Genomic DNA, 144,179 nt, shown 5'->3' with positions numbered 1-144,179 from the left:
ATATGTTGTGTATGTCACGATAAAAAAATTAAATAGTTACAGGAGATGATATAATTTGAAATATAATTGAGGATATAATTGTTTCAAAATACAAATACAATAATTTAATAGATATTAATATATATATATATATATATATATATATATATATAGATATATTCAGATATATATATATATATATATATATATATATATATATATATATATATAGATATATTCAGATATAACTCTTTAAAAAATATATAATCTTTCTTTATATATATCTCTCCTTATAAAGCTATAGCGTAGCTTATCAGAAGTAAATCAAAATTACAATATTTATTCCATAAATTGACTAAGACTGACACTTTCACGCCATTGAGCTTAAACGCTTGAAGATATTGCAATGGTTACTAGAAAATATCACAATAGATAAGGAACAAAGAACTCAAAATCTTGCAAAACAAACCTTAGAGATTTCAAAAAAAAAGAAAAATTCCTGAGAATAATACTACTAAAGAAAATAATGATTTTATTCTTTTATCAATTATCATTATCAAGAATAGAAGGCAAATTTAGGTTGGATTGACTCTGCAGTTACTCGAAGCATTCCTTGATGTGGAGTTGGAGAGAAAGCTATCGCAGCTGAAATTCTAAGATCACAAAATGGGTGATCGATTGAAGGTGTACAAAGAACTGAAGATGCTGTAAACTAACATATGCCAATAACATAAACTGTTAGAATTTGGATTCACCAATACTTGAGAAACCATATACCAGTACATAAAGGATACATAAAGATATTTTGGGTCGCGGGAGGAGGATCCAGACGATATTCACAAATATGTCTAGTACAACTATAAGCTATCCAGAGGAGAAAACAATCACGTATATCCCTTTGATCGTTTCTTTAAGAGGAATGCGAATTGTCGGCCGACTGTTACGGCCCGCATAGCGAGACATCTATTCTAGTCGAGATAAGGGTTCATTTCTGTTTTGAGAGATTTGGACTCCTAGTATCGTTTTGTATCGCCGTTCAACAAGTCGACACCTGTAATAGTTTTACTGTTTTGAACCTTTCACATATCATAATACATATATAATGTTTGTATATTTCCATAAGACTCATATTTTACAAAATATGAACAGGTACTTACTTAAAATAAATCAAATACTCAAGAAAACAATGCGACAAAACAAATAAAACATTGTTACATTAAAATTCACTGTAAATTTTATAGATCTCCACATAAAGTCCATATAATATTATTTTTGAGGAATCTTGATTTTTGATTACATTATTTAATTCTAAATTTGCCTTTTGAATTGTATCCAATGATTAGAATTGTTTCCAGACTCTGAATAGTAATTAAAAATATTTTTTAATATGGTCTGTTTTATGTAACAGTAAGTAGGCGGATGGTTTAATTTGGTTAAAATTACGTACCGCTTCTACGGTAACATTTAAAGCACTTTTAAAGCACTTATACAAATTTTATTTAGATAGATAATTTTTTATTTGTAATAATAAGTTAGTAATATTTGAAAAACTATTAGGTCATTGAATATCTAAGTGTAAAATTACATTAAATGTCGGATTTAGAGAAGGCTACTGGATCATTGCATAAAACAGTATGTTATATTGTATAAAAAACAATCAAATCAAAGTACATTAAGTTTGGACTCATATACGCTATATATTCAAGCTTGTGGTAAACACTTATTTGTACTTATTGTTTTACTTATTTGTTGAGATGCGGGAGAGAAAACAAGCTTGTAAATTAAATATAATTTATTTTCTCACTTCCTTCAGTAAATTAATACCCAAGGACGAGTTTAAAGATATTAATTATTACGTCATGGGAAAAGGATTATGATTCAGATCGAATGTACTTAGTGATAACGAAACTTTAGGTTAGCTAATATAGATACTAATTCTATTGGTTGCGCTTTAACAATTCTTATAAGACCAACTTTATCATCGCATACCATCATCCTGGTTTAATTTATTCAACTCAAGACAAGTACTACACGTAATGGTACTACACCTAATATATACTTAATAAGTTCCTGCTTAAATAAAACAATTAGAGTACAAGATCTCCAGTATCGCAACTTCAACCTTAAGATGAAACAAGAAAATTCGATTAATTAAGTTGCGGTTAATTACGGCGATTGTCATATTGCTATTAAGATAATTGACGCACTAGTCCTTCAACGGTTACGGTAGTCGCGGGTTCGAATCCTGCGGGGGCATGGTCGTAAATGTATGTCTGTGTATAATATTCAAATCATTCACGCCAGTAATCAGGTTGGGTAAGTCTTCTGCGATGGTCTCTAAGTTGATCTCTGACGTTAAACAGTAGATATTATTGTCGAGATAAAGCCTCGTTGGTATGAACGAGACATTAAAATATAAGTACATAAAACAAAAAATAATATATTAATGATTAAAATATAATGATCATCTTATTCTATATATAAATAATTTCTGCAAATAAAAATAATAAAACAAATCATGAATAAAATAAATATTTGTGTACTTTTAAGTAAAGGTATGCATCAAAGAATTCAAGTCTGCAGATGGTATGAATACTTTTAAGCAAAAAGTGAAATAATAAGCATTGTTTCATTAGATTTTTGGTATCGTTAACATTTTCGACATTTCAGTTCAATTTTATTTAAAACAGCAGCAAAATCAGTTAATGATTGTGGTAGGCATGAATAGATGGTAAGATTCTGATTTAGTTAATATATTTTTGATATTTAAACATAATTTTAAATATTTATTGGATTTATGTATTTATTATATTATTTGATGATTTAATTTTATATATTATATGATGTACTTGTAAATTATAATCTCGGCTAAATTTTTTTATCTATTACATGTTACACTCGATATGCTTATTACGATCTTAAATTATAATTAATTTATTACTACTCTTCTGTGGTACATGCATTAGAACATGTGAGAAAAGTGGATGAGCACGTGGTATTTTATAAAGAAAAGGTTTCAGTTTCAGAAAAGAAATGCTTTTAAACCCATGAAGACATGTCAGGATGTATTTAAATAAATGATCTAAATTGGATAACACATGTTATAATATTTAAATCTGGACGTCAATAGTAATACTGTACGTCGCCATTTCTTTTGAAAAATGCTTGGCTTGCACTACCATGCAGTATTGCCAAATCTAAAGGCAAGAACTATATATTGTACTAAATACTAAAAAAAACGTATCTACTCTATAACTACTACTAAACGTAAACTGTTGAATCATATTATAATCATATGAATGATAGGATCAACTTGCCTTGAAATGCCACTCTCATCATAAAACTTCCTTCCTTACCTTACATGTGTAACATATGTCTATAGTTAATTCAAAATAACAGTTAAAATCAGACTTTGATTTTGTTTCTAGGTTTCTTATCTAGTATCATAATTGTTGCAATACTCTTAAGTGTTTCTTAGATCAGGATAGACTACTTGCATCCTCCCCTATGTTCTTCGACTTCTGACGTTAAAATAATCGATATTATTATTATTTAACGGTTATATTAAATTATGATGTTATCGTTATTATAAAATGGGAATATATTCTCCAAATCTCTGAAAGCGTCATTTTGTGGTACATTTCAAGGGTCAACGAACATTTCGTTCTATATCTGTATAGTTAAAGGAGTATACTTGTTGCAGATAAACGACGAAACAGTTCATAAAAATCCCTAAGTACCTAAATTGTTTTCCACAAATATTGAAACAAGATATTCAGATCAACAATATGAAATATTTAGATGCATACTAGAAGAATTTCGTTACATGCATATTTGCCAGCCAACGAAAATATCAAGTAATAAATTAACTCATTTTGAATATCTATTTACCCTATAGGTCATTAATCGAAAATATAAGATCTATGAAGAACAAATACATAACACCATCAATTTTGAGAAAACAAATAAGTAGTTCACTAGGACTAAAAAGATCTAAAACATTTATCCCAGTGAGATATGATAAAGAAAAAAAAACTGAACAAATGTTCATTAAATAAACATGTAAGTTTGATGGACAAAGCACGACACGAGATTTACAAAGCTTGATTACATTTATAGCAAAGAGCAAGTGGATAGCGGGTTCTATTGTTATTATGCTATTTTCTTAAGTGGAAGCCTTCATGTATAGAAAACGAATAGGATATTAAATTACAGTAGATTAGTTAACAACATTGTACTTCTATGGACTTTTTTTATTTAATTTTTTAAATATATTTCGTTTCTACACACTAGGTCCTCCTTTTTACATACTAGGATATTCTAGAGTGGACCTACTATTTAACATGGGCTCCGAACCATGGTCCTCAGCATTAAGACTACCAACTGGCGAGTGACCAACTGTGGAGATTATCCCAAAAGACATCCAGTCTTACCCAGCCTGATTAGTGGAGTGAGTGGGATCATTTTCGTTGTCAAATTTTGTGCTCTTGATCTAAAGACAAATGTTAAATAATTACAAACAGAAGGATCATGCCTAAACAGGATTCAAGCCCGAGGACTGACTTTTCACCTTTATCACTACGCCACCAGGCTGCCTTATTAAGAGTATTAAGTTAGTATTCTCAATATTATCTTACTAATTATGCCACACTTTTTAAAATATTATAAAAGCAAATGTTTATTTATCACTATGTTACGAATCACTTCTTGAAATAAATTCTTGAATTTTTCGGTGTTTTATTTCCAATCTATTTTTCAAGTCTATTTCAGGTTTATTGGAATATTGAATTGATTTGTAGTTGGTATAATCTTAATTTCCTCGTGATTGTTGTTCACTAGATGATATACAGATTATAAATTTGCTGTAGGTCCTCGTACGTAGTCTGGTTTAATAATAATCGTAATTATGATTTGGAATAATGGATCTAGATTATCCTCACAGGTTTCGTAGTTTATAGGAAATGGTATCACATGTTGAACTATCTTTTTCAGTTTCTGATTTCAGGATATTTTCTTTTTTCAGGATATTTCAGATTTTCATTTCTTATGCTCTTTTGCTTTAATGGTCAATCCAATACTAATGATACTTATTATTAAGGAGAATAATTGATGTTTTCGGAATTTTTCTTACTATTTTTTACAGTCGCATCTGATTAACTGTGACAATCCGTTCTCTATTACTATTATATACTATCATTAATTCTTGAAGTATATGATTTGACAAACATCGCATATTAATCTTATAGTTAAGCTATGATTTAAAGTTTCATTTCATATGTCTGGATATTTGCCAATATTTAAGCTAATTATTACAGGGCCTTTAATCACATAACACTCTGGTCGTTTATATAGACCAATGAGCAATCTTCTGATGAGTTCGCTGTGGTCTATCTACTTAATTACACAAAGATAAATATCTAAGACAATACCTTCATCCTGTTGAATTTTATTACTAGGAACGTATTGTCTAGGAGTTTTATCGCCGTTATATTGTTGAGTACCCTTAATTCATTGGTATTAGTAAACAAATAATAGTATTTATTGGAAGGTCCCTATCAATATTTAGGCAGTACCAGGGTACAGATCAACGTTATTCCTTAAGGCTTTATTCTGGAATCTCCAAATACTTTGGAAGTTGTTTTTGCTGGCGCGTAAATTCGAGTATTAAAATTTGTTTATATAGGCCCAGTTTGTTACTATCCTTGAATATTATTTTGCTGCATAGTTTAAAAGTAATTGCAACTATAATTTGGAATGATTTAATTGACTCATTTTTGCATGTGTCATAGTTTATAAAGCAAAGAAATCAATTCATAACATTTTTAGTAGCACATGCCAGAATGTACAGCATCAGGTTCCGTGGAGTGTCCGAAGGGTTGGTAGTTATAGCACTGTACAGTGTGTCCGTTGCCTAGCTGGATCTAGACTCTGACGACGTAATAGCCGAGTTTGGTAATTTTAATGCTATTCCTCTCATCATTAGAAACGACAACCTTTATTTCTGGAGCACCTCGCCGGTTCTGCGCTTTCACCTCTGGATATATTTGGGATGGAAGCTTTGATTCGAGAGAATTTCGTTGATTTCTTCATTCCAAGCAGGCTACGAAAAGTTTCGAATGATTATCCTGATGTTCCACGAGGCGGAGCCATGGAGATACGACCACTTGCACGATGGCAATTGGTTTTCCCTTTTTTTTGTTTACCACCGTTCGATGTGAATTGTACATCACTTCCATTAAGAGTATATCTAGTTTCTTACATGGACATCCTTTTCCGCAATTTTGGATACTAGGATTATCATTTCGTCGAAAAAACATCTATTGTACCAAATGTTTACATACACATGAAAATGTTTTGGTTTATTAAGACATATCAAACTTGGTAGAAACATACTCATCAATAATTCTTAGATGTTTACAAGTTGTTATTTATCTAAGTGCATCTATAAATAGTATTAAAAATAAGAAGTTTAATTTTAGACTAATATAACGGGGTTATTCATGCATAAATCATTATTATCAAAGAAGTTATAGCCAAGTTTATTGATTTACTTATATATATAACAGATGTTTTATTATATATTATTTATTTATTTGAATATATTACTATTTATTTTATATGAATAGTTACCGATTCTAATTTTTACTTTTGTTAAAATTAGTGTAGTATAATTAATAAGTAATGCATGAAGTAATATCCTATATATTATTTTTACATAACTTGCCTGAAGTTGTTCATTTATCCTTTTGAACTTACTTTAATTCCCTTTTATGTATATGTTATATTATTATTAATAATTAACAGTACATATTTATGTAATGTGGTAAATTGGGTTACAATATATAAAGCTTTATTTTAAAAATATGGACGAATGCGAAATTTTAGATTATAGATTTTACCACATTTACTCTTCTTATGATTATATTAGAATTTATTTAATATGATATCTCCTACGTTAGGAGTTTTATGTCTTGTTAGGTACTGTTGACTAACTACAATAATTTATTAATTAAAGTTTGTGACTGTCATAATTGTCCGCCTTGTCGTGACCAGTGCCATAAATCCTGTCAAAGTATTACTAGTTTTTGTTTAAATAAAGTTATTTGTACGCTCTTCTTTCGAATAATAGGATTATCATTTCGTCGAAAAAACATCTATTGTACCAAATGTTTACATACACATGAAAATGTTTTGGTTTATTAAGACATATCAAACTTGGTAGAAACATACTCATCAATAATTCTTAGATGTTTACAAGTTGTTATTTATCTAAGTGCATCTATAAATAGTATTAAAAATAAGAAGTTTAATTTTAGACTAATATAACGGGGTTATTCATGCATAAATCATTATTATCAAAGAAGTTATAGCCAAGTTTATTGATTTACTTATATATATAACAGATGTTTTATTATATATTATTTATTTATTTGAATATATTACTATTTATTTTATATGAATAGTTACCGATTCTAATTTTTACTTTTGTTAAAATTAGTGTAGTATAATTAATAAGTAATGCATGAAGTAATATCCTATGTATTATTTTTACATAACTTGCCTGAAGTTGTTCATTTATCCTTTTGAACTTACTTTAATTCCCTTTTATGTATATGTTATATTATTATTAATAATTAACAGTACATATTTATGTAATGTGGTAAATTGGGTTACAATATATAAAGCTTTATTTTAAAAATATGGACGAATGCGAAATTTTAGATTATAGATTTTACCACATTTACTCTTCTTATGATTATATTAGAATTTATTTAATATGATATCTCCTACGTTAGGAGTTTTATGTCTTGTTAGGTACTGTTGACTAACTACAATAATTTATTGATTAAAGTTTGTGACTGTCATAATTGTCCGCCTTGTCGTGACCAGTGCCATAAATCCTGTCAAAGTATTACTAGTTTTTGTTTAAATAAAGTTATCTGTACGCTCTTCTTTCGAATAATAGGATTATCATTTCGTCTCAGTTTAGGGCGCCACAATTTGATGGTTGTGTTACTATTTGTCGGAAGTCGGATAGGTTTTCGGATTTTGGATGAAAGCTTTGGCACCTAGAAATTTGATAAATGATTTAATGCTGAATAGTGATTTTAACCTACCTTAATGTGTAAATGATGTCTTACAAACTTAGAGTTTTGTTATTTAGATACATTTATTTCTTAAAAGTACATTTCTTTTGGAAGTAAGTTCTATGTGCAGTTCTATAGATGGAATTTCTGTCGACAGATCGAACTTTGATTAAGATTATCTTCTTAAAGTTGTATACCATTTGACCTTATTTACAGTCGTAGTTATTTGTTATCATCTGCAAGGAAACTTGGTTTCGAATAATTTAAAATACAATTTGATTATATTTAAATGAAAATTGTATTTCGAAAGATACTATGACATATTCCTTTGTAGTTCGGTGGGTCTAAACATTATCTTCTTTAAATACGTTAATTCAGTGAACCATTCATCCTTAATCTAGGCCTTTTTGATAGACGAAGGGATATTTTAAAAATCTTGATATTTTGAAAATAAGGGGGGGTTAGTATATCTTGTTTCTCCTAATGCTGGCCTTCGTCTGTGTTTGAAACGTTCCTGCCAGAACTTCGTCTTCGGCTATTAGGAATTAAAAATCCATCGGTAATCACTACACTTACACTCCGTAAGGATGATTAAAACAATTGACAGATAGTCCTGACAGTTACTCGGACAATGAGGAGTCGCAATGATTTTTAAATTAGTCCACGGCAGGATGTAACTTAGACAATATGAGTTAGTGGCCTATAAAGTCTGGCAAAAATTTTTTGTCAAGGAGTCTATGAAATACTATCATGGACTTGGAGAACGTCAGCATCCCGGTGAGTTAAGGAATTCCTGACAAAAGAATGGCCATTGAGAATCCTCCTAAAGAATTTGTTTTGGAAGCTCATTCTATACTAATCAACACTGAATACTCAAGACTCTTGACCTTTATGTGTAGATTTTTATATTTGAAGACTCCATCTGAACCTTCATGTATAAAAATCGAAGACTAGAATATAATGACTAGAAAAGATAATGGTCTGGTTAATTTGTAAGATTTAGAGTTGTAACCACTGGACCGACTCATCGAGTTGTTTTCTTCAGTTTAGCCTGAATTAATTTTATATTAATGAAGGTTTTGTAAGTTGACTAGATCACTGAAACCTAGTCTCCCCTTGAAGCACCTGGCAAGAAATCTGCACGTTGAAGCTTAGGTTCTCAAAGTTTTTAATGAAAATAATTATTTTTCCTTTGTTCCTCCAATGTAATAACTACTTAAACCCTATAGTAGTTAAATTTCCAACCCAACTGTATACCACTGAAGTCTTTATTATACTTATGTTTAAAAACTAAAATAATAATGGTTTTTTCTAGTCGTATAGACGAAAAATTTCTCTTTAAAAGTTTTCTGGAAGAAGTATTTTACAGAAGCTTTGAAGCGTCTAAAAGTTCAAGGCACGCAATACCTACAATAGGTATGATGTATTTCTTTGTTTGCTTTTTCAGTCATAAGGATATTTAAGATATAACTATTTACCAGGAAATTTCACATGTTAAGTATTCAAAGCATGTTATCTAAAATGTGGTATTCTTACGGTTTTCCTATAATGCGATTTAAAATGACCGACTTTCTTTATATTAATCATTTTTTTCACAAAATATGGTATTTAAAAGCCAAGAAAGTAGCACCCAAGCACTACTTATTTGAATTGGTTTATTTTAGAATAAACGCACAACAATGTTCTTGCAACTATTGACTATCCCGCTATTAAAAGATATCCCTGATATATTTAAAATATAAAATTACCTATCCTGTTTATATAACCTGTAACGTATAACCCGTAAATGTTTATATAATGATTCTAGATATAAGAATGAAGTTAATTTTCATTTAATAACTATTAATCGCTCTATTAAATGCATATGATACTGGAAAGTTGGATTATATAGGGTATTTATATAGTCCTGATCTTTCTTTTCAAATATCCTATTACAGATATCACACAATAAAATTCTCAGTGTTTTACTTCACTTGTTATTATATCAGTTTTGGTGTTACGGTAGTTGATTAACAGTATTGACCGATTGTGTACAATAAATAACTATTGAATGGTGTAGTTATTTATTTGCATGAATTCTGAAACACTGAGATATTGAAATTTTATGATATTACCTAATATAGTAATAATATTTAAAGTACATATTATATATCTTTATGAACTCCTTTTAAACGGTTGGGCAATTTTTTTATATGTCTGTATGTATATTTAATTGTCTTCGAGAATGTTTTCAATTAACAAGAGGATTGCTGCGAGAGGATTCTTATCAACATAACAAACTACAACAAAATAACAAACACATAACAAAATCACTAATTGGATGTTATGGTGACCCTTTTTATTATTATTATTGATGTATTGTCGAAATACATCATTCCATCCAAACAAAGTATATAAGATATACTATATATACTACTGTACATGACTTCTGGTACATAACATGCTGTTTGGTTGACTGCTCTTTGTAGCGTTGGTTTGCAAGGTATTGGTAGACACTGTGAAGGTTTTTCGATTCATGCTTAACATTAGCTATCGCTTTTGTGCAGTTAAAATCAATTCTATGTGAGGTCTTTTTATTGACTACATCGCGATGTGCCCCCCTTCGTATGCCTATTCTTCTGTTTGTTTGTCCTATGTTGATTGACGCAACCTTGGCAGAGGTTCTTCAGCTCTACCTTGATTTTTGAGGTTGGTCTTTTCCTGAGTGTTAAAATTTTTTCGTGTTTTTATAAGATTTGGCTAATTTTATCTATGGTACCTGTTATGTATGGTACTCAAGTATTTCTCAATGGTGCTTCTTTCTGCTACTCTTGTTTCTCTGTATACCCGTCTTGGGGCAGAGTTTTCTCTATTGTTCCTATTTCTCTTCGTTTATTTTGTGAAGCCTTTCACCTTTTCAATTGTGTCATTAAGGACAGTAATAAAACCAAACAGGTGAATAAATGGGAACAAAATTATGGCAAAATAAAATATACTAACAAATAATAATAAATTGATACAAAACTTGGAATGCAGAAATAGTAGGGGACAGTTCCGCAACAGATAAAAACAGGACGGGAGCAACTAATTTTCTAGAACAAGAGTAGAATATAGAATACTTAAATTAGCCATATAATTATTAAGAGATTTATCAGCTACGTTGCATAATAACTGTTATAGGCAATAATACTAATAGATAAGACCTATCGATTCAGAGGGATAGTGTTCGCAGTATTGACAAAATGACTTTGCTGGTATTAAGAACATTTCTTAAAACCAAAATAAATTCTACCTAAAGTGAATTTAGTTTTATCTTCTTGCTTCCACGTTGCTGTGATTAATTAATAGTATTTTGAACATTTTGTGACTAAACCCTCAATAACTTCGTTAATTTCATTTCATTCATTATCAGCTATAAAATTTAATATATGATAACCATGATAGTGCAGCTTTTCGCTGATTACATAACTAATAGTATTATAAATCAATTAAATACATTTATTTTGGTGACGTTAAGTTAATAAGTTACTTTCAAGCTTGATGAAAAGTATCTAAATAGTCTTTATTATGGATTGATAAATAAGTCACACTACCCTAAGTTAAGTTGAGAGTATATTGAGCTAACCTGTACCTTTTTGCTATTCAAAATTCTTAACAGATTTAAAATTATTAAATTGTATTCCCATTCTCTAATATACTTGTGAATTGTATCGGCTAATAATTGCAAATTGTTTTAAGTAAAACAATATGTCTTTTAGTGCCTGTCTTCAGCAAGAGTTCCAAGTACTGTATTTTATTGTTCAGATTTAGGAGGTGTAGAACAATGAAAGAGCTGTGTCAGTTTTAGCTGACACTACCTCCAGTTAGTGCTTACCTTGGTAGAAAGTCTTAAATTTATAACTTGTGGAACGCTTGTGAGACTTCGAGACTGGACAATTTTGGCCTTATTGTCAACTCTTGACTGGGTATTCACATATAAAAACTGAAAAAGTTTTTTTCTCGATATATTTGAAGTAATTCTGTGTCAGAAGGCTTATTGTCATAGAACTTAGAAGTCAAAACGGTCAAAATTAAGTTAAAGTTTGAATCACAATTTTCACAATCACAATTACCAATGTCGAATCTCATACACTCTAGTTCAATATTATAACTATAATAATTAATGTGTTGTAAACAGATTTATTTCTAAAGTAGTGCTCTTAAATTATTTTAGAATCAAACAAGTATGATCGTTGAAAATAATTTCTATATTTAATATAAATATAAACATTTCGCTTCTGACCATTAGTAAGGTTCTGGTTCTTGAGCCTATTAAATTCTGCGAAAAAAGTGTATAATCACTAAGTAACTATATAATGACTAAGCGCTTCCATAAAGATTGTTAACATTACAGGATTCACCAAACCACTCTTATATATAACTTTGAATATTGTTTATAAATTATACGACAATTGCCGTGTATTTTAGTTTTCATGGCTTTATTTCTATTAACGAAATCCTCCAGTAATAACTAACACTAACAGAAATAAATCAGAATTCGATATTAATTATCAACTTCAACAACTTTGAATCTTAAGGGAGATTGAATACCATACAATAAAGTTGCACCGAACTTAGCATCAGCATGTGGCCAGGAAATTTGAAAATTCCTTATCATCTGAAATTAAGCTAATAATAGCAACTGTTAAACAATAAAAAAATATTTACTTTTGCTAAGCCAACTTCCAGTTCCAAATTTGCAAGTCGCTTTCCTATACATGATCTAGGACCGAAACCAAACGGAACGGAAGCAAAGGGGTGAACGTTCTTATGAGAAAACTCATCCGCAGTAGTACGAAGCCATCTTTCCGGCACGAAATCCTGAGCTTTAAGGAAATATTTGTCATCTATCGACGACAATATGTTGATGGAGACAACTTCAGTCTGAAAAATATAAGTTTCATATGATTCGTTACTACATCCAACAGCTGGCACGTACATCTTTTGGTATTTGATATCCACTCAACACTAAATCCTTCACAGTAGACCGTAGATTTCCAATGGATATAGGTGCCAACCTTGTGGTTTCCTTGATAACAGCCTTCAAATAAGGCGATGCTCTTATCATATCTTGATTAACCACACTCTCTTTATTTGGTAAATACGTTTTCAGTTCTTGTCGTAGTTTTTCTTGCTTTTCTGGATTTTTCGCGAGAAAATATAAAGCAGAAGCCATGGTCTTACCGGTCTGTTAAATAAAATCGCAAATATTTTAATTTAAATGTTTGTTAATAAATTATATTATACCGTATCGATTCCCGCAATGAGCATATCATTAGTCATTGTTATGGCAATTCGACGATCTGTTTTAAGCAATCTCTCAAGAACACTTCTCTCATGGTCGGGAATGTTTGAGTCTGGATTGATAGATTCCAGACATTCTTTAATAAACTTTTGATTTAACCTTCAAGAACGAAATAATTGGTGAAGTTAAATAGATGAAGGAGTTTCGTGCAATTACTCTGTGAGAGTGTCCATGATGTTCACAAATTTCCTCCAATTTCGAGTTGAAATATATGGCCATAACGACGGCAAGACATCCATTTTGTAGGACATATCGAACATTGTTAATACAGAGTTAATGAACTGTTGTTGTTTGGAGTTTACATCCAAATTTCGATCTAAAACACCTATAAAAATAGATTTTTTAAAATGTATAATATAATTTTTATATTTATATGATAGACTTGTTAGTTCTAAATCGCAATAATAGTAGGAACTTGTTTTTAAAGGAGGTACTTTAGAAGAGAGTTTATCTTCAACCAGAAAGAATTCGTACTTCTGAAAGCACAAACACAACATTATGAAAAAAAAATTAAAATAATAGAGAATTCAATTTTATGTATTGACATAACGTTGCCTTAAAATACGGGCTAAATTATTCAAATAAGTAATCTGTCTGGTTTGATTTGGTACATAATAACACCTGAAAATATAGGATTAATTGATATATCTAGTTAAAACATTGTTTTGCGAACTTCCATGATACATATTAACATTAGTTGAGATTATTGTTGTAGAAAACAATGAGTGAATTGATGATAATTAATAGATTAAGTTAATTACGTGAGAAACGAGTATGAACTGGATTTAATTAAAATAATAACTACATAAATATTACGAAGAAACATAAATACTGAATCATATCACTAATTTCAGACAGTCCCATAATAAAAGAGATAACCCTAAATATGAAAAATCAAGCGAAAACTGATTTTATTGATGTTTTACCAATTCGTTTATTATACGCTATAACTGCCATCGATTCCATTGTCCATTTAAACAATTCATTTTGAAAATCACTGGGCATTAGATTGTCAGGATCTGCTCTTGAAAAATATCGAATATTATCAACCAGAGTATTCGCCACATTATCCATACTGCCCACATACATTTCAGCTGTACGTGGTTGCATCAGGATTTTATTCACAGCCGACCTAATTTTGAACCATTCCTCCCCTTGTCTTAAAATAAAAAAGTGGTTAATTAATATACAGCAGAATCATATAAAAGGTACTTACGTAGACAGAACTCCACCGATCCCTTGAAATACATCTTTACGTATATTTTTCTGATAATAAACGAAGGCATTCATTCCGTATCTAACTGGCCACGCACCTTCGTTCCTGGAAATCTACACGACGATTATTTCGATAACTGACTATCGCTAAAATCACAGATACCCGTACCGTTTCCATTGCATCGGGATTGTAGCAAAATACCATTGGTTTCTTTCCAAATATGCCCGAAAAATAGGCTATTTCACCATAGGTTTCAGTTATTCTAAAGAATCACAACGTAAATGACAAATCAGAAAGTATACGAGCCAATAGAAAGCGATTGACTCTTTTCAGACCAAAAAAATTTAGAAAATATTAATGTAGTATTAATGTATGTAACGCTGTATCCTACTATGTTAATACGTATATATATATATATATATAGATATATATATATATATATATATATATATATATATATATATATATACATATTCCGGCCATATGTCACTCTGTAATACATATCAGTCAAAAAGGAAAATTCGAAACCAAGGAAATGACTCACCTATAGTCTTCAGATAAGGCCCATACCATTCTACGGGTACACTGCTAATGATGAATTAAATACAAGGCTTCGATTTTTTTCTTTTAACAGATTAACCAGCTAGAACCAAATGGCCTTCGGCTGATGTCGCTTTGGGTTCGGAGTATGATTGTTTTGCAGGTGACAGAGACTCTAGGATACGACTGGTACTGTCGTAGTTTGTTTACTATCGGGATTTGTGGATGGAGATTTTATCAAGGTATTGTCCTGTTCAAACGTTCCTATGGAGAGCCTTACACTGGGCATATTTATGAATTTTTTTATAAACGGGATGCCTCATTCGAGTTCCTCATAAACCATGGGGCATTGAGTAACGCGCGAACTTTTTTGATTGGAACACTTGTAGTAGTTCAAGTTGTCTCTCAGAGACATACCTGTACCACACCTGTGCTCCGTTGAGGCAGACGGGACAGACTAGCATTCTATACAGCGTCGCTTTCTGTGGGATTGAAAGTTTACTTTTTCTGCAGAGTAGTGGAAATAGTAGGCTATACACGTCATTCTCTTTTCAAATGGCGTGCTGTATTTGGGCTGACCATTGGAATCTGCGGTAGAACTTTAGACCGAGGTATGAAACTTTCTGGAGCCATGGGATAGGAACTCTATCGATTTGGAGGCGATAGGCGCGGAATTCCTACTTGCAGAGGAACAGAATAGCCCGAGTTTTGCGAGTAGTCACCAGAATTTGTACCATACTATCGCTTGGATTAGCTGGACTTGGAGTCTGTTACGAATAGCGTCGGAACAGTAACCGGTTGTGAAGAAAGCTGTATCATCTGCATAAAATGGTGTGTGGAAAAATTTATGGAGCGGGAAATCAGCCATATAAAGCTTGAATAGAGCTGGGACTAGTAGAGCACCTTGCGGGACTCCTACAGAAGTCTGTTTATGAGAGGAGACTGCCTCACCGATCGTCACTTGAAAAGACCTACCATCCAACTATGAATCTATCAGGAATATTAGGTCACTCGGTAGACCTAGTTATTTCGCTTTAAATATTAGACCGTGATGCAATACTTGATCAAAAGCTTTGGAGATATCTAAGAAGATGGCTTCAGTTTTTGACCTTTTTTCAATGCCTGGTGGATTGTTGCTGCGACACAGGCAGCATGATGGAGGCATGAGTGTTTGCCGCGGAAACCGAATTGTTCGTTCGGGATTATATGAAAATATGTCTGTAAAATCGTTTAAAGCATTTAATATCGCTTTTTGGCAAGTTTGGGCAGGGCTTAGAAAGACCATCGCACATATAACGCGCTGGACGTCCAATGAAACTTCACATTAGGCGCTAGCGCACTATTGGCAGCGAATGTGTTAAGATAATAGTATTTCTATATATACAAAATACTTCAGTTATTAAAATTGTGATCGTTTTCTTAAATTTTAAACACTATCAATCTGTATAAAAGGCGATTTTATATATTTAACATTAAACCTATTATGCTGTTGAATTGAAATTAAGGGAATTTGTCAGTTGTTCTTTAAAATTAAGGGTTTTTCGATTTCTGTTAATATAAGCATCCGTGATGTCAGATATTTAATGTTGTCAAGCAAAGGAGAATTATATCTTTCCTGAATAATTCCTTTAATTAAGTTTATCGGCAGAATGAGTTGTATTCCCCATTACCTCAGGTTTCATCTATGATGCATCTAAAGATCGTCTATATTAAAAAATATGCTTTTAGCAAATAACATATATATTCAAATTCAATTGTTTGAATATGTGTTGGCTTTATTATAAACGTATGCCTGTAATCCTTAGGTGGTAACAAAATAAATGTAACGTAGTAGTTTTTTCCTTTACAGGTTCAGTTCTTCAAAGTTATTACTAAAATAATGCACTTATTTAAACCAGCACATTCGCCTTTTTCTAAATACAATATACTTTTCACTTCTTTCGGCCCATATTTCTTTCGTTCTCTCTGAATTTGCTCTTTTTCGCTCATCTGACTACTTGGTTCCAGGTTCTTGGGTTTCTCTGTCTGTCGGTGGAGGTCTTACTATATACTAGTCGCAAACTTTCCATCTAAAAACATTTCTATCCTGTATTTCTTGTTATGTTATTGTGGCTCCTTTCAGTTCCGCCTTATTTGAGCGATCCATTTCATTATTTCAACCTTGGCCTTACTGCGAGCTTCATAGAATTTCACCACCTCTATACTCAACCTGCTTGATCTGGTTACTTTAATATGCCCATAAAACTTTAGACTGCGTTCTTTTTTTAATCTGAATACATATTGCTAAACTTTTCCACTCCCTTATTTGCCCTTAGCCTGTGTTTTTTATTGTTTCTGAGGCTAAAATTCTTCTGGACGTCCGCAATGTCCATCTTTCTATTCAAAATAAGATATTTAGCTCCGTAATGGCAACCCCGCTTGATCACTCTGTTGTAATACCTCAATTTTGTACAGTCTGGAATAGTTTCGACCAAATATTTGTAGCGAAAACCCCAGAATTTACCGCATTTAGATAATAAAAATGTTGGTGTTAATTTGTTGACTGAGAACGAAAACATTGTTTTCTCAAATTAAATTTATGAACCTACTTTTTCTGTTATTTCTTTTAGAATACCTTGTTTTTAAGTTATTTGACTGTCCTTGTATAAATAAATTATTACAGTTATATGTAGATATTGCTTGTTCATCGCTCACCTCTAAACTATGTACACATAATTTAGTTGTTATTGTTTAACAACAAATACGCAACACTCTCTTATCTAATTGTATGGATATAAATATTAATTTTTCAATTAAACAAATTCTATATTTAACTGCAAGTGTAAATACTTAGATAAATGTATTAATTTTATAGAAAGTCCTTGATTTCATATACATTAACTGGCATATAAATACGTACTATTAAAATAACAAATAGGATTGGTTATTTATTGTATCTTATATGCTATTTCATAACAGATTAACATGAAAAATCTACTACAACGTTGTCTAGCAAACATTGGTTTTGGGAAAACATTAAATTAAATTAATGTAAATGAAATATGCCCCATCAAATATTATGGGGTCTGTAAATGCTTTACATTTCTTTTGGTATTCTTATGATTCCATTTTTATGGTATATTGGATGGTATTCAGATGAGCAAATGACAGTCAAAATTTCGAAAGTATGGACGAATCATCACAGAAGTAATAGAGCAGGTTGCTATAGCAAATACTACAATATCTTTATACAATTTGGGTTTCCCTTCAGTTACGTGACGTAATCTCGTTAATTGTCTACAGTCGAGCTAGATATAGTAAACAAATACGTCAGTCTGAAAGTTTTTCATAGGATGCATACAAATCGATTTATAAACATTTCGATATATCTAACACTTTTCTAATATTAATAATGATATAATGATATATAAACCAAGCATAACAAAACTGAAATAAAGAGCTTTGACTATTTGCTACCTTATATTTATGGAAGTCTGTTACATACTAGAGCATATTTATAGATATTATTTTTAAAATATTTTATTTGCATAATGCATAAACAATTTTTTATCGTTTTGACCTCATTTCGCGACTATATGCGGTGTTGATATAGAGGGAACGGGGACAGACATAAATTCTATACATACGATAATAAATTTATAAATAAAATAAAATTAATTAGACAAGAAAGGGTGACTAAAAGTATAAATAGCGTATAAACAATTTAATAATGGACACAAATAGAACACTAATACAACCATGACGAAGTCTCTATATAGACAGCACACATTAACACCCATACCGAGGTAGTAGCTGTTGGTCAGTTACACTTATCTTAGCATAGGCTAGATTCTGGGGAGAAAATATATATCTCGTAGCAATCCGAGTCTGTCTGTATTTTCCCCTGTTAAGGCATTTTTAGAATTTTTCAGCTACATAACATATACATAACTCTAATCTGGCTGAGCCGTAGACGGTCGTTCAGTATGTCGTAGACTGAAATAACGGCATGGTGACAAAAATCGCAGTGAGCAAACTGGCTCGAGGTCATCAAAATGCAAGAAGAGACAGTGAAATAAAAAATCTCAGTTGATTCAAAGCTGGTTACGGAGGGAAGGAATACGAAGAAAGGAGAAAAAAATCAGCTTTAACCTCAAAGAACGTATGGTGGTTGGGCTCCTGGGCCCAATGACGTTGTACCTTGTTATTTATGAAACAAGAAACGAATTGGATGAGAAAGTACATGAATGGATACAAATATTTGTGATAGGGAGGAGAGAGGAGATTGCACAAACAATTTTATCAATAATACTCGAAAACAAAAGTCTTTGATGAATACATTTTATATGTTAATCGGTACCCTAAGTTTTACCTCCTATTTTGAGGAAAACGAGTGCACTAGGTGGCGTAAAAAATGTCACAGTTAAAGCGGATACGGAGATCCAACATTTTCATATAATAGGCGCTACAAATAAATAAATTCCAATAACACGAAATGCTCCCAAATCAAGCAACCAGGAATACGTGTTATAACAGGTCAATTTAAAAGTCTCCGGCCTGAAAGATGGCGCTACTATAATTAAATCCATACATTTTTAGTTAGCCCTAACACTCAAAAGATGCTTATATAACTTTGATAGGTGTCGGATCATTAGCTTGTGAATAAATTATAGTATTTTGAGTAAAGTAATTTTTGTTTTGTGAAAAAAATTGATAAGAAGGAATTTCGGGTGTCGATAAAATATAGCTTTTTAAGGGGAAAAAATGCAGTTGAGGCAAAATATTGGCTTAATGCCGAGTTTCCGGACAATGTCCCAGGAAAATCAACGATCAAGAATTGGTATGCTAAGTTTAGACGTGGTGAAATCAACACCGAAGACGGTGAACGCAGTGAAGGCCCAAAAGAGATTGTTAACTGATGAAAACATTTTAAAAATCCACAAAATGATTTTGAATGACCGAAAAATTGAAATTGAATGAAATAGCAGACACTCTAAAGATATAAACTGAACGTGCACATCATATCATTCACAAATATTTGAGTATTAGAAAGCTCTGTGCAAAGTGGTTGCCGCGCGAGCTCATTTTTGACCAAAAAGAACGATTGATTCTAGTTGATGATTCGGAGCAGTGTTTGAAGATGATCAAGCGTAATAAATCTGAGTTTTTGCGTCGATAAGTGATAATGGATGAAGCATGGCTCCATCACGATGCACACGATGAACCCGCCCCAAAGCGTGGGAAAACGCAACAGAAAGGTTATGGGACTATATTTTGGGATACGCATGGAATAATTTTTATTGATTAGCCTGAAAAAGAAAGAATCATCAACAGCGACTATGACATAGCGTTATTAGACCGTTTGAAGGACGAAATTGCCGAAAAACGGCCACATTTGAAGAGAAGAAAATGCTGGTTCACCAAGACAAAGCACCGTGTTACAAGTTAGTAAAAACGATGGCAAAAATCCATGAATTGAGCTTCTAATTTCTTGGACCCAGTGACTATTTCCTGTTATCAGATCTCAAAAGAATGCTCGCTGGGAAGAAATGTTCATCGAATGAAGAGGTGGTCGCCGAAACTGAGGCTTATTTTGAAGCAAAAGACAAATCGTATTACAAAAATGGTATCGAAAATTTGGAGGCTCACTATAATCAGTGTGTCAGCCTTGAAGGGAATTATGTTGAATAAGAAAAACAAATTTTACCAAAAAAATGCGTTTTACTATGTTTGGTCGGGGACTTTTCAATTGTTCTGTCATATGTAACACAAAACACGTAAACAAATATTTTAGGTTTTATTGTCAATGGATCTGTCCTACGCGCTGCGAGTCGTACGTGAACCAACCGCGGACATAAATAAAAAGTGGATGTTTAAGATATGGCAGCGCTGTGCCTGGAAATTCCGACAAAGATATGTTTAATCAGAAGGCAAGTCACTATGTTTAAAACATTAAAAACATCCTAATATACAGTAAAAAATCGAGAATAAAAACAATCTTTCGTCCGGTGTCCACAATGTATTTAGATCTTCGTAAACAGTTTTTTTAAATTCAAAATGTATACATTAATCAATATATTTTGAATCTTAAAATGTTGACAAATTCGATATATAGAAAACACAGAATAGCTAAAAATATATATCCACGCTTAAGAACTGATAATAGTCGATGGTAACCGTAATAATTCTGAAGACATAGTACATCAGTATACTAAGGGTATTTGTAAAGGTTATTAGAATTTTCCTGTAATATCAAGTTTCATTATTAAATGCATTTAGTAATAATAAACTAGCCAGTTATTGCATCAAGTGTTAAAATGAATATAGTAAAAAATATTAATGATTAGATAAAGATTTTAAAGTGTTTAAATGCCCCGTAGATAATTTCGTTCACATGCGGGATACAAACACAAAACAAATTTGGAATCTGAGGAGTAACGAAAGCTAAAAATAAACCGGAAATGAGTTAGCTGTAATTACTTGTAATAAACAAATTTGTTTACCGAAAAGGATTTGAAGATTTGGTAAAAAAATATAATATAGACGATGTGTAAATATGACAGTTATGGGCTTGAAAGTGAAAGACAGCAATTTTGTCTGGGTATAATAAAATTGTTCTTTTATGGAATAAGCCGTCGTATACTTGTTTTGAATGTAAATCTTGTTAATTATGGGGATCAGATATTAAAGTAACATTATATTATCATTAATTGAAGAAGTTATTTTGTAAATATATTTAGTACGTTTTTGTTGTAGAAGAAGTTCGAAGTGAATCTAGGAATTTATTTTTAATCTTGTAACGGCAAATTAAGCGACTGAAATATGAAGCGTGTAAATTTAAATTTTAATTAGTAATTATATATTTGTGTACAGTTACCTTAGTACATAATAGCTTTACAACACATGATGCAAAATGACCACTACACCTTTCTGTTGACTTATCAACGGTATCATCCGCTCTTAGAAATAACGATCAACTGCCAATCAGTGAAACCCCTCAAATGCGATCATAATGGAGCGTCGTTACAAACAAAAAACGTTTGAGAAGTCCGGAAAAACAAGTCGTCCGAAAACAAATCCGTCCAAATGCATAATAATTTCAGTGCCCTGACAGAAGAGACAGAAGAAATCCAGAACAAAAAAGGAAAAAAATCAAAAACAATTCCTAGGCTACATAAACATGTTCATGATTTGTTCAATACTATTACAAATAACTACTCATTAAAAATAACCAGCTCATATAAATAATAAAGTAATTGGACAACGGTAATACGCAATACCATACTTTTGAAATAAAGTCCGAAAAACGACTTAAATTCGTCACCGGCACAGGACTACATCAAGAAGTTGTAAATATACATAATATTAAACATCATGCAACAAAAGAGCCGTTGCCAATGATTTATATAGACTTGACGTTCAAGGAAAATAATAAAACTCTCTATGAGATTAAATATTTGGACCAAAATGTTATTAAATGTAAACCACACAAAATATGTAATAGATCGTTACTTAATTTGTTACTTGGGCAAATAAATATAATTCATATTATTTTAAATTATATTTAAATGAAAAATATTCGAAGTAAATTGAATAGATTGATAAATAGTGATTGAATAGAATAATATTTTTGTTTATTATTGAAATGAAGTGAACGTTCTGTTGAAATAAAAATGCCATCGTTTCGCATGTGAAGACATGTTCTCATCTTTGAGACAAATTTTTAATTTTTAAATAATTAAATCTATTAATTTATTTATTTCTCTGTATGCATTAAAAATAAATATTTTATATTGTTGTTTCTCTTGTAAATTCTCACTTGACACTTATTTATTTAAATGTTTTTAACTTTAGATCGTTTATATCATTGATATTCTTTGTTTCTGTTGATTAATTATTGTAATTATTGCAATAATGAACATTTTTATAATATCTAAGTTCAAATTTGAATCGTTAACTAATTTGTAGTGTTTAATTGCTTCACTTTGAAACATAAAAGTATTGTATTACTTATTCACTCTGCTGTTCCTGTATAAATATTTGATAACATTTTATTTATTTATCTATTTCTTTTTACGCATTAATTATAAATATTTTATATAGTTGTTTCTCTTATAACCGTGTTACTTTGGCTGTGTCATACTTATTTATTCAAATGTCTTTAAATCTGGATCGTAAATATTTTATTACTTATTCGTTCTGCTATTTCTGTACTATTTGATAAAATTTTAAAATTTATTTACTATTAATTTATTATTATTACTTTTTTATTATGAGAAAGCTATCGATAAAAATAATTAGATAGGATTATTTCGAGTAGTTCTTAGGACGAATGATAAAAGTCTTTGTTCTCTGTTAACGTACGTATTTGGATTGTATATTTACTTTAAAAAACTCTAATCTATAAACTATAACATATATCATTCTTGGATTAGTTTATCTAATATTTAAATAAATATAATTCATATTTCAATTATATTAAAAAGAAAAACAATCAATGTTTGTTTATTATTGAAACGAAGTGAATGTTTTGTTGCAATAAGAATGTCATTGAGACAAATTTTTAAAAAGTAGAACAGTCATATTCATTTATCTATTTCTTTTTATCCATTAATTATAAATATTTTATATTGTTATTTCTCTCGCAAAACTATGTTACTTTTGTCTGTGTGACACTAATTTATTTAAATCTCTTTAACTCTGGATCATTTATATGATTGATTATTTCTTATTTCTGTTTCTGTTAATTAATTATTGTAATTATTGCAATAAATAACATTTTTGTAATATCTAAGTTCTGATTTCAATCAATAATTAATTTTTGATAATTAATGTTTAATTACTTGAATTTGGAACATAAAAATTTGTTATTTATTCCTTCTGATATTTCTGTTATAATATTTGATAAAATTTTAAAATTTATTCAATATAAATTTATTATTTTTATTTTCTATTTTATATATTATAAAATATATTTGAATTTTGTATACTAAGTAAGCTATCGATGAGAATAATTCCATAGAATTATTCGTAGTGGTTAGTCGAACGAATGAAAAAGTCTTTGTTTCCATGTCATTTTTTCAGTGATCGTATTTGAGTTGATTAATTTTCTTTAATGGAATTCTAATCTATAGGTTATTACTTAGATCATTCGCGGATTATTTTATTTAATATTTAAATAAATATAATAAATATTTCGATTATATTAAAAGGAAAAATACTTAAATTCCATTGAATATTTTTTGAAACATTAAGTTAGTTTCTGTAACAATTCGGTTTGCATCGGTTTGCCTCTGAGGAAATATATCATCATTATCGAGAAAATTATTGTGAATACTATTCAGGAAATAGAATAACAAACAAACAATCGGTAAATTACTGCCAAATTAGCACACTAGTAACATTAAATTATATTATACTATAATATATTATACAAATATAACATTTTACTCACTTTTTATGCAAATCGACAATCCCTAAATTATGATATTCTCCAATGCCCGGAAAAAATCTCCATATATTTCCCAAAATTGGAATTGGTTTAGGTCCTGGTATCATGGAAAATGGTTTTGCCTCATTCCATCCAGCTGGTTTGTCATCGTTTTCAAGTTTATTGCCGATCTTCTTATAGTAAATATCTTTAGTGTTGATACCGTTGACAGTAACTTGTTGCGCAGCAACTGCTTTTTTAAATGGCTGTGTGGAAACATAGCTACGGCATTGGTACCAAACGCTTTTTCGTGATAGAATATTGTTTTTACCGGCCATTTTCTACGGCCTCGCAAATCAAATTCCAACAAAGCTCAGCGCAATAACCGTCACGTTTAACCTTAATCAAAAATTGTTTATGCGTTAAAATTAGTATACAGGAACTGTCTCAAAAGTTTAGAGTGAATGTAGGACAGGTGCTATCAGCAAAGAAAATTAAGCTCCCTTTCATTACATCAATTCAACATGAACAAAAAATGTTAAACTTATACAAGAGTAACGTTTTATATGAAAATGTGTTTCCATTTCGAAATTTAAGTAAAATTGTCGTTTTATTTGAATAAATCCGCTGTCAATGCCGACCAAATACTTTTAAAAACTTAGTGATGTTTCAAATCACATGAAGGACAAGAAATGTCAAATTATCAATAAACTTTTAGACAGTTTACCAATTCACTCGCAACATCTACATTCGACGGATGTCACAAAATTGACTGAAAATAGGCAAAAAGGTAAAGTTTTATGACGAGTATTGAATTACTTGGTGTAATTGTTTTAAATAATAATCCGAATGCCGCATCAATAGAATTAATTAAGTCATAACCCGCGTGTCCAACTCCAAGGACCATGAATATCCATTTGGTCCAAATTGGAGATTTAAGTTGCATTACTTTGTGTAATTCATAAAATAATAATTAGACGCTGGGTTAATTAATCAGTGGTCCTGAAGGATGGCAGTGATTCAAGAAAAGAATTTGTATTAATTACATGTGTAATCACTATGTTACTTGAAATAAAAGTAAAGAGTGACGTAAAGGGGTCATGTAGCGGCAAAAAATGTCATCAACCACTGACCGAAAGAATGCCAGAGAGACCTAAAATACCACTATAAAGCAATAAAAATGCAGATATTATGAAAACATAACGTTGGGAAGCAAATATTAGGATTCTATTAACATCAAAAATTTTTCTAATTTATTTCTCGGACATCCTGAAGAACGAGAATTTGAATTGTAAATAGCAGTAAAAATTGCATATAAAGCCACAATCCCAAGAGGGAAAAGTCATAGGTTAATCCAAAAAAACCATCCATATCGACACTGAAGCGATATATTCGTATATTTTTGGGCATATTATGAGATCAGGAAGACTCAATATATATTTCGAGCTGCTAAAACCAAAGTGTCAGGTGCATAAAAAACTAGCCCAACTTACAATATTCTTCGAAACTTTTAGACAGCCTTAGTTTAACATTTAACACCGTCATATTCATCTTAGAATCCTGGTTACATACCAACGAACTTTAGCTTGTTGCCCGCATCAGAAATTCGGCAGAAAATCAACATTATCGCACACAGATTATCTGAAAAAAATTCTGATATGAGTCTTCTTTTGAGGCATACCCTGTATGAAATATATTATATGGTGAATGACAAATAATTAGAAAATATTTTAAAATCGCTATCGATACAGTAAACAATTTAGTTGGGTAATACTTATAATAAACGCTATCATATAACATTATTAATTAAACGTTCAATAAACAAATAAATTTATCCAATCTAATTTCTCCAATTGTTACTATATATAGTATTATAATAGGTCAATTTAAAAGTCCCCGGCCTGGCACATAGATGGCACTACTGGAATTAAATACATATGTTTTTTAGTTAGCTCTAACCTTCAGAAGATGCGTGTATACATTTGACAGTTGTCGGATCATTAGTTTGTGAATTATAGCATTTGAGATAAAATATTGCTATTTGAAGGTAAAAACTTGGCTTGATGCCGAGTTTCCGGACACAGTCCCAGGAAAATCAACCATCAAGGATTGATATGCTAACTATGCAGTGGACGCCCAAAGGAGGTTGGTACCGACAAAAACATTTAAAAAATCCACAAAATGATTTTGAATGACCGTAAATTGTAACTGAATAAAATAGCAGACACTCTAAAAATATCAGCTGAACGTGAACATCATATCATTCACGAATATTTGGGTATGATAAGCCTCTGTACAAAGTGGGTGCCGCGCGAGCTCACTTTTGACTAAAAACAACGATTGTTGTTTTTTATTGTTGTTGTTAGTTGATGATTCAGAGCAATATTTCAAGATGATCAAACGTACCAAAACCGAGTTTCTTCATCGATATGTGACAATGGATAAAACATGGCTCCATCATTTCACTCCGAAGTCCAATCGATAGTCATCCGACTGGACTGCACACGATAAATCCGCTCCAAATCGTCGGAAAACGCAACGGTCGTCTGGCAAGTTTATGGGATGTATTTTGGGATGCGCATGGAATAATTTTTATTGACAACCCTGAAAAAGAAAGAATCATCAACAGCGACTATTGCATAGCGTTATTGGACCGTTTAAAGGACGAAATCGCCGAAAAACGGTCATATTTAAAGAAAAAGAAAGTGCTGCTTCACCAAGTCAATGCACCGTGTCACAAGTCAGTGAAAATGATTCAAAAATTTATCCATCCACCTTATTATCCAGATCTGGCCCCCAGCAACTATTTCCTGTTCTCAGATCTCAAAAGAATGCTCGCTGGGAAGAAATTTTCGTCGAATGAAAAGGTGATCGCTGAAACTCAGACCTATTTTGAAGCAAGGGACAAATCCTACTACAAAAATGGCATCGAAAAGTTGGAGGGTCGCTATAATCAGTGTATCACTCTTGAAGGGTATTATGTTGAATTAAAAAAAATAATTTTACCAAAAAAATTTGTAGACCGGAGACTTTTCAATTGACCTGTTATAATAGAACATAATAATTTAAAATATAAATAATATTACATAATACAATTGATAATTAATACTGTAATTTTGTTATTGTCACTAAGTTGGCATAACTGTCCACTATGTTGACAAGACAAAACTGAGTTTGAAATCAAACATTTGTTACCTTGCATACTTAAGGTCCTCAATTTTGATAATTTATCTCAAGTTTGTTTTGCATTTCTTATGAAGGATAATCACAATGGTTTTTATAATGGGTCGATCAAGTTACAACAGAATGTATCAAGGTCGATAGGGAAACTGATGACTTCACCTAGTACATGGTGTAGAAACTATAGAGATTTAAGTCTCTTATCAATTGTTGGGAAGAGGTTTATGATGGTAATACAAATAAGACTTTAATAGACAGGCGATGAATGTATACATTAGCCGTAAAGTTCCTCTATTGGTTGTTATTCTTCTTCTTCTTCTTCTTCTTCTTCTTCTTCTTCTTCTTCAGCGGTTTTATTAGCTGTGTGCGAATGTCAAGCGAAAATCCCAAGTACAAAAAGGCATGAATTAGTCCAAGAGAAACATTGATATCGAAAGTGAGGCGATATATATGTTGTCATAACATGTTAATATTACTAAAATGAGCTAGTAGAACCAAAATGCCAAGATAATTGCAGACAAGCATAACTTGCTATTTCCTCTGATTTTTTATCCAGCGTTTGCTTGAATACCGTGACATTATCCTTGTGTCGTGGCTTGATACTAATGAACTTTAGCTTATTTCCCGCGCGAGAAATGCCTCAGAAAATCAACATTATCGGAAACAGATTGTCTGACACAAATCTGAAACTTTTGAGACATCCTGTATAAAATATATTATATGATGATTGACAAACAATTAGAAAATATTTTGAAATCACTATCAATAAATTAAATAGCTTAGTTCAGTGGTATTTATAAGAAACGTTATAGCAAAAGACTATATGTTAAATAAACAAATATATTTATACAATCGAATTTCTCCAATTTATACTGTTCTTTTCTAAAAGTCTTTATTGTCACTAAGTTAGCGCGACAGTCCACTGTGCCAACAAGACAAAACTGTATTTTCAATCAGATATTTGTTACCTAGCATGTTCATTGTAAAGTGCTCAATTTTGTTCAAGTTCACACAAACTCAATGTCTCGCGTGGTGCCATGCGCTCAAAGCAAAAGGACTTAAAAAATCAATATTTACTAATTTTTAAACTGATAACACGTTTTTTGGTTTATTTTAGTGTTCAGTATACATGCACGCCAGGCCCACTCAGCGAAGAATTGGCCGCTCGGTGCTTACTGACATGTTTGCGCACCTCTTTTGTTCTTTTACTTCAAAATTATAGCGTAAAATAAAGTCACAAAATGAGAACATATTTTAGGAATATACACAAAACTAAAAACTTAATATAAATTCTAAAAAAAAATATTTGAAAAAATTTACAAATGATTGATGATTCTGAACTCATAAATTTACAACAAAAAATAAACAAATGACGGTAACTGAAAGCTACTAGTTTTTTTAATATTTTAAAGTCTCCTTTTTACCAGAGAACGGTTTATCTGAACTGGATCTACAGTTTAACATGGACTCCGAACATTAGTCCACGGCATTAAACCTACTGGCTGGCCAACTTAGGGACAATCTCAAAAGACATCCGGTCTTACCCAGCCTGGTTACTAACGTGACTAGGATGGTTATGCCTGCTCGTATTTTCCACTGTTGTCTATAAAGACATTTACAATTACAGTCACCAACATAGTATGACATATAACCTTAGAGAAATAGAGATTTTACTGTATAGAAAATTTTGGGGAAATGTTTCGGGACGTCCAATATCTAAATGTCGCTACCTTTAACTTATTAGCTGCTTTAATCGCTACACTATAAGCCGAGACGGGATCTGATTGGCTCACTTCGTTTCTATGGTACGTTTGTTATTAGTTATCCCAAATCGACTAAGTATCAAAAAAAAGTTGTTTTATTATACTGTCAGTAGGGCTCTTTTAACCTCTTCTTTTAATCTTAAACTCTTTTATTTTACCCCGCTATATTGCCAAGTTTCAAATTAATTAATAATGTGTGTGCTCTGAACGAAAATAAAATAATCGCTAGATTTTAGAACGTTCTAATAATCAGTTTTTCTTTTGGTGCTGGAGGAATTTGTTTATTTTTTATTAATATATGAAACGTCTATATTTTTGTTTAGATGCCCAAATGCATATTAGTATTGCTTGGTTTTGATTTTCTTAAATCGATAATATTATTAGTTACTTTTTGCATTATTTATGATATCGCTTTGTATAGTGGTACTCGTTACATATCCTTCAGTACATTGTCATATTATTATACCCAGTTTTATTTACCCTGAGATTTAAGATGTCGTTTAGCATTATATTTTGATAACTGGTTGTATTTTTACCACATAATTAAATAAATACTAGATTGGTTGTATATTGTCTTGCTTGTAAAATTTATTTATAAATTACTTTTGATTTACTATATTCAATATTATATGCTATACATACACTATATTTTGTCGTTTCTTACTTGTGTTATGATATTAACTAAATAATTTGTACTATCTCGCATTGTATATTTCATATTGAATACAATTACTACATACAACTACTACATAAATCAACATCATAATGTTGATTTATGTAGTAGTATTAATTAGCTTCACATTTATAGGAGTATTAATAGGAATGTGGTATTAGTTACCATCTGTGTAATATATAGTCATAATATGTTTAATGGTATTTGACATCTCAGATTTGATCCCGATTTTAGTAGTTTTATAGAATGTCGTATTACTTACCTTCCGTATTATATGGTACTAATATGTGGAAAAGTATTCTATACATCAGTTTTGATCCCGGTTTCGATAGTTTTACTAAAGGCGTATTATTTAGGATTACCTTTATTAGATTACCTTTAGATGGTATTAGTTATCAGTAATAATGTAAGGATGGTATTCGTCTGCCCGATGCAGACTCTGTTGTTGAAGTGTATAATGCTGGTACTGGTTAAGTCGATACAAAATTGATAAAATTGATTGACGAATGGATCAATTGTCCTTCTTTCCACAAGTTTCATTTCAACTCTTATAAACACGTTATATCCTAGCCACTTCCTGATGCCTCGAATTCTCGGGAAATCATCTTAAGAGTGATGTAAGGAATGAGATTTCTAAAAAATAAACATCGAAAGGATTTTTACCACTTTTTACCTTCAGTGTCGTGCCGTATCGCTATTCTTACCTTAAATAAAATTATTTTTCAAGTAAATTAATAGCTTTTGTGTTCGAAACGAAACTAAATAATCGCTACATTTTAGACGGTTTTAATAATAGATTTTTATCGCGAGTCTTTGCATCAAATGTTATTTGGATAATAAAAGGTTTAAAATTTGGAAGGATTATACTTTTCATTTAGACGCCCAAATGCATTGTTGTATTACTTGGTTATACTAACTGTATTGTTTATGAGGTGCTTAAGTGGATATTTTCATTAGTTACTTATTGCATTATTTATAATATAGTTTTGAATTTTTAACATTTAGTATTGTATTTTCAAAATAATACCACATTTACCGTGTTATACGTGGTACTAATATGCTAAAAAGTAGTCGATACCTAAGTTTTAATCTTGGTTTCGGTATTAGTTACTAAGGGTCGTATTAGTTATCCGTAATAATGTAAGGATGGTATTCGTCTGCCCGATACAGAGTCTGTTGTTAAAGTGTATAATGGTGGTATTCATTTAGTTCATACAAAATTGATAAAACTGATTGATTAATGGATCAAGTACATTTCCTTGCACAAGTTTCATTTCAAAATAGGAATTTCATTTATCTCTTATCAACACGTTATATCCTAGCCACTTCCTGAAGTTTAGTTGAATGAAAATTAATAAGACTGATTTTCAAATAAATTAATAGTTTTTGCGTTTGAAATGAAAATAAAATAATTTGTAGATTTTAGAAGGTTTTAATAATTGGCTTTTATCACGAACTGTTACATCAAATGTTATTATTTGTATAGTAAAAGATTTAATATTTGGAATCATTATATTTTTTACGTCCAAATGCATAGTTTTATTACTTTGCATAATTGTTTATGAGGTGCTTAAGTAGATAATTTATTAGTTACTTATTGCACTATTTATAACATGATTTTGGACACTTGTATTCGTTACCTAGTCTTTAGTACATTATCGTATTATTACATAAAACGATATTTACCACACGGTAACTACCGTGTATTATCTTAACAACACGGTTTAAGATGTCGATTAGCACCATAGTTTGTTAGTATTAATAGGAATGTAGTATTAGTTACCAACAACAACTCAGTTTTCACCTGGTTTTAGTAAATTTACAAAATGTGGTATTACTTAACTTCCATATTATATGTGTTACTAATATGTTGAAAAGTTTTCGATACCTCAGTTTTGATCCTAGTTTCGGTTGTTTTACTAAAGGTGATATTAGTTATCAGTAATAATGTAATGGATGGTATTCGTCTGCCCGATACAGAGTCTGTTGTTAAAGTGTATGGTATGTGTGGTGGTATTCGTTTAGTTGATAGAAAATTGATAAAATTGAATGGATAAAGTGTGCTTCCTTGCACAAATTTTATTTCAACATAAGAATTTCATTGATCTCTTATCAACATGTTACATCCTAGCCACTTTCTAATCATCTCTCCAAGTCTTAAGAGTAAAGTAACGAATGAGATTTTTAAAAAATAGACGACGAAAGGATTTTTATCTCTTTTTACCTTCAGTGTAAAAAAAATCTTGTATCGCTGCTCAAAAAGTCGCCTAATCTTCGCTTAAATACAATAATGTTTCAAGTAAATTAATAGTGTTTGTGTTCTAAACAAAAATAAAATAATTGTTAGATTTAAAAGCTTTTAGTAATAGGCTTTTGTCGCGAACTATTGTAATCAAATTTAATTATTTAGATAGTAAAAGATTTAATATTTGATGGTTTTCAAATGTGTTACGTCCAAATGCATAGTAGTATTACTTGGTTATGCTAACTGTTTTGTTTATGAGGTGCTTAAGTGGATAATTTCATCAGTTTCTTATTGCATTATTTATAATATAGTTTTGAATTTTTAACATTTAGTATTGTATTTTCAAAATAATACCACATTTACTGTGTTATACGTGGTACTAATATGCTAAAAAGTATTCGATATCTAAGTTTTAATCTTGGTTTCGGTATTAGTTACTAAGGGTCGTATTAGTTATCCGTAATAATGTAAGGATGGTATTCGTCTACCAGATACAGAGTCTGTTGTTAAAGTATTTAAAGGTGGTATTCATTTAGTTCATACAAAATTGATAAAACTTGTTGATTAATGGATCAAATGTCCTTCCTTGCTCAAGTTTCATTTCAAAGTAGGAATTTCATTTATCTCTTATCAACACGTTATATCCTAGTCACTTCCTGAAGTTTAGTTGATAGAAAATTGATAAGACTAATTTTCAAGTAAATTAAGAGTTTTTGCGTTTGAAATGAAAATAAAATAATTTGTAGATTTTAGAAGGTTTTAATAATTGGCTTTTATCACGAACTGTTACATCAAATGTTATTATTTGTATAGTAAAAGATTTAATATTTGGAATCATTATATTTTTTACGTCCAAATGCATAGTTTTATTACTTTGCATAATTGTTTATGAGGTGCTTAAGTAGATAATTTATTAGTTACTTATTGCACTATTTATAACATGATTTTGGACACTTGTATTCGTTACCTAGTCTTTAGTACATTATCGTATTATTACATAAAACGATATTTACCACACGGTAACTACCGTGTATTATCTTAACAACACGGTTTAAGATGTCGATTAGCACCATAGTTTGTTAGTATTAATAGGAATGTAGTATTAGTTACCAACAACAACTCAGTTTTCACCTGGTTTTAGTAATTTTACAAAATGTGGTATTATTTACCTTCCGTATTATATGTGTTACAATATATGTTGAAAAGTTTTCGATACCTCAGTTTTGATCCTAGTTTCGGTTGTTTTACTAAAGGTGATATTAGTTATCAGTAATAATGTAATGGATGGTATTCGTCTGCCCGATACAGAGTCTGTTGTTAAAGTGTATGGTATGTGTGGTGGTATTCGTTTAGTTGATAGAAAATTGATAAAATTGAATGGATAAAGTGTGCTTCCTTGCACAAATTTTATTTCAAAATAAGAATTTCATTGATCTCTTATCAACATGTTACATCCTAGCCACTTCCTGATCTCTCCAAGTCTTAAGAGTAAAGTAACGAATGAGATTTTTAAAAAATAGACGTCGAAAGGATTTTTATCTCTTTTTACATTCAGTGTCGTCTTGTATCGCTGCTCAAAAAGTCGCCTATTCTTCGCTTAAATAAAATAATGTTTCAAGTAAATTAACAGTTTTTGTGTTCTAAACAAAAATAAAATAATTGTTAGATTTAAAAGCTTTTAGTAATGGGCTTTTGTCACGAACTATTGTAATCAAATTTAATTATTTACATAGTAAAAGGTTTAATATTTAATATTTTCAAATGTGTTACGTCCAAATGCATAGTTGTATTACTTGGTTATGATAACTGTATTGTTGCTTGACGTGCTTAAGTAGATAATTTATTAGTTACTTATTGCACTATTTATAACATGACTTTGGACAGTTGTAATCGTTACCTAGTCTTTCGTACATTATCGTATTATTACATAAAATCGTATTTACCGTGTGGTTTAAGATGTCGATTAACACCATACTTTATTAAATGACTGTTATATTTTTTACCATATATTTATACAAAAACTAATTTGATTGTATATTGTCCTTCTTGTAATATTGATTAATATATACAATAAGATATTTAGTCCTTTCCTACTTATATTGTGATACCAGTTAAATAATTTGTACTATTTCGTATTGTATTTTCATATTAAAAAAAAATGTGATGTTGATTTTTGTAGTAGTATCAATTACCTTCACATTGTCATTAGTATTAATAGGAGTGTGGTATTAGTTACCATCCGTGCAATATATAGTAATAATATGTTGCAAGATTTTCAACAACTCAGTTTTGATCCTGGTTTTAGTAAATTTACAAAATGTGGTATTACTTATCTTCCGTATTATACGTGGTACTAGTATGTTGAAAAGTATTCGGTACCTCAGTTTTGATCCTGGTTTCGATAGTTTTACTAAAGACGTATTAGTTAGGATTACCTTTATTAGATTACCTTTAGATGGCATTAGTTATATCTAATAATGTAAGGATGGTATTCGTCTGCCCGATGCAGACTCTGTTGTTGAAGTGTATAATGCTGGTACTGGTTTAGTCGATACAAAATTGATAAAATTGATTGACGAATGGATCAACTGTCCTTCCTTCCACAAGTTTCTTTTCAAAGTAAGAATTTTATGGATCTCTTATCGACATATTATATCCTAACCACTTAGACTGAAGTCTCCAAGTCTTTTTTTTTGGCCTGGAGCCGAGTAGGGGAATCCTGTTACGGATACCTGGTCGGGAAGACCCGCAGGAATAAGCGAGGAATCAGGAATCAGCTGATCCAATGACCCTAACTGATACTTCTTACTGTTAGTAAGGAGGGTGCCCGTAACCGGTAACACCGTTAAGAGGCACAAGGGTCAGTCAAGGACGTGGCGTCGTTATCACACCGCGCAGTTTGCGGTACATGAGTTAATAGCTCGCCGGAGAAGGTCGAGACAATTTGGAGTTAGAGCACGACGGGGCAGTGTCGGCTGTGATAGAATAAGGCTACGAAGAGCCGAATGAGTTATTGGCCTAAAATATCGACCAGCTCGGTAATACATCTATTGTCCGAGAGACGAAGAATGGAGAAATATCTCGAGTAAACCTCGGATATAAAATCGTGAACTTGGGGGACGTCTGTTTCTCTATGAATTTGATTGTTCCTGAGGAACCAGGGAGCATTGATTATTCTCCTGAGAATTTTGTTTTGAAAGACTTGAGGACGTTCCACCTGGCTAGGTGAGGCGTATTTTAGATAAACACTGGAGCCGTATAGAACGACTGATCGAACCAGCATCTAGTACAGGAAAGATTTTATAGATAAAAGAAGCCTGCTGGCCCGGTTGATAAGCGGGAACAGCAAATTAACAATACCTTGACCTTTATGGAGGGACTTTTGAATGTGGGAATTCCACCTAAATTTGCGATCGAAGACAAGACCGAGATAGGTGGCTTCTTCTAACTATGGGATTTCGGCCTTCTCGATTTTAAGACACGAAATGCTCGGTGCATAACGCTTCTTGTGGAAGAAGATGTCCTGGGTTTTCTGTGGGTTGACCTGCAACCTCCAGAAATGTAACCACTGGACCGTCTCATCGAGTTGTTTTTGGAGTCTGTTTCGGATGTGCGGTGCTACTCTTGATTGCATCTTCAAGTAAGCAGTGTCGTCTACATAAAAAGCAGCCTCAACTTATGGTCTAGGGATATCTGAAAGAAAAATATTAAATAGAGCGGGTGCCAGGAGGGAGCCTTGTGGAACTCCTGCGTCGATGGTTTTCCGGTTAGAAGAATATCTTTAAGCTTGACCTAGAACTATCGTCCTGACAGAAATGATTTGATAAGAGCTGTTAGATCATCAGGTAGACCTAATCGGATACATTTCGCCAATAAGCCTTCGTGCCAAACCTTGTCAAAGGCTTTGGTTAGGTCCAAGAAGACCGCTCCAAGTCTTTCACGTCGGTTAAAAGCACAGTTGATTTTTGCGGCTAGCCCATGGACCTGATGAAGGACTGAGTGTTTGGCGCGGAACCCGAATTGCTCATCTGGATTGATATTGTTTGTCTTCGCAAAATCATTAAGCGCATAAAGAATTGCTCTTTCAGTAAGTTTGGAAATGGAACTTAGTAGGCTGATAGGTCTGTAGTCAGAAGGTGATGACTTAGCTCCTTTTTTGGGGATAACTGCGATGAATGCATGTTTCCATGTGGATGGAAAATATTGCAGCCTCAGAATGGCGTTGATGATATTACTTAGTTCGGCGAGCTGCTTGTAGGGAAGATTTTTGAGTTGGTCTATCGAAATATTATCGAAACCCGGGGCGTTCTTATTCCGAATCTTGCTGATCATTTGCGTGAGTATTTTAGGAGTGACTATATGGTTTAGAAGATAACTCGGAGGCACTTGAAAACGAACGGAGTTGGAATTCCTAATGATTTCGTCTCAGCAGCGCTTATATTTGTAGCAGGAGAGAGGCGTTCCATTTGGGCCCCGTAGGTTTTAGCGAGGAGCTCTGCCTTTTCGTGGTCGGTGACTGCAAAAGTTCCTGTCTCCACTGACTTTAGGGTGGGAATGACATTTTGCGCCTTCCCCACGAGGCTTTTAGAGAGTCGCCAGAAAGTTGCGGGGCCATCCAGCCTTTGGTCCGCTTCACTTCTCGTTTTACTCTGTTGGCCTCCCTTTTGTCTGCCCAGTTGAGGGTGGCACAAGCTCTACGATAGAGATGAGAGTTTGAAAATGATGGAACTTCGAATTATGAATTCTGATGGGCGGACTGGATGTCTCGAGTTAGCTTCGACACGGCACGCCCGAGTTGGTCAGGTCGATCAATCTTCGGGATTGGACCGGATTCCAAGAGAATTTCGCGATATCTCTTCCAATCGGTTTTCTTTCATCAGAAAGACGATTGATATTCTGGAGAATGAAAAAATCCAGAATGCGTGGAGTGCCCCGTTGTCCAATAGCGGGATGATGGGTAGGCTTATCCGGCAGGGCGAGGCCAAGCCCTAAGTTTGCACTCAGTGCTGCGATATCGTTGCCTGCTCGATTTGCACACTCGCAATCCCACATGGGATGGTGAGCGTTGAAGTCTCCACCGATTATTTTTGAGGATGGGCCGTCGAAGAGCGTTTTGAAGGCAGACGAGCCATGCGTGGAGCATTTCCTGTACAGAGAGGTGATCACGATTGGACGATCCTGAGTTTCCACCTGGATAGAGGTGGACTCGATATTTGGTGACGATACAATTGAAGGCAGAAGGTTGTGTTTAATACCCTTTTTGACTAGGATAGCAGATCCGCCACCGCGAGTTGGGATACGGTAATTTCTGTAAACCATGTAGTTTAGAAGGGGAAAACGATGAGAGGGTTTTAGGAGAGTCTCCTGGATAAGTGCTTTATCGATGCCTGAAGACGAAAGAAACGAGTTCCAGCACCACTTTTTTATCGCGTAAGCTGTTGGTGTTCCACGACATGATTTTAAGCACTTTGTAAGCAGTCATTTTGACGAGTAAACAACTGCTGAAAACTAAACGGGAAAAGGGGGTTGCCGCTTAGGCGGCTGCATTGGGAAATAATTGTTGGGATTGAAAGAACTGCAAGATGCTGAGCATCTGCTGCAGTGTGAAGGTACTTGGAAGACCTGCTGGCAGTGCAGAAGGTTGCATTGGGACAGGGGCTGGGATATTGGCGGGAGCCGCCCGGTTGGAAGAGGCCAGCTTTTGATCTAACCTCCTTCCTCCCTGGTTGCTCCACGCAGAGTTTGTGTTGCCGGAGGCTTGTCTGGATTGGATTGGTCTAAGATTCCTGGGAGCAGGTCGACAGCTACAGCCTGTGTAATTAGCTGTGTGTGGATCTCCACAATTGCTGCACTTAGATGGCTCCTCGCGTACCTTGGTGCACGAACAAGTTTCATGGTGTCCGGCGCGTTTGACACACCGGAGAGGCGCTCTACAACGAAAGCTGGAATGGCCAAACATCTGGCAGTTGTAGCACTGCACAGGCTGGCCGTTGCCTCGCTGGAGTTTGACTTTCACGATTGACAGGCCTATTTTGGTGAGATTAATGATGTTCCTTTCTTCGTTAGGAACAACGACCTGGATTATAGGAAGGTCTTCACCTGATTTAAGTTTCCACCTTTGAAGAGATTTTGGGTGGAAACCTTGGTAAATAAGGTGTCCTTTGGCTTCGTCAACCGTTACAATCGTTGGGATGTTGCAGATGATGACTCTTATTGTCCTTTCGGAAGGAGGGCAGAAGGAGTGAAATGCATATTTCCGGTCTTCAAGAAGCTTGGTCAGTTTGCGGAAGTCGTTAGAAGTTGGTACAAATAAGCGAGTTCCGCCCTTTCGGCTTAAAGTGGCAATAATCTCTATAGAATTATCTTTCGCAATTCGAAGGATTTCTGAGTACTTCTTCATGTAAGAACGAACGAACGAACGAAGAACGATAGGTGGGATTTTTTCCTTTTTAGGAGCGGTGGTTGGATTTGGGTTCGCCGAAAAAATTGGCATAGGTATTGAGGGTGGAGATTGTGAGAGAGTTTCCGAAGTGTTTGGAACTGTGGTAGCTTGAGGAGAAGTGTTTAGTGAGTTAATAGCCTGGCTACTTACCTGAGTATTGGAATGTAAGTTCTTTTGGTGTCTCACGAGGTTGATGTACTGACTGCGTCGGGGTGGGTTTAGTAAGGGCTTCTTGTAGCAACATCCGTATTGCGGAGAGCTCGTCTCCTTGCTTTGTTAACAATATTCGAATTTGAGTAATCTCAATTTTGAGCTCTGCATTTTCATTAGTCTCCAAGTCTTAAGAGTAAAGTAACGAATGAGATTTTTAAAAAATAGGCGTCCAAAGGATTCTTGTCTCTTTTTACCTTCAGTGTCGTCTTCTATCGCTGCTCAAAAAGTCGCCTGTTCTTCGCATAAATAAAATAATGTTTCAAGTAAATTAATAGTTTTTGTGTTCTAAACAAAAATAAAATAATTGTTAGATTTAGAAGCTTTTAGTAATGGGCATTTGTCGCGAACTATTGTAATCAAATTTAATTATTTAGATAGTAAAAGGTTTAATGTTTGGTGTTATCATATTTGTTACATCCAAATGCATACTTGGTTATACTAACTGTATTGTTTATGACGTGCTTAAGTAGATAATTTATTAGTTACTTTTTGCACTATTTATAACATGATTTTGGACAGTTGTATTCGTTACCTAGTCTTTAGTACATTATCGTATTATTACATAAAATCGTATTTACCGTGTGGTTTAAGATGTCGATTAGCACCATACATTATTAATTGACGATTGTATTTTTTACCATATATTTATACAAAAACTAATTTGGTTGTAGATCGTCCTTGTAATATTGAATTACAAATTGAATATTATGTGTATATATTGTGATACTAATTAAATAATTTCTACTATTTCGTATTGTATTTTCATATTGAAAACAATGTGATGTTGATTTTTGTAGTAGTATCAATTACCTTCACATTGACAGTAGTATTAATAGGAGTGTGGTATTAGTTACCATTCGTATTATACGTGGTACTAGTATGTTGAAAAGTATTAGAAACCTCAGTTTTGATCCTGGTTTCGATAGTTTTACTAAAGGCGTATTAGTTAGGATTACTTTTATTAGATTACCTTTAGATGGTATTAGTTATCACTAATAATGTAAGGATAGTATCGTCTGCCCGATGCAGACTCTGTTGTTGAAGTGTATAATGCTGGTACTGGTTTAGTCGATACAAAAGTGATAAAATTGATTCCTAATAATCCAATCTTAAAAATGATTATTTGAATCGTCCCCACATTATATATTCAACTATGTACAGTACTGAAAAACACACACTATCTCAGCCCACTAACTAACTTTTTGCCATTATCACATTTTTTTTTTCGCATTATGCATCGTTTTTCTTTCTATCCATTATCAATGTTCTTAAATATTATGTTTAGACCTTATTAATTATACTTGTATGTTCATGTGTGTTCCAGAACAAGATTTTTCAGATGTTATCTAACTGCTGCTTAGTAATATTCCCATTTAAAAGTTATTTTTGCCAATTAATTCTTCTTATTGTTTGGTGATTGTTAATCGTAGAGGAAAAGGATTTAATATTTAGGCCATCTCACATACTTGGTGATATTTGATAACAGGTTCAGGTTAGGTGTTCCAATAGAGCCAATGTTGTGTGGAAAAAATCAGCTAATTAAATGGAGATATTTATTGTTCGATACCCTTAATAAGACTGATATCCCCGAATATATGTGCTGTTGGTCGACTAGGGCCTACTTTTGTTGCTTTGATACCAATTCCGTCCTCTATGATCTTCGGTCAATTCCCTTGTAGATTTCGCAAGTTTTTATATACAATTTCATTGTCTTCTATTATCTGATACAATCATTGAATTGATGTTAAAATTATTATCAAAGATATCAATTATCATACATAATTTATAATTGTAAATATTGAAAATGAGGCAGAATTAAATAACCCATATAGTGGAGATAAGAGTAAAGTGAAGACTTTTCGTAGAGTGCAAAAGGACCCAAGAATCAAAAAGTTAAAATTTATTATGATAAAAATTAGAGTATATTACACATTATACAGTAAATAGTACAAATTACCAGTAACAGGAAATTTCTAACAAAAATTCGCAAACAAATCGACGTCGTTATTAACATTTAACAATGTTAATAACGACGTTTTAGGTTGCTTATCACTATTGTTAAATTTTCAATGAACATATTTTGTTTATTTAGTGCTTTTGTTTACAAATATATAATAGCAATTGGTTTCGCCAAATAACTAGGAATTCTTGAATATTAACATGAAAGTTTTCCTTCAAGCCTTAGTTAGTTTCTTATAATTTTAATGTTATTGTTTTAAATAGAATTATTGCACCATTAATTAAAGAAATGAAATAAGTTGTGTAATAATAAATAAGCTTAAACAAATCAGGTGTGGTATTGTTCAGTGGTCATTTATTTCGTTGTCATTTATCAGGGTTAATTTTATTCATCTTTTCAGTCGTAAGCTTTTCCTTTATATAATTCAAAATTCACGACCAATATAAAGTAAGATGCAATACTCCTTTGATACCTCCTATACTCTTTTCTAGTTACTTAATTATTAATTAACAATTTCCTTTGATTCTTGATCGATCCCTTCACATTGTCAATTGTCTGGGACTTTAATATACTCTAGAAACTTAGCAACCAGTACGAAAAGAAATAAATAAAGGGACCCGGCTTTAGATATTTTTCGTGAAAAAACATTATACATTGCTTATATTATTTATATTATTATTTGTTTATAATGTGTAAGCTTTAATACATTGATATTGAATTTTGAGAGAAGTAATTAGCAGATTACATTGAGCTTTTATCTCCTCTTTTTGTGAAATCGTTTTCTATTCAGCAAAAGATCAGTAATAAAGTAGTTGTTGGTGAGCTTTTTTTCCAAATATTTCCCCTAGTAGTTCAGATAGTAGGGAGTGAAATATAGGATTGCGAATCAAATATATCATTTCTCTTCCAACCGATGAATTTTTGCTCAATATTCCAGAGACCTCTGGATCTTGAAAATGCTTTTTTCCCTTTCAATGTAGACAATATAAAACATATCGTCCTATTGCGCCTTTTGTTGTTGCCTTTTCAATATTAATTCAAGTATATATTAGTTGCGAAACTGATACTAAATATCTCTGTAAGCTTTTCGCCCACACACTTCAGGAGAATTACCCAAATCACCTCGACATTTACACGGATGGTTCTAAACGGGAAGATTTCGTCGGTGCTGCGTACACTTCAAGTCTGTTGGAGAAGCACTTTTGGCTTCCTACTATTACTAGCATTTTTTCGGCGCAGCTTTTGGCCATTTACAAGGCCCTATTTGCTCTGGATAGATCATTAATAGATGCACCAATACTTACAATATCGGACTCAATGAGTTCTTTGGATAGTCTGATTTGAATAAAGATAGTCTACCCTCTAGTTATAGTAATCAGAGAGCTACATACAGCACTGGAGAGGAGGAGAGTAAGGATAAATTATCTGTGGGTTTCCTTTCACAGGAAAATTTCCGGTAACGAATCTAACTATCAGGCGAGCAGAAAGGAATATTCAATTAAACTAAGCGTTCTATTTAGTAATGAAGACGCTAAAACATACATAGGGACCAAAAAACTGGATCAGCTAAATTGGGACCTCCTTATGGAAAATAACAATAATAAAGTTGTGGGAGATCAAGAGGGTTTTTCATCTTCTAATATTAATAACTTTAGCAGGTTCCAACTGAGCATCCTTGCTGGGCTGCAAATAGAACATAGCAGACTAACAGAGCATTTACTAAAGGGAACACGCCCTCCATAATGTGATGAATGTCAAATACAACAGAGCGTCAAGCACATCCTTTCGAACTGTGGAAAGCTTGAAGTACTAAGACAGCAACTCGGGATGCCAAAGTCATTAGAGCAACTGGTCCAACCCAAGCATTTCGACGTGCTTAGCAACTTTTTAATGGCCGCGGGATTGATAGAGCTCCTGTGACTCTCCTCTATTGTAACTTGTATTGTTTATTATTTTAGCTTAAATATCATTATTTTGTGTACTTTATTTAAAATTACATTGGAACTCGACCCTAGGTAGCCCAAGAGGCTGATGGGATTTTAAAATAATAAATAAATAATAAAACAATTAATAATAAATATCTCTGTAAATATATCCCTTTATCCATGGCAAGAACAAAATATACTGAAATATGAAAATAATTTGTGTGAGATCTGAAAGTGATGTTATAGAAAAGTCACATGAAGCTGCTCGCAAGAGATTAGTTTAGATACTAGTTAAATTTTCTCACTTGTTTCAGAATACTACTAGAAATGAAGATATTAGATATAATTTTGTCGGCAAGTAAGGCTCTGTCGCTTTCTTCATGAGAATATAGAAATATAGAACAAGCAACAAATGTTAAAGAACTCAAGCATCAACTTAAGTCACTTCGGAAAGTAACTATGTTCTTGAACACCTGTAAAAACTTATTTGTCTGGGATATTGCAGCTTTGAAGATAAGTTGTCAGTACATCACAATTAGACTGGAAAAGCTAGTATAAAGGCTAATCTTCAGTAGCTCTCATATCAATTTATCAGTTCTTTATTGAGAATTCGTCTTTTTCCGGTTATCAAAGTATAGCCTACCTATAGGAAATTCATTTTTAACGTTGCAAGCTGCTCTTATGGTTTGGTAATTGAAGTTGAAGACATTTGTCTTCACTTCAATTAATTTTTACAATTTATTGAGTTAATTTTTATTATCGTATTATATTGAATAATAATGTATTAATGTATAATGATAATTAATGTTGAATAATTAATGTTGATAAGCTGTTTTAGAAGAATATCGATACATGCATTCAATGATATGTCGATACGGATTGAAATAGAATATTGTTCACTTTACAAAATAAATTTTGATCTGCTATTATTTGTAATAAGGAACAATAATATTTTATTCATCCATATTCTTTGTAATTAAGAAAAACAAGAGTGTTTATTAAATCAATCAAACCATTGTTTAACACGGGCAAAAAATTCTCTGATTGATGTGCTCTGCTATGATTTACTTCTTATTATTTACCATTCAATCTTCAATTGTAATTTTTGTTGTTGTATTTTAGTGCTAAATTAATTAATGTATTGCAAAATATATCTTAAATAAATCTGCTCTGAAGATTTGAACCACGGTCTAGCAATATATATAGTTGTCAAGGTTTTGTATTAAAGATTTCTGAACGGACTAAGATGAAATGGAGACAATATCGATTATTAGCTTCTCCAACCGTCAGACAATCACAATCACTGATAGAAGTGAATATAAAATCAAACTTAAAGTGAAATAGAACTTGCAGAAATCTGTAGTTGGGTTCGTTCTCTTTTGATTGTACATTGGACATCATGTAAAAACAATTGTAGCGTCAACGTCACTGAACTGTGCACTGATTCTCTTATCTTAGTGAATGACTTAATTTATAATATGATCTCAGAGATAGTCGTGTAGAATGCGTCTAAAGGATGGCATCTAAAAACCTTAAACCTACATTCAATAACACATCAATCTGTAACATTGTCCAATCGTCACAGTCACATAAAAGGATTGGCGAGATAACTATTCGACAGAAGAAAGGGCTATCTTCTCTTCCAATGATTCAACTTAGGAAAGCAAAATCTCTTTCAGCTTGATCATTTCGACTTATTATTACGCCTGTCAATTCCAGTTGAAGATTGTTGAGATTTACAATAGTAGACAATCCGACGTTTGTTAATATTTTGGCAATTTCTTCATTAGTTTTCAAGCCGTATGACTCTATAGTGCGAACTCTATCATGAAGAATAATAGAAGCCCCAATATATTATCACACTCGCACGCAACTAATTGTAAGAAACTTGAAGAATTTTAATAATCTTCAACAGAAAATGTTCAGCTTCCTAAGATGTCCACAGCGATAGTTTACCAGACGAAAATAAAGCGAAAGTCAACACAAATTACAATCACATACTTTCCACATTTAATACGTTCCTCTATTAGCTGTCGTAATGTCGTAAACCTCGGTTGACTCTAATTCCCACTTGTTCTTCTCAGTTTCTCTCCTCGCCAGATCTTTGAAATCTCACTTGTATAATATTCATAAGCAACTCCTCAATAATTGATAGATTTATACCTCGATAGTACTTTGTCTCAATGTTCTTCTTGTTCATTGATTTAATGTTTACTATCGCCTTTTTATGTTACAGAGACGACGGCACTCTTACTGATCACCAAATTGTGTGAGCAAATCGAGAATCCTTTAAACCAGCATTTCCACATCGGCCTTGATCATTTCTACCAAGGCATGACCGACTCCGGCCCCTTACCTTTAATGATTTGGTTGCCGTTCGCAATTCGTCCATTATTGGCTCGTTATCAGAATATACATTTTTGGAATGTCAATTGCTGGCGCAGTTGCAAAACTATGATGGGTCATGATTTTAGAAATGTAAATAAGCAACTGGCATTAGCTACTTTTACCACTACCATCCAAACGGAAATTGAAAGATCCTCTTTTAAATCATATTTAAATGAAATTAGAAGCCTAATTGACAAAAAATAACGTAGACTTAGAAAAAGATGGTATATGTCAAGAAGTCTTTCTGAAAAAAACCTGTTGAAATATTTTGGAACTCTCTGTGGATACTAAAGCCGAATATTCCTAAGACTGCTTAAACATCCTAGGCGTCCTATAGAAAACAGTACGGGAGATGAACCCGAAACAATTTTGAAAAACAAATGTATTTTCATAATAATTGAAGTACTCCACTCAAACTAAGAGTACAATATACTATCATATCTCGATCACAATAACTGGTCTGAGAAGGTTTCAATAGTAACTCTTAACGAAGTATCGGAATTGTATTCGGTTAAGCTATGTTCCAAATACGTGGATAACAGCTAAAATTATAATGAAACTTAACAATTGACCTACACCTACTTCAAACTGAAACATAATTACAGATGTAATTCAGAACTATCTAGAAAATAAAGCTGTGAGTTCTATATAAAGGTGTTTGTAATGAAGACATTTTATATAAAATAAAATCACATACATAGCAAGTGTTTCTACCTACTATTAAAATCTTATTTGACTAATCGATAATTCCGTATTAAATATAAAGAAACATATTATCTAAAACTGATAAAGGTGATGTATTGCAGCCAGTGCTCTATCTTCTCTATATCAGCGATCGTTGTAGACGGTACGGTATCTGCATCTTGCATTAGATGTAACAGAATATGCAGAAAGTCCAAATCGACTCCACTCTCCCCAATTTTCTTTTCATAGTTTCAAATAAGGTTAAAAATGGCGACTTAAATTAAAAGAATCATATAAATTTCTGAAGATGTTGTACAAAATACACATTTTGTACAGAATAACTAAGAACTTAAAAGAATTCCGATTTCATTGGGCATCTAGTTAAAATGTGGCAGACGGACATAGGTTCTAGAGATATAGAGATAGTATCCGCTAAATGTTGTTCTTATCTGCCTTCAACAGAACCCTAGCTATGTGGGTACCATCATGACTTTATAATTTCATAGTCTATTTTATATTACTTAATTTCTGTAATTTAAATAAATTTTCAGATGCTCTTTTAAACATTATTTGAATGTGCATATCTATGTATGCACTTGCTAAATCACATAATAATAGTTTATTTAGTAGTGAATATTCATTCTACTAATATTTAATTACACCATCAGCTTTTATAATGATATTTGATAAAGCTGCTTATTGACTATATTTGTCAAATTTTAAACAATTAAAATTGTAGTACAAAATGATTCATCTCTACAAAGTAACTGATTGAATTAATAACCTCCATTTCATCTGACAAAGTATAAGCCACTTAGACAACACACAATAAGACAACAAATGTAAGACACGCAGAATATAATTATTGGTGAATGGTTCCTAATTACTGATCTGATTACTGTCTATACTTTATATAGACAATTGAGTTATTTTTACATTTAGTGTTGAATATTCAACTTGTATCTAAAACATGAACAATATTAGCAACTATTAAGCGTCCGCCTGCTTAATATTTGCTTAACCCCCTGTTGTAATTTATAAGCAATAACACTTAAAAAAGCTCTCCTGCTCTATGTATCGAAGAAATGTATATCGAAGAACTTACAGAGGAGTACATTCTCCAAACTTCCAAACCACTATCAAGAACCTGAGAAAATAAAGTGGGTTAAAAATACTAAATATATAATAACTATAACAATACGGTATACTTGAGTTTCACACTTTACAATTTGCTCTTATTTAAATTTAGATTTTGAAGTCACCACTGTAAACATATGTTTACATTATAACAAATCAAATTTACATACATACAAAAAATCATATTTCAAATAGTAATTTGAAAGCACTAAAGATATATGAAATGCGCTCAAGTATTTAATTGTTATTATGTCATATAACGTTTCTAAATATACTTTTTATTTTTTTGTTCAATTGTATTTAATACATTTGTTTCACGAATTAATTGTTTTTATTTCAATCGTAATAGTCGTAACATATCTGCATGGTAAACTTTGCTTAAGAACCAATTAAATGGCCTAATAATAAGACACATATGTGTTTACAGGTACAGATCAATCAATTTAATAATTGATAATGGCGATCATATTACCATTTAGATATTGTTTTTTTTTTTCAGTTTATTTAGACACTCACTACTGTTATAATATCAGAATAAATTTTCACGGGCACAAACAAAACTGACTGAGTTTGATACTTGTTTATTTAAGAGTTAAAGTTCACCCGTGGTCCACGAGAGAATGAACAGAATAAATAGATTAAGGTTGTTGCAAATATAGCAAGGGTGATGAAATGAATAAAAAAGAGACAGATATTCTTTTGATGAACCAGCTAGTACCAAATAGTCTTTTGCTGATGTTGCACTGTGAGTGCCTTATTTATTACGTCTCGCGACTGATGAGAGGTAGACCTCAATCAGCCTGTTAAAGTATTGTAAGGTGACAAGGGAGAACCTTACACTGAGCTTATTCTTAAAGCTCTTCACAAACGGGATGTCTGATTCGAGGTGGGTATTCACGTTCGTTATAAGCTATGAAGCATTGAGTAACTCGCGGTCTTTTTTGAATTGGAACACCTAGAGTTGTGTAAGTTGCCTGTCAGAAAAGTACTTGTAGTAGGCCTGTGCTCTATAGGGGTCGAACCAGTAACTTAAACAGGGTCACCTCCTGAGGAATGGAGTGTTTTCTATTTTTGTAGAGCAGCATAAATAGTTGACTATACACACTACTGCCTTTGCAGGTCGTATACTGGATTTGAGATGACCAGTGAAATCTTGGATCGAAATGGACACCCAGGTATGTGGCTTTCTGGAGCCTGGGGAGAGAGATACGTAGCCGCACTATCCTTTAATACCCAGAGACTGCATGGTACCGATCTAAAAACCTGGATATGTATGGGGTGTATATACGGTAGCCTAGTGTAGCAGTCGCTATAATGACTTCTTTTCAATAGACGCTTATTGAGTTGTCTCTCTACTACTCTACGGATACCTATCAACACAATATCTTTAATTAATGACACATCTTTTATTAAAAAATACATAACTAGTTAATTGTTACGCCATGACAACGTCAGCAGGAATGATTAGCTTGCAGGGTAATTGTATTAAAACCAGTCAATATCAAATTAAATTAATTTAATTTAAAACATTATAAAATATTGAGCCGATTTAAAAAGAATGAATTATTTCACTCGTCAGCTTCAACTACTTTGAATCGTAATGGTGTTTGAATACCATATAATACGGTTGCTCCGAATTGGGCATCAGGATGAGGCCACGAGAACTGAAAGTTTCTTATTATCTAGAAGAAATCAATGTTTAAGATAATCCTTACATAGAATGACATATATTTACCTTTGCTACACCAACTTGTAGCTCCATGTTCGCCAAGCGCTTGCCTACACAAGACCGTGGTCCAAGACCAAATGGAAACGAGGCAAATGGATGAACATTTTTGGACGAATATTCATCTGTAGTACTTCGTAGCCATCTCTCTGGTATAAATTCATTGGCATCCATGAAATATTTGTTGTCTCTCGACGGTAAAATGTTAATAGAAATTACTTCAGTCTGCGGAAGAGCAAATATCAAAAATAAATACCCTTTGTAGTAATTTTTTAATTACTTACACCCTTTGGTATTTGATAACCATTCAGTACCATATCTTTGACAGAGGTCCGAAGGATTCCAATCGCTATAGGTGATAGTCGCATGGCTTCCTTAATGACAGCCTTCAAATAAGGAGACGCTCTTGTAAGGTCTTTATTCACCGGGCTACTTTTTTCCGGTAGATACGTCTTCAGTTCTTGGCGTAGTTTTTCTTGTTTGCCGGGGTTTTTGGCAAGATAATACAAAACAGCTGCTATGGTTTTACCAGTCTAACAAATCATAAATTAATTAGTTAAGGTTATCTTTATAAAATTTAATGATAAATAAATAGCTTAAAATAAATTTTAGGATTACATAAACATTGTGTAAATATAGCAAAAATATTTCATTGTTTCGTTCATAGATATTGTAAATATCCAATATAAATATGAATAGTATTATTTAGCATCGCATTATGGATATTTGCACCCCAGTCCGGGCCCTCTGAATATAAATATTCGCAGATATAAAATCAAAACGAAGCATAGGGTATTATTTTGCTATACCTTTTCTTTTCCTCTTTTTTACCAATTAATTAGAGATTAGACACAACAAAGATTTTAACATAAACTCATACACAATAGGTAAATAATAGATGGAAAAATTGAAGATGGATGAAGAAATTAATAATATATATAACGAAATGAAAAATTGCAGATTAGTTTGTCCCAGATAGCTAAAGAGAAGCTAACGTGGTAAATAACACCTGAATTTACTTCCACTAAATTGATTCTTAGGATATTAGGTTCTCAAATTTTTCCAAAGTTTAGGACTCCAAAGTGATTGGATGGAGTTTCTCTTAGTAAAGCAATATGTATGTCTAAGGCGTTAATAAAAGTCTGTTGATAATTCCTTTTCTAGATCTACTACTAGGGGATAATACATAAGAAGTACTATTGTAATACTTCAAGTACCACAAGAACTAGTAGGACAGAAAGGATTGTTGCGAATTCTCTGGTGAATAGTTTAAAATTAGTATTCCACAATTTATTTGAATAGATTAATGTACAAGTATTAAACAAATTCATGTAAAAAAGTTAACGTCTGGATACACAAATATATAACTGATATAAAGAGAAGTGGAAAGAGAAAAGCCAGGGCCTGAAGATGGCAGATAAGATTCTGTCGAAGCGTCGTCCTAAAACTCTGGGTTATTTATTGTCTGGCAAGAATAACGCATATAAGCAGTTGAAGCTCATCGATAAGCCGTCGTTATCTGTTTATAAAGGTTGCGAAATACTTTATTCTTTAACTCATCATCATATAAACGCTTATTTTCAAAAGCGGCACCCATTTCAAAACGTCGAACTTAATTGAAAATATATAAAGCAGAGATAGTATATTTTTCATATCGTAACGTTAATCTAGTACTTCTCCGTTCTTATTTTTTTTTCTGAAATTGAAAATATTAATATTAAAAATATGTTGGGTCATTTTGTTGTTTATTTCATTTATGCCTTATGTTAATTGCATGATATGATTTTTTATTTATGTACAACAACTGTTATCTATGGTAAGGTTTAGCTTATTGGGATTTTTTTTCCACTTACTTATCTGCTTCAGTCTAAATTTCATTTACCTATATACTCCATATTAAAAGATATAAAAGAGATATAATAAATAAAAAACTAGAAAGTATCTTAATTAAATAAAATTTTATAAAAAATAGGAGATTATTGCTTTATTTCAAATGTTATATTTTCCAAATTAGTATTAATATTAGAATAAATATTAATATTACTTATTCATAATGATATTTATGAAAAAGTATGTTTATCAATTCGTTTTCATGTATATGGTTGTTCAACAAGTTTGAGAGCCTTCATCTATTATTTAATAGTAGAACCACAACTTCAAATGCGAATAGTTACAGGCCACATAAAACAATAAATTCAGATCATTTCATTAACAATATATTAGTCAAATTAAAGGAAAAGTCAATGAAAAAACTGTGTATAAAAGAAAAAGAAAATTTTCCCTTAAATCACAATAAATCAAATGAATTAAAATAATTATAGGTCCACTTATTTGCAAGATTTAGCTCCGTGTGAATTATGATTCTTCTCAACCTCAACAAGTTACTTCATAGGAAATAATTTCAAAAGAGCTAATAGCTACACTAGGGCGATATGTTACGGGTTTTCCAAACACTCGCTGTAATTACGATATTATTGATACACTTCTATTAAAAATTGGAAATAATATAATGGAATTTTTTCAACCAAGTCATTTTTATAACCGTAAATGTGGTTCATTAATTTTTCGGAAAATTATGTTTTGTATAGGCAAATTGATTAACCATCCCAATAGTTTGAAAAAATATATTCTTTCTTCTTCCATGGGGTTAATAAAATAATTGCAGAAATAACTGTCCATTTTTTGTCGAAAAATAGAATAATTAAACGCTATTTTCCTATGGGCTTTATGACCTAGTAATTGAAGAAAACTTTAAATATATTTTCCATGTTTGAAAGATGATATTGTAAATATATTTGTTAGAATTCTGATTCAATTAGTGTTCGATGAATGACGATAAAACTACATATCACTTATTCAGATTTAACAGATGAACTTTATTAACGAAACGTATTGTCCAGTGAATGACGAGGTATCGTAGCTTAACAAGCCTTATTGTTGGGGAAATTGAAATGATTGCTTCTCAGGTTTTACGCTCTTACCTGAAAAGATTCACCAACATCCATACTTCAAAGGGATAATTACTATACAACTAGGCTAAATAACTACACATCTCAGCATTTACCGTATCTATTCCAGCAATCATCATATCATTAACCATGGTTATGGCGATTCGACGATCTTTTTCGATCAGTTTCTCTAGCACACTTTTGTCGTGGTCCGGAATACTTGGATCGCTCGAATCCAAACATTCTTGGATATATTTCTGATTCAACCTTCAGAGGAAAATATTTAAAATCAATTATTCTCGAATATCCACCATGATATACGTACTCGGTGAGAAAGTCCATAGCTTTAACGAATTTTCTCCAGTTGGGTGTTGATATGTATGGCCACAACGATGGCAATATATCCAATTTATAAGATAAATCGAATAATGACAGAACGCTATTGATAAATCGTTGCTCTTGAGAGTCCTTTTGGAGGTTTCGATTCAAAACGCCTGGAAATAAAAAGAAGGTATAAAAATAATGTTATAATACAGATAGTCAGATATTCCTATTTCTAGTACGTTTACGATTATACATACTTATAAATTTAACACATTTTCTTTGTATTAAGGGAAATAGATCGACATGGTAATGGTACGGTACAAACCTTAGTTTACTTGTATACACACAAATCTTGTTTTGTGAAGCCGTAGAACAGGACTACGACACTAGTTGCTCATTTTTGTGTCACAAATAGGCCGTACTATGTCGATTAATTATGAGCCGTAACGTCAGAGAATTGGATAAAGCGGTTAATATATGTAAATGTACTGACGTATATCTGATAAAAAACAGACAACATTGTGGTTCGAAGAAATACAAATGGAAATAAAACTGAAGAAGAATACTTAAAGAAACTATCTGAATGACGTGTCACTACGAAATGTACAAAAAAACAGAGCTGGAGTAAATTATTGATAAAAGAGGCAAAAAATTGATACAATTTAGAGAGATGCTGTAGGGATGCTGATATATACTGACGTATATGTGATAAAAAACAGACAACATTGAGGTTCGAAGAAATACAAATGGAAATAAAACTGACGAAGAATACTTGTAAAAACTATCTGAATGACGTGTCACTACGAAATGTACAAAAAAACAGAGCTGGAGTAAATTATTGATAAAAGAGGCAAAAAATTGATACAATTTAGAGAGATGCTGTAGGGATGCTGATATATACTGACGTATATGTGATAAAAAACAGACAACATTAAGGTTCGAAAAAATACAAATGGAAATAAAACTGACGAAGAATACTTGTAAAAACTATCTGAATGACGTGTCACTACGAAATGTACAAAAAAACAGAGCTGGAGTAAATTATAGATAAAAGAGGAAATAAATTGATACAACTTAGAGAGATGCTGTAGGGATGCTGTTATAGACGTATATGTGATAAAAAACAGACAATATTGAGATTCGAAGAAATACAAATGGAAATAAAACTGAAGAAGAATATATATCTGAATGACGTGTCACTACGAAATGTACAAAAAAACAGAGCTGGAGTAAATTATAGATAAAAGAGGAAATAAATTGATACAACTTAGAGAGATGCTGTAGGGATGCTCTTATATATATATATATATATATATATATATATATATATATATATATATATATATATATAATACCTTAATCGAACCATCATCAAAATCCAACATCAATCAGTCTGATTTATTTAGAAATAAAAAATACGTTTTACCTATTCGTTTGTTGTAAGTTATAAGGGCCATCGACTCCATTGTCCATTTGAATATTTCATTTTGAAAATCGTTGGGCATCATATTATCAGGATCTGCTCGTGAAAAATATCGAATATTATCAATCAAACTTGTAGCCACCTTGTCCATACTGTCCACATATAAATCAACTGTACGTGGCTGCATCAAGATCTTGTTGACTACAGATCTATTTTCAAACCACTTCTCACCCTGGCTAAAAAGTAAACAAAAATTAATGATCAATATTACAGTGATTTATAGATGCGTTTATTAAGAAATATGTTTTTATGTGTATTACGTACAGGTTAATTGATTTATTTATTATCTTGGTCAAGTAATAGTATTTTTTTCTAATTTAAATCAACAGGTTGGCAGAATTTCAAAAATTGGTTTAATGCAATATAAAATAAAAACAATATATTGCGTAGTAGTTGGTAACAAAAGCATTTTAACTTGGTACGTGAAGACAACAGGACGGTCCACCTAAAGTTGCGAGAGGGGCGAGTTCGAATCCTGCTGGAGCATGATCGAAAATGTATTTTTGTGATTGTCCTAAGTAAGAGTGTAAAATCCGACAAGGAAAATGATCCCATTCATGCCAGTAACCAGGCTGGGATGTCCTCTGGGGTGATTTCTAAGGTGGTTGCTCGCCAGCTGGCAGGCTTAATGCCTATAATATTATTTTATTAATAATTAAATTTAATATGAATCTGTTAAATCGCATATTTTTCGAAAAGATATAGGTCTAATACACATGATGTTTAAATAGCACAGAAACTAAAGCTACTCCCATATTCAAAGGGTCGCGTCGAATTATTGTAAGCTATGATATTAATTAACTTGGTAATTTTAAAGATTTACTAAATTTTGCGAGATATTGCGACATTATTAATAAAATATATCCAAGCATAAAAATATGATATAGCAGAAGATTGTAATTATAGTGATTTTGAGCATTAATAAAATATTTATCTTAAATCTTAATCCTAAGTCTTTATGAGTTATAAAGATACACATGTTTTCATATATTTGTGTCCAGAAAAATCAGCGACTGAAAGATGGATTGATTTCAAATTATGACACAGAGTTGAACGTTAACCAAAGAGAATTTAATTTAATTCAAAAATGTGTTTTTCGATTCCCTAGAATAATTTCATTTAAACCCCCAATAATTATTATAATATCAAATCAATAAAGCTCGTAGGAAGTTATTAGAAGTTAGTATATAATTTTATTAGCTTTATCTATTCTTAAAAAAGCGTATCAATGTAAAAACTTTTACCTAACAGTTATATTTGATGGTTTTGACATTTCTCTGCATAAAATTACAGTTTTTTGCTATTGTTGCCTCAAATTACTTTTGTTTGTTTGATTTGAAAGAATATGTTGCTTTAGCTATATGCCAATAAACATGTTAATTTTAGTTTCAACGATATAAAATTGGGGATCTATGATAAAAAACCTGCAGGACTCAAGAAAGTTTGTTGGTCGAAAACCTAGCAGAAACTTTCAAAGAGCTTTCAGGCAGCTTAACAGTTGATGAATCAATAGTACTATGATAATCATAAGCTCAAAATGTCATGTGCCAATCCAGGAGACCCATTCACATCGATATCGAAACGGAATGCAGTTTACTGCAAGCTACTGAAACCCTATAAAAATATCGCTGGAAATGTTCATTGACTTCACGACGCCAACTAAACAAATTTGACATATTGTTACAAAAATGACCTGCTATACAATAGAGGCAAAATTATCCTGTTGCATGATAACCCTCGGCCAACCGTTACAATAGTTGTGAAGGACATTGTTGCAGTTCTTCCGTACTCAACATATGCACCAAATATAAAGTCTTCTAATTATCAGTTGTTCAAATTTATGCAGCATGGCTTGGCTTGTACACGATTTCGAATTACTGAATAAACCAAAATTTTCTTTGGACACGGTATGTTGTCGGAAAAATAGGAAAAGCTTGTAATCAACGATGAACAATGTTTTGATCAGTATGGAAATCTCATTAAAAAAGATAAAATCAGATTAGGAAATAGAGCTTAAATTGAGTTATAGGAGAATCAAAATCAAAATCTACTACTGTGTTATATTAACTGGAAATCAGTAATTTATATGAAAGTTTATAGTGTGATTATTTAGAACCTCCTCACGAACAAGAAATGAAATATTGATCTTAAACTTTCTTAGTAGAAACGGTTTTCTGTAGCTATCCCAGATGGTGATGTTCTGAAATCCCATTTGGGAAAATATATGATTGTCCTTTAGTATCAGTTTTATAGAGATGAGATTAAAGTCGCCACCTAATAACATGGACTAATAATGTTTCCTTCAAATTGTTTCTTCCAGGCTTCAGACTTTGGGCTTTTATTTCAGTACTTCAGCAATAAAACCTCACATGGTATTTTTGCAAACCATATAATTTATTCGCTCATTATTGCTACTCTTGGGTTTTTGAATTAACAATGCTGCGAATTTGCTGCTTCAACTTCAACCGCTTTGTTTTAGTAAATCTAGATTATATTCCTCTAATTTCTATTTAGATTTTTTTGAACAATAAAATCCAGATCCACATACGTATATTTCATAACATTGACTTTTATTCAAATTCTTAGTCCAATCTCCATTGTTACCATTGTTGCTCCTTTAAATTTAGGGATATCACTGACTGGTATGAAATAAATACAACATTAGTCCAATGACACTACCTTTTGGTACACATGCATAGATGGGTTTCAAATCAAAATATTTGTCAGCGTATCTTATTCTAAAGTGAGGATTAGAAATGTAGCATTTTATAATTTGGCTCTTTTGGCTATGTAAATTGTTTGCCAACTGGTATTTGAAGTTCCCATGCCGTACTTTGTCAACAACTTAGGCCACGTCTAGAAATATAGCTGAACAAATTTCCCTTTTTCAAGTTTTCTCAATTACATCCGTAATATTGTTTACCTCATCAATTCTATAAAATTTTCATCTGGCTTGCAGTAACTTGAGTAATTTAGAAATGATTCGTAACAGTGATTTGAAATTTAATCGTCTAAGTACCTGGTTTAGAGATCAAAATAATATCAGCAATCTTCCATTGCATATGCACATATTGCAATGGTAGTATAGTGTTAAATAGAAGTGTTAGTTTTAGTTGGCCAGTTTCTTTTCAGTTTTATTAGTACTTGGTAATATATTAGACCTTAACATGGGGCCTTTTTAATATTGAATTGAAAATATGGTACTTTTTGATATTCGTGAATACCAATGACAATTTTCCTTAAAGTTGGTTTATTGTTATATTTGTGTTACCTAAGGTAACTCCTCCATCAGCGGGGTGAGATAAAGTACTCAGCTTTCGATATCTTTCTTATCGAGTTATTGATCCAGTTTATTTAGCTCAGTTTTGTCTATTAGTACCCTGCTTTGTTGCATTGTTTCTTACCTAACGCTTTCTTGCTAGGAGCATTCCAATTCCTCTTCGACAATTTACGCTTGCTATTTTTTGTATTATTCCATACTGCCTTTTTTGAAATGTTACATAATACTGTATAGAAATTTTAAGTCATTTTTTCCAACTATAAATCTGTTTTTTCATTAATGAGTTCGGAAATTTCTGTTTTGTATCGGCAAATTGATTAAGCACCCCAGTAGTTTGGAAAATTTGGATATACTCCTTCTCACTCCATGAGATTATTAAACAAATTACAGAAATAATTGTCCAATTTTTGTGGAAAAATAGAATAATGAAGTATTGTTTGCATCTTAGTTTTATGATCTGGTAAATAAATTAAACATAATATATTTTCATATAAGAATGGATATTGTCGAAATATTCACTAGAATGCTGATTCAACTAATGTTCCATGAACAATGATAAAAGGACATATCACTTATTCGGTTAATGCTTCCAACAAACAACTATGTTTAACAGATAAACTTTAAAAGTAAAGCTTATTGTCCAGTGAATAACTGGCCTGGTATTAACTCAAAGATATCGAGGCTTAACGAAACTGAATGTTGGGGGAAATTGGAATGATTATTATTTCTCAGGTTTTACGCTGTTGTCTATAATCTTTTACCAATACCCATATTTCATAGGGATAATTCTTACACAACTAGGCTGAATATAATACACAACTGCGTATTTACCATATCTGTTCCTGCAATTATGGCAATTCAACGATCTTTTTCGATCAATTTTTCAAGCACATTTTTCCAGTACTAGGGAATACTTAGATCGGTACAATCTAAATATTCTTGGATATATTCCTGAATCAGCCTTCAAAGAATAACATTTAGAATCAATTTTTTTGCCAAATATCCACTATACTATACGTACTAGCTGAGAAAGTTTATAGCTTTTCCAAACATTTTCCTCCAGTTAGACGTTTAAATGTCGACGCATAACGATGGCAATATATCGAGTTTATAAGACAGATCAAATAACGAGAGGACACTATTTATTAATCGTTCCGTTAGGTTTACCTGGTGTCCTTTTTTTAATGATTCCATGATGCTTTTTTTAAATGTTGCACAAAGTTTGTTTAAAATATTTTTCCGGTTTTAAAAGTAACTTTAATGTTAATCTTGTTAACTAGAGCTCACATAGTTTACTTTTTTTATCGTGAAAGAGAGAGAGTGCAAAAAACCTATAATCTGTACCTTCTATAGCTAATAGATGAATGATATTCATCATTGATAGCTTGGTTCATTAAACAGATTACCACAATAGTAAAATATGTTTATTTACTGGCTAACCTGCCAAACGTTGTCCTGTTAGAGCTCTGAAAACTCAATTCAAGTTGGAATACATAATTTTAAAAACTATTTCTAAAACATATTGTTTATTGTAATGGTTTTTGATACGCAACATTAGTATTTTTTTGGTTTAGTTCATAAATAAACAATGTTGGATTATGCTACAAACGCTTAACGACTGCCTTTATGATTTATTGATCTATAATGCAAATTGTCACACTGAAAGTTGTAAATATTTAATATCGTATGACATATCTTTCAAAACTGTGGCTTCGATGACGTTTTTTATTATTTTCTTCACCTCAAGACGCATACCAATGTAAAGACATGATTGATTTAGGTACTACAATAGAACATAATGATTAAGAATTCAACTTTTAATTGCAGATTATGTGGTAATACGAATAATTATAATGAACTTAAGTCCATTAATTAATTGGGTAGTTGTATGTCGTTAATTCACCAGCTATCATATTTTGTTCAAACATGCATTAAGCTCGCCGGCTGGCATTTATTGTGGAATGACTAGCCATTTTTGGCACCAAACCGATTATAGTTGTTCCGTAAACCTTGACTTAGCACCAATGCCTCCAAATATTTTGCGACTTCGAGCATTCACCCGAAACGATGAATTTGATATGCTACAACACTTTGGCCATCGCAGACTTTACCTTCCTAAAACGTAGCTGCAACACCTGATGAAGTATAGTTTTGTGATCGAATCCTTGCTAATTTCATCGAAATCGTCTAAAAAATAAAATTCCACATGTTCCATCGTTCACTATTTCATGAGAATATCGTAAGCATATTTTTATTGCTGATTTAAAAGGAAAGCGTTTCCTTGGACGTTTTCTCCCAATGCTTCGGAATCATATTGAATTTCGCGTCTCAATTCTTAATTTTTTCTTTAATATTTATTATTATTTATTACTACTAGTCGCTGCCAACAACCTCACAATTTTGCTCCACAATCGCTTAAAATTAGGTACTTATTTAGGAAAATCCATCGATCCTTACTTGACCTCTAATAAAATAAAATAAAGACTAATAGAACTTTGCAGTGTTTATACCATCTAATTCGTTTCACTAACAAAACTAAACAAGATCATGTTATTTGGTTCTCTTGAGTATGCGTCCTATTTCAATATTATCCAAGAGCTGCAGTACTTCGGTGTTTCGTATTTCGTATTATCAAGAAACAAACTCAATTAAAATCAATGTTTCATTCAGAATTTCTTCGTTCATTTTCAAATCCACTTTCGATGTTCTAAGACGCGTCTGGAGCAATATATCTTTGACTATATGTTCATATTTATTCTAGAACTCAGTCGGTATTGATAGGAAACATGTAGCCAATTTGAAAAACCAAATTGAAATGAAAATAACATATTGACTTCCTTGGTGTTTTTCTATAACCATGTATACCACATGTTAGTATACTAAAACTTACCAAAAATACATATTAATATAAACTTAATATCTTAGGAACATGAGAGTTTATCATGCAAGACTTTCAAAGAATTGAAATTCGGGATTATCGATACTTTAATGATGCACCAAATATTGCTCACCTATTACGACAAATATGAATTAAAAATTTCAGATACCGGTAAAATATCTGAAAAGACAAAAATCAGACTACCAACATCTTTAAAATCGGCAGAAAGGACGGAAAATGTTAATCAATCTGTTCATAACAATCCCAACAACAAAACTGCAAATATCTCGTATGACAAAGTATGTCCTACCAGGTTGAAGGGGGTCCAATTCACGCACACAAATTCGTTCGTGACTTGATTAAAAAAGTTTGTAGTCTTACCTATATCAAAAGAGGGTAATGAAAGTATTAAAGTTATCAAAAGAGCTTGGGAATTATTGAAAATTTGCCTGGGAATACATCAAGGCAACATGAAGCATGAAGAATTGTCCAAACTTCTTAACTAAATGCGTAAAGCTGTTACACTTATAAACTTTAATTTATTGTTTTTATAAATTTTATATTCCCAATTAAGTAAAATTAATTATAAGTTAAAACATTTGGATACGAGATATTAGGCAACTACTAGAGTAGACTTGTTGGCAAATTATGTTTATTAGAGATGTAACACACTAAATATAAACTTTTTGTAAGACGCCTGATTTGAGGAAAGAATTTAACAAATGAACATCAAACACAAATGAACACACTAAAATGAAGCGAATATAATATCAATATTACTTTCTAACAGATTACTTACGTAGACAGCACACCACCTATTCCTTGAAAAACATCATGTCGCATTTTCTGTTGGTAATAGATGTAAGAGTTTAGTCCATATCTTATCGGCCAGGCCCCCTCATTTCGAAATATCTACACACGCAAAATAAATCAGATATTTCTTAATAAAATAATCAATACATACTGTTTCAGTATCATCCGGATTAAAGCACAGAACTGATGGTTTCTTTCCAGGTATGCCCGAAAAATAAACGATATCGCCATACTTTTCTTTCATACTAAAAAATAAACATACATCTATTAACAGAATTTTTAAAAAGTTAAAAGTAATTGAGTGTACTTGAAATATCCAAGAAACTATTTCTTATGTTTTTGAGTTATTATATCCGAATTTAATTAATTAATTTTATATATCCTTATTGTTAACCCCACACAGTATCATACAAGCTTGGTTGTTTTGTTGATATTATATTAATGTAATAAAAATTAGATGAGGAATATGAAAATGTAATTAATTACTGGCGAGTATAAGTAATAAGAATAAGTAAAAAAGTAGCATTTACATATTTTCAATGTCAATTTACTTATACACATTTCAAAGACTAACTTGAAATAATAATGAATATTTTTTATCATTTACCATGGTACAGTTTTTTCCATGTTGAGTTTCAGTTTTAATTTTTAGATAAATCGCACGTTTTCCCACAGTATTTCTTAGTTGTTAAGAGATCAGGTTGGACCACAAAAAATAATTTATATTACACACTATTTACCTACAACTAACCGAAGTTTCACAATCATTAAAGTTAGAAGTCGATATCAGAGGCTCTTCTATAAATCTACTATCATAAGTGTTCGATTGACTACCGTTATATTTCTTCTATGGTCTGTTCACTAATTAAAACTGCGGAAGAATAGTGTGCCAGGTAAGATTCGTCTTTTTATTGTTATTTTATTTTTTATATTGATATTGTTTTGGTGTTAATAAATGTCAAAACGTTGTCGATGTTTTCTCTCAGAATAGGTATGACTAGGACCTCGAGAGTGTCGAACAGAATGTAGGCCAATAATTGAAAACTAGGTAACGCGTTATCCGTGTGCTTATCGCCTTCCAAACTTCTCCTGTGTACACATTCCCATACTCACAGGAGATCCTGTATATTCCTCTTACCTCTAGCATTAAAATTAGTTGGTCCTGTATTTGCTGATTCATTTTATGTGGTATATACCTACTGGATACTTTGATAGATCTTATTTCCACCACTTAAGCTGTTTCCACTATAGGGTCCGCAGAGATGTAGACCGCGATAGCAGACATCTAGAAAGCCATACATAGATATTTTGTGGAGAAAAAACAATGTTATGTGAATTTATATTATAATCATTTATAATCTCATTGACTTTTGTGAGAAGAAGATCTACATCGAAACTAACAGGAATGCTTCCTAGATTGGTTAGGACGTCCATATTGTTTAAGTTTTTAATTCACATCTGATCTGTACTTATTTTTTCTAAAATAACTTAAGTCAGGAACTTACCAAAAATGTAAGTTGCATCTCGGGTGCTGACAAGTGATTGAAGAAGGATAGACTGTTAGATATATTCGTTTTCTAGGCCTCCGTACTAAAGTTGAACGCAATAGGACTTGCATTATGGAGGATACCAGACGTCCTAATCTAACTCCTTGTTTCCATTGGAAAACTATATATCACAGTTTCTACTTATGGTCAATTATGTTCTCTAATGGGGCTCTCAACAATTTTTCCTCCGTACTAAAGTTGAACGCAATAGGACTTACATTATGGAGGATACTAGACGTCCTAATCTAACTCCTTGTTTCCATTGGAAAACTATATATCACAGTTTCTACTTATGGTCAATTATGTTCTCTAATGGAACTCTCAACAATTTTTGTTCTTTTGATAGGCTAATTCGGGTTTGAAGAGATTTCGGAAACTAAGATTTTTGTCAGAATGTATTAAGATCGGAATAATAACTTCTTAATTCTCCTTTTGTTTCCTAGAACATTATTTCGCCGATTTCGCTCTATATAGAATGTTCCATATACCCAGCTTTAACGTGTTTTCAAGAATAAAATGGAAATTCAGAAATTTTTCATCAATACTAACATTATCTCTTTGCTTAATTTAAAGAAATACTTAAGGATATTAGTTCGAGCTCCTGATATCTCCAGAAAATCAATTATCTCACTCCTTCCTAGTGGAATATTGACTTATTCCGGATATAAGAAATAGAAAAAGGGTTAAGCTCTGTTGTGCCTTTTTACAGAGTTTCAACTCACTTACAAAACCTCGACTAGTAAACTAGCAACTCCTTTCTACATAATTTTATTATATATTCAGATAAAACCAGTTTACAAATATTTATCAAGAGTGTCTAGGTATTAAACCTGTTGATGACAACTTGATTGGTATAATACAGATATATTATTACCATTATTTTGTTTTTATTAATTAATTAACAGTCTCTTAGAATACTTAGAGTCCGGTTTACATAATTTCTTTACATGAATTACTCACAATATCGGTCTGGTATACATATTTGATATACGCTAATAAACATGTAGTAACTGTAAAATTGGTGTTTCAAATTTCAAATCGAAACAACAAAGGCAATAACAAACATTATAAATATAATAGACTATATTTTAACAGTAGACAATTAATTTAAAACAAATTAGTGTCATATAAGAAGTAAGCGAGCATAAGAATACAAACGTAAAGCATATAAACACAGAATGAACATAAGGTAAATATGTTAATCCTGTGAGGTGTTGGGTTCGGATTAAAGGTTCTATAAATTAAATCATTTAAAACCATCTAAGGCGTCTATCCGTAGGTGCAGATCTATCAGATATCTTAACTATTCACTGCCCATTCGTCGAACTAAACGATCGTAACAAACGATTCTTAGAATTAGAAGAAGAGAGATTAATTAGATTAGAAGTTGAATTGAACCATCTTTTCAATTTCAACCACCTTTCAGGTTGAGCTTTTCGATTCGATGATGCCAGAAAGCAAACATGTTGTCCATATATCTCAACTAACTAGATCGTTTCAGTGATAGCATAGTAGCTCAGCTTTGGTAATGGCTAGTGCCTTGTTCTCAAAATATTGCTCAAAGGTGTACGATAACAGACATGTGGGAAGCCATACATAGAGATTTTGCGATACGACATTTTAAAACACTATTTTAGATGACATATATTGTAGAGTCCTGTAACACATTTAGGCAAAATGTGGATTTTGCTGTGATGTTACATAAAAATGCCATACTGTCTTACTGAATCAGTCTTAATTTCAGTGCCCCTCACGCCTGTATCATCAAAGCCGCCTAATTTGATATGTTAACACTTACTCATTTTATAATTGGGCTTATATTTCCCTTTTGTAATTTTGTATAAGAAAAATTGGAATAGATCTTAATTTAAGATAAGTTGTAAAACAAGACTTTTTATGTCCCAATATATGCAAATGTTATTTGAATTAACTAGATTTAAGAATGATGATAGATTCAGAGCAGAAATGAATGTAAAGTTCATATAATGTAATTATATAAAGTAATAATAGGACAGTAAAGTATTAGAAAATGGTAATAAAAATCGTGAAGTTGTTCGTGATTTGTAAATATTCAGATGGAGATTATTTTGTGTTGAAAGACATCCTTTTAATGTAGAGGCTATGCTGCGTCTTTAGATTTAGAAACGCCCTTATTATTTGTGGTGTATACATCGATGGGTAATATTTTTTCATTTATGATTTTAAAGTAATTCAGATTGCCTCGACGTAACTATATTTAACGTTTGACATATGTATAAATAAATTACGTTAAAAATAAAATTAAGAAATGTGTCGAAGTACAGTACAAACATAAAACATGTATATATATATATATATATATATATATATATATATATATACTATAATTAATAAAGCGTCTTAATAGTAAGTTTGTGTTACCGTCAGAGACCAATGCCCCTCAAAATGACATCAAACTATCAGAATTTCTCATGCTAAAGCAAGCCTCCCAACTCCAAAACTCAGTATTTGATTTACATATATCCCGCATTCAATCAAAATATGTTTGTTCAAATGTGAATGTTGTATTACACTCAATACAAACCAGAAGAAGTTCACTCTTCAGAAGAAATACATGAGATGTCTTAAAATTGCTCATTTTTAGTGAAGTATATAGAGATAAACTTTTCCTTGACATGTCATCTACACGTCACATGTCATTGATCGTCAAGTTCTCATGAGTATGAGCATTTAGGAGGAGTGCCCTCTATGTCAGTATTCAAAGGCAGCCACGTGAACCGTACAGATTTGTTTGTTAATGATTTAAGTTCATCCTGCAGATCCTACGTAATGATATCTCTTGGCATCATCAGTTGATATGAAATGAGGATCCCTGTATTATTTTTCTTATTTAAGCGGATAAATTACGAAAGTTTTGTAAATTTGGTTTATTCTTAAGGAGTCTTTTCATATATCATTTAATAATGATATTTGGTCGGACCCATAAGGTATTTTATAATTAGTTACGAAAGCGCAGCTCAAAGATCAGCTTTAAACTACATATGATTTCCCAGCCTATGATATCCAGCTCTAAAGAATGATTAAAATATTTAAGATGGTGTAAAATATATTATGCTGGTATATATTTTGCTTAAACTAAAGTAAGTACGCATTCTCACAAGAACAATCCATTCTGTTCACTAAAAGTATATTTCAGACTCGCAATACATGCTTTCCACTGGACTTATGCCAGTGGAATTCAGCCAGTGCTAACTTTATGCCATAATATGAATAATAATCAATTTTTTATATAAGACTGAAATATGGCTATGAAAGATTGCTACCCATATTCGCTCTAGAATTAATGCCTTAGAGATATTCAATAATGTAGTTTTATCGGCTACCTAATAGTTGGCCGCCGAGGTAAGAAATAAGCTAATATCCGCTTAGCATTTGTTTTTAATATTACTAATATGTAGAAGCCTACTGAATCGGTAATTAAATGTAAACGCAAAAAGCTTGTAATCAGTATTATGTATAATGTTACTTTCCCCCACTGATAATGTACTTGTTCGAGGACAATTTATTAACCTACAAAAATGTACACTAATCAATATGAGCAAATGATAATCCATTTTCAGCAACCCCTGATGAAAAGGAATCAATAGATCATTGTAGAAGGTTCTTTATTCAAACTCCTTTACTTATCTTTACGAGTTTTTCTTAGATCCAATATTGCTCTTCATGCTGAGCATACCTCTCTCTCTGCCTCTCGAAGTTTGGTTACGTGAACCGACTTCTTCAGCTGCTTCATTATATTCTAGTGTAAACGATAACATTTTTGCAATAACTGATTCAACGTTGACTTTCACAATTCATTGATTCGAATACATTTACATTATGTGTCTATTATCCTAACTGTCTTTACCTTCTTTCCTAGTGTTTTTTAGGTTTCTTAAATAAATAAGGGGTAAATTTTTCATTCGGCTGTATTGCATATTTAAAAATGCAAGGTTTTTCAATGACTTTAGTCAGCTTTAAGCAAAAGTAGTAATGTTCACCGCATACAATGAGTCAAAAATGCATATTTCCCATTAACAAAAACGGAGCTCCTGCTAATATTCTTATGGTAAAGCATCGATAAGAAGAATGCACAATAATTAATCATTATTATATATATTTTTAAATATCCTAAATATTTAGTAACCAGAATATTAAATATGGTCTCATAGTCTAATACTACAAATTAAAAAAATATGTTTTAAGTAATAAGTCTGTCTCCATCGCAAAATATTAAACCGTGCAAAGAGAGAGTGTTTCAACTAATATTTCTCATAATTACTTTCTTATTTATAAGATTGTCGTGTTTGCAAGACATGAAAACAATTATAGAAATTTAATTAGTTATAATTTAAGCTAATATATCATTAGTCAAAAATATCAGATAAGTAATTAAATATACATTTTCATTTATCAATTGAGTAAAAATGTAAATTGTATCAAAAAACCAAGATTGTATCATTGTTGCCTTTTATATTTCGGGATTATGCTAATCAGTGTACTCTTTAGAATTGAAGTTTTTAATGCAAAGTTTATATTTAGAACATTTTTCACTTTACGAAAACTTTCTTTTGTTACTATTTATTTACAGAAAAATATTTATCTCAATCAAAAATTAATTCCTAGAAATGTATATGTGTAAATTTAAATGTAATGTATTTAGCTGATGGTAAAACAATTCAAATACAAAGAATATTTTTTAATAAATAATTTTTTTACTCCCAAATCTCAAGATATAAAAGACAGCCATCGTGAAAATGTGAAATACGAATATGTAGAAATTAGCTACTAACAAATGTCCTATGCAATAAAAATTAAGAATATTCAATTGAACTTACCCTTTATACCAATTTACAAGTTCAATATTATGATATTCGCCAATTCCTGGAAAGAACCTCCATACATTCCCCAATATCGGTAAGGGTTTTGGACCAGGTATAGAAGAAAATGGTTTGGCTTGGTCCCATCCCTCAGGCCTTCCATCAACATCCACCTTCTGGCCCATTTTTTTGTAATAAGCATCTTTTGAGTTGACGTCATTAATGGCTATTGGTTGAGAGGCAGCTTTTCTTAATATCTGAGTAGAACCATAGCTCCGACATTGACACACGAACCCATGGCGTAACATTTGTTTAGTTGCCATTGTTCTCTGCAACATGAGAAATAATTGGAAATGCATCTAGATCACATTCAACAATATTATGATAATAAATTCGGGTGTGTTATTTCTTGTATAATTTTTGTATTAACAGTTACTAGTAAATTGGTTCATTTTTAATAGTTGTCCAAAGAGCAAGGATTCTTAGTGCTCTTCAATACTTTTCAAAATGTGTCTGAAGATTAAATGTAGGAAAATGGCTTCATCGCATATGTATTTATATAATATAACAATCAATTTTAAGTCCTGCAATTTAAATCAACATCATTAATTTCAATCGCTCGCATGTATTTAGAATGCAATGCAATACTCCTAAGATATAATATTATTAACTATAATATTATTTTTGTTGCATTGATGAATTTGATATAATACTGATACAATTTCTCATATATTTTGGTGATATCCTTTCACAACATTTCTGTTAAACTGTTCAGCTGTTCTATGGTTTTGTTCACAAACTAAATATATAGTTTATTATGTCAAAATATTGGAATGGATCATACTCGACAGCCATTATTTTCTATTTCTAAAACTAAATAAATAACTTTGTAAAAAAATGATGGAAGCGAATTAATTGTTTAATCGCATATGGCACGACTAGTCTTCGACTAGTAATATCTTATTTCATAAATATTTCCATAAAATAGAATTATTTATTTAAATATTTCTGGATGTGTAACCATCATCAATCTATAGCCAGGTATTAGCGAATTACCATTCTCAATTCACAAAACAATCGCTGGGTCAATAAAAGCCACAGGGCCAATATTCCACAACAAATATATGCCAGGAATTTGTTCGCTCTTGATTCGAGTGTAATATCTTATTTTATAAACAAATTGCAAAAGCTTCTACAACTTATCGAATTCGATTTATAATTTCCACTGGGTGACACTCAGCTACTTACCAAGTACTTAAACCCCATAACTGCAGATATTTATTATTATTTAATTATTACATTGTTATTACTCGTTTCCAACGAATCTACAGTTTATTTTTATTCTTATATAACTGAATGAACTTAAACTAGGAGGACCCATCGGCCAAATCTCAGTCTCTGGTGAAATAATGTTTATACATGTCACTTCTGTATTTTTTATTAAATGCACCTCATTAAACAGCACTACACAAGATGAGATGGTTTGATTCTTTTGAGTCTGTGCCCTGCTGTGGTGATATCCAATAGCTGCAATACTTCAATATTCTTATGAGAATGGAGTCTTTCCTGAGGTCCCCTTGCAATTCCCTTGATTTTTTGACTTACTGAGGGTATCTGAAGGTCTCAATATAGGTAGTCAGTCCTGTAGTATTTGAGTGCGCCCATAATACTTCTCAGGACTTTGTTCTGAAAAATTTGTATTTTGTTTATGTCTTTGCAGAACATCTCTATAATTGAACTCCGTATGTCCATATAGGTTTCAGTACTTGCTTATATAATAGCAATTTATGATGTACTCGTAATTATGATTTTCTTCCAATTAGCCAATACATTTTTCTAAATTTCAATTCCAGTTCTTTTCTTTTCTTCTTTATATATTCCTTGCAGTCAAGGTTTGCATCAAGATTCATTGCAAGATATTTAGCTATATAGAATGATAGATCCAAGTAAATTACCTTGGATTGGAAATAAGTGTAAATTATGAAGAACACAGCTATTTCAATTATTTGAATTATTATATCTCGGAAACGGTGATTCTTGCGAAAAAAGTATAGAGACAATTTTTATAGATGCTTACACGGCTTGCATTTTATTTCTGAATTATTTTTATGATGAAACTTACCCTTTTTCTGAAAAATGCAAAAAATCTATTTTGACAATTTTAAGTATTTACTTTGTCTCGACTATTAATATATTAAAAAAATTTACTATTTTAATAAGTTGTTTAATTTAACAAGCAAAACTTGACTGAAATGTAACTCTATTCGATTCTTTCTGTACTTATAATCCGCTTGAGTTTGAACATCATCATCAAAAACCAACCATCGCTCGGAGAGCTTCCACTACTCAAACAAAACCTTGCTGTGTCATACCAAGTGTGCCTTGCCACTCTTTTTGCCTTGCGACACACTAAGTCTCACCATTGTTGAAGATCTGAGGCAATCTGAGCCTCCTAATTTTCAGATCACCTTCTCTGATCCTGAATTTATCTTAAATAACACTTTTAACATGTAGTATATTAAGTTCACGGATATTACACTATAGGGTTGTAAGAAAACTTCCGAGCAATAAAGAAGAACTAGCAAAGTAAGTGTCCGGAATAATCCCAATTTTAATCTAGACTGTTATATATTGCCTTTTCCATCTTAGAATAGCAAAAATCACTGCAGCTTGACCAATTATTGATCCCAAGCTCATGAACTCCCGCCCTTCCTTTCTCCTGAAGAAGTCAATATGTTCGAGGCCTTTGCATCTGTATCAACGAATATAGTTAACATTAAAATACAGAACAATATAAATCAGAAAATAACAGACGTTGAGCTAAGTCTTTTCATACTGCTTTGGATCCGTCTTGCACATTAGAGTCCAACAATAATCACTAATCATGCCTTCGTCCCAAAATCCTTGTTAAAGTCTTTCGATTTTCTCTATAACAGGTGAATTGAAAAATCCCCGGTCTACCATAGTAAAACAATTTTTTGACAAAATTGTTTTTTTCAACATAATTCCATTTAAAGATGATACACTGATTATAGCGACCCTTCAACTTTTCGATACCATTTTTGTAGCACGATTTGTCGTACTACAAAAACGCAATTAATATTGTAATAGTCGCTGTATAGTCCAATGTAATAGTCGCTGTTGATGGTCCTTTTTCAAGGTAGTCAATGAAAATTATTCCAAAATACAGACGCCATAACCTTGCCAGCCGACTGTTGCGTTTTCCCACGCTTTGGAGCCGGTTCATCGTGTACAGTCCACTCAGATGACTGTCGATTAGACTTCGGAAAGAAATGATAGAGCCATGTTTCATCCATTGTCACATATCGACGTAAAACCTCGGGTTTATTACGCTTGATCATCTTCAAACACTGCTCCGAATCATAAACTCGTCGTTGTTTTTGGTTAAAAGTTAACTCGCGAGGCACCCATTTTGCACAGAGTTTTCTCATGCCCAAATATTCGTAAATGATATGATGTACACGTTCAATTTATATCTTTAGAGTGTCTGCTATTTCATTCAATTTCAATTTGTGGTAATTCAAAATCGTTTTATGGATTTTTTAAATGTTTTCGTCGGTAACATCATCTTTTGGGCACCCACTGCGTTCACCGTCTTCGGTGCTCATTTGACCACATCTAAACCTAGCATACCAATTCTTGATGGTTGATGTTCCTGGGGCAGTATCCGAAAACTGCATCAAGCCAAGTTTTTGCTTCAACTGTATATTTTCTCTTCAAAAAGTAATATTTTATCAACGCGCGAAATTCCTTTTTGTCCATTTTATTCAGAATAACAAAAGCCCTTCACTCAAAATGCTCTAATTCACAAACTAATGATCCGACAGCTGTCAAATTTATACACGCATCTTTTGAGAGTTAGGGCTAACTAAAATATGGATTAATTCTAGTAGCGCCATCTATGTGTTAGACCGGGGACTTTTCAATTGATCTTCCGTATGCAATTTCTGTTCACTCCAAAACTTTGGCACTGGAAATGAAAAATATACATTTGCACTAAGTAACCGCTTGTACAGCTTTGTTCTGTATACCTTACAAGACAATTTTGGTCCTGATGGATTATTAATATTTACTACAGCAAAACCAAAGTACTGCAAGTACAAATTTTTGAATGCATTTATCATTATTTTTCCACATTTACTGAACATATAACATTCACAAAGGCACCAAGAACGTCTTGAATACACAATGTTGTCTCTGCATTTTGACACAGTCCAAAGCATAATCACAGTTCATAATTCACAAAAACAAGTTCCAAATGATGTTAAATGCAACGTCATCAGCTAACAGTCGTTATAAGGGCGCAAGGCTGCCACCATGCGCGAGATCGATAACTATAACCAATATTGATACATGAATTATCTACGGACATCAAATAATGTTAAGAATCGTTATTATCGACTACGCTCCAAAATTTCACCTGAATTTGTGAACTTGTTTTCTATTGGACGTTATGTGTCCTTTAACTCAATTCATCCTCTTATAGAGACTCCACACTCTCCATTCTCCCACATTGAGAAAAACTCTTTCTGGTCTCCAAGGCCTGGTTCCAACAAAATTTATGGAATCAAAAGTAATTTCTTGTCCCTTCTATGTATTCCTTTCTGAGACATCATAGCCATTAACCACCAACGACTTAATGCTTATTGAAGTACATTCTCTGATTTAATTTTTTCTCTCTTTCTCTCAAATTTCCTTCCAAATTTCTCTCAAACCAACCAGAATCCACAATTTTCGAACTAACCGAGTTCCTTTTAAACAACTGATTAGATGCAACAGTGAACATGAACCACTTGGTAGTGTATAAAACACACTAATTATAATATTACAATATTACAAGGAATATTATTATTTAAAATAGAAAAATATTTCTTAGAAAAATTATGGAAATAATGCAACAGACAGTAATTATATTAACACCGATACAGCAGGCTTTATTTTTTTGTTTCTTTTAAATATAGATATAGTGGTTTCACAATTTGGCTAACTCAATTAAATTATGTAGATAATGATATACTAATGTTAATTTAATTGTCGTATATATGACATAATCAGATTAATATTCTTACCTGTAAGACTCAAGCATGAATGAAAATTTATTTGAATTAATCTTCATACAAATTGTGCTATAGACCCTGACCTACATGGGAACAGAACTAAATAGCCTCAGAAAAAACATCATTGTTGTCCCGCCTAAAAGCACAATGAAATTAACGTGTTTATTTTTTTTCTATGAATACAAAAAATAGAAACAATCAGAAATAGCTAATTAAATCTAGCACAACGAAATGTTCAATAAGTAGGCATGCCGTGGCAGTTATTAGATTAATAATGATTATTTTAATGAGAAATGGGTCAGAAAAATAATGAATCACACGAAAATCGGGCACAATGAAGAAGAAGGTATGCAAATCCCGTTAGTTCGAAAACTATCGCGGTGTTCGCTTGACCAGAAACATTTCTTCGCATCGAGCACAGTCGCACAGGTGATTCCGCGCTACTCCACCGTAGTTTAACCAGCAATTTTACAGTTTTGTGTTACCACAGTGATCTAGCAATGAAAAAACAGTTTCTTTTTTATATCGCAGTAAGTACATAAAATCAATTAAGAAATTTCAATACAATTGATTGAAATTTAATATATATTAATACTCATCAAATATATGTCATATATATAAACATTTTCATTAGCACATTAAACCAAGTAGTATATTCAAACAATGAAATATGTTTGTGCTTCAAAACTTTCTTAACTGAGAAGTATCTCCAAGTAATGGTGTCAGTCAAAGATCCACTTGACCAGCAAATGCTAAATAATATTTTGTAATATAATACATTCAATAAACATTGTTTTTTTGTATAATACAAACAAAATTTTTTATAATATCAAATCCATAAAAAAGTTATGGACAGCAGAAATATATAACTCAATAAATAAATATAAAAAATTTATATAACAGTATATTAAGGTAAAAAATAATTAAGTAATATCGTTAAACAAGAAGTCTTCTTATCATTAAGATATAAACGCAAGGAATATGTTATAGATAGAGACAGTTCAAATAACAGTAATTATATTAATTTTTTTTAAATATATTCAATATTTTAAATATTCGTCTTATAAAAAACTGATTAAATGATCACCACTAAAATATTGTCATCATCTATCGTTTAAAAATGCTTTATAAAAGTTAAGTTGTATTCCTATAACTACCATGACTTATCAATATTGCAAAACTTTCAACGGTTTCTTTATTGCAACAAAACTGCATTTGTTTTTGCTGAATCCTCCATAATATATTGTCATCGTCAAAGACCTATTCAAATCTATTTCCAAGTGCTAATAGACGGATATTCTTCAAGCATATTGCTTATTTCATTCACATATACAATACCGTTGCATGCGTTTATTAACCTAGAGATAATCCAACACTTATAAATTTATAAAAATATTTTAAATTTTAATAGCGTTATTGAATGTTATGAATTATTTATATATGATTGATAGCACTAATAAATGCGTATAGCTCTCCATTGCTGGATATAGTATTTTAGCATCCTAAATTCAGTAAAACTTCATTAAACCATCCAATATTCTACCTATCAGTTTTACATAAACTATACGTATATGTGTAAATAGGTCATATACCAGTGTCTAAAATAAGTGCCAATTGAAATGAACGATGTATGGTAAATACAGAGAGTGAAGTGATAAAGTGCTTGAAATGTTACTGACTTTGTAGCATATGATGGATATTTATCATAAAAAATAACATATTATCATTCTCGTCATATTTAGGATATCCCTGATTCAATGCCCAATTTAGTACGACTGTATCGTAATTGATAGCAATAACAACAAACATATTTTTAAAGTGTATAAATTAAGATCAGAGTTTAACAATCATAATTCAATTTAAGGCCCATTTTATTTTTTATCTATAAAACGGAATTCACAGATAGCCTCCGATATGAATTTGAATTAGATTGATTTTAATCCATTTTGTCTCTTTCGAATGAAAAATCGGCTTTTTCCATTAAGAATATGCTCTTCAGAGGATTTTTCAGAAGTTAAGAGATTTCTGAAGATATATAGATCTTCGCTAAAAAGTGACACTTTGTCGCTAATAACAGTCCACACAAAACCCAATGGTATATTCAAAGACGTTGCTTTACAGTTTTCACAAACTGAATGAAAGAAATATTTTGACATCCAAAGATCTTCAGTGGAATATTAATACTTTTTATTATTCAAGTTCTGTTGCAGATAGCGCTATATGGTATATATTTAAATATTCTCAAAGTATTTACTAATGAAAAATGTTCACAAAAATTAGCAAGAACTTCACAAACAATCGAATCTAACTAACAATATATATATATATATATATATATATATATATATATATATATATATATATATATATATATGATGAGTACTGAAATGAACTATAACGGTTAAAATCAATAAGAAGTTGGTTAAGCAGGTCCTCATCGAAGTCGCAATACCATTAATGATGATTCTGCGACCAATGCGAAATTAAAATGTAATTCTTTTTGAACTCGTATCAATGACCTAGTAATACCCAGAATGTGAATGCAAGCCTCTGCCTCACAAGAAACACGTTTTACGCGACAAACAAAATAGCTTTTAAGTGTAAAATCTCTTCGAATGACACGGGTACAATTTAACAGTTAAATTAATGAAATTTAGAATAACTCTCGACACATAGGATGAAAATCTTACACTATAATACTTTAAGACTAATTCAAGAACATTGATGATTTTGACTCTCTATATGTAAAGTTGGTAATAGTATTTACTGGAGAAATGGAAACTAATATAATTCCATTAGTTTTAAAATATTGCAGAAGATAAAAAACATCTAATTACAGGCCCATAAAATATTAGAAAGTAGACATAATAATATTCGTGTTTTTACGTGTTTCAATTAGTGTTTTTACTGATGTACTGATAGTAACTACTAGTACAGACCACCTACTAAAAATTCTTAAAAAGGTTGGGGACACGGCATTAAGGAAACATGAAATGATACTGAACAGGTACATGTACAGGTAATGATACAAGCAAAGCGAACGTTATAGTGATGGGGGAGCCCAAATATATCAATATTGGATTTCATTTAGTAAGTGGAGTAAGACGGGAGGATGCTAACCTGGGACAAACGTATCAGTTATCAGGCGGAAACGAGAAAAACTCTAAATCGAAGCAAGATTATTGAGCAAAACCAAGAACAAATGAGCCGAATTTGTACATAGATCATGAGGCAACACCTATAATTATACCTACATCAATTTGTGATATTCAACGAGCATCGCAACGTACAACCAAACTTAATGTAATCTAGGGATTAAACTGCTACTAGAACGATTATAATTAACAATTCTAAATGAGTTAATTAAATTTGTAATTATAATTATTTATTATTATTGGCAATTTAATTCATTAATAATCACAAAATATTTCATTTCATTTATTTTCTACGGTCGCAGATCAAAAAACAATTTTTTTAAAATAAAATGTATTAGGCACATGAATTTGCATGTATTTTTATGAAATTTCCAGGATCTATATAAACAATATACATAGCAACTTAACCTTGTAAACATACAGACTTATGGACTTGACGAAACAATGATGACTTTAATCAGTACCCTCTAAGGCGATCTACATTGATAGAAACAATGTTTTTCAAATACTTCCCATTCCAAATTTAAGAGCATCTCACGAGCAACGTAAGGTTCCTGGAATTCGGAATAGAGCACCTCAATGATATTTAATCTGATATGAATCACAAGAGAAATTAAGAGCATAGTTTTTATTCAAATTCTCAAGTCTCAACTCTTCAAAAGTTTTCAAGGTCCGTCACATTTTTTAGAAAAAATAATTTTCTTGTTGCAAGGCGATTAGTGACAGATACACGTACATACGTTGAAATTATTGAAAACAATCAACACACCGAGATTACACACATGTCAGTGTTCGTATTGAAGAAAATTCAGATTTTTCACTTATTAGATACCTAACCTTAATCTAACTACTAAATACGATGGTTTTAACATTTTGATATTACATTTAATATATACAAACGCCAATCATAGATTAATAACTCAACATTGCATTTTCAACATTCATTACTTTTATTGTTTGATTTAAATAAATCTGCTACCGAAAACACTGTCAAAAACTACTTTTAAACTAATGTTTTATCAGTGATGTTGATCCGTCCTATCCCAATTGCTGGCTTTGGTTTCAGCGATTCAAAAGTGGTGATATCAATAACAAAGAAATCCCCATAAGACTAAAAATGTTGAATACAATGGACTATAAGATTTATTGGACGAAAACCCGGCTCAAGCTTTAAAGGAACTTTCATACTTCTTAGTAATTGTTGAATCAACTGTTTCCAGACGAAATAGGTACAAAAATGAAAATGTTTTCCACACAAATTGACTAAATATATAAAATTTCCAGTCGTTTCAAGCGCTTTTTGTGATTAACAGGCAAAACAAGTTTTCTGTGAAGTACTGACTGGAAATAAAAAATATATAATACTACAATTCCAAGCTCAAAAATGTATGACTTAGTTCAGAAGAACTATCCACATCGATACCAAAACGGAATGTTCATGATCATAAAGTCTTGAAGAACACATAGTTGTACAGCAAGGTGTGAAGTAATATTACTAGCCGCTAAAACCGAATGAAACCGACGAAATTAAATGACATATTTTTGTAAAATAGATCAGCAATTGCGAGTAAAAGACATATTGCAGGACAACGTTTAGCCACACCTTGTAAAGATTGTGGGAAATTTACTATTAAAGCTCGAATGAGAAGTTCCATTACATCCAGAGTATTGATCAGAGATAGCGCCTTCTGATTACCACTTCCTCATTTCAATGCAGCATGAGTTCATTAGCACTCTGTTCGAATATGGATCGATGATCGAGTATCTGTTAAACCAACATCGATCCTTTGACATGGTATCGCGATGTTGCCAAGAAGATGGAAAAAAATTGTACAAGATTCTTTAATTATTATATGTTCTAACAATTTTCTTATATCTAAAATATGCTTAGAATACCTGCAAACGCCTAATACTATCATAAACTGTTTTGAGTTGAACTAAAAAAAAAATACGTAAAGATTAAGTCATGTATCTTTATGGTATAATAACACGTGGGCATTCGAACGCAACGTTATGTCAAAACAATCCGTGAAGGACTTTTAAGGTCTTTCGATTTTTTACAATTAAACATTTACATTTTTATTCATACAGAATATATGTTTTTATATCTTCGTTTTTTTAATAAAAACATACACTACAATAATTATATTTTAAAAACGTTCAATTGGCTTAATATTTATAAATGAAATGGTAACTGCAAATTCTCTATTAATTATTCCTAATAAATTTAGTTTTCGACCATCGATATTACAAAACAAATATTATAATAGCCTCAATTTCTTCAACACCAATCTTAATCCTACTTATTATACGTTTAGATTTCGATTCTGATTAAATTCGTATCAATGACCTAGTGAAGCATTAGAATAACAATACAACTTTAACCTTACTTGAAACAATTATTTGAAAAACCAGCCAACCTTATTAAATAGTTGGTTTTAGCTCTTAAATTATTAATATGCTTTGATGATTAAATAAAGAGCTTCAATGATTCTTTTTGTTAATATATTATCATACAAAAGATTATTTAACAGCTTTTGTCAGTCATTAGCCCTGTTAAGTTAGTAGTTTTATTCTCTCAAAGTGTAACTCGATTTTTGAACTCTTTTGTATTGCCAAAAGGTTATACCAAATGAACGAATTGACGGATAAAATCACCAAAGATACTGTTACAAACAACTAACAAATTATAAATATATTATATTATAAAGATCTTTCCCCATTTATAAAATGGTAAGATAGATAGTCTAATACAGCTTCAGTGGAACCTGCTAGAGGAGAAAAACAAGCTTTCGTCCATTAAAAATTACTTATTTTCTCATGCTATCCCTTATAACAATATAGCTAGCAACCTGCTGATTAGTCGCTACCCATTTTTCCATTCTAATGGACCGAACTTAGACATATATGTCTCCCAATTGTGAGAAACCAATGTTAGTCTCCAATATTTAACAAATATAGTTCTGTACGTATTCATTATCAGAAGAAGTCATGGCTTGTTGAATTCGTATCAATAAGAGATGCTTCCTTGCCTCAAATTCCAACCAAATTATTCTATTTGTCAAGCTTATCTACTAGACCTGGGCTGAAGTTTTCATCCCAAGGCATCCCAAGCATATACAAAGCTAGCCAAGGCCTGGGCCTAATGTATTCCCGTTGCATTTTCCTATAAGGTTCCATTTATTTATGAATTTGCATAAATGTTATACTCCAGTTCATTCATCAATGATTCCGTTCACTCAGTTTACACCTGATTCACTTCAATCTAAGAACGATATGCTCTCGAATAACTGTAGAGCTCCTAGATTTTTATGTAATCTGTTTACTAAAAATATTTTGCATTTCAAATTCCAATACACTATTTTGATTTTTTAGATACAAGAATAACATAACACTAAATTCAATAGTATAAAATGAGACTTAAAGAAATGATAAAAGAACATTATGCTTAATGCTTAGCTTAGAAAAAAAATACTGCATTATTTAGTAGTAAGTAATGCGACATAAACTTAAATATACAATTGAATATAAATTTTAATCAACTGATTCAAAAAGGTTTAAAAAATAATTATGATAAGATCAAATAAAAATTTAAACTCTACTATCTAGTGTAATACAAACAAAATATCTGCTACACTAAATCTAAATATTAACCATATGTCAGGTATGTCTATATATAAACGTTTATGTTGTTTGATGTTGGATTAACACATAATATATGTTTATATTTCATATATTAGGTTCTTACATATTAAATTTGATGGTTTTTAACATTTCTCTACATAAAATAACGGGTTTCCATTTGGTATTGTATATTCACTACATTTGTTGTTTAACTTAAGCTATCAGGCAATTTTAGGAACATATAGTGATGCTACTCCATCATATCCCAATTGTCAATTTTGATTTCAATGATTTAAAAGTGATGATTTTTTTATCAATGTCAAAGAACGGTCTAGAGGACCAAAAAAATGCGAAGGCAGTGAGTTCTAAGACGAAAATTCAATTAAAGTTCACAAAGAACTAACTTTCAAACAGCTTAGTAGTGGGTGAGTCAACTGTTTTATGATGTTTTCATGATACGACAAAGATCGGAAATGAGAGAAATAGCTGACACACATTGACTGAAACTACCATTTCAAATCGCTTGAGTACAAGGTACAGCGAGAAATGAAACTGTAACTGTAACTGTATAGCAACATAAAGTGAACAGATTAATTACCAATTATTGTTGCAAGAAACAAGCAATAGCAAGTAATTTACGAAAAGTTATCCTTTTTATGACAACGTTTGGCTACATGATGCAAGTTTTGTAATGGATACACTACTGTAGCTCGACGTTCTGTAATACTCAACGTATCCACCAGATAGCACCTTCTTATTACAATTTGTTCAAATAGATACAAAACAAAAATGGGAAAACTAGGAATGTATATTGCACAAATTTTTCTCCGTAAATACCTTGAGTAGCAATTCTTAAGTCAAAGAAGTGTTAAAAAGCTTAAACTGGATGGCCAATAGTTTTAAACTCATTGGGAGTCTAAATATCCAATTCAAGGAAGAGCTGCTTGATATGGTCAGGTAAAAAACTAAAGAAATTTTTGCTGAAATCTCGTCTAAAATGATACGAACGACAGTGACCATTGATGAACCAAAACATGATAATGGTAAATGATGGTAATTTTTGCGTAGTACAACATTTGAAATATTCAACAAGAGAAAAGTGAAAACCTACTTTTGCTTGATTATTCTCTGTATACAAATGTATGAATGGTATATTTAAATACATTTAAATGATCACCCTATATATAATGTTAGCTCTTTTAATAATGATTTAATTTATTTTAAAAGTCCGTTATTGAAAATTATAATACCCATACATATACCGTAATTTCGCTTATTTCGCCATTGTAACAAACCTTCCAGTACACATATCCTTAAAGTACACATGCACTTGCAACTTAAATACATTCATTAAAAAGAACGACCGATTTCTACCAACTTTCCTCTATGATGTAAAAGTTCGCATTTACGATTAATTGCCAAATAAAACAGGAAAATAACTAGGAACTGAATAGGGAAACTACAACGTCCGGACCCAGACTCGTTGGCTACTGTTACTAATTCGATGGCAATGCAATTAATTGAGGGAGAACGTAGCAGGAAATTCGCGCGATGTCAATGTCAACTACTAACCCAGATTCTATGTTTAAAGAGTCTTAATAGAATTCAGAGTGAACTAGGCTAAAATAATGGAAAATAATGCAAAATAAAGTCAATTTATGGTATAAAATCCGATTGTAGGACCGCTAGGTCCTTAGCATTAATGTTTAGTCATAGTATTTTATTCTGTAGCTTATATTTCGCTACGCTATAACCACATCGATTATAAATTATAATTTTACACTAAAATAACCCATGCAATTAGTTGTAACACAACTAATGAAGTTTGTTATTTTGATTCTTTAGATACAAGTACTACTCGATACGAATAGATAAAGAAAGAAAAAATGCTACATAGTGATTAATTTCGAAAATATATTGTGTTAATGAGCAGTAACTTGCTTTTTTAAACTCAACGTTTCAACTCAATATTAATTTTAGTCAATTTATTGCAACATTTTAAAAAAATCTTTGTGATAAGAACAAGTAAAATCCATGTTTCTATTCAGTATTGCCAGACTAAAAAGTGATATTGTTTACATCTGATTACAATTCAGTATATTTATGCCAAAATTTTAATATTTACATCCACAATGAACACATCAAATCTATTTTTATTAAGAAACACAATTTCTTCTTTCTCTATTTTCAATCGACTTCGAAAAAAGAGGAGGTTTCTCTATTTTCAAAATTCTTTATTTATTCGACTTCCGTTGGAACCAAATTAAAATATGTTGGAGGAAAGGATTACTGCTGAGCTGATGTGACTTAAAATTGGAAGTCGTTTAGTGCAAAAGCCATTCAGTTTGCGCTTTAAGCACTAACTATAGCATATAAGACAGATTATGTAAGTAGAAATATTGTAGACAACTGCTTCTATGGTGTAATGGTTAAAACGTTTAGCTCCCAAACAGAGGTCGCAGGTTCGATTCCCGGCGGAAACAATAACTTTTTGTTGTTGTTCAGTTAGAACATTTGTCAAATCACTTAGGCTAGGTAGCAGACCCCGGAGCCTGAAGCACTCTTTATTTTCATTCAACATTCAGTTTCTTTATTCCTATTCGTCCTCATACGGGCTGCACCTTTACTTGGACTACCCAATGTAATATTAAATAAAATAACAGCGTAATTTATTGAGTAAATATCTAACACTCAAAAGAGAAAAACAAAATATTTTTAACAAAAAAATCGACTTCAAAATAAATAAGGAACACACTAAAAATTAGAAAATAATCAAGTTTAGATTTTCAGCAGAAAAAAAAGCATTTTGAAATAAAATATGTACATAACAATCGTTGTAATAACCAAATAAAAATAATCAAAAACCTTATTTAACCTATCTACTACATGTATTTTATATTCTACTATATATACACAATTTAGCTTAATACCTGCTTAATCCTATTTGTCTATTTTACTAAATTAAATTACCAACAAAACAAATCTAAATTAATATTACCCTTTGGGTTCGACACCGACTTCAGAATAGTTAGTAGTTAAAATACAATTCTAAATAGACAAATAGGATTAAGCAGATATTAAGCTAAATTGTGTGTATATAGTAGAAAATAAAATACGTGTAGTAGATATATTAAATAAGGTTTTTGTTTATTTTTATTTAGTTATTACATAACAATTTACATATTTTATTTCAAAATGCTTTTTTGTGTTAAAAATCTAAGTCCAATTATTTTTTAATATTTAGTGAGTTCCTTATTTATTCGGTTCAAATTTTTTTAAAAATATTTTATATAAAGTACGATTTATATACGATATACGATGTACGATATCGATTTATATCACTAAATTTAGAAACTTCTGTTGGGTTTTGTTTCATTATTATTACCTATCTATAGTAAGTTCTAAATACTAATATACACCCTTTATATTTAATTAAACCTGTCAAGCTAATCTGATTTGTTGCATCTTTATTTATTTGTTAGCAATTTTTACGTAAATTGTCAAAATATAGGTCAAAATAACAATTGACAGAGGGTTATATAGGATTGTTCAATGGACCTAATATTTTGTTTCTTTAAGTCTTTAAATGTATTGTTTGTTCTGTATTGGACGGATTACAAGCGGCTTCTAATAGTTTCTGAGTACTTTATAAACAAATCGATTTTTTGACATTCATTTCTTTTATTGTTTAATTTGAAGAAATATGATGCCGAAGTCTATTAAATACTTTTATAAACTTATGGTGATGTTACGACATATTCCAATTCTCGGTTTTTGTTTGTCAAATATTTTAAAATGGCAATTTTGATATCAAAGGTAGAGAACAATCTAGAGGAGGAAAACTTCCAAAACAAAGAATGTCAATAGTTGATTGTAAAAGGAGGTGAAATGGCCACCATACGAATTAACCGTAAATACCATTTCTGTAGCGTATTGTGACTGATGATGAAAAGTTGATTTACTATGACAATCTCAAGTGCAAAAGGTTATAGGTTTGTGCAGGAGAGCGTGTTCTGCATTATCAGCTGCTAAAACCTAATTAAACTCTTACTGTAAATGTTTACCTATGTCAATTGAGCAAATTGAATGGCATATTGCTACCAAAACGGTTACTAATAGTGAGTAACAATGCAAAGTCATCCTCTTGCTTGACAATGCTTGGCTATACGTTCAAGAATTGTGAAGGATACTCTTGCAGCTCGATTGGGAAGTTCTGCTGCATCTAGAGTCCACAGTACGCATAGACCTGTTCACATCGAGCCAGCACGGTTTGATTGGCACCCGGTTTATTATGACAATATATTAGATGTTATAATTATAATAATTCATTAAAGTAATACAATTGCTATGCGATTGTTATATATTTGGACTTAGATTTTAACAGATTTTATTTAACTTAATTGACCTATTATCTTAATAAACATTAACATGAATTAAAACATGTCAAGGTAATTTGATTTGTTATATCTTTATTTATTTGTTATAATTATTACGTAAATTGTCAAAATATAGGTCAAAATAACAATTAACAGAGAGTTCATTGAACAATCCTATATATATATATATATATATATATATATATATATATATATATATATATATATATATATATATATATATATATATATATATATATATATATATATATAAATATATATATATATATATATATATATATATATATAAATATATATATATATATATATATATATATATATATAAATATATATATATATATATATATATATATATATATATTATAATTCTAATAAAGTGATATAAATTAAATATTGAGACTAACCGATGAATACTTGTAGGCAACAATAAGGGAAAGTTAACCACAAAAAATCGCTAAAATAATTTCAGAAAAATCTGCGTAACAACACAGCAATCGAGCAATCAATAATTACGTAAAATGTCATGCTCTAAATCCCTTTAATAGTTTTTTGGAAAAAATCAATTATATTCGGAACGAACACAATACGTGATTATATAAACTACTTACAAATCAATGGAAAAAAATATTTAAACAAAAAATTACATATGAATTTTATTTTATTAACTAATAAAACCCCACATTAATACACCCGGTATCATAACGGTGTTCACCACCATTTTCGCCGCTAAATATGACCGCATTGATGTTCCCGTAACAGTTTCCGCAACTGTAAATATTAACGAATTCCTCGCATCATTTTGTTTTGACGTAGGAAAAAAATAACTCAAACAAAAGCCCAGAAGAGGTGAATAACTTCGATGTGTGACATATAAATTAGAATCTTTCGCATATGATCACAAACATGGAGGCTGACATTGTTTAACACTATTTTTCACATTATACACACCTAGAAACACTTAAAAAAACACAGAAACTCACCGAAAACAGATGGTTTTATCTCATACGCTTTAAACGTATTATATTAGGACGCTTCGTGTATATTTTTCCTAGTTCAAGGTCGTTTTGTTAGACGTAAATAACATATCATAAATTAAATCGTAAATTTTTAGATATTGGTACAATATATTTATATTTGCAATACTAATATACTTATTTGTAACTATATATTTAAATAGTAACTGTGAGAAAAGCTGTGTTTAAAACAATTTACCTAAAATAAACACGAAATTTAATTAACAAATATTACTTTGGCACTTAATAACAATTTATTATAATGAAAGTTATGTTATTTATCAATAAATATTATAATATCCCAGTGAGAATTGAATTTTATTCATCATCAAATTTGTTTTTATATCACTTTTTTGCAAATATCTAGAAGAGTAGCTCTTGATCAATGTTTAGTTGCATAACAATGACGCAAGTATCTCTTACACTTCTTACTTATTAGTTTTGAAATAAAATTGAATCTGAAATAAACACTAAACAAAGCATTGTTAAAGAAGAAATGTTAATCTTACGAATCCCTTTTAAATATTACTTTATTTTAATGTCATTTAAATAATGTATATCAAAATTAGTAACATGCTATTACTATCAAAACAAAAGCAAAACAAAACTAACGTTATTTATAAATAAACAACAGAAACACATATTTAAATATATTTTCAAGCTATACCGATTACTTAATTTTGAAGTTTTCAAGGTTTTTTGTTTAAATTTAGTTTGCATGCTATTGAAAAATTTATAATTTTAACGGTCAGTACTTAATGAAGTACTTATGATAGAGCATGGAAAGAAGAACGAATCGCGCAGCATTAGAATTTAGCACTTATTGTCCTGATAGTTAAACAGCGAGATAAAAGGGACTTTAACAAAGGTAATAAGACCATATATTTAATACAAGAAATGAGTGGAAAAGTGCATCCCCAAAAAAGAGTAAAAAGACAAACGCTATTATTTATATTAGAATAAAAAAAAGTTCAAGTAATAAAATTGTAAAAATAATTCAAATTCAATGTCGCCATTGCAGACAACATGAAATTTAAGAAATTTAAGCCTATCCAGGGCTACAATAAAAATATGAATAAAATGGAAATGTTGGTAGGAGCTTCTGTAGATAATGTACTAATCACCACTAATAGGCTAGAACACTTACAGAAAATCAAAACAGATGGAGCATGATATTGAGAGAATATAGAATGACGATGAATAAAAGCAAAACAAGAATCATGGTGATGGTAGAGACAGAAGTAAGAAATATCCAAACTGAAAGTGTAAAAATAGAAGAATAGAATAGAAAGAAAGTGTAAATATATCTAAATATTTGGGTAAAGTAATCGAATGTAAGGGAAGCTAGGAAATGGAAACGTATGCCAGAATTGGAAAAGCCATGATTATGTACTTTGCTATAAGTAGAAAATTCATTAACAAAAAGGAAATACAATATTCAAACCAAGCCTTACATTCCATTGCAAGACGTGAGCATTGTAGAGGAGAGATAAAACAAGCTTTAGAAATACCCAAGTACATTAATAGAGGTTTAATAAAAACCCTCTCATTTCTACAAAAATCGAAAATGGACATAAGACAAAAAAAGATATTCTGGGAAGCATGGATGGAGAAGAGAAAGATCGTAAATCGAAAATTTGGGATCAATGTGTCAGAATGATATTGTAGAGCATTTTCAAATGCATTGAATCGACTCCAGAGCATTCTTTGTCAAATTACTGAAACCAAAACTGGCAATTGAGATATGGTGAAGCAGCATCACAATAAATTTCTTCTTCTAAAAATAAAATTTTTTCAAATCAACCAAAAAAAGCAAACTATTAAAAATGCAGTTTTGAGCATTTAATGACTAGCGCTGCATAAACTAAGTAACTCAATATTATTAAAGGAAGAACTATGATTATTTTTTGTTTGAAAATGTCAAAATCGTTAAACAAATAATACAAGGGCTGAAAATTCTAACTAGTATAGCAACTAATCTTCAAAAGAAAGCTACTCATAAGTTTGAGTTGCTAAGAGTGACACTAATTTTGTTATATTCAAGACAATGGATCAAAAACAATTTCGTATTTTAATTTTACACTGTTTCTTGATGGGAAAAAATACCGTTCAAGCGAAATAATAGCTTGAAAATTGTTATAAGGACTCAGCTCCATCAGAAACAACTACAAAACGTTGGTTTGCCGACTCCAAAGGTAGTCGTAGAGATACCGACAATACATAACGCAGTAGACGACCAAATGACGTGATAACAGCAGAAAACAGAAAAATAATCTATAAAATCGTTTTGAATCATCGAAAAGTGAAATTGCGTGAGTTAGCTAACATCGTATAGATATCAAAGTTCATAAGAACGTGTTGGTTTTATGTTGCATGAGCATTTGACTATGAGGAAGCTCTGTTCAAAGTGGGTGCCGCGTTTGCTCACTGTTGACCAAAAACAAGAACGTGTTGATGATTCTGAGTAGTGTTTGGTAATGTTTAAACATAGCAAACCCTTATTTTTGTATCGATACGACAATGAATGAAACATGGATCCATCACTTCACTCCGTAAACAAAACGATCCTCATGTGAGTGAACAGCAAAAAAATGCTCGAAGGCACAACACTCGGCGGAAAGGTTATGGCCTCAGTATTTTGGGATGTGGGTAGATGTCGAGTAGATCCATCGACTATATTGAGAAGGGAAATACCATCAACATTAAATATTATATAGTATTATTGGAGCTTTTAAAGGCCTAAAATGCTAAAAAACGACCGCATATGGCAAAGAAAAAAATGTTTCATGAAGACGAGACACCGTTTCCCAAGTCAATCAAAACAATGAGAAAACTACATTAATTGAACTTCAAATTGGTCCCACATCCGTCCATCAGTATTTGCCGTACTTGGCACCCAGCGACTACTGGCTGTTCACAGACCTCAACAAAACGCACATCGGTAAGAAATTTATCTCCAATGAATCGCTGAAACTGAGGCCTATTGTGGGGCGAAAGGTAAATCATTCTACAAAATTGGTAATGAAATATTAGAGCGGCGCTGGAATAATTTTGTGGCTCTTGATGGAGACTACATTGATGAATCAAGCCAATTTTAAACAAAAAAAAACGTGTTTTCTTTGATACGCCCTGGACTTTTAAGTTCATCTGTTAATTTAGGTTGTTTTTTGCATTGATATTTCACATTTTCAAGTACCTAATAGTATAAAAGCCATTCCCAACTGATTTACTCAAAGATATCAACTAGAAATCATGATCTTTTAATTTTGTTTAAGCTTTCAGTTGCTCATCTTCGATTATCCATAACATTTTTCGTCATCTGTGCCGAAATAAACAAGTCTACAATATTGAAACCAAAAGATGCGTCCTTTTTGATAGGTTATGTTCACCAAAAAGTTCCAATAGCATCCAATAAAATAGAAAAAGTGCATAATAACATAATTTATATACCTCTAACACTTGCAGATAAGCTGGACGTGCCTGGCTATCAAGGCAGTCGATAACATTGACGATGAACATCCCCCGGAAGGATATTACGCTTTTGTTAAGGCACCCAATGCAGAACCGCCCAGAGTGCGCCCGCCCCCATACAGTTTTCCTAGCGTGGACTGTGTGGAAGACCGCGGTGGAGGTCCTCAAGCTTCCGTCTTCAACATATGCGGAGACTTGAACAAAGGAAGCATCCCTCGAAACCCCATGGGCCAAAACGTACTCGGATCCCGATATCCATTGTAATTATATTTCTGTTTCTACATTCCAGGTCTAACTCTCATTTTTCTAGTGGCCTCATTAAAAATATGACGTTGAAATACCTAAGCAGAACATTACCAATATTAAAAGCAGATGAGACATTGCCCATAATAACCCAGGTCGAGCAACAGCAACAGCAAGATGCTCTATCCCAAAACTCGTAAGTTACCAAGCGTTTTATTTAAATTAACAAATTAAATTTATTATAATTCAAGCTTAAATCCATATCAGACCAACGATCGTAACTATCGAGTTAAGAGATCAAAGGAAGAGCCGGCAACCCCTGTAAAACAAAACAAAACTGCTTCCGAGTCAGGAGAAAGAAAATCTCGAAAGTTCTGTGATCAAGGTGGAATTTTTTGCTCCCTCTATAAAGTAATTAATGGAGACAGCGATTCCAGCCAAGGAAGTCCTGCCCAGCTACCAATAGAAAGAAGGGACGACAATGTGGCTAGGTACGATGGTCCTCCGACACCGTGTCCGGCTAAGGTCGAATATGCTACGCCCGTCTTTGCAAAGAATTACCAAGGAATATGGAGATATGTTGTGCAAATACCTTACGAAGGATACTTCACACAAACCATTGAAGTCACAAGGTATAAATTTAATAAATATTAACGTAAGGCAATAAGGATCTGTCTATTTCATGTTATCAATTAAGCAAACCATTTCTACACACTAAGCAACAACAACAAATTTAGCATATATCACAACTCTCTTTATTATATTAGACGTATAGCCTTATTTTTACAGATATATTTTTAAAAATTATATTTAAACTGCAAATATACTCGGAATCTTTTGTGGATTGTCTTTTGTAGTTTGCGTAAGTTACATAAAATAACAAAATTTAACATAGCAACTGATAAACAGTATATTAGGTACTGCATTCTCTACATGTCACTCAGTTAAGATGAAAAAAAAACTCATATTACAAATACTCTCTTAAATTTGGCGATTGGAAATTCACTTTCACATAATATAAATCGACTACCCCATGCAACATGCCACTGAAAATTAAGTTTAAAACGGTCAATGTTATCTTCATAAAGTTTAAGACCATATTGATCAAAATTCAGCATGCCATGAGTTAGCCACTCGCCATCTAATGTTTGTTGTGCTATCGCAGATTTATGAAGCATTAAAAATCGCTTCAGCATTGGTACCAGTGATTTAATTTGTAGCTATGTTTGCTAATATTATATAATGTTCTGGGCATGTTTTGTAGAAATCTGCAATATCAATGCAATAAATCGCAGGAGGTACGTTTTTAGCTTTTAATCAAATGAATCTTTTGTCTAAACCGAGAAAATATGTAACATTGCTGAAATTAGAGTTTAAAATGTTAACACTTTGCTTGACCTAGTTAATATCCATGACGTTAGCAGAAGTGATCATTATTCATAAGATTTTCTACCTCTGGCTTCAATTTCTAAAGAAGGAATGTTTCTAATTGAAACAAGGTATTGAAATTATTTAGCAATGAAAATGACGTTGACACTGAAGTTTATGATAATACTAATATCATATAACATTTTTTCTATGACTAACATATTCAAACATATACCACACTGAAGTTATCCGACTAGAGAAACCCGAAGCGGTTTTTGGGAATTTATTTTAATGTATGTAAATATTCTGGTTCTTTTTAGGCGAACTTTTAAGGCTTATTCACTATAGTTACGACTCTTTTGTGTTCCTTTTTCCATTAACTATTTCTTAATGTATGCTTGGATCATTCATTTATATTATTTACGTCTCATCATGTATTTCATCATGTTTTTAAGTAAATGTTGCCATTTATCAATAATATTTTTCTATCTAGGTGTATTATAAAATATAATTTTTAGTAATATATAGCATATTATAAAAAAAATAAAGTTTCATCAGTAAAAAGTACATAATTACAGATTAGAAAATTTACATAAAAATACGTAAAAACCGCTATAAAAATATAATTTATAAAATAACAAACAATATTTCATAATAATATTGTTACAGATGTGTTCAATCCAGATGTCATTATTTAGACGGAGGATGTCTTTCCTCTCCCCGTTGGTCCAGCCTTTTAGTAGCTGAAATCAACTATCCCGACACTGTTCTCGGCTCAAACGATGTTAAAAATATCCAAAGAAATCCAGTTCCAGCATCGCAAGCACCACCATTTCAGGATTACCAGGTAAGAGTTATGATAATTGTAATTGAATATATGAATCATAAAATATATTTTTAGGATTATCATCAATATCTACAGAAACGTACAGGCCTTCAACCAGGTCTACAAGAACCATCTTCAACAACTCGACCTACTCACTGTGATGGAATTGATGCTTTGGGTTGCTTCCAGGTACGACTTTACTACGACTGGTTCCTAATTCCAGGCTCGTGTAAATGTTGGAGGCCCGATTACTTTAACAAATACGTTAGGCGAAAATCAGATCTGTAGAAACAACAACACTAACGCGGAATGGATAAAGATGGATGGCTTCTTGATTTGGGGAACTGATACGAAAAGACTAAATTTTCGACTGTGTATGCACTGTATTTGCAAGAGAGCAAACTAAGCGGACTTTAAAGAGATACAATGTATACAATTATTCTATTAAGCTCCCCTATATCGATATATAGCCTTAAATGTTTGTATCTACTCGACAGAATTCGAAATTTAAATATTCTCTCCTGTAGATTATTTATATTCATTGTAGTTACTACATTAAATTATTATTATAAGTATATATATATAAATAAATTAAACTAAAATTTATTATATGGTTTCATTTATATATATTTAAAAAACCACGACCTTGATTACCTATAGAAGAAGATAATAACCTAACCTAATGTGACCTATCACAATCAAAAAGAAGTCCACCCCAAATGTTCTAAATTCCCATATTTTGGGGACAATTTAAATACATATAATGTAGAAGATAATTAATTTTGGGAAAATTATCTGATAACAAAATTTAAAAAGTAAGAGTACAGTTATGCGGTGTCATCATTGTCCAGATGTTATTGTGATTTACAATTCTGAATACGCATAATGTTATTCCTTAGATCGACGTCTATATCTTGCCGAGAAACGTAAGACTGACGACAAAATGTCGACCATAAGCGCCGAAGCTCAAATAAGATATCTTTTACAATGGTTTCAAGAATGGAGTGACCTGCAAAGATCTGACTTTTTACCTGTATTGGCAGAGAATTACGCTCACAAAGCATATGTGAATGGAATAGTAAATAGTATCGCAAATATAAATTGCAGGGATAAACCAATGTCAATTTTTGAATGCAGAGTAAGTATTTTAATGGCTAATGTTTTTAATATCTATTTAGGATTTACATACATTTTCAGATCAAGTTATTTAAAGAATGGTTCATCCAATGGAATATTGAACAAAAAGAGGCATTCCTAAAAAAACTAGGTGACATTGATCCCCATTTTATGGAGAAATTAAATTTAGAAATCGATAGCACACATACTGATGATTCCAACACATTAAATAATTAAAACAATGAAAATGAAAGCCTGATATTTATGAAAGAATCTGTGTCTCAAATATGCCCCTAGATTTATTATAGGTATAAGCATTTATTTGGAACAAATCAGTAAAGATAAGGCTGTGTATTAAATATCGCCATTTTAATATCTTCAAACCGAATATATGGAAATTTCTGGTGAAGGGTGTCTAAAATTAGAATTAAAAAGCAGTAATATAACTTTAAATTTAGATTATTCGATTATGTGACTTGAATTATTCAAACAGCCTGAACATTTACATATATATGTTTATTTATTTTATTATATATATATTTATATACAATATACATGTAGTGTTAAGGCATAGGTTTTTAAAATATGTAATGTACTATGAATTTTTATAGACATTAGAAAGAATAAAACTTGAACCCACAAAGTATTTATCATAATTTGTAGAGAAAGATCCAATTATCAGACAAATGGAATAAATCAAGGAATTCAGGAATAATATTATTAAAAACATCTATAAAAAATGTATATATTTTTTATAGATGTTTTATATAACCAGATAGTAAAGAAAAAATATGACCCTAATTAGCTGACTACACAGTCGGGACAAGTACTTACGTAAACAGAATAACCTGGCTAAGAGAGACTCCTGCCCAAAAAGTTTGAGTCTGCTAGTTTTATTCAATAAAGAAGTCCATGTTTCAGTTACAACCAAGCCCATGAGTATCAAGCTTAATAGTGAAAATTGTTTATCAGAAATTAATAATTTGTACATTATTTCTTGATAAATATAGTAACCAAAAGGTTTTTCCTTAAAAAACTTTTGGGATTCATTTACGATGACATATTTCTAAAATTACTTACCATCATTTAATATTACTATCTTTTTATTCTTACTAACTTTTAATAAACATCATAAGAAATAAAACTTTAATCTGTAAAATATTGTTTATCAATTTGTAGGGGAGATCATTTAGGACCCGTTTCTCAAAGTAATGGGACAAATCAGGAAATTCAGGAGCTAATATTAAATTAAATATTTTGAAAATATATATTTTTTTTTTCTTAAAAATGTGTTATAACTTAATAAAATATTTAACCTTAACTTAACAAAATTATATAAATATTGAAACATAACAAAATTATTAAACACTAGCCTTTGTATCCCCATGTTTTATCAAGAGTATCTTCATATACAGAGATTTTCAGTTCAGTTTGTATCAGATTCAGTCGGAGAAGTATTGGTATTGGCATGCTTTATTAAAGCTTTTTGGCATAGTATACGGATACTTGAAAGATTTTGAATTTCAGCTTCTTTCATTATACGCCTGATATCCATTAATCTTTTATGCTTGGTAGCTAAGAAGAAAGCTGTCTTCAACTGTTTCGTCTCTATATAAGCGGAAATTTTCACTGCTGAATTAGTTATGAGCCTAATAAAACCTTCAACACTTCCATCAGATCTACCATTTTTAGAAAAAGTTGCTACCACGTGTAATAGCATCTCATCACAAATTTCATTGGCCAGGTTGTCATCGGAGGCACAACTTTTTCGAATTTGACTGACCAATTCAGTAATTGATCCAAATTTTTCCCCCTGGGCCAAGTATTTTCCAACTTCATTGTATACTTTTGTTGGTTTCAGATTACAATCTGATATAATTCTGAAAAATCTAAATAATGTTAGAGAAAATTCAAAACAAAACAATGGCATTACCTTAATGTTAACGGAAGTCCTTCTGGGACAGTCTCCCCACAAACAATACACAAAAAACCTAACTGCGTTTTCTCATAACTAGATCCAAAAAGTGTAGGTACTTTTTGTTTCTCTTCTGATGATTGTTCTGGAAAATTATTTAAAATACTTTCTAAAATTTCAGTTGGAACAACCCCACGATTTTCACAATTTGCTAAAAATTGCGCTACTTCAATCTGTAATTTGATAATTTGTGCATTCTTTCTTATTTCTTGATGAGTCATTTTCTTGATAAGTAATGGATTACTTATACTTTTTTCCTCAAAAGACATTCTGGATTCGTTTACTTCGACTATAAGTTTTTGAAAATGAATTACTGTTCTCGTTGGATTTTTCTTGCGATACTTACCAGTAGAAACATCAACCCATTGTTCTTGTTCTAAAGCTTCCTTCAAATGTCGTTCTGAATTACGTAAAAAATGTGTGTTCGCAGACAGATCGGAAAATGTGATAACGTTTTGTTGATAAAATCGTATACAAGTCATCGCAGCTCTTATATAATCACCCATATACTGTTGTAACTGGTATAAGGAGTTCATATACATTTGCTTCTCCAAATAATAGCAAAGTTTTCTTAAGAATGTCTAAATATGAAAGACGTAGTTAGTAAGAGAATTTTATGAACGTATAAATATGATACTTGCCTGCCACATCATCAATGAGGAATCAATTTTGGACATCTCGCTGTGAAGTTCACCAACACTTCCTTCTTTAAGACACTCCATGTATACATAAATGAAAATATCACCGGCGTCGTTTTTATCTACAATATAATCCAAAATTTTTCCATATTGCCGGTATTTCAGATGAAAATCGACTAAACTAATAATGTTCCCGTATTTCTTCAAATAATATATGCACTCTTGGTAGATAACGGGTTCTAGCACAACTCTACCAAACTTGTTGGCGTCGCTTTTCACTTTATTACCCTTTTGATAAATACCGCGTTCTATTTCTTTCAATTTCTTTATTTTATTTAACACAAACATAGCACCTTCAGGTTGGAAAATTGACGCACTGCAGCTCTGGTTCAGTGTAGTTGTGGATCCGGATAATTTATGAGTGTTCGCAACTTCTTCATCAATGGGTTCAGTTTTTGATTCCAAAATGTGTATAATGTCGCTCAGCAACGGTGAATTTTTAGTCACCTTGAGCTGTGTCGTTGGTAGTTCCACATACGTAAAATCTTGGGGGTTTCTGCTGATGCACTTGGATATTTTTTCTCGAGCTGTCATTAAACATCCGGCTTTCAGACAACTTTTTCCCCAAGTTAAAAAAATTCCTAAAAATATCAGAATTCAGCGTCATCGCATAAACATTTATTGGAAGGTTATAGATATATAAACGATAAGTAATTTAATATGCAATTCATATTAAATAATGCCGTAAAACCACATTTTTATGTAGGGATTTTCAATAAAGACGGTTAGATGTTAAAATAGAATTAAACATATTGAGTTCGAGATATTAACGAAACCTGCAACTCCACAACCCCACAAGAACAAATTGAAAGAGAAGCATACCGTCAAAACCTGTGCCTATCCAAACAACCACATGAAATTTACACAAGAAATCTATACTACAAAAGTTGTAGATTGGCATTATTCAATATAACAATACCTATTAATATTCATCCAAAATTCACCACTCGACAACCGATAAAGTGCATAGGGTTGTGCAACCAACAGCGGTTCTTGAAAAGGCATTCGAAAGAAAGAAATACTGCCCTGAAATACTGAAATACGTCTTACAAGCTTTTAACCGGGTATAGCATTTAGGATTAATCTAAAAATGAGTAAAATGCTACCGCGAGATTACTGTCAACTGCTCGAATCGTATCTTTTCGAAAGAAAATTTAGTCTCGCATGAAAGAGCATTCTTAAACGCAACACTTAAACCTGTTTCGGTTGGACTTCCACAGGGTAGTATATTGGGACCACTTCTATATCTGCTCTATACTTTGATATCCCAATAACAAAAGAAACAGCACTTGGTGACCGACGGCACAGTCATGGCAAAAGATAGAAAATGTACAAGTAACAATCAACAAGATCTACAAACGGACTAGAGACTGGAAAATACAGCTTAATAGGTCTAAATATGTTCATGTTAATTTTGATGAATTTTCACTTGATGGATGCCATATTCCTCACGCAGAATCTGTTAAAAACCTCGGCATACATTTCGATGATAGGTTTAATTGGAAATACCATGTCAGACAAAAATCTGAGCAGATTGGACTCAAAGTCAAACAACTGTACTGGTTGGAAGATACTCTCAACTTGACCTAAAATCAAAGAGAGCATTGCACTACAACATCAAACCAACTAGTAAGCTTACGTAAAGAATCGGAAGTGAACCAAACCTCAAGAACTTGTTTAGTGTATAAGTGTATTCTTAACTTTAGCTTTAGTTTAGTTTTATTTTAATTTGGAAAATACATGCAGTATAGTAGTAATAATTTAATTTATAAATTAAGATTGTATTAAGCATATACAATGTAAGATGTAATTAATTTTAAAAAATTATCCAAAAAATGCCCTTTCTTAAAAATACTCCCGAGGAGTTTCTGCCACTATATGGCTGCAGATCGAAGTCTCAACAACGCATTTGTACCTGTAGTGTTGATTATAATAAAATCATTACCTCAAATTTGGCCACAAAACACTGAAGAAAAAAAGAAAAAAGTCAAAGCAACATAAGACTTTAGATGTATGAAAAAATACTTGTTAAAATAAGACAAAATATTATGTGTTACCTGTGTTATCAAAACTTGCTTTTGCCGAAACATTCATAGCCAATTCCCATTCTTCCATCTCCAAAAGTTTATCAATAACTCGTCTTACAGAAAGCAAATTTATACCACCTCTTAACGGCAAGAGGTGTAAAAAATTATTTTCGGCTAAAAGCTCCAAGATTGCGGCTTTTCTAAGAATAGTATCAACTGGCAATATCTCCTGAGACAAGTCCTCAAACGCTATTCTAACCGCCACAGCCAAATGCCTAATAAAAAATTATCAATGTGTTAAATGTATAATAAAATCAACCATAATTACTTAATCATTAATATAATGAGACGATAGTCTATTTCAACTGCATTTTCTTTCTTAGGAACCAGTAATTTCAATAATATTTCACACTGACCAAACATGAACCTGAGAAACATAACAATAGCAAATTACATAACTGAAATTAATAGTATATTACACCACAAGATGCAAAAGCCGAGATTTCAACTTTTGCCCGTGTAGTATATACGATTTTTTTTCATAGCAGGTCGAAAGTACGCTATTAATTTAAATTTTGATGAGCATGTTTTTGATGCCTACCCCCGCCATTCTTCGGCAACGTATATATTTTCTAAGAATAGTATCAACTGGCAATATCTACTGAGACAAGTCCTCAAACGCTATTCTAACCGCCACAGCCAAATGCCTAATAAAAAATTATCAATGTGTTAAATGTATATATATCAATCGCGCTTCTGCATCAAAATTTCGTATAACATCTTCCTTCTCTGTGGTTTTATTAGATGATAACGTATTGTTCATTTTTTTCTGGATTATTGAATCGAGTGGCGACAAAACATTGATGATTATTTTTAAGGTTAGAGGTAACAACGTTAATGACCGGGGTAAACAATTTGTTGTAGCGACAGAATAAATAGTCCCTAGTAGAGTATAAATACACATAAGAAATTCTTTCCTCCCGCCGTTATAAAGGGCGTGGGTGTACTTCTCACAGGGAGTAAATGTTTAATTTTCTTCCCTGTTATTAGGGACGAAAGTACGTACTTTCGAGCGAGGTATGAAATCAAATTAATTTTTAATAACTTTACATTGAAAATTGTTCATTGGTTGTGTGGTACTTCATCAATGATAAGCACAAAGACACACTGGGAGCAAATTCGTAAGAGAATTCTTCTCGAACTATCCGATTATGTTCGGAGTCGTTTGTTAACAACCAGAAAACATCCCCATTTGACCATGACTTGTTATCCTCGCTTGAAACTTGTCCTTTGCTTCCTTCATTATAGCAGTCAATGCAAACTCGTACTAAAATATCCTCATAATTTGGTACCTATATGCCAGACAATTATATTTTTTGTATGTCACATAAATTTTGAATAAAACCTACTATCATTCGTTTTTTCGAACAGGAACTACACACCAATCTTCCACAACGTCTACAATGATGGCGTCTATTGAACATCGAGAACGAGACAGAATTGCAACACATACATTCAGTCACTTCGTTGTTTTGTATCCACTGTTCTTTCGTTGGTACGTTTTCTGGTACAGCAAAACCTAAAATAATAATATAAATGTCTACCAAAAGCGCTTTTAACTAAAAGCAATTAATACCTCTATGAGAGATATCGAAACTGGAACTGAGTTGTGCTATTCGTTCCGAAGTTAATAAATGAGAGATTTGAGGAATGGCTCGAAAATCTAAACTTTTTCCAGCATATCGCCGAAGTAACTCATCAATACATGTAACACACACTTCTCCTTCATCAGTACCTTTGATTGGAAGCAAGGGTTTGACAACTTTAAGCACCTCTCCCAACAAATCCAATTTTGTGTTCATAATGAGTACTTCTATAATGCTAAGTGGTTCATACAGCAAAGGAAATAATGCTGGTACATTTTCATTTGGAGATAACATGGACATAATCTTCAAACTTAAAAGTATATCATCCAGCCATTTACTCGGTTCTATGATAGATAAGAAGTTAGCCAGGAACTGCAAATATTCTAGGTTTTTTAGTTTTTTAAATAAATATTTACACACGTCTACGCAATGTGTTTTAGGCAACGCAGATAGCAAGGCACGAATTGAATTTAGGCTAATACCTAATTCGAAAGCTTCGAGCAGAAACTTGCCACTAACGCAAGTTAGACTCTCCAGATCAATATCATTCAAATCGAGAAATTCGATCAACACACTCACCTATAACAGATTTTAATCAAATAAATATACAAAAAAAACGATATATATTACTTTTTGGGCAAACAACAGCGTTCTTACAACCTGAAGAAGATTAACAGAGCACATTTTGTATAAATTAGTCCACGAAAGAACTCCCAGAGCGTCCATAACTATCTTACTATTTTCAATGTGTCTTAAACACCACTTTAGTTCATCAGCGACTTCAGTTTCCTCGGCGTCAAACAGAGATATCTCGTGCTTAATGCTTTTAGCACAAAACTCCAACGGCCAGTTCTTCATGTTATTCATCAACAGTTTGATTCTCTTCTCTCTATCTCTAATGTGGAAAATATTTTGATAATATTCGCACTCAAAACCCTCATTGATGAGCATGATTAAGAGGTCGTCTCTAAGTTCCACAAATCTAGGCTCTTTAAGCATTTGGCGTTCCGGAATATTGTTTAGAATGTTTGCTAATTTTTTCCATATCGTAATCACGCCACCTTCGAATATTTCTTCGGCCGTTTCAAAACTCTGGTTGTTAACCGTGGAATTCGTATTCTGATTTATTTCCGCAGTGACGTATTCTTTTATTTTTCTGTAAGAAATATTGTTCTGCAAAGCTGTCAAGATCTCGCTATTCCTATACACCACCTTGAGATGTTTTACTCTTGGCAGTCTCACGAAATTCAAAAAATTTTGTATCCTAATCTCGCTCATGTCAATCTCCACTCCCTCGACGTGATACATCTCGTTCAGCAGGAGAGCCAACAATCTGTTCCTCTTCAAAATATAACTAATCACTCCCTTAGTGGGACTATATAGGATGTTTTCATGATAAAGTTCATCCTCTTGGATATTTTCATCGACATAAAGATTTATGGTAGGAAAACAATTGCCAGTTACATGGTACAGAAAATCCAATTTTAATTTCTTAAAATACTTTTCAAATTTAAGGGGATCAAGGTTTTGATCGAACAACAACTTCCCCATCAGTTCTGATCGATTATATGACAACAGTTTAAAAAATGACGTGTTTTTATTATTGGATATCAAGTTAGAGAAATCTCCCTCGAGATAAAGTACCCTAGAAAAAGCCTTAAGGTACTTAAACAGTTTATCCAAGTATCTTCCTTTACTAAAATAATCACCACATTGTTGACTAATAGTCAAAAACGCCTTGTGACTTTTGTGATGCTTATTTAGAACACCTTCTTCGTTCTTATCCAAGCTATCGTAAAACTCCGTACACATGCGTTCCAACCTTACATAAAACTCTTCTTGTGACATGTAATAACGTAGATCAAGAACATTTTGTGGATCTAAAAGCAAATTCATGATAAACAGCTTGTTTTCAAGCCCTGTTTGCTGATAAAATAAAGCTAGGCGTTTGTAAAACCGTAAAAATGAGGATTCTGTTACATCGGTTGCGACATAGTACGTCGACGCCAGTTTAATCAAAGCATGTGATTCAGCCGCTGTATTTGTTTGTGTTAGAGCTAAGTCTAATACATTTAAAAAACTACTGTTCTTTGAGAGATAATGTTTAAGAAACGGGTAGTTTTGATTCTCGGTTATCATCCGATCTTCTTCATCGTCTACGAGAACCGGATATTTTTGTATAAATTGTTTAACTAAATCTGCATAAGTAACATCTGTGTTATCACTGTCAGAACCATTCAAAATTTCTTTCTTTGAAATATGACCTAAACGGTCCTTTAATTCTTCTAGTCTATTCAAGTAATATACATCTTCGGCCAATTTAGTGTCGGTCAAATTGAATACCTAAAAGGAATAAAGCTATATAGAACATTTAATGTTACAATTACAAACAATAACATCACTGATCTGACATTTATCACGTGCTTTTGATGATAATCAACTTTACTAAAAATGATATTGCCTATTATCATAATATATTTTAATCTTATTCAAATCTACTGTATATGGCCACCAGCATATAAAGTAAACTTAAAATACGAAGAAGAATTTGTTATATCCGAACTGTTACAAAAATCAGATATTGAAGACGTTTATGACGATGAAGAAATGATACAAAATAGTGATATGAAGGCTCGCCTTAAAAAAAATGCAAATAAATATTATGGGCTACATAGGCAGGCAACAAGATTTAATAAGAGGAAAGATAAAATAGAAGGGAACGATTCAAATGATATATCTGTTAACTTCGTTGACAAAAACCCTAATATATCATCTGTTGAAAAAAACGAAGCTGACAATATGCCAAATTATGTAAATCACTAAAATATGATAAGCCGCAGCAACATGTTATAAGGAATACAATAACATGTCTGTTTTAGGAATATGACAACCAATACATCGATGATGAAGAAAAATCCAACAAGACCAACAGTCATAAAATAGAGGAACGCTCAATAAATGATACTGCTCAATCTAATTATGACTATGACGTTTTAAAGGCCCAATATGAGGATAGCGTGAATAAAGCGCAAAACAAAAACGACACTGCAAAATATCAGGAGGTAAAAGAGGAAGAATCTCCAGCAGAAGCTGCGAAGTCACTAGTAACTTTTGAAAAACGGAACTGCACAGAGGAAGAAAAAAAAGGATTTGGTTGAAATATTAAATATGAAATTACCTCAACATACTCATGTTTTTTAATTAATAGGAATAGCTACACTGCAGTGCTTTTGGATAAAATTCCATAATAAACAAACGAATCAAAGTAAACAATCATATGTAATTAAAAAGGCTTTATTAATAATTCTAATATGGATAGTAGTATATCTGCTAATTGCCTTACCACTATGGTGTCAATATGGTTGGATGTTCCACTACTATGATAGCTTATAATTTTTATACATATTTGAATATTTTAGGATGGTGTTGCTGCTGTTGCAGGTGTAAATTTTGCCAACCCAGGGATGAGATTGAAGATATTAAGAGATTTTTTATCTGCAACCCACCTGGGGTATATCATGATGAAAAAGATAATACTATTAAATATCAATCAACAAACCATGAACTTTACAGTCAAAAAAAACTAGAAAAAGCTATACAAAGATTATAATTTACACTGCCTTACCTTCAACACTTCAACAGCTTTAGAAAACTCTGCACATTTTAAGCAGATATTCAAAAGAGTCTCACCTTCCGCTAACATATAGTGTAATAAGCTTTTCTTACATTTAGGTAGACTTTCTATTAAATCTAAACGCCACAAAGCATCAGTTACATTTTTTCTCAATTGATCCAGTCTCTTACACGCTTCAGAACCTTGTGGATACTGCTTTTCAAGCCAAACTTTATCTGTAACGGTTTTTAATATAAATAAAAGCAGTCTAACTTCTTTTTTCTTGCATATAAAAGATATGGGTAAATTGCTATTTTCTAGTTCTAGTTGATTCGCTTTGATATCACTCTTCTTAATGAAAATTGTTGCAAATATAATTTCCAATAATTCTATTTGTTTGACAGGCTCCATATCAAGCAATTCCTTCTGAGTGTTATTTATAACTTCATTAACATGACTTTTTTTTACTGATTCCGTTTCACATGTCACAAGTTTCAATAAATTAGAGAGAATGTGATAATTAGAAATAGTAATTAATTGAGAATTTACATTTTCACTTAAAAACTTTTTACTTGAGAGAATCTGTTTAAAAAACTGTTTTATGTGAGTACAGTCAATATATAGATTAAAATGTTCACAAATCACATGTAAAACACTATTTGAAGCTATGAAGTGCAATAATTCTGGTGGACTCTTAGAACTATTATAATTTAAACAAAATGCCAATATATGATTTAAATATTTAATTTCTTCCACGCAAAATTTCCAAAATCCATCCTGCTCTATATTAACATTATCAAATCTTTCTTGCAACCACTTGGTATCTACTGTTGTATTTAACACATTAACTGGTTTAATTAATTTTATTAATGTTATCTTATCATTAACATTTTTTTTAGATTTATCAGGAATGCATACATTAGCATTGTTTATCACTTTGTAAAACCAATGTTGCTCAAAATAAATAGTATAATCAAAGAGGGAACATGGATTGTTTATATCGAACTTGTAAATTTTTTTATCCCACGCAATGCACTTATTTAAAAGTTCAAAGTTTCTGTTGGTTAAGAGGGCCAAATACACAATATTCTTTGATAAACCATTATTTTCTATATGATCCCACATTTTTAATAATATTTCATCCTGTTCTTCGTTATTTTTAAAAGACGATAACAAACTATAACACTGTTTTAGATCGACATTATCTTTAGTTAATAATTCCTGTAATTTTTGCATTTCAGCACAGGATTTTCAGTTGAACATCACTCAAAACACTTCAAATAATGACCACAAGACAACCACCGACAACATAAACAAGCTAGTAATTACTAACAGTTGTTCTTTATATATGCTCGCAAAACATGACAGAGTAAGATATATAATATGAAATGTATTACGGGTTGCATAATAATAAAATAAAATATTTCACTATTTTAAACCTATTCAAAGGTTTTTAATTAAATTAATAGTCTGCTGCTAAATTGTTTATTAATAAAATATATATTTCTTAATACATATAGTCAAAACTTCAATTAAATATAAAACACTGAATAAACGTTTTAAGCGTTGCCTATACTAATTATATTGTTGTCAATCTACGTTGTCATATATTAAGAAGTGTAATTAATAAAAAAATACATTAATTTAAAGCTATAGTGCCCAAATAAATATTTCTCTAGGTATGTATTATACTTATTTATTACGTGTATACTTAAACATAATGCAAAAAACGTAATTATCTGGATAATAAACTAGTAAAATGTTTATAATAGTTATGACATAACATTCCCTTTAAGTTACGAATTTTGTTTAATTTTTAGAATGAATCTTTCACCATTCTTTAAATCTCCATTTACCGATTTTACTAGTGGTGTTGTTACGCATCAATGGTTTGGAGAATGTGCTGATATGGAAATGAAAGCTGTAGATTGCTTTGAGGCATATGGTCTGAATAAAGGGTTTACCAAATGCCAGGCTCTACTAGATGACTTCCAAGAATGTGCTCTAAAGACTAAACGAAAGGCAAGAGTGGATGCTATGAGATTAGAAAGACATCGTCAACATTTGGCAGGTGAAAGAACTAAGGAGAATAAATATGCAGAAGCACCTCCATTGGATAGTATTTGATTATTCTTCTATATGAGTTGTGTAGTTGTAAAATAATATTGGCTTAAAAAATATATGCCCTGTTTTAATTTTCAATTAAACACTTTTGGTTTAATATATACCTGTAATGGCCATAAAAAAATTATGTGCTAACATAACCTTTAATTGAATATGTAATATAACCATAGAATACAGAAATCTCTGTAATCTGTCAATATATCCTCTCTTCTCTATGCCTCTTATAACCTATTTTCTATTAGAAATATTTAAAGTAAAATATGGAATTCAAACATAAAAGATTAATACAATATTTGATGGAAAAAGGTGGTGTAGCTTTAGAAAAAGTGTTAAAGGATTTTAAAAGTCAGTCGTAAAGGTAACAAGCCAATACTGGAATATTAAATTTTCAAATTTTAGATGAGATTACAACCATAAAGGAACTGAAAGCGGACATTAATCAAATAAATAATTTAATAAAGAAACAGTACTTCAAGATTGCTATTGCGAATTGTGAACTAACTGATAAAGAAGTTGTGTGTTGGTTAAATACTAAAAGTGATAATATAGCAAAACATCGGTCAACATATAGCGCATTAGAACTTGAATATTTTCATGTACTATTGCAAGAAGTTATAAGTTCAGACGATAAAAGACTCAATTATTCATATGCTATAAATCTAACTTCTAGGCTAACATCATCTATCTCCAGAGAAAAAGCACAGAACATTCTTTATAAATGGTTCAAAATACAATATTTTATCAAGAAAGATGAATTTATATATGCAGGACCTAGGCTGATATTGGAATTCACATCATATTTAAAGTCACAACTTCCAGATCATATATGTAATCTTTGTTCTGAACTAGTTCTTAGGGTAAGGCTATAGTATTTCAGAAAAAGTTAAATTAACATGTTAATAATTTATCATAGACGAAGATGTGCTCAAATTGCAATGAAATATTTCACACTTATTGTTTAAAAAAATATTTGGCAAAACAACATAAATGCCCCTCTTGTATGAAGACTTGGGCAGAAGAGACTCAAGATATTACAAATAAACAAAATTCATGTAAGTATTTTATAGTGTCTTATCTATAGATTATTTGAAATATACATATATGCAGCTGATCAAATGGAAGTTGAAACTCCAAGATCTTCAAAATACAGAAGAGTTCGGAACTCATAGTTTTGTATTAACACCTGTTAAATCATGCAAATATTTTATTATTATATAAATAAATACCATTAATCTGTATTCTTAATAATTTTGTACCTAAATATTAGCAGATAACAATTCATTAATCAGCAATTGATGTTAATTGAATTTACATTTATGTAATGATAATTTTAAACTGTTTACTTACATAATAAAAGGTAATCAAACAAAGTATTCGAGTTTTTCAAGTAATTTGATCATGGATAGTGAATATAAACAAAGAATAATGAATTTAAAATAATGATTTATTTATTTTATAGCAGTAGGAAAAAATTAAGTAATAAGTTAAAGGTTAGTAAGATAATATATACATTTATTTTATCTATTGTTATATTTTATCTATAGTATATACTACAATAGAGAGCTAGTAACTATTAAGTTCTCGGTGTATTTAAAATTAAAAAAAAACCACAAGACATCTCTGTCTATGCTGTGAATAAAACATCCACTAAATATTTTTTTCGGTGGCTATATTCGGTTTCAGATATCAAATTTATAAAAAAAATGGCAAAAAATTTATGGATTTGAAGCTAGAAGTTTGGAGAAAAAGTGATTATTGGTGTGTGACTTCTAAGTGAGTTTTATAAGAGATGGTTTAAAATCGCCTATATTTACTAATACTCATTCAATAAAACCATTTTATAACACGTTTGAAATGGTAAGAGTTAATATCACATTCGGTATACAACGGTACTCAATCAATAGTTATTTCACTCCAAATATAGAGATTCCTTATGGTAATTTCCTAATACTTCACTTTTTTACTTGTCGCAGAATAATAGCAAATTTGATGTGTGCTTAAGTCCACGCCTATGTTATTGGTTTACTCATTTACATTGCGGAAATTTGTTGAACGATGATCCTTGGCTGGTTTTGGTCAAAGTTGGGCAAAGTCGATGAAATTCTTAAAAATGCCGAGGTATTTAATTAGGCATCGGCCATAAAACAATTTTCAAAGATTTACATAAGATTGAATAGCAAAACAAGCTCAACATTTCCACTCCACATGAATCATTAGTAATATAATATGAAATAATGAAAAATTTAGTGAAATCGAGATTTTTAAATAGCCGGTAAAACTAAACGAATTTAAATGAAATTATGATTTTACTAGATAAGTGGTAAAAGGTCACAAATTGATTAATATTTGTAATGTATATGCGTAAATTCATTTTGTTGGACGTGTCTGTAATTCAAATAAGAATTGTTTTCTGTGTTGCCTATTTAAAGATTTTTTTAGGGATATAAGGCTAGAGTGGCGCTGTAAAATAAATAACTTTGTAAGTATGCAACTTGTTATCACTTGTTAAATGCCATAAAAACAATACCAAGGCATTTCAAGTTACTTTCTCATGAATTAATAAATGATATAAATATCTAGCAATAAATGGGAAAAATGACAATGTAGAAAAATAAAACAACTGTTCACTGTAAGACAATAATAAATTTATTTTGTACAAAAAGTATCAAGACATCTTGTCAGATAATTTAATGGTATTTAAAAGTGTGCATATTTGTGAATGTAGCTGTGCATAACTGATACGCATACTTGTTTTGTTTTAGTATTTGATAAAAAAATGGACAACGTACAAAATTCTCTCACTATTTACCTTATTCACTTACAAAATAGAAAGGCATTTTTTTTTCTCAATCATATAAAAACTCTATTTAGGGTCAGGTATGATGAGTAATATTTAAAAGACAAAAATGCTTTTTTTCGGTTTTTCAGTTTTTAACGCTTATTTGGATATTTTTCTTTTTATATAGTTTTATTTACATGGTCCACATATAAAGTTCATAAGGGGTATCGAAAGATGGTGCACAAGTATTTTAAAAGGGGAATAGTGCTTGGAACATTTAGCTTATTATTAGGTAACGAAATATGTTTGCAACAATTTTAAACAATCATTTAGTGCTTGTAAAATAACAGAAAATCTGAGTATGACATTTTAGGGCAAGTCGTTGAAAAATCGACCGACAAAAGGAACAAGCTCAGAAAACATCAAAAATTTGTCTTGTTTTGGCCCACTTTTCAACGATTTCATCCTGACTCTTTTTCAATCACCCCCTCCAAATCCTAGCCTAAAATTTTAGTTATCCAAAAGTTGAACGTTAATTTTTTTTTTGAGAACACGGGGACTAGCCCCAAAAAGCTTGTTCATTTCGTTAGACATGAGTTATATGATTCATTCACTATTAACAAACAGTTTCGAAACAATTAAAACAGATGGATATGATTTCGATTTAGTTTCTCACTTTTTCAACTACACAATCTTAATCCTATTTCTGCCCGATGATGAATAGGTATATAAGAAATTACGAGACGTTGTCACCCTGTCGGCTTTCAAATTTTTCTATAAAAATTGTCAAGAAACAATCGGGGGGAAACGGTCCCCCTTTTTCAAAGAGCAACCTAATAAAAATAGTTCATTTTTGATATCAGACTCCCTCGTTATAGAGGGGATCATTATAATGATCAACAATAACAAACGTATCACATACCTTACAAGCTAAAAAAGTAGGTCTAGAGAAAAATGTTTTGTTTTGTGATAAGTGTATAAGTATTTTCCTCTTTTTCCATTTCATTTTCATTATAATCTAGTGCCGTATATATTTGTATAATAAAAAAAACGATATTAAAAAACTATCTAAGTATTATTTTATATAAGTTTTTTTATACAAATTCACTTAGCTCGACGCATTTGCATTATACACATAGAAAAAGACAAATATATATAATTGTGCGATTATTTTCTTATAAACATTTAAGATTCTTCATTTTTTTTAATTTAAAGATAACACAGAATATAGTTTAGGATAAGAAGATAACATATCATAAAATATTATCACTTTTTAAGGTAGTAAAGCTACTTGAAGAGTTCCACTACCTTATATTCTTTTTTCATATATCCATTTCAGTTCTTTTTTATAAATGTTTTTTTCCTTCTTTCTTAAAGCGATGCCCTTTTTGTTCCTTTATGTTTGGCATTCAAGAAATCTTTTCAAATTATTGGTCGTTAAAATCTTTTTAGATGTAATTCTGGCAAAGCTGAAGAGAATTAAGAGTATCGCATTCATAGATTTGTTGTTGAGTGCCTTACACTTTGTAGGAACGTTTCGAATGCTACAATGTGAACTCATGATCGTAATACTGTGAAAAACACGAAATATAAATATAAAAATATATAAACACGCATAAAATTACTAGTGTTCATCCTCCTCTTCTATCAGCCGTCGTAGCAGGCCACTCCATCGCTATGACTGTACCAGTACATGCCAACGACAGATCTGTTCTTGTTGGAATTCCTTCATATCCATCCAGTGAGCTAGTTCTTCGGCTCCGCTAGAATTCAAGCCTAAACTGAACCAACCCACCATCTCCTTCTTCTTGGTGACTCCTTTTCGATTATACACTGATACCATTAAAGTTACGTCTGCCAGTTGAAACAAGGCCACCTAGACAATGAGTACATTTAAGGATATTAGTATAATATTTCTGGGTCAACATTTCAGATACCTGGAACACAAATGTTTCTTTGAACAATGGATTTGGTTGTCCTCTTCTTATCGTTGTCTTGCTATGGGCCAGTTCCTGACCAGTGCTACTGACCAAATTCAGTTTCACGTAGGTGTCAGGCGCTCTATTGAGAGCCAGGTTGCGGAAATGTGACCCTTTTACCACCTCTGCGCTCAATCTGCCGGTGATGGCATTATAGCAAAGCCCCAAGAGCAATTCAGGGACTCCTCCGTGCTGCATCGAATGCGTTGAACCGGTGCTATCTGATCGTGCTAAACTCATCAGGTCACCAGCGCATCCGCTTAACTGTAAAAAAATATGTTTGACTTTTCTTTTGGTATGAGACACTTTTTTTCGGTGAATCCAAAGTTATATTGTTTTTTTCTTTTTTTTTTGAAAGATTTTTGTCATATTAATATTCAGTACAGTTGCAATACAATAAAAATATTTCAAATGAAAATCCCAGAAGCCTAACACTTAATTGTATCAATATTTAGATCTATAACGCATTTTACTAGTAAGAACGAGCCCCCATTACCTTTACATCTCCATTCAATGACTTTGAACAGAGATGTAATCTGTTCCTGACTGATTATTTATTAGCTTCAGCATTTTCAACCTAATTAATCACAAGCCAATTAACCTTTGCCTCTCATTATATCAATGTTTAAAACACGTAACAACCGGACGACTTTTGCAGGCTGAGTCGGTTATATGTTCAAATGTATCAGACAGCATTGTGTCTTTATTAACTAGAATAAAATGAGAAGGAAAACATGGTCTAAAATTAAGACAAATCAAACCGAATCAGCTTACAAAAGTCGCCCGGTTGTCAAATGTCTGGAAAATTATTCAAAACATTAGTGATAATAACATGTTACAAACCGACAAACGTTATTTTGGTGCATTGTTTGGTTCTTGTATAATTAACTGTAGTTTAAGTTCTTCGATAATATATGCATTAGATGTATTATATTTAATAACATTATTTTTGTTTTGTTATTTTCTTACATCAAAATATTATTATACGTCAAAGCCAAAATAAACTAAAACTCAAGAGTTGATGCGACGTTTTTATGTCATAAATTTACATGACGTGAGTTCACTGCTATTTTGGATAGACTATAGTTCAAGTCAGGTCATCTAAATTGATGACGTCAAAACATCGCAATGTTGCCGCATTACCTTTAATTTTTAGTTCATTTTGGCTTCGATATGTAACAAAATTCTAATCTAAATAAAATAGTGAAACAAAAATATGATATAAACAAAAATGTTAAAATCCTTGTTGTTCATAGCTATTAAGAGTATCAAAGAATTGGTTTCAAATATTGAGACGAATGGACAAAATGAAAATGATCAATTGACGGGGAATTACACAAGTAGAAGAAGACCAAACTACAGATATATAGAGGAGATTATTATAAACTTATTAACCAAAGGAATAACATTTTGTTAGGTCAACGTGACACGAATATGCCTATGGAGTTATAGTAATTAGTAATTTTATTTAAAACAAGACCTATACAAATAGGAAAGTACTAGAAGGCATCTACCATAATTTAGAGAAAATAGCTCTTAAGTATTTGTGTTGTTTCAGAAATGCTTTTTTTTTCAAAGATGGCCAACTCGTGTACCAGCAATGGAACAGACTCAAGGGAAAACACCTGTAAAAGTTTAGATTATTTACAGAATATGTCCAAAATACTGGAAATGTTTTTTTTTCCATTTTTCTCTTTAACTTTTGTAATTTCAATAAAAATAAATATCAATGTTTTTATACATATTGATGTTTTTCAATCGATATTTATCTTACATCGATACATTTGGTGCGATGTTAATGGCTAATGGCTTCATTATTTTTAATCAATATAAATCAAAATCAGTAATAATAAGCAGCGATTGAAAATGTATCAAAACAAGCAAAAAACTACAGCGTTTGACGGGTAATAACCTATAATTATTATCACTAATGTTTTTAAGAATTTTGCGGACGTTTCGCAACCAGGCGAATTTTGTAGGTTGATTCGGTTACATGTTCGAACGTATCATACAGCATTGTATCTCTTTTTAACTAGAATAAAATGAGAAGGTAAATATTATCTGATTTTGAAACGAATTTACAAATTGCAATATGCAATACATCCGATATCGTGTTGGTGTGAGTTCACTGTTATTTTGAATAGACTATATATTATATTTTGTTTTTTAATAAAATTATGTTTGCAGGTTATCCTTCTACTGTATCTACTGTGCAGTAGACAACACGAACACACACAGAAGAAAGAGAAAAATTACGATACCTGTAGCAGATTTTCACATACCGTTGTGTTACATCTAGACTCCATCGTAAGCCAGAAGTTGTTCTCTAGTTCTAGATTGATGTTGGCGAAACTAATGACAGCTTCGCCTATCAATCGTTCCCTTCTCATTCGTTCGCAGCCGTAGAGTCGTAGCCTTATTCCCATTGAATTGACGTCCTCTAAAAATTAATATTGAATATATAAGAATATATGGTGAATTAAAATAATGTAAATATATTTGTAATAGTAAAGCAGTAATAATTTTTCTGTTATAGGGGTATAATATATAATTGGGTTTTTGTCATTTTCTGGTTTCTGAGATATGTTTTGATGTCCTGGGAATAATTCAGCTTTTCATCATTGCTTCGAACCGATTCATTTTGATCATTTTTAATAGGCGATACTTAAATAATTGGTCTTTAAAATCTCCGAGTTGCTTTCAATAACGATTTTCCGGGCTTAATTCACTTACATATTTTTTGAAGCAACTCTATTTATATTCTTGAATATTTTGGTTTGTCTGATTACTTATTCTATTAAATATTGTTTTGTCTATAGCATTTCTGGTTCTATACCGTGCCCGCTTTTCGCTTTTCTTTTATCAATTCGGTTTTATCAAACTGTAAATAGAAATGAATTTTTAAATTTTAGATTCTATGATTCATGTAAAGATTTCAAAGAGGCAGCTATTATTTGGTTGTTATAAATTTTATCGAACTCTTCGTACTCATCTTAGATACCATTTTTTAGTTGTTCATCTTATAATGGAATAAAATCGTTGCAAAAGCCTGTAATAATTAGAGGAAAGTAACTAAATATGGGCTAGTGATTTAGTATTGGCTAGAAATTTGGAAATTGGAAAGACGTAGCAAGCGACAGTCTTTTGTTGCATCCATTCGCCTTAATATCGCAATCACTTTACTTCCTCTAGGTAGTAGGATAAGATGTAAAGATGTAGGATGATAAGTAAAATAGAATATCTTCTTTCGAGAAAAATTGGAGCTAAACAGTGAAACAATATATTTTATTTATAAGTTATAAGTTTAATTTTAAGTTTTGCGGTTGATTAATTGTTTGTATGATTTATAACGTATGACTTGTAAAGTACAAGGTCAGGTTTATTTCGATGAATAATTTCAAATATCGCTATCACTATGGTCCTAAATATGAGCTAGCCCATATTCAGGTACTAGCATTTAGATGACTAGACATGCTTGTTGCGTTGGCTCAGTGTGGCGCCGACAAAATCAAAAGAACTGAGGAAAAATTGAGATGTAAAACAAATGGTTAAATCCAAAAAAAAACTGGTTCGCGAAAAGAAAATGGAAAACCCTAAAAGCAGCAAAAATGTCCAAGTGCCAAGAACGATTTTTCAATGCTTAAGATTGAAAATTAAGCTTACTCCAGAAGAACGACTGTCACAACATTAGGCAGGAAAACAAGTGTTAGGTAAATGCGAGAAGAAAATGGAAAACCCTAAAAGCAGCAAAAATTTTCAAGTACCAAGAACGACTTTGCAATGTTTATTATGTATATATTTTATTTTAAAATGTTTTTTTTGGTTTAAAAATTTAAGTTTGATTTTATAATTTTTAGTAAGTTCACATTTATAGTCCATATTTGAGTAACTGTTCCATCTTTAGCATATATTTCTCCATTTTGTTTAATGCTCAATGTTGATACAATAGTTTATCAAGGGAAACATAAAGATATTACTGTGTTATCTAAAAATATATAACTGATTAATATTAAGTTAATAAAATGGCAGCCCATATTTAGTCACTTTCCTCTATTTGAAGAGATAACATATGATATATTTTACTAATATGTAGACCAATTTTTGTGAATAATAATGTGTGCCAACAGATCTAATTTCTTATACCTATTATAAATTATCTTACCAGGATTTACTCTGTGCAAGAGAAAACTTTCCATGTACTGGGGATTCTCTCCTGACCGAATTTTGGTTTTGTGCTTCTGTTTTTTACTAGGCAATAATATCAACCGCACCTATAGATAAGATATTAAATTCGTACATCAGTACATAATGGAGAAAATATTACCAACCTGGGTGTGTGTGGGTTGACCGCGATCTCTACTGGGAATGTTCCTGGCTTGTAAAACGTGCACAGTCATTTTCCTCATGGGAGCGTCATAGAGCAAGGCTACCTCCAGATGCCCACACCTACTTACTAATCTATCACCTTCGGTGTCGTACCGGTCAGTAGTATGTTGGCCTCCTTCTACATTACAGGCAACAGTGTTACCATTTAAAGCAACATCAGCAGTTCTTTCATCGCATTCTGAATGCATTACAACTATACACTACAAATAAAAGATTGTTATAACATTATTGATAATATATTGAAGGGAATTATTACGTCTCCATTTCTGTTTAAGTCATTACAGTTATCTATATTCTCATAAATTTGGTTATCAATTTTACTTTCTCGTAACTCAGGAGTTCTGGAAACAAAAATTAAAATTTAATCAAGACCCATATAATGACATTTTCGATTCACTAACCTTTTTAAAGCTTCATTAACCTCGGCGGTCACCTTTGTAGATGGCAACACCTGATGTTTTTCTCCGATTGAACTCGTCGTTGAGCTGCAACAGGAGCTGTTGCTGCTCATGCCGACTTTGCCTTTCTCCACCAGGGATATTAAGTCGTGACGTAACGGTAGGAAATGGTTGGTGTTGCTGAGGGCGGGAGTCTCCGAGTTCTGGCGACTTCTCGGACATCCTACCTCAGACTCCGAACTCGAATCACCACCATCAAATGAAAATGTTTTAACTGAAAATATAATTAAATTCGTTAAGTTAGTAAATATTTACAGTTAGAAATATTATTACAGTTAATATTATATTATAATTTTACAGTTATAAATATTATGTAAAATGTATATGGGTTGTCAAGAAAGTGGTTATTATGTTAGAGAAGTGTTGTGTTATTAAAAGTAGTAGTTAAGTTCGTCATTAGTCAGTGTTTCCATCTTTTTGAATTCGGATAATTTTTAAAAGTATTTGAAATGCTGTGGATAAATCACGTTAGACAAAAAGCACTGCAGATCAAGTCATAATAAAAGAATTGACACTTGTTAATATTGAAATATAGATTTTTAATTAAAAAAGGCTTTCTTTAGGCTTCCTAAAGTGTTGTGTTATTAAAAGTAGTAGTTAAGTTCGTCATTAGTCACTGTTTCCATCTTCTTGAATTCGTATAATTTTTAAAAGCATTTGAAATGCTGTGGATAAATCATGTTTGACAAAAAGCACTGCAGATTAACTCAACATAAAAGAATTGACACTTGTTAATATTGAAATATAGATTTTTAATTAAAAAAGGCTTTCTTTAGGCTTCCGAAAGTGTTGTGTTATTAAAAGTAGTAATTAAGTTCGTCATTAGTCACTGTTTCCATCTTTTTGAATTCGTATAATTTTAAAAGCATTTGAAATGCTGTGGATAAATCACGTTAGACAAAAAGCACTGCAGATCAAACTCAAAATCAAATTACTGCACTGGTTTGTCAGAAAATACTCCCAACTTGATCTGAAATAAAAGAGATTGGTTTGTCAGTCAATTGTAAAGCCTCTTTGGACTTATGGGGTTGTCATAAGTAATCCAACAACATCAAAACAAATCAGGAATTTGAAACGACCCAAACCAATTGAACTTGTAGTGTACAAGTGTTTAATTTTAAATTTAGCTTAAGTATACCACACTACTTATCCCACACGCGATTTGTTTGTAGTATATGTAGAGAAAGTACAAGTGACGGTCACCAAGACCTACAAATGCACTAGAGACTGCAATACAGCTTAATAGCTCCAAATTTGTTCAAGTTAATTTAGCGTTGCGGCAAAATGACATTAACTACTCAAGTAGAATCAGTATCAATATACTAAAGTATATCGGTATTAATCTCGATGGTGGGTTACATTGAAAACATCTTGTTAGACAAGAAGCAGAGCAGATCAGACTCAAAACTAAATAACTCTACTGGTTAGTTGGAATATACTCTCAACTTGGCCTAAACTCAAAGAGTCTGGTTTAGTTTTTCGGTTAATTACCAATTCTTATCGCTACGTAACCGACGAAAAAGTGCACGATGACCTCAAAATCAAACGGATCTACGGAGTATGTTAAGGAGTATACACTAATATTCACCAATTCCGCTCACATTTTTTGCTGTTGTAGCTGTGGTAGCGCTGCTTCTCTTATAAAAAATAAACAACATGAATGTTAAATACATATATACATATACACACTATAACTTTGATATTATTTTCAGAGCACTGGAAATTATATAAATTTGAACATATAATTCTTTTCGCATATCGCACTTACTACGTTTTCATATTATTTAACATGAATAAACTTATGTTCCTTAGCAATCTACAAAATTAATGTTACTAATTATGCTTTAGACGCGTATTGTCTGTAATCCAGAAAAAATGCAAATATAAAATTAGCAAAAAAATAACACCTAACCACCACTCGTAAACAACAACGCATGGGTGCTAGCATTGGAATGATAGGCAGGAATGCAGGAAATTTAGAAATATTTGGGAATGCGCAAGATTATGGAATCGGTGAAGATTACTGCATGCGGAAATAAGTTTACTGAACACAAGTTCACAACACACAGGAAATCAGAAGATAGAAGCGAACCAAACCACAGTATACAAGGTGAACACATGTTAGTCTTAACTTTAGCTTGATTAGTTTATTTTATTTTAATTTGTTATATATTTGTGTAAACACTCATCTTGCTCGTATATTAATGCAAGCACAACATAACAATAGCAATAATTTTATAAATTAAGATTGTTTTAAGCGTATGTAATGTAAGATGGAATATAAAAAAATGATATGATATTCAGTCAAACCTCAGATAATCATTCGGGAAACTGTCTCGTGAATACTTCGAAAGGGTATGCCTCTCCGTTTAAGTGTTTGCTAGTCGGTATTCATGAATTTTGAGGCATCTAAGCAAAATATTACAATATAAACATATCTTCTAAAAGTTCTAATTAGTTCTTTATCACTTCAGATATTTTAAACTTTGATTTATTTGTGTGAATGTTGTTTTCGACACAACATGATTGCTGTAAATGTTTATTAAACTTTTTATATAATAAACATCTTTCTCAGAAATCCTCGAACCAGTAGTCAGATCATCAAAATAGTTGTAAAAAGCTACAAATAACAGTTTAATTTTCAGGGTATTCAACAAGTGATTTTACAGTTTTTTCCTTATAACTTCCGTCAACTTCAATACACTTATTCCAGCTAACCATAATTTATGAATAGTACTGTAGTGATTTTCCATAAAGTCTACAAAATTCTGGACTTTAACCCCGAATAATATAGATATAATAAGTCACAAGTAGCTAAATCTGGTGAATAAATTGGATGTTGAAATAATCCGTACGTTTTATCGAGGAATTTGTTATGTAAACCGGATTTTTATTAACGAATTCTTGCTCCCAATTGATTCGAAAGGTTAGAATGACATTATGAATGTATTTTGTATTAACGACTAACAAAATATATTTTGAATTGCAAGAAACCAATTCGAACATTTCTTTGGATTATTTCTGAACACGAATTCGCACGAAATCAAAGAACTAGCTTCACATCACTTCCTAGTCTTTTATTTTGATTCAAGATCACTACGGTATGCCCAAGTCTCAGTTATGGTGAAGAAATAACGGAGAAAATCTTTTTAAAAGCCCAATGTTTTTTGTTTCATTGTTAGTCGTGTTTTCATTCACATACATTTTGGTTATCATTGTTTCTTATAAAATGACAATGAATTTTTAGTTCCACAATTAACGAACGGATAATGTTGCTCAAACTTATTGAATAACATGGTAAACACACTCTATATTGTTTTACGTTATATCTCTTACGTTTTCGATTTTTTCTGGCAACATAGCCGTGTTAATAAAATGATACAGTTTAATTCATTTCTTCCAAATTTAACAATTTATTAATTTAAACAAGTGATATTCAACATGCACCACATGTGTACGCTGGATATCCATTTCGGTTTTCAAAGTATTCTTTTGTATCAAATTTGCTATTGTTATCATTTTTCAATTGATGAAGCATAGCAATGATGGTTTCATTTCTTTTCAACTGATTGTTGAACTCGTCAAATGCGAAGCATAATTTTGTCACTATGTATAGCGAATAAACAAAATAATATGAATACCATGCAACAACTAGTAAACACACTCCATATTGTTTTACGTTACATCTCTTACGTTTTCGGTTTTTTCTGGCAACATAGCCGTGTTAATAAAATGATACAGTTTAATTCATTTCTTCCAAATTTAACAATTTATTAATTTAAACAAGTGATATTCAACATGTACCACATGTGTACGCTGTATATCCATTTCGGTTGTCAAAGTATTCTTTTGTAGCAAACTTGCTATTGTTATCATTTTTTAATTGATGAAGCATAGCAATGATGGTTTCATTTCTTTTCAACTGATTGTTGAACTCATCAAATGCGAAGCATAATTTTGTCACTATGTATAGCGAATAAACAAAATAATATGAATACCATGCAACATTGCATCCGTGTAAATAATGGCACATATATAAACACGGCACGTATGTGTTACGCAGTTTACATGCAAAGTTTTGTAGGTTATATGTTATTGTATTAAAACAAGCATTCGGTGAAAAATGTTAATGACCGTTTAACATTGGACAAGCAATAGCGTCCAGGGTAATGAAGCATACACAAAATATGTCATGTAAAACGTCATCAACGAAGAAGAATAGTGGGCAAAACCTAAAAATAACAGACAGAGACAGTTGCTGACAGCAGAACTCAACACTCACTACAGTAGTATAGTCCCGATAAAAGCAGTACGACGGAAGCTCCACAGAGCTGATATTCATGAAAGGGCTGCGATTACGAAACCTTTTATAAGGGAAGCCAACGCTAAGCTGCAAAAGAAGTGGTGCAATGATCATAAAACCTAGATACTTGATAAATGGAATAATGTATATTGTTCGATAAATCATTCTACACATTGTTCTCTACAAATGGACAAAAGAACGCCAAAAGGTACAGGACTGTAGGACTGTATAAGCGTCCTATTCAACTGGTCATCTCATTTACATCCGGATTAGAGCGTATGATTAACTCAATATCCTCAATCATGAGGTTCTTATTCTGGCTAGCATATTATGGCCGCCAAACATTGCCATATTTTAAGATGATAATGCGCCCATACGCGCACAGCCCAAATGGTTCAGTCTTGGTTTGAGGAACACCAGAATATTACCAAACATCTTCCCTGGCAGCACCATCGCCAGATCTCAACATAATTGAAATGTTATAGGAAGTTAGCAGAAAGTAAGAGGATAGATTTCCATCTTTAATATCATTAAAAGAATTGGTGGATGTTTTCGTAGAAAAATAGGACAACACTCCGTTGGAACTATTCAGACCCCCGCGAAGAATTACAGTTACTTTAAAAACAAATGGTGGCTCAATACCTAATATTCATATTATTTTGTCCAACCCCTGTATATTCCGCTATGACGTCAATAATTCTTCATGCCTAACTCATAGTTTCAGATGATATATTAAATCAATTTTTCATCGCCAGTCACAATATGTTACAGAAAATAATTCCATCTTTTTCTGTCAAGCAAAATATCCCCCAATGTTAAAATGATTTGCAATGATATTTTCAGTAAATTCATGAGAAATGTTTATATGAAATAATTTGAACTTTTTTAATAGTCTAATTATTGGCATCACTTGTCGATACATATACAAATTAGCTATATGTAAATTTTATGACAATAACCCGTAAAATACAGACGCAAACAACAATAAAGTCAACATTAATTCTGAGAAAAAACAGAACCGAACGAATCTGAAAATATTATTTTGAAACTGGGGAAAAAACTTACGATATCTGATAAGATAACAAAGTCCGCATTGTGACTGTCGCAGCGCGAACAGCCGTACTAAGCGATGCATGGTTTATTAGGTCATTAAAAATGTACAGTACCTCGAAAAAAAGCGAGGCGAGACAAACTATTGATTAAAACTCTGAATAAAGAAAGAAAAAACAGACTTTTAACATAAATTAAACAACACTACCGAGGCAAGGTCAACTGGAAATGTGTCCATTTCCTTTTTGTATCGATAAACGGACTGGCTATGTTTGGATAGGACCGTTTTTTTCTGTACTGTTACGTCCACATATAGGGTGTTCGATAATAGAAAACATTTAATAGCTAAATGAGTCATAATTTACATATTTATTAAATGTATTACGTTTCAATATCAAGTTTAATATTAACCGTCGGTATTAACTCGTTTAAAAAGTCACATGGGTGGTGGTTGAAAAAGAAATGTACTGCACTGAAAACAGAATATGAAACATAGAAAAAATCGCTTACCCAAGGAGAAACGCCTTAATATGGCGTATGTCAAAAAAGGAAATAGAACGAACTGTGAAAACTAAAACAGAAATTGCATGACGTAAAGAAAGATCTAGGAAGTATCATCAGAAATTGATACAGGAGTGGCAAGGAGGGTTTAGGGAGAGAAGATATAGGGAGAGGGAGAAAATTTTGGGAAAAATGGATTAGATCTTGATACTAAAAATGAGCCAGAACATAAATTATGGGTTCCAGGTTGAGTATTCCAAGCAAATTAACTAAACTAATGAAAGTGAAAGAGCCGAGCTGTTGTGTCGCAACAATATTAGATGTTAGTAAATCTTATATGTTTATTCATAGTTTTTATTATATTGTATATTGCTTACAAAAAAGTTGTATATGTTATTCCTATATTAGAGAAATAAAAAAATAACGCAGAATAAAACACATCTTACAAATTTATCCTCCAGAGGTTCCAAAATAATCCGAATTGATTGAATAAAGTGATTCAGCGCGATATCCCCTTAGAATCCATAACGAGTGTGATCAGAATGTGATGTGAACAGATCACTTACTGAAGCGATCTTCTACATGTCAGGATAGTTATATTATATAACGGAAATCATATAATAACATTTGTTGCCCATGGGCAGATTGTTGAAGTTCTAAGAGATTAATAAAAAAAATCTTACAAATTCTAGAGAAACGCGGATACTGTTATAGCCTATTTTATTAATGTGTATCGCATAGTTAGCTGAGAGTATACAGCGAACCAAAATCCCACTTTTTTATCCAGAACACTAAACCACTATCATAAACTCGAGGGAGAAGAACCGCGAATAAAAACTAATGTATGTTAACTTTCTAATCTGGACTAATTTCGTGGTTCCAACGAACCAACGTTCCGTGGAACCAACGTTCGTGGTGAAATAACTAGTTGGGAGTGAAAAACCACCAGTCTTTGGTCTGACAGTATCTTCGTACCATCATTACGCTCAGTAAGCCATCGAAATCAACATTAATATATAGAGCAATTCAGAAACAAGAAGGCCCTCGTCACTAAGCTAACAAGAAAGCGTCTAGGTGTGTGCGAAGCCTGCAGCTTGTCACTTAAACTCTTCGTATCTATATAAAATCATCGCCGCCAACCTGTATTATTATATCTACGTTCAAGTGATATTATTTCATTAATGTAATTTAATTTAAGTTATTTGCTTAATAAATATTTTAAATTAACTTAATATTGTAAATTTATTTTATATTTATGACGTCATTGTGTAGCAATGTTGCCGCATCAGCTTAGAATTTTTATTTACAACGTTTGCCGGTTTATAATCTGTAATTATTACCAGTAATATTTTAAGGAAGTTTAGCAATATACTGCACTACTGCCAATCCAATGTTTAATTGAACGGGCTATACACTTGCATTTTTGCAATACAATACTCTTTCTACACGAGGATAGAATCGTCAATAGTTTTTTCATAGGAGTTAAAAATGTTATTTAATCTAGTTCTGAAATGTTCTTAGAATAACCAGCTGCATAGACAAGAAATAATATATTAGAGAAAAAAAATAAAATTATAAAATTTATGAAATATAAAAGTAACTAGGAAATACAATGAAGATAAAACAAAATATCTAGTGATGAGACAAGAAACATTGGGCAGAATTGTGCGGAGCAACGGATTACAATTTAAAGAAACCAAAACACTTTGAATATTTGGGACTAACAACAAAATGAGTAAAGAAATATAAAGAGGAATATAAAAGCAAGTGCATGTAAGTGCCTTTGGTGGGATCAGAAAAAGTGATCTTCGATAAATTACTAGATCAAATAAAACTGTAACCAGGTATTGTTACCGACTATAGTTGAAATTGACACAGTGCGCCTGAATGGTGGACTGAGGAACAAGTGCTAAATATTCAGAAAAATAGTTGCAAATTATTTTTCAGTAAGACAACACTTGCCTACATGCACCAAAATCGATAAAAATATTTAAGAGCATTCCAATGGGAGGTCCAAATAGACTAGACTATAGCACGTGCAGTATTTCTCAGATGTTGCTCCGTTCTATTTAGTTCACTGTTTAATATTGACAAAAAGTTCTACACACGGATTTAAACTAAACAGGATATTCAAGTTTTGCTTAAATTATGTTTTATAAAAAGTCGCTATCAATTAATTGCAGCATATAATAATATCTAAATGATACACCAATTGACGTTATTTGTCTGGGAATTATAATCGATACTGTTATAATCAGTCGACACAATAAACGATTATTAATCATTTTTGGATCTTTTTTTAACACCAATATGCTGAATAGCTGTTCTGTTTTTTTTCTTCAAGTGTATATAGTAATTATTAACAGAAATTAGATAAATGAGATCAATAAACTGTAAACTACATTTTACTATTTCACTAAGGACAACAAAAGGACAAGTTTCAAACAAAATTTGGAATGTAAAAGGAACTTGGATTATTTTGGAATATTGGAATATTCCTGGGTTATCTCTCAATTGCTAAGAAAATCAACAAGAATTGTTGTTGTGGATGGACTTATGGACTAATTGGATGTTGCAGATTCATGAAAAAGGCATAAGTTACAGATGAAAAAATATTTTTTTTATTAAGATAAGGTAGCCTCTAACATAGTAAAAATAAAAACCTTTCAATATCTAGTTTAACAAACAGATAATTTAGTTACAATTTTAATTAAACTTGCTAATAGTTATCATCTTTCTAAGTACATATTTTTCAATAAAAAATGAATAATTTTCAAAGTCATTAATTCTTAGAATTTTTCATCAAACCATAATTCTGCCTAAAGATAATGTCTAAATATGGATAGATAGGTGTGCTACCAATGGAAAACAATGGAATTGAAAGAACGATTTCTAGTAGATAGATAATACAAATAGGACATTCCAGTAAAGACTTAACCCCAATATATGAGTTCCAATATTTACTTTTTATCATTCTTTAGTATAAATAAATATGTATTGAGAAAAATTGATAAAAATCGGCACGGATAGTATGCAAAATAGCATATTGTACAGTATCAGACTTTCAGTTGACATTAATTAATCGACCTCAACAGTGATGATTTCATTTAGTTTTACTTTGTCGTAGAATAACACCTGATAGATATTTTGTTTTGATAGCGATTGCAATTTTTAGAAATTAGAATTATTTTTATATAAATTTAAATAAATTTAATGCAATTCATTTTACTCATATTAATTGGATATTATAGTTTCACTAGGATGATAGCTTACAAATCTATGTAATTCTACCAAATACCCACTCTTACAGCAATAATTGACATTTTTTAATTGTTTACCATCATTATCAATCACATTTCGATATAAGATGTCCTCTATTATTAATGTACTTGCTTGGATACTTCGTATGTATTGTTCACAAACTATCTTTATTATATTATTCACAAACACTCTTTATCTTCTACTTTAAAATCGCCATTTCTTAGTTTGTTAAACCAGTATTAATTAAACATCTTTACATATTACAAAACTTATTTATTTTTAGTTCTGTTCTAAAGGACTAATCGAATGTACTTTATGTTTGGAATTGTGTGTAATAGTGATTTTCCATAGAGAACAGTGTAAAATCCGACAAGCAAAAGTTGTGTCTAGTTGATGAAATCTATCTTCCTACTGATTAAGAGTACTGTGTTCATTTTTAAGTCCCTAGCAAATGTGGGACCAACATCCTTAAATTTATAAGATATACAATATCTTCGACCTTTCATTACACTGAGAAGATAAAGGGTGGAACATATTATTACTATTATTCCAGTAGGAAAAAGAATTATTAATTAATTCTTTTGGATCTAATTAACGATTTATAGTAAAAATAAAAGGTCTAATTTATATACTAGTTCATTGGTTGATTAACAGCCCCTCCAATCACCGGATAAGATCTAGCATCAGTTTATCCAGTACTTATTGCCATTTGTAATAAATATTTGTATTAATTTTCTTCTTTAATACTTTACTTTCGGTCTATTTTCAATTTCATAGCAATGTGACAAACGTTAATACACTACATCAGTCCTCTATTATCTTTTGATTGGACATTAATAATCTAGATTTTATTTTCTTTGAATTAAAAAATGTTTAATACAACTAGATAACTAGGCAAATAAAAATTTATATTCAAATATGTGACGCTATCTGCGGTAAAAAACCGCGATATTTAGATAAACTTATGGTTATTACATATTTATTAATTATTTCAATACAAATGCAACATATAAATATATATCCCACAAATGAGATGGGAGGGTTTTTCAAATTGAGGTCCGATATGTTATTAATTTAAATTAATATAATTTCTAATATAATAGCTTTTAATAGTATATTTTATTTTTAATTGTCCGTTATTGCATATACGAGGGCAGTTTAATAATGTAATAATTTCTCTCATAGTAACTTTAAATACATCACTGCTGCCCTCAATTACTATTACTATTACTATTAATATACAATAGACTATTGTGAGACAACCATTGATAGCACAGAAACTTTCGAATTAAAAAAAATGGAAAAAAGCTGATTAAGTATTTTAAGGTATTTTGCATAAATTAAACATCCCCGAAAATGAGCTGACTGACTGAGTTTGTAGCTCATCTTATCGCATCTGAGTGGGTATATCGTATTTTATATGAATATTTGGCTATGAAAAAGAGTGTGGCTTCTTCAAATTCTTAAAATAAGTATTTGGCGATATTCAGCCTGAAACCGAACGAGTTTTTACAACATTTCGAACGTGGATACATCACAAAACACCAGAGACCAAGGCATAATGAAATAAACTGGATTTGTCCGAGTGAATATGTATCAAAGAGAGTAAAGTTTTTAGGATGCAAGCGGTGTCATTCATATCGACTTGAAAAGACTAAAACGATCACTGGCAAATATTATACCAAACTTTTGGACAGATTTGAAACAAAAACGATCGCATTTAACGAAGAAAAAGTGTTGTTTCATCAACGCATCGTGACAAAAATCCATATGTTAGGCTACGAACTTTTACATCATCCAACATATATTCCAAATTTACCCCTACGTTTTATTTCCTGCGTCCAAATCTGAAGAAATAGCGAGTTGTTAGAAATTTGGGTGGAATGAAGAGGCCATCAAATAAATGCTTAATTTAAGGGTGATTTTCTTAAATATATTATTTGGAAGGTATTAAAAAATTGGGAAGACGCTGCACTAAAGGTATTAAAAAGATTATGTTGATTATGCAGATTATGTTATTATAGAAATAGAATGCTTTTTGCTGAAGAAATATCATTTACCTAAAAATCACTGACAAGCAAAATTCAATTTGATCGAATATTTAACTTAACGATTATTAAAAGTCATCTGATGTAGGTAATAGATAAAGATTCAATAAATCTGCTCTCATTGTGAAATTTATCAACAAATTTTGGTGAACGAGTTTTGTTTTTGAAACAAAATATTTATAACAGGTCAACCAGAGTGAAAAGTCCTACCAGAGTAAAACACATTTTTTTGGCAAAATTAGTTTTTTTTATTCAACATAATTCCCTTCAAGGGTGATACACTAATTATAGCGACCCTCCAACTTTTCGATACCATTTTTGTAGTACTGTTTGCCTTTGCTTCAAAATTGGCCTCAGTTTTGGCGATCACCTCTTCATTCGACGAACATTTATTCTCAGCAAGCATTCTTTTGAGATCAGAAAACAGGAAATGACTGTCGATTGGACTTCTGAGTGAAATGATGGAGTTTTGTTTTTTCCATTATATATTTCCATGTTTATTCCATTGTCACATATCGACGCAAAAACTTGGGTTTATTACGCTTGATCATCTTCAAACACTGCTCCGAATCATCAACTCGTCGTTATTTTGGCCAAAAGTGAGCTCGCGCGGCACCCACTTTGTACAGAGATTTCTCATACCCAAATATTCGTGAATGATATGTTGTACATTTTCAGTTGTTATCTTTGGAATGTCTGCTAGTTTATTCAATTTCAATTTACGGTCATTCAAAATCATTTTGTGGATTTTTTAAATGTTTTCCTTGGTAACAACCTCTTTTGGTCGTCCACTGCCCATTGTCTTTGGTGCTCATTTCACCACGTCTAAACTTAGCATACCAATCCTTGATGGTTGATAAAGTAAGTGATGGTGTCTCAGTAAAATATTCGTCTATCCTAAGATGAAAAAGTTAAAAAATAAGTTCCGTCAAATAGGTTACACATTCAATAAACCAACACTGGCATATCATCTACTCCATACCAGATCATACTGAATGTATATTAGACATTATTATATTATTATATATAGTATACTCGTATATATAGTATATTCGTATGAGTATACTATGTCTATCCACTGATAAAATAAGGTAAGACCATGCTATGTAGTATATCTGAGTAATAGTATAAGCTACGAAAGAAATGATATACGGTTATGAAACCTGAACATTTGATTACTAGAAAAATAAAGTATATTGAACGGCAACAGTATGGTTTGCAGCTAGTTCTTTCTTATTACTTGCGGGAGGTTCTTACAATGACTAGCATATTGCGGTCAAAAACTGCTATTATGGTACACACAGCCAAAAATGTTAACTCTTGGTTTGGGAAATCTCGCCGTCCCCAGATTTCTAAATAACCGAATCATTGTGGGAAGTTTCTCATCAAAGAATGAGGAGTAGACTGCCATCTTCGATATTATTAAAGCAATAGAAGGACGTTTTGGTACGATAATGGGACGACAATCCATTCGTAACTATACAGACGCTCTAAGAACCCATTACGCGAAAAATTGTAGCTATCAAAAAACCAAATAGTGGCTCAACGGTTTAGTAATAATTAAATATTGCGTATATGTCAAGTGTTATGTGCGAGTAGATTATTTTGTCTATCTCCTGTAAATATTGTATAATATATCCATAGCATTGTAAAATTAGGAATATTAAAATCATGTACTTCTTATTTTCTTTTTTATTATTGTTAACCAAACGAAGTATTAGTAAACCAATATACAAAAAAATGCGATAACATTTCATTATTTTATTTCAAAATTAACTAATCAAAAGCTACGTTTTTGTTTCTTATTAGTTAAGTTTTTTAACATAATAGACAAGTAGACATAATAATAAAATTAACTTTGCGAAAATAGTTTGTATTGTATAAAAATATTTTGACAACATTATTTCCGCATTGTGAATGCCTAGAAACTTAAACTCACCTAGTTTATTCTTGGACGTTGGATTGGACACGGTGGAGACATGTGATACTAGGGGATTGGGCACAGACCTGGAAGTGATCGGTGGGCAAGCTTCATCGCAACAGCTCAAGGTCACACCACGTACTGTACCCCACCACCAACCCTTGTTCTTGATGTAGAGAAGGAATACCAAGAGAACGGCACCCAATCCAGCGCAAGCTGCCAATAAAGTTCCATCGTTCCCTGTCAGATAAATATCAATTAAATTAAATAATAAAATATATCTACATAGTATCAATACAGCGATAAAAAACCTTTGATGTATATTCAAGGACTAAAATGCATGGCATAAGACAATGACTAATAATTTCAAATCAGTAACAGAACTGGATGAGATGAGAGACGTACTCACTACACATCAGTGGATAGGTTTTTAATTACTAAAAATTAAATATTACATAGAGGTGTTAAGTGAGGTTTGAAACTTAATATTAAGGAATAAATGCAGTGATGAAAAGTCCAAGAGATTGACGCCACTAAAATCAATATAGCAACAACAAAAAATATCAAAAAAACCCAAAGAAAACAACGTAAAAAATTGTTGCCGGTAGTTTCTTCAAGCACGCCTCCTCACTTTCACTTCAGCCCACACAAAATCGTGCTGAATACGGTCCATACACGTGTCGAGTTGCTATTGATCGACCAACCACTGCTTCGCCCCATATATCCGAAAGCATCAGGTTGCTATGACCCACCACTCGTCCAAACATTATTCGTCACCATATAACGAATGTCCTTTAGAAAAATCCTCCATATTTCTGTTAAGACAAGGTCAAGCCCTAATCTACCCGCATGGCACGAAAAAACAAAACGGAATTCTTTTGTTTTGATGCCGTGACGGTAATAACAAAAAACAAAGAAACGAAACTCGCTTTTTCGATTTACATGAATGTGAATGTGCAACTGAGGGTGCATTCAGTGCAAACAAAAGGGCATCGGAGAGCGAAGAGTGGGGATAAAATATCGACAACTGGGTCATTGTCTATCCATTCATAAAATCGGCCAACATTGAATATTGTTTATTAATTTGATTTAGTTCAATTATAATGTTTACGTATGTCTAACAGAAAAAAAATTGTTTTCGAAAAAAATTTAAAAAAATATACCTGAAATAAGACCTTGTTCAGAAACTAACACCATCTCCCTTTAGGTACTGGCACCCCCGAGCCCCACCATATCACCACTGACAATCACAAATACACCAACACTGAAACTCCGGGAAGAATAATAAACAGGTCCAAAAAAATTTAAAATAAAAAAACTTCGTATTAATCGTCGATTTTTGTTCAGCTGCTGGTGTCGCAGTTCTGAAACTGATGTTGCGTCTTTGGTGCCGCGGCGCCCTCTAGACAACGTCGAAAGGTCCTTGCAAGGACTCGGACTCGTCCTGCGTTGTTGCGTATTGGGAAAGGACATGCGGGTCGAAGCAGGCGTTGAGGAATTTGTGGGTAAGGTAGGTCTGCGAGATTGGTCCACGACGTTTCGACTGTGCGCTGCTAGAGGGCGGCGCAAACAGTAATATTTCCTAAAACATCCGACGGTTTCCGATAATTAAACGGTCTATAATTCGGTGGAGTTTAATAATTTGAACGATAAAATAAGGGCAAAATGCGATATCATGTCTGTAGCTATAAACACGTGACCCAAGGGAGTTCCTTGCCGTTGTCCCATAAAGATATAGCGTCGATGTTTATCACAAGAGATAATTGCCAGTTTTAACGCTATGACGCAGGTAAAAATTTTTAAAAATTAATTGTGTAATAAAATTATTTTTTCATCATAGCCCTAATTTTTACTACCGGGGTAAATTACATAATACATTTTACTTCCTTTCTAACAGTAATAAAAATCATTGCCCTTGTGTAATATTTAATACTATACAAATTTAATACGAGACAGTAACATTTTCCAGAACTACTGCAGAACTATTTTCATGTTATTTTATTTACTAGGTCATCTAGTATGACCCGATGAACTTCATATCATATACTTCTATATTGCAAATTTTCTTCGATAATAGTAATGGCCACACTGACAAGTGCTTTTTCAGGTCTTATAACGATATTATAACTGTCAGATGACATCCGATCCAATGCTGTTTTGAACATTTTCAATAGCGTTGGGAACTATCGACTGAAAACAGTCGAAACAGTCGATAGTCAAAAAATTAGCAATGTGAAATGCACGGTTCGACTGTTTTTTTTTGAATTCGTGGTGCCAGACAAAGATGTACGAATCCTTTACAGTATAAATTGTGAGAGAGGAAAGGACGGAGATAATTGCTTGGAGCAGTTAATTTTATGTGTTTATATTTTCCAACGGTACGGTACGTAAAATAATTACTGAATACTATTTATATGCAATTAATAATTTCATTTTATAGGAAGTATAATAACTTTTATATTTGAATGTTCTGTGGATCTGTAAAAAGGAATGGAATTTTTCGATGGATTAGAATAATACCCCACAAATGTTTTGCTATTTTTAAATAATATACTATAATAAATATATACAAAATAATACAATTTAAACAAAACCTAAAAACTGAACATGTACAATAACCATAAATACTAAATAAAAATTAAACATATACCTAATCATAGAAAAAAAAATCCATGACATAATTAAAAATGATCGCACAATAATTACTAGAGCTTTTTCAAATAAATTAAATGCTTTATTTGTTATTGAACTCAAATATTTTTTAACAAAAATCAATAGAGTAATCGAAATATTACCTATTATTGCCATAAAAACAGTCAAAAGTATTGTACTATTTATCATTCACAATTTTGATGTTTTTATTCGATGCTGCTATATTAATATACAATATATTGTTGCTTACCAACCAAACTACCTCTTTCACTATGGAAAACCTTGGAATGATGTCCTGACGAACAATTCGGCTTTCGCACTCACCATTTATCCGTTCATTAGGCCACCCTTCTGGCCGTACACGATCACGCTCTTAACCAACGAAAAATGCTTGTAGCAGTCCTCCTAGGCCTAACCAAAGCTTTTGGCAAGGTCTGGCACAACGGTTTGACCGCAAGATGCGTGTGGCTAGACCTCCCAGAAGACCTAACCGCTCTCATCCAGTCCCATGTATCGGACAGATCTTTCCTGGTCAAGATCAGGAAAACACTTTCCAGTCGAATACAAATCGACACTGGCGTACCTCAAGGCTCCCCACTGCTCCTAGCCTTATTTAACCTCAGCCTTTATTTCAGATCTGCCGAGAAAAGAGTACATTGACGTCGCGTTTTACGCTGACGACACAACTTTCTTCACAACCTCCAGGCTCGAGGTTACCATTCAAGAACGTTTATAGAAGCACCTCGATGATGCAGTCAAGTGGTTCAAATTTTGGAGGTTGCAAATCAACCCCCCAAAACCCAGGCCATCATTTTCCACAAGAAGCATTACGCACTGCGCGTCTCGCAACTTAATATCGACACCGCAACAATTACATGGCTGCAATCATAACTTTTGTCCCAAAATGACAGCATCCAGTCGTGTTTTAACTCAAGTTAGTGAATTTATAGTTGCAATACAGATGTGCAATACATGTACGTGACTACTAGGTTACCGAAATATCCATTCTGCATAGCTGATAATAAAATAATGTTTAAATCATATACATTTGATGATGGATACTTGATTTTAATAATAACTTTTAGCACCTTTATGGAATGAAAAGGTGTATCATTGTAATAATTGTAGTAAGTTAATTTTAATAATAGTCTTACATTCTTATAAGCATGTGCAACTACAAAACTTCATCAAGTATTTTACAAAATTTGTGTTTAGACATAAGTTAATGTAATAAGTTTTTCTATAAATTCTTAATCTAGATCTCTGCTTAGTTTATTTTACTTTACTTGAGTTCAGTGACAACATTAGGATTCATACATTGTCTGTACGTAAGTATTGTTCCGAATATTTGAAACTTTTGTTTTCCATGAAACTTGATAAAATCGCATTGTTCAATCAAATATGTATCAGTTACCCTTAACCTGGCGAAATATCACTCATCAAGCTATTTGATGTACAAGAAACCAGATATTTGATATTGGATTTTTGTAATCTAATCATTGATCGACACTTGAAGGTTTGAATTTAGTTAATATCTTTCTTCGTATTTTTAGGAATATAGTTATTCAGTAATAAATATTCAGAGAGTTCAGTTAGAAACCCATTTTCTTCTGTTTGGTTGTCAATGAAATCTTGTAAATTTTTTTGGGCCTGATTTACCAGTGGAAAGGTTTTCTTGATGATGTGAACTCAATTTATAAGAGAGGAATGCCCGCGAAGGCGCTCTATTTGGGGTATGAGAACCTTAGGCGGCTTAGGGAACAGCTTTACAATTTGCAACTGCAAAACTTCAGCAAGTATTTTACAAAATTTGTGTTTAGACATAATTTAATGTAATAAGTTCTCCTATAAATTCTTAATTTAGATCTCTGCTTAGTTTATTTTACTTTACTTGAGTTCAGTGACAACATTAGGATTCATACATTGTCTGTACGTAAGTATTGTTCCAAATATTTGAAACTTTTGTTTTCCATGAAACTCGATAAAATCTCATTGTTCAATCAAATATGTATCAGTTACCCTTAACCTAGCGAAATATGACTCATCAAGCTATTTGATGTACAAGAAACCAGATATTTGATATTGGATTTTTGTAATGTAATCATTGATCGACACTTGTTGAAGGTTTGAATTTAGTTAATATTTTTCTTCGTATTTTTAGGAATCTAGTTATTCACTAATAAATATCAGAGAGTTCAGTTAGAAACCCAGTTTCTTCAGTTTGGTTGAAAATGGAATCTTGTACATAATTTTTTACCTGATTTAATAGCTGAAAAGGTTTTCCTGATGATGTTAACTCAATTTATAAGAGAGGAATGCCCGTGAAGGCGCTCAGTTTGGGGAACCTTAGGCAGCTTAGAGAACTGCTTTGGGGGATAGTCTTCGGACTGAGATCTGATGTGAAAATTTTTGAAGAGAGCTGAGGTTGCATGGAATTTCTTGTATAAGGAGAAAACGAACCGTCTAATTTCTGATGATGTTGATGTCTCCGATTAATTTGAGTATTTCCGACAAACAATGGCGCGTTCAAAGTTTGCCTGAGAAGTTTATTTTGCATTACTTGAAGCTTTTCTATTAGTTCTGGCCTGATAAACCGATACCAAATGTTAGATATATATAACATGACGGATTTGACAAGCAACTTGTAAAGCAAAACTTTAATCCATCGGAAACAATTTACTATTTCTGTAGATGAGAGGGTTAAACACCGTGGCGACACCGTAGTCTTTGGAGATTGGTTTATTTATCTTTGTTGGCCATAGGAATCTACCGTCAAAGATGAAGATGAGATATGTAGCATTTCGTCGCCACGGAATTGAGACTTTTCCACTGTCAGCTGGTAGACGCGGATGTCTCTCTGATTGTGAAATATTATGAGGTGGTTTTATTGGGGGTTGATTTGCAACCTCCAGGAATTTTCCCATTGGATCTTGGAATTTAAATGAAATTGAAGTTTTCTCTAAGCGGCGTCTACAGAACGGGAACTGGTAAAGAAAGCTGTGTCAACAGCGATTTCAACATCTCTCCTCATTGGAATGTCTGACAAAAAGAGGTTGAATAATGCTGGGGCTAATGGGGAACGTTGGGGGACTCCTGCTTTGGCTGGTTTATTAACTGGTGCATTACTGATCTTTAGTTGAAAGGACCCCTCCAATAAAAAGGAACTTAGTAGAATCTTGTACACTTGTAAGAGCAAATGTTATATTAATTAAAATTTTCTCTATAATTTGATAACTGAAAAAAAAAACAAAATTTTTAGTGGCTCATATAAACAACAAACTAGCCTCAAATGTTATCAAGAGTGTTATTTACCTCGATCTTACGTCAATTACACTCTAGGCATAGTTTAAGGTACTTAAAATAGTAACTTGGAGAATGCTTTTATTGCTGTGGATATCTTACCGATGTTAAACTTATCGTGCCTTGCAAGATTTAATCACATTTCTCATCAACAATCAACATTTTTCTGACTTATAATACTTATAATAAATACATAACTTGTTCTGACCAAAACAACTACGCTACGCGCAGATTTGAGCATTTAAAATATTCATTTCCATTTAAAAGTCCATTTAAAATCAATTTTTTTTTGTAGAAATAACTTTATTTTTGGGTAAAGTAATTACGTTAAAATTGTCAAAAATAATCATCTAACCTATCGTAATTCATGTTTTTTTTTGTATTGTTAAGCTCAAAATATAAATAGTGCTCCCTGGTATTTACAGTTATACCACAAAACGCATTTTGGAATAAGCGTTCTCTTAATTGGCGACAAAATACGGTAAATATGAATCCGTCCCGTTAGCTAATGTTATTTCTTTTCGACCAGCATTCGTATAATTTGTTTGTTTGAAACCTTGTCGCCCGGGTGACGAGATTTCGACGGTTACGACGCCGTCGCGTCTCTTCGCGAGCCCGACCTCGCGCTCTGAGCCCAACTAACACACATCCCGCGTGCTATGTAATATTTATTTCCGTTGATTCAGTCACTGAAAGCATTTCATCGACGCTCGCGAATTGAAAATCGACATCGATCAATATGAGACCGTGTAAAGGTAACACTTTTCTTTTTCTGGGAGATAAAAATGTGGCCAGGGTCAGCGGCATCTGGAAGGGTGAGTTTGCTACCACAAAATTGGCTATTCCCCGCACTAATATCCTTGTTTTCAGTGTTGCACATTACTTTCTACGTAGCTATTGCCATCAATTCATTCATATCATCTATGGCAGCAGGAAATGTTTTCCAAACATTTAAATACAACTGTATTTTGCACTGTTCTGATATAATATTCGAACGGGAAACCTTTCAAAGTGATTTCGTTCCGGTTGAGGACGTCTCGGGAAATTTTACGAATTCAAGCCAAATTCTAGGAGATAATACTACAGAATTGTCCACAAATATAACCGATATAACAGAAGCGAGTCCTACGACCATCAAAACAATCGAGAAAAAGAACAATACCATCATCTTCCGAAATGAATCTCATGTTTTTATTAATCAAGAAGGCAGTGTTGTTCTAGTTCGATCAAAAATTGACGTGAGGAAGACAGTATTTGCGTCACATTCATACTGTAATTTTATACTGGGTACATCTTTGGGTAGCTTTATTTTTGCGTCGTTCTGTGTTATCTTGTTAGCTATGTGCCCCAAAGGAGGAAAGGGTGATACGAATAAAACGTAAGTTATCAGATTATTAATAATTTGCACCAATTCGCTAACGATGTCACCAATCATTGCGACCATTATTAACCCATAACCTGTTGAATTAAATATATACTATTTTTTTTATGAAAGTATATCCAATTTTGATTATATAGAAGAAATAAGTATGTTTTTTTTTCAAATGTATTATTTTATTGAAGTTTGTTTGTTTGAAACTATAAAGCTGTGGAAATTGTAGATTTAAAATCATTTCCCATAGTTATCTAATCAGGCCTGGACTAAGCTCTGTTGATTTATTATTGATTTTAAATTTTAGTTTTTTTATTAATGTATTTAAACGTTTTTTGGTTTCCATTTTCACTTAGTTAATTTAATTTGGAAATAGAGATACATATTTATCATCAGATCATACTTTTATATTTGTAATTGTTTATGGTTGTCCATATAGGAGATATATAAAATAACATGAATACCATGCAATATAATACATCGTGTTGGGTATGTATTGTTTAGTCCATATACCAACGTATGTAAGTAAAAAGTGTAGGTTATATTTCAGTATATTATACACTCTGTTTTTCGACGGTTCAAATCGATCAAATGTATTGAAAGAAACCGACGATATTTAAAACGGATTGTGGCCAGACAACACAACACGTCAATTGAAAAGTCCCCGGCCTACCACAGTATAACACATTTTTTGGCAATATTAGGTTTTTTTATTCAACATAATTCCCTTCAAGGGTGGTACACTGATTATAGCGACCCTCCTAATTTTCGATACCATTTTTGTCCTTTGCTTCCAAATAGGCCTCAGTTTCGGCGATCATCTCTTCATTCGACGAAAATGTCTTCCCAGCGAGCATTCCTTTGAGATCTGAGAACAGGAAATAGTTGCTGGTGGCCAGATCTGGAGAATACGGCGGATGAGGAAGCAATTCGAAGCCCAATTCATGGATTTTTGCCATCGTTTTTACTGACTTGTGACATGGTGCATTGTCTTGGTGAAGCAGCGCTTCAAACGGTCCAATAACGTAATGTAATATTCGCTGTTGATGGTCCTTCCTTTTTCAAGATAGTCGATGAAAGTTATTCCATGCGCAACCCAAAATAGCGGCGCCATAGCCTTGACAGCCGACTGTTGCGTTTTCCCACGCTTTGGAGCGTTTTCATCACGTGCAGTCCACTCGGTTCATCCATTGTCATATATCGACGCAAAAACTCGGGTTTATTACGCTTGATCATCTTCAAACACTGCTCCGAATCATCAACTCGTCGTTGCTTTTGGTCAAAAGTGAGCTCGCGACACACACTTTGTAGAGAGCCTCCTCATACCCAAATATTCGTGAATGACATGATGTACACGTTCAGTTGATATCTTTAGAATGTCTGCTATTTCATTCAATTTCAATTTACGGTCATTTAAAAACATTTTGTGGATTTTTTAATGTTTTCGTCAGTAACAACCTCTTTTGAGCGTCCACTGCTTTCACCGTCTTCGGTGCTCATTTCACCACGTATAAATTTAGCATACCAATACTTGACGGTTTTTCCTGGGGCAGTGTCCAGGCATCAAGCCAATTTTTTGCTTCAACTGTATTTTTTTCCTTCAAAAAGCAATATTTTATCAACACGCGAAATTCCTTTTTATCCATTTTTTTACAATAACATGCTTCATTCGAAATGCTATAATTCACAAACTAGTGATTCGACAGCTGTCAAATTTATACACGCATCTTTTGAGGATTAGGGCTAACTAAAGAACATATGGATTTAATTCTATTAGCGTCATCTATGTGTCAGGCCGGGGACTTTTCAATTGTCCTGTTAGGTGGTAGTTTACCACGACGGCAGAACTCTACACTCACTTGAGTAATACAGATTCGACTAAAGCAGTGCGATGAGAGCTTCACAAAGTTAACATTCATGGAAGGGCTGCGAAGCCCCATTATAACAGAAGCCCAGACCAAGCTGCGAAAAAAGTGATCATAAAACCTAGACGTTTATTTGAAAAAATGTGTTCTGATTCGATAAATTATCATTTACATTGTTTTTTACTAACGGTCTAGTTTATGTATCGAGAAACCTAAAAGAAGCCAACAATCCGGAATGCCTGTATGCCAACAGTTAAACAAGTTCTTACTATGACTAGCATATTGCTGCCACTCAGTCAAAATGGTTCAGTACTGAACAGTTTGAGGAGCATCAGAATATCATCAAAAATGTTTCACTGGCCACCACATTATGGGGAGTTCTAGAGTAGACTGAGGAATAGATCTCCAACATCATTGAAACAATTAGAGAATGTTTTGATACAATGAAAGGACAAGATTCCATTGGAAACTATTCAGATACTATCCCACTTCCAAATCTGTTCTGCGATGAATTTCAGCTATTTTTAAAGCAAATGATTGCTTAATACCTTATTAATTAATAAACATTGGATATATGTCTGGTGTTCAAATTATTTCGTCCATTCTCTATATAAGGACAGCAGATTTATTTTGAATTACTTTTTTTTGAAAATTCAAGATTATTATGAGATGTTGACTACATTATACTACTTTTCAAATTATTTTACATCGTCACTATCTCCTTTCTAACTATGTTTTATGATCAATTATATTATATAGAATATTTCTGAAAGTATCCCATAGGCAGCCTATTTTTGGGGCATCTTCATAAGTTATCTGCAGTCAGACAACCGAAAATCGATGGAAACAAGATGGGGATATTTCTTTCCTTCGGTTTAGATGACTTTTGCCGACGTTGCAAATATGAACATATGATGTTGGATTATGGCTCTCGGAGAACCTAGCATTAACTAGATGTTAATCAAGTGCTGTTATTTTAGCTTTTAATTCTTCGGACAGTGTTATAATCAACAATTTCCACATTTTTATCAAACTAATATATTCGCTGTAAATCTGTAAACTTTCAAACGCATAACTTTTTAACCATAATACTATTTTCTTTTTAATTTATATAGACTATGATGGTTTATATAAACTTTTATAAATAATAGACGTCATGCAACAGACTTGGCCATCAATTTATAAACATTATTCGTTGTTTGTTTACTTCATTCTCAATTTACAAAGTCGGTTTATGTGCCAAAACTTAATAATTCAAAGAAAGTTTTATTTTTCCTACTCATCATGAATAAATATTTGTTTGAGACTCATCTACTGTTCTCCTCCATGACAACACGGAAATGATAACTCAAGACAAACGATACCAGCATAAAAGATAGAAAACAACGTTCGTTTTAAAAGCAGAAGTTGCTCACACGTTGCTTGAATGATTAGAGAAAGTGGTGACCAGCGAACAATATGTTAAATAATAAATATAAAGCACGTTTTTTTTTACAGTAAAGCCTTGAAAAAAAACTAAAGTAAAGTTGCATATTTATGATATAAATATGATATTTAGCATATAAAACTTACTTTCTCATGATAATTATATAATTCTCATAATTCTTAATTCATTATTCATAATTTTCTAAAATCTGCATCTCTCTCAAAGACAAAACTGTGGATAAAACAAAAATAATAAAGAAAGTTCTGTATATAATCTGGTAGGTGCCCCCAATTCACAATTATTTATGCAATAATAAGGACAAGGGCCGACTAAAAAGTAGTTTACACATACTTATACAATACAAAGTACGTTAAAATACAGTTCTGGTGTTGTAACTGGTCACCTAAGATTTTCATCACGGTATTGAAATTTTTTTCGATTTTTTCGTATCCTGGATATTTTATCGACTAAAAATTAATGCACACATGATTGTAAAACACGAAATATATTAAAATATAGTTCTGGTATAGTAAATCGTGACTTAAGATTTTCATCTCGCAATAAGTCATTTTGAATCAAATAATCGGTGAATTTACGATGTTTTAGAAATTATTAAAAAATACATTCACTAGAATATATTAAAAATGTTATATAATTTTACATTTTCTTATATTGAACAAATATATACAAAACTTCATGCCTACCAAGTTTATCTGGGAATATACGGTATTTTCTATTTTTACTTTTTTTATGAAATTAAATATAAAGCTATGTAAATAAACTCCCTTTCATTTAGAAGGAATGAAAAATTTTCCACCAATCATATTTTATATGAGAATATAGTGGAAAATCCTAAACTAAAATTAATTTTCTGTTTTTACATATTTTGTGGACTTATTTGGAATTCGAAAAGCTCATTTACATTTATATTCCATATTATATTATCCTTGTTGTGGAGAATGGCTGTAAAACTTGGTAATAATTCCTCCTAGTCCTTTGTAGAATTTGTAGATCTGGCATGTATTTTGATTGGCCCTATTTATGTTGTGGTATTAAACAATCTAATCTAACTGTTAAATTATGTGGTTTTGACACTTATCTACATAAAATAACCGTTTTTCACTTAATATTTTTAGTATTCAGTATGTGCAAATTTGAAGCATTATTGGAAAAGTCGTTACGATGTATTTTAAAGTATTGTTCATCGATAGCCTCAAATATTTCCATCTTTCAGGCATTTTGATGCTATGGACGAAGCCATCCATTATTTAGTATCTCCATAAAAAGTGAAGTGCTCAGACAGGTCATGACTCATATGTCGGAACATGTAGTCAAAGTCTAGTGAACACGGCGAGTGGGCTCGTATTTCTCAATTTAATGTATCCAAGTATGTTTTCACCGGTTTTGCAACATGTGGTCCAGCGTTGTCATGCCGAAGAATAACATTATTATGTCTTTGCTCGTATTCCGGTCATTTCTCGCGCAGTGTTCAGCTCATACAATTATAATCGATAGCAATCCCCATTGATGGTTTCATCGAGTAATGCTTTCAAATCCTCGTCTTCACTTTTTTTAACTATAAAGAACGCTCTTTTTCTTCGGTGTCACACCACTTTTAAAACGTAGAAACCAGTATTCTCATGTTCAAATCGATAGAGCATGGTTGCCATAACCTTCACACAGCATTCGACGACGTTCAGTCGTTTTTTTCTCCAAATTTAAGTAAAAAAATAAAAACTTCCCGCAAATTCGATTTACTCGGTAAATATTCAGATATTTTCAACACACTGGAAATGTGTTTTTTTTATACTTCGACGAAATGACACATTCAAAAGTAAAGCTTCAGCATGAAGTTGGTTACAAATGTACCCGATGCGATTTAATACACAGTAACATCGTTTGTTGAAAGTTAATTTATAAAAAAATAAGTTTTAAAAGTAGAACTACTACAACAAACCCCAGATCAAAATGTCATCGAGTAGTCCAGTAGAACATTCCAATTGTTCAGAATAATTCACCATGTCTGGGCTGAGATGATTTCAAAAAGATATAGAAGCGGGAAAATCTATGAACGAAAGATGGGACGAATGGCAAGAAATTATGGAAAATATTTTGATTGTAATAGAAAAGGAATCAAACATAAAGTAGACGTTTGGTCCATAACAAGTATCTAATTGAGATGGAAAGCCTGTAGTTAAGACTACAGAACGCTGGCTATTGATTTGTATTTTCTATGTTTTATCCAAATTATATTGAATGAACGCAACGCATTTGAATGCACACAGAAAAGAGGGAAATAGGGAAATATTACTTTCACATGCCACGTTTTTGAAGATTTTTTGTTTATATAATCATGTGTGCAACATATTTTTCCGTAGGTTTGAGTTCTATTATAGGAATAAACTAATTAACATGTTAACATAAATATATTTTAAAAAGTGTTAAAAAAATTAATATACTAATATTGACGCTCTGCTAATACTGTCTAATATAAAGTAATTGCTAGACCTCAAACACTCGTTCCCAATAAAACAAAATAATATTTGTCGAGGTATATCCACAAACATATCGATAACATGATATAATAATACTTTTTTTTATTAGTATTATTGGAATAATACTAATAACATGTTAACATAAATATTTTTTAAGAAGTATTAAAAAAAATATACTAGTATTGACACTCTGCTAAAACTATCTAATATAAAGTAATTGTTAGACCTCAAACACTCATTCCCAATAAATCAAAATAATATTGGTCGAGGTATATCCACAAACACATCGATAACATGATATAATAATATTTTTTCTTTTTTTATTAGTATTATTGGAATAATACTAATAACATGTTAAAATAAATATATTTTGAGAAGTATTAAAAAAATAATATACTAATATTAACACTCTGCTAATACTGTCTAATATAAAGTAATTGATAGACCTCAGACACTCGTTCCCAATAAACCAAAATAATATTGATCGACGTATATCCACGAACATGTCGATAACATGATATAATAATACTTTTTTCTTTTTTTATTAGTATTATTGGAATAATACTAATAACATGTTAAAATAAATATATTTTGAGAAGTATTAAAAAAATAATATACTAATATTAACACTGCTAATACTGTCTAATATAAAGTAATTGATAGACCTCAGACACTCGTTCCCAATAAACCAAAATAATATTGATCGAGGTATATCCACGAACATGTCGATAACATGATATAATAATACTTTTTTCTTTTTTTATTAGTATTATTGGAATAATACTAATAACATGTTAAAATAAATATATTTTGAGAAGTATTAAAAAATAATATACTAATATTAATACTGCTAATACTGTCTAATATAAAGTAATTGCTAGACCTCAGACACTTGTTCCCAATAAACCAAAATAATATTGATCGACGTATATCCACAAACACATCGATAACATGATATAATAAACTTTTTTCTTTTTTTATTAATATTATTAGAATAATACTAATAACATGTTAAAATAAATATATTTTAAGAAGTATTAAAAAAATAATATACTAATATTAACACTGCTAATACTGTCTAATATAAAGTAATTGCTAGACCTCAGACACTTGTTCCCAATAAACCAAAATAATATTGATCGACGTATATCCACGAACACATCGATAACATGATATAATAATTTTTTTTCTTTTTTTTATTAATATTATTAGAATAATACTAATAACATGTTAAAATAAATATATTTTAAGAAGTATTAAAAAAATAATATACTAATATTAACACTGCTAATACTGTCTAATATAAAGTAATTGCTAGACCTCAGACACTTGTTCCCAATAAACCAAAATAATATTGATCGACGTATATCCACGAACACATCGATAACATGATATAATAACACTTTTTTCTTTTTTTTTTGTTAGTATTATTAGAATAATACTAATAAAATGTTAAAATAAATATATTTTAAGAAGTATTAAAAAAATAATATACTAATATTAACACTGCTAATACTGTCTAATATAAAGTAATTGCTAGACCTCAGACACTTGTTCCCAATAAACCAAAATAATATTGATCGACGTATATCCACGAACACGTCGATAACATGATATAATAATACTTTTTTCTTTTTTTATTAGTATTATTAGAATAATACTAATAACATGTTAAAATAAATATATTTTAAGAAGTATTAAAAAAATAATATACTAATATTAACACTGCTAATACTGTCTAATATAAAGTAATTGCTAGACCTCAGACACTTGTTCCCAATAAACCAAAATAATATTGATCGACGTATATCCACGAACATGTCGATAACATGATATAATAATACTTTTTTCTAGACATATTGGGTGGGTTTCAGATTAAAGAAGCCTCAAAATATGGTGTATCCAATATTGTTTACCTCGACGGTCCTGGGAATTATCACACTGGCGGCCTCAATTATCCTCAAATCTGGACTGAGAACGTTTTGTGAAAATTTCGAACCATTCACCGGCCAGAAGAGGTAAGTTGGATTCTTCCGCATTTTATTTAAATCTTAATTTATTACTGTTGATAGCTGTACGTCGTTGGTGAACTCGTTCACACTACACGAGCGTCAAAGCAACTTCTACCTTCCCTACTTCGTACTGATCCACACGTTCGATTTGACATTTGTGTTCTTCGCCTGCCAAGTCATCGTCACTCTGCTACGGATAGTCTACGCAGTTGATTATCAACTGTTCATAATGGAAGACAGCGAAGAACAGAGTAAATTAAACGACGAACCTCAAGATTCCACACTCTAACACCAGGAATGTCTGGTTCGCGAACCACTTTAACATGATGGTTGTCATTCTTACGATGGGAGGTACAAAATGGCGAATAGCTTAATGGAATGGAAGCTATGAAACAATATCACGAATCTATTAAAACTACAATGTTGTACTTGCTTATCCAATGTACACTACTATCTTACTCATACAAGGGATCAACTAACTATAAAATTAATATAAAAAGCTTTATATTTTTGTTTTCCTTTTAGACTAAAAGGGTATTTTAAAATAATTAATGCATTTTTGTCATTAATTTACACAAATCCTTATAGATGTTTAATGTGAATAAATATTTACACCGTTTGTTTATTATTGAATATGACATAAAAGATATGAACCGTTTTCAGCCAAATATATACTAACAACGTATAAATTACATATAATAAGTGTATATACAAATAGCAAAATACTCTCTGCTTATGGACACATGTTATATACATTACAATTAATGAGAATAACATGAGGCTCATTTGGCAAATTGGTTTCAAATTTGGGATTTTTATGAGACTTTTTAAAATGTTTATTGTATGAAGTTTTGTCAGTGAAAAATAAATAAAATTGGTTACTATTTGCTGTGTTTATTTTAATATTGAATTTTTTGTGTTTTACACAATAAGAGCTTAAAGCTATATTTAAAATAAATATTTTTTCACGTTTTTTAACGGTAAGCCTACCAGAGTTACACATCCCCTGAGAATAGCAGAATAAGAATACGACCAAGGCAAAAATCCAAAGCACGAAAATCAATTTGATAATGTTATTGGTGCTGACGTTGTGTGTTATTGGCTCAAAATGTTGATGGTGAATTTATATCTTAGTGAGATATCACGTCTTGGGCAAACTGTATGTAAAACTCACCATATCGATAACGAAACAGAATATCCACAAGAAGCTCCAAGAAGAAGAATGTACCTAACACGAGACAACAATAAAGGCAGAAAGTCGTACGGGCTGCTCTTGACGTTCATTCCATGGGATTATAATCGGCCGTTCATTAATTTGATTGGTCAATTTAAATCTACATTACAGGCACCTGTAAAAATATTTTGCTGTGAAGATATCGAATTGGTTCTCTGATAAAGTTTGCAACGCTGGTGCGGCCCGTCACAGCTCTGACATCACTTTTAATTGACCGAAACTTAAATAAAAAACAATTTAATTGCTAAAATATTTAATAATTACAATTTAATAAATTAATAAAATTCAATGAACGATATAAGTATAATCTGTAAAATTAAATATATCTATAAAATATAAATATAAATATAAATATTATATATATATATATATATATAAACAAAGAACTTTGGAACAAATCAAAAGTACTTCTTCAGTCTTTCCCTTTTTCATATTTGTTTAGTGCCATCAATTTAACCTATTAGAAATCTATCAGAGTTCTGCCTTTTTGTTTTCTTATACTGAAAGTAAACTTTTGAGTCTTTCCCTGTTAAAATTCTGTTATATGCCTATTATATAGTGCAATATATATTTAAAGTATACAGCGCACCTTGCTATTTCTAATATTTTATCTATAAAATCGTTATGTAGTGTACAATTAAAAGGTTTTAAATTAACATTTTTAAAAGATATTTCAAAAAAATATGTTATATTATCGACGTCGCAATATCGCGGACTAAAATATAAGAGATAGCTCAAAGACCTATTTACAGTATAATAAAACAATTTTCTGGATATAAAATATTGCCTAGACCCGTTTGTTCGTATAGGAGGATCTGGAATTGAAATTATAGAGTTATCCTCCGTTAGTCCCCATGTTCATCCTCTTCACAATTTCCTAAAGGCCAATGAAATGAAAAAAAAGTTAACTTATGATGAGTGCTTCAAATGGTTTCTCAAACATACTAGCCGAAGGATGTATATTCCTGAATCCATGAGCTCTTATAAATCCAAAAAAATTTTACACTATCTTTGTAAGTAGTTGTTAAGTAGTTAATATATTTATTAGGACAATTACACTTTTTTTCTCTAATGAAATAAACCCCTCAAGATAGTTATTAAAATTTTAATTGATAACACACACACACACTAACTGTTCTTACTCGGGCCATAAATTTTGTACTATTTAACTGCTGAGTCGCTTTGCACCAAAATTCCTCGTGTATTAAATTTCCATCAATCTCTTAATAGGTTTGCATTCAGGAGCTATTATTTTAGTAGAGTTATACTATTGATCCAAGAAGAAAAGTATATAACTGTTTGCATATATTCTATCGGAAGGGGATTAATTTCTAAAATTAAAAAAAAAATTAATATTTAATCGATCACGGTAACGATCCTAAATTTCTTTGACGATTAATCCAATCGGTTTAGGATTTTTAACATTACCAACCATTTTTTAATGACTGCCAAATAATTCTCCGAACCAAAACTATTCTGCATTTCTTTACTAGCCGTGAATCCAGGTACACTTCCTAGATCGAGATTTACTTTACTTATTGTACTACCGCCTTGTATATACTAATGAACTAATAATTTAATTTCTAAACTTTATAAAAATCTAAACACACTATTCCTTAGGCACAAAACATTGAAATATAGATTGGGAACTTAAATGGGCACACTTGTAGCCATGATCTCAGTGTACTGCGACACCGCCAGAGGGCCGCCGATAAAAAGATTACAGATTTCTTTCTTTCGATTTGAAATATAAATGTCACAA

The 144,179-nt window shown here is 31.6% G+C and overlaps 10 protein-coding genes and 2 long non-coding RNA genes across 18 annotated transcripts; 8 read left to right on the top strand and 4 right to left on the bottom strand.

The window, feature by feature from the left end:
• Positions 1-2,596: 2,596 nt before the first annotated feature.
• On the top strand, positions 2,597-4,708 carry LOC143196446 (uncharacterized). Its single transcript, XR_013005745.1, has 2 exons — positions 2,597-2,710; positions 4,273-4,708. It is a non-coding gene; the product is annotated as an uncharacterized LOC143196446 (long non-coding RNA).
• Positions 4,709-12,273: 7,565 nt separating this feature from the next.
• LOC143196445 (cytochrome P450 CYP12A2) lies at positions 12,274-24,926 on the bottom strand. Its single transcript, XM_076404118.1, has 9 exons — positions 24,579-24,926; positions 14,774-14,867; positions 14,606-14,718; positions 14,316-14,548; positions 13,546-13,714; positions 13,332-13,488; positions 13,024-13,272; positions 12,753-12,968; positions 12,274-12,702 (listed from the first exon to the last, which is right to left on the bottom strand). Exons 1-9 carry the CDS (start codon positions 24,890-24,892, stop codon positions 12,589-12,591), a joined length of 1,659 nt encoding a protein of 552 aa, XP_076260233.1. The 5' UTR covers positions 24,893-24,926; the 3' UTR covers positions 12,274-12,588.
• A 23,739-nt stretch (positions 24,927-48,665) lies between these two features.
• On the bottom strand, positions 48,666-90,474 carry LOC143196103 (cytochrome P450 CYP12A2). Of its 4 annotated transcripts, XM_076403709.1 has the most exons (11): positions 84,236-84,350; positions 72,092-72,215; positions 67,020-67,330; positions 60,768-60,861; positions 60,603-60,715; positions 53,589-53,821; positions 52,164-52,332; positions 51,955-52,105; positions 49,175-49,423; positions 48,900-49,115; positions 48,666-48,846 (listed from the first exon to the last, which is right to left on the bottom strand). In XM_076403709.1, the coding sequence occupies exons 3-11, from the start codon at positions 67,322-67,324 to the stop codon at positions 48,733-48,735; spliced, it is 1,644 nt and encodes a 547-aa protein (XP_076259824.1). In that variant the 5' UTR covers positions 67,325-67,330; positions 72,092-72,215; positions 84,236-84,350; the 3' UTR covers positions 48,666-48,732. The 4 variants fall into 4 exon arrangements, with proteins under 4 accessions (XP_076259824.1, XP_076259825.1, XP_076259822.1 ...); XM_076403710.1 differs by lacking the exons at positions 72,092-72,215; positions 84,236-84,350 and adding an exon at positions 90,333-90,474; XM_076403707.1 differs by lacking the exon at positions 72,092-72,215 and having other exon boundaries at positions 84,236-84,373.
• LOC143196105 (uncharacterized) lies at positions 64,467-67,189 on the top strand. The gene is made up of 2 exons (XR_013005666.1): positions 64,467-66,250; positions 66,354-67,189. It is a non-coding gene; the product is annotated as an uncharacterized LOC143196105 (long non-coding RNA).
• Positions 72,457-90,464, top strand: spz6 (Spaetzle domain-containing protein 6). Its single transcript, XM_076403711.1, has 6 exons — positions 72,457-72,609; positions 87,734-87,999; positions 88,050-88,178; positions 88,234-88,614; positions 90,020-90,197; positions 90,252-90,464. The coding sequence occupies exons 1-6, from the start codon at positions 72,580-72,582 to the stop codon at positions 90,462-90,464; spliced, it is 1,197 nt and encodes a 398-aa protein (XP_076259826.1). The 5' UTR covers positions 72,457-72,579.
• A 373-nt stretch (positions 90,475-90,847) lies between the features above and the next one.
• Positions 90,848-92,613, top strand: LOC143195199 (uncharacterized protein C14orf119). Of its 2 annotated transcripts, XR_013005493.1 has the most exons (4): positions 90,850-90,991; positions 91,076-91,314; positions 91,374-91,600; positions 92,472-92,613. XR_013005493.1 is itself a non-coding variant. In XM_076402164.1 (3 exons), exons 2-3 carry the CDS (start codon positions 91,120-91,122, stop codon positions 91,527-91,529), a joined length of 351 nt encoding a protein of 116 aa, XP_076258279.1. In that variant the 5' UTR covers positions 90,848-90,991; positions 91,076-91,119; the 3' UTR covers positions 91,530-91,935. The 2 variants fall into 2 exon arrangements, 1 of the variants encoding a protein (XP_076258279.1); XM_076402164.1 differs by lacking the exon at positions 92,472-92,613 and having other exon boundaries at positions 90,848-90,991; positions 91,374-91,935.
• Positions 92,546-102,614, bottom strand: Sptz (zinc finger FYVE-type containing 26 spastizin). Its single transcript, XM_076402158.1, has 11 exons — positions 101,264-102,614; positions 98,269-99,981; positions 97,629-98,217; positions 97,402-97,571; positions 97,103-97,344; positions 96,321-96,419; positions 96,023-96,267; positions 93,909-94,546; positions 93,614-93,848; positions 93,226-93,556; positions 92,546-93,172 (listed from the first exon to the last, which is right to left on the bottom strand). Exons 1-11 carry the CDS (start codon positions 102,485-102,487, stop codon positions 92,719-92,721), a joined length of 5,940 nt encoding a protein of 1,979 aa, XP_076258273.1. The 5' UTR covers positions 102,488-102,614; the 3' UTR covers positions 92,546-92,718.
• Positions 99,985-101,265, top strand: LOC143195196 (uncharacterized). Its single transcript, XM_076402162.1, has 4 exons — positions 99,985-100,449; positions 100,518-100,791; positions 100,847-100,999; positions 101,058-101,265. The coding sequence occupies exons 1-4, from the start codon at positions 100,090-100,092 to the stop codon at positions 101,246-101,248; spliced, it is 978 nt and encodes a 325-aa protein (XP_076258277.1). The 5' UTR covers positions 99,985-100,089; the 3' UTR covers positions 101,249-101,265.
• Positions 102,615-102,791: 177 nt separating the features above from the next.
• ND-15 (NADH dehydrogenase (ubiquinone) 15 kDa subunit) lies at positions 102,792-103,458 on the top strand. The gene is made up of 2 exons (XM_076402165.1): positions 102,792-102,930; positions 103,072-103,458. The coding sequence occupies exon 2, from the start codon at positions 103,073-103,075 to the stop codon at positions 103,376-103,378; it is 306 nt and encodes a 101-aa protein (XP_076258280.1). The 5' UTR covers positions 102,792-102,930; position 103,072; the 3' UTR covers positions 103,379-103,458.
• Positions 103,459-103,541: 83 nt separating this feature from the next.
• Positions 103,542-104,748, top strand: Nse1 (SMC5-SMC6 complex component Non-SMC element 1). The gene is made up of 4 exons (XM_076402163.1): positions 103,542-103,720; positions 103,775-104,232; positions 104,289-104,427; positions 104,483-104,748. The coding sequence occupies exons 1-4, from the start codon at positions 103,636-103,638 to the stop codon at positions 104,542-104,544; spliced, it is 744 nt and encodes a 247-aa protein (XP_076258278.1). The 5' UTR covers positions 103,542-103,635; the 3' UTR covers positions 104,545-104,748.
• Positions 104,749-105,998: 1,250 nt separating this feature from the next.
• Positions 105,999-127,403, bottom strand: Syt14 (Synaptotagmin 14). Of its 3 annotated transcripts, none has more exons than XM_076402160.1 (9): positions 127,225-127,403; positions 126,080-126,301; positions 112,921-113,191; positions 112,776-112,860; positions 112,462-112,719; positions 112,296-112,404; positions 110,416-110,573; positions 108,092-108,397; positions 105,999-108,030 (listed from the first exon to the last, which is right to left on the bottom strand). In XM_076402160.1, exons 1-9 carry the CDS (start codon positions 127,256-127,258, stop codon positions 107,830-107,832), a joined length of 1,644 nt encoding a protein of 547 aa, XP_076258275.1. In that variant the 5' UTR covers positions 127,259-127,403; the 3' UTR covers positions 105,999-107,829. The 3 variants fall into 3 exon arrangements, with proteins under 3 accessions (XP_076258275.1, XP_076258274.1, XP_076258276.1); XM_076402159.1 differs by having other exon boundaries at positions 106,325-108,030; positions 110,395-110,573; XM_076402161.1 differs by lacking the exons at positions 126,080-126,301; positions 127,225-127,403 and adding an exon at positions 118,346-118,461 and having other exon boundaries at positions 106,325-108,030; positions 110,395-110,573.
• Positions 127,404-132,625: 5,222 nt separating this feature from the next.
• On the top strand, positions 132,626-142,067 carry LOC143195193 (uncharacterized). The gene is made up of 4 exons (XM_076402157.1): positions 132,626-132,828; positions 132,884-133,391; positions 141,046-141,189; positions 141,244-142,067. The coding sequence occupies exons 1-4, from the start codon at positions 132,753-132,755 to the stop codon at positions 141,470-141,472; spliced, it is 957 nt and encodes a 318-aa protein (XP_076258272.1). The 5' UTR covers positions 132,626-132,752; the 3' UTR covers positions 141,473-142,067.
• The last annotated feature ends 2,112 nt before the right edge of the window (positions 142,068-144,179 follow it).

This window comes from Rhynchophorus ferrugineus, unplaced genomic scaffold (genome assembly GCF_030347505.1).
Source record: "Rhynchophorus ferrugineus isolate W39M unplaced genomic scaffold, kcgeb_rfMv2 rfM4, whole genome shotgun sequence".
Taxonomy (NCBI): Eukaryota; Metazoa; Arthropoda; class Insecta; order Coleoptera; family Curculionidae; genus Rhynchophorus; species Rhynchophorus ferrugineus.
Note: the sequence above shows the minus strand (reverse complement) of the source record. Positions and strands in the feature narration are given on the sequence as shown.

What these genes read in the sequence shown, in the direction of transcription:
- ND-15 (XM_076402165.1), top strand. Translation starts at nt 103,073, where the DNA reads ATGAATCTTTCACCATTCTTTAAATCTCCATTTACCGATTTTACTAGT.
- Sptz (XM_076402158.1), bottom strand. Translation starts at nt 102,487, where the DNA reads ATGCAAAAATTACAGGAATTATTAACTAAAGATAATGTCGATCTAAAA. An exon ending in AGCAAGTTTTGATAACACAG is followed by an intron (nt 94,547 to 96,022) that starts GTAACACATAAT and finishes TGATATTTTTAG; the next exon opens with GAATTTTTTTAACTTGGGGA. An exon ending in CCTCATTGATGATGTGGCAG is followed by an intron (nt 93,849 to 93,908) that starts GCAAGTATCATA and finishes TTTCATATTTAG; the next exon opens with ACATTCTTAAGAAAACTTTG.
- spz6 (XM_076403711.1), top strand. Translation starts at nt 72,580, where the DNA reads ATGAAAAAACAGTTTCTTTTTTATATCGCA. An exon ending in CTCGGATCCCGATATCCATT is followed by an intron (nt 88,000 to 88,049) that starts GTAATTATATTT and finishes TCATTTTTCTAG; the next exon opens with TGGCCTCATTAAAAATATGA. An exon ending in CACCATTTCAGGATTACCAG is followed by an intron (nt 90,198 to 90,251) that starts GTAAGAGTTATG and finishes ATATATTTTTAG; the next exon opens with GATTATCATCAATATCTACA.
- LOC143195196 (XM_076402162.1), top strand. Translation starts at nt 100,090, where the DNA reads ATGATATTGCCTATTATCATAATATATTTTAATCTTATTCAAATCTAC. An exon ending in GGAAGAAAAAAAAGGATTTG is followed by an intron (nt 100,792 to 100,846) that starts GTTGAAATATTA and finishes TTTAATTAATAG; the next exon opens with GAATAGCTACACTGCAGTGC. An exon ending in ACCACTATGGTGTCAATATG is followed by an intron (nt 101,000 to 101,057) that starts GTTGGATGTTCC and finishes TGAATATTTTAG; the next exon opens with GATGGTGTTGCTGCTGTTGC.
- LOC143196103 (XM_076403710.1), bottom strand. Translation starts at nt 67,324, where the DNA reads ATGGCAACTAAACAAATGTTACGCCATGGGTTCGTGTGTCAATGTCGG. An exon ending in ATCCGGATGATACTGAAACA is followed by an intron (nt 60,716 to 60,767) that starts GTATGTATTGAT and finishes TTGCGTGTGTAG; the next exon opens with ATATTTCGAAATGAGGGGGC. An exon ending in GTTATCAAATACCAAAGGGT is followed by an intron (nt 49,116 to 49,174) that starts GTAAGTAATTAA and finishes GCTCTTCCGCAG; the next exon opens with ACTGAAGTAATTTCTATTAA.
- Nse1 (XM_076402163.1), top strand. Translation starts at nt 103,636, where the DNA reads ATGGAATTCAAACATAAAAGATTAATACAATATTTGATGGAAAAAGGT. An exon ending in AGTGTTAAAGGATTTTAAAA is followed by an intron (nt 103,721 to 103,774) that starts GTCAGTCGTAAA and finishes TTCAAATTTTAG; the next exon opens with ATGAGATTACAACCATAAAG. An exon ending in GTTCTGAACTAGTTCTTAGG is followed by an intron (nt 104,233 to 104,288) that starts GTAAGGCTATAG and finishes AATTTATCATAG; the next exon opens with ACGAAGATGTGCTCAAATTG.
- LOC143195193 (XM_076402157.1), top strand. Translation starts at nt 132,753, where the DNA reads ATGAGACCGTGTAAAGGTAACACTTTTCTTTTTCTGGGAGATAAAAAT. An exon ending in GGTCAGCGGCATCTGGAAGG is followed by an intron (nt 132,829 to 132,883) that starts GTGAGTTTGCTA and finishes CCTTGTTTTCAG; the next exon opens with TGTTGCACATTACTTTCTAC. An exon ending in AAGGGTGATACGAATAAAAC is followed by an intron (nt 133,392 to 141,045) that starts GTAAGTTATCAG and finishes GGTGGGTTTCAG; the next exon opens with ATTAAAGAAGCCTCAAAATA.
- LOC143195199 (XM_076402164.1), top strand. Translation starts at nt 91,120, where the DNA reads ATGTCGACCATAAGCGCCGAAGCTCAAATAAGATATCTTTTACAATGG. An exon ending in TGTCAATTTTTGAATGCAGA is followed by an intron (nt 91,315 to 91,373) that starts GTAAGTATTTTA and finishes ATACATTTTCAG; the next exon opens with ATCAAGTTATTTAAAGAATG.
- Syt14 (XM_076402159.1), bottom strand. Translation starts at nt 127,258, where the DNA reads ATGGTGTTAGTTTCTGAACAAGGTCTTATTTCAG. An exon ending in ACTTAAACAGAAATGGAGAC is followed by an intron (nt 112,720 to 112,775) that starts GTAATAATTCCC and finishes TTTTATTTGTAG; the next exon opens with TGTATAGTTGTAATGCATTC. An exon ending in GTCAACCCACACACACCCAG is followed by an intron (nt 112,405 to 112,461) that starts GTTGGTAATATT and finishes TCTTATCTATAG; the next exon opens with GTGCGGTTGATATTATTGCC.
- LOC143196445 (XM_076404118.1), bottom strand. Translation starts at nt 24,892, where the DNA reads ATGGCCGGTAAAAACAATATTCTATCACGAAAAAGCGTTTGGTACCAA. An exon ending in GATATCAAATACCAAAAGAT is followed by an intron (nt 12,969 to 13,023) that starts GTACGTGCCAGC and finishes TATATTTTTCAG; the next exon opens with ACTGAAGTTGTCTCCATCAA. An exon ending in TGGAAGTTGGCTTAGCAAAA is followed by an intron (nt 12,703 to 12,752) that starts GTAAATATTTTT and finishes GCTTAATTTCAG; the next exon opens with ATGATAAGGAATTTTCAAAT.